The following is a 144,179-nucleotide window of genomic DNA, read 5'->3' as shown; positions in this document are numbered from 1 at the left end:
TCCATGTGCTTGAAGAGCCTAGTCATTCTAAGCACATGAGGTTGGAGGGGCATACTGGGTCTCAACTTGGTATTGTAGACCCTTGACCAAAGTTGGTACCTCTCCTTAGCAAGGCAGCTCTCTTCCGGTGGCTTTATCTTCATGTTTGAGAGTGATCTAATCACATCAAACACGAGTCCATCATAGTTGGCATTGAGACTCTTGGTGACTCTCACATTGACAATGTCCTCAAGTGCTTTGAGGAACATATCCGGAAAATAGGAGGAGAACTTTTCCTTCCATTCTTCCGGGATGGAATAAGCCATTAGTCGTGAAACCTTTTTGCATTCGGAAGACCATGCATCATGAGCTTCATCACTCATGATTCCCTTAGACAAGAAGCTTGGAATGGGAGTATCAAGAATGTACTCCATGGAACAATTCCAAAGAGTTTTCCGGAGTTCCTTTTCCCATTCCTTGAAGTTGATCAAGTTTAGGCTAAAAGCCAACTTTTCGGGGAGTTCCGGGCACATCGAGTTGTTGTTGTTGTTAGATGCAGACATGATTCTACAATTGGAAGAATTTGAAAGGAAAAACCATTCTTTAAACCAATAAGTTGAAATTTAAAGCATACATGCAAATATTCAATCTTATTAAGCGTTTTATTCACACATTAAAATTTGTCCCCATTTGGCGAGAATAAAACAATTCCAAGATCCCAAAAATCAAAAAGTGATTAAGCATGCTTTAGCTTGTTTTAACACTTAATATTTTAAGGTAAGCATTCCAATTGCTAATAGCTCTAAGCTACTCTTGGCTCGATAAAACATCGCATCTAATGCTTTCTTGATGTTTTATCTTCATTGCCACGACATCTAAGGACTCCTTACTGATATCATTGAGCTTAACCAAGATTAACTTGTATACCTAGTATACCTTACGTTCCTAGGTAAATAATGATGTCTTGCTTTAGCATAGCCCATCACTATGCGCATTAGTTCAGTAAGTGTTGTTCTTGGAATGGCAAATTTGGCTCAATATTACATGGACCTAGGGTTTCTATGTTGGTTGATTTAAGTGAACTTAATTAATCGCAACATTCGAAATCCTAAACATGCATCTAACATACCATTCATTCATATATAAACATAATTATATATAGAAAACATAAGTAAAAGATGCATTTGGCAACTAGCATGACCCCTTGAGTCTTCAAGTCTTCAAGGGTCTTTGATGCATCCTCTTGGCTTGTCTTTTTAGAAACTCTGTCTTTGAGACATCTCCACCAATTATGCAACTACTAGTTATTTTTACTAGGACTAATCTAAATATTAAGCTACAAAATACGCAACGGTACGCAGACCGTATTTAGATTTACAAAAATAAATAACGGATCGCAGTCCGAATTTACTATCCTAATCGGGCCCCACTAGTTGTCATTTTCACAAACCTGTGATATAATATACATTCCATTCATCCTATCATTATATGTGAATGGCCCATGCATTTTACAACGTAACACAAGTAACAATGCATAACACGCGTAAACTAGTAACTAACTTAGGTGGTTAATCTGATTAATGTGCCTAATTAAAACTAGTCAAAGTTGTTAACCGATTATGTGATTAAAACGTAATTAAATTAGCTCAAGTAATTAACGAAGCTCCCACTAAATTCCGCATCCAACTTAAATAATCTAATTAATTAAGCAAGTTAACACAAATTTTGCCAAATTATTTTGCAAGTGACGGCAAAACCGAGGCTTAGCCTCGTTAAAATAATAAAATAATTAAAACGGTAAAAAATCGCAAAACACATAGCCCAACGATGTCTAAGTGCCTAGCACCAAGCCCCGAGGCTCAGTGTGCTAGGCACCAAAGCGCGGCTGCCATGCGTGGTTGCTTCCTTCGCACACCCCCTGCTGCGCCAAACACATGGGAGTGGCTGACAGCATCGCTTGCGTGTTATGCTGGCCACATCAGCATGCTTGTGTGCAAGCAAGACGTGACATCAAAGGCCCTAGAGTGTGCTGGGTTGTGCAGCCCAATGCCGCACACTGCATCAGTCCACGCACCCACATCGCAACGCACCGAGCTTGCACCAAGCGTGCACGAAGCTCGCACACACGCACCACGTAGCAGCACCAAACGTGCACCTAGCTCAAGAATGCCACACATCAGCGCACCTTTGAGGCATGAGCAGCCCACACACGCACCTTGGCAGCCACATATGGGCTGCGTGAGCAACCCAGCTAGCCGAAGGGTGTGCTTGGGCGGTCTTTGCCTCGATTTGCGTGCTCTTGGCTCGGGATTTAATCCCGATATATGTGTGATATAAAAATTGATTCTAAATTTATTTTAGAACCAACATTGAGCAAGAATGAAATTAAAACAAGTCCAACTTAAATAAATTCAATTTTAGTGCACAAACCAAAATTTAATTAAAAAACCATTCTTTAAATTATTTTTGTTTCGTTTTGATGCTACAAAATTGAAGGGCTATACTCACAATTAATTTAACCAAACACAAATTAATAATGAGATTTGACAAAATTAAAGGGGTTGGAAAAATGAACATATTCATCTAATGAAAAATTTCCAACAATAACTTGTGTAAACTTGAAAAATTACATCTTCAATATGAAGATTAATTAAATTTCAATCACAAGTTTTGAACTTTTAGAACTTTAATCAACTAAAAAATGATTAAATCCAAAATTAGTTCAACATGGAATTTAGAAAGTAAAGTTCCAACCAAATAAACAATTCAAGATTAGATCTTTAACATTTTTAGGGACTTCAAAATTACAAATTCACCATAAACATTCACACTTGAAGCAATTAATTTGCAAAAATGTGAAATTGCAAGTTTATGTGAAAAATGAACTCACCAAATTAAGCACCAAATATGACTTCATAAACATGCTTAATAAGGGTTATTATTGTAGTAGATTAGTGATGTAACCATACATATAATCTAACATTAACATGCCATAATTAATCAAGGTTTACAGATTTAAAAATTTTCGTCAAAAATGAAAACCCCCTACAAAAAACATGTTTCTGGGGATTTTGGCTTCTGGAAAGTTCTTAAAAAGGGTCAACACTGATTTAGAACATAAACTCCACCTAAAATTCACTATTTTTGGGTCAAAATCTGGGTTCTTGAGCCAAAATTAGTATAAATACGAGATTAAAACTAATTAAAACGAGCTTCTAATCTAATTAGAAAACAAAACCAGAAATTAAATTCCATTTAAATCACCTTAATTAATTATTAGTTACAATAATTAAATGAGCGTGGCTCCGATACCGCTGTTGGGTTTCGTAGTGTTCGACACTACACGGAATGAAACCCTCCCAAAATCCGCACACAAATTAATGTAACTAATCATGCATATTAACAATCACATAATTGATTAACTAGGAGATAGAAAGAAGAAAAGACGATCTTACCATTTGCGCGTGCTTCGCTCTCTCTAGAAGCTCGTACTTGAAAGCGCTAGCTCCGCAAGTGCGTAAGCCTTCGACGGCTCGCACCCTCGAGACCCGACCCGAACGGTCCCTACGCGGATGGTTAGTCGGGGCTAGACCAAGAACTTAGAGTATTAGAATTAAGGTATTCTCTTCTTGGAGATCCCTTAAAGTTCTCAACTCAAGTGTCCCTTCCCAATCCCAAATGATGGGTATTTATAGGGAAGTGAGCCTTGAATTCCAATCTCCCATCAACAAGGGAGAGTTGGTTAAAATGTACTTTATTCAATTTATTTTAATTCAAAAACAAATTAAAATGCAAGTGAATCAACAAACGCCAAGTGGCAAGAGGTGAGCAAGGGGTTTAGGTGAGGACCACAAAGGGGGGGGGGACCAAACACCCCTTGCTCCCCAAGCAACCCACCAACAAACCAGGTGCCACACGCCTCCACTCAACACGCACCAGCTGGCGCCCGAGCTTGGGCACCAAGGCACGCCCAGTTGGCGGCCTAGTACCTTAGCTGGGCCTGCCAGCTTGCCAGCGCATGCGAGTAGCCCAGCACGCAAGCCTCGCTTGCTAGCGGGCTGCTGCTAGGTGCATCCCTCGCTAGTGACGCCCAACGTGCTATGCTAGCAGCTGGTGCGTTGCTTGCGAGGGGTGATGCTTGCCCTTGTTAGCAGCTTGATGCTCTCGCAAGGCATTTGTAAGCCCAGTCATGCGTGCTGGTGTTAGCGTGCCTGCGACTAGGCGCACCAACCTCGCAAGCATGCTCGGCCAGCAAGCCTAGCACGCACATGCATGCTTGGCTTGCGGCATACCCATGTGATGCGGTTGGTGCCCTATGCTAGCCTAGCACTCGTATGACTAGGCCAATGCGAGGCTACGGCTTAGCTTGAACTTTTCGTTTGCTTGATTTCTCGTCTCGTCGAATTCTAAATTCAACTCGACTTACGACGCTTGGTTTCGAACCTCTAAGCTCGATATCCGACTTCTTTGTTCGTAATACTCTAATGACTCATCTAATCCTTTGGATTGATTCGTCGCCTCAGATCGGTTACTCGATTGGGGTGTGACCTGAAGGGTTCAGTCAAGATTAAGCTTTAATATTAATTATACATTAATATTACTAATCGGAAGCGGCTTCCACCTAGACATTCCGATCACTTGACCTCACTGAATAATTAGCTTTCTAATAATTCTGAACCCTCTATCGGAATAATACACTTGTTGGAAGGACACCATTCCTTTCAATGCTAAGTTCAAGGATGAGTTGAAAAGTATTATTTATGATAGTTTATTTTTAAAGGAGTTTGAATTGAGGTGGAAGGAGTTTATAGTGAAGTATAAACTTGAAAGCAACTTGTGGCTAGTTGGTTTGTATTCAGAGAGAAAAATGTGGATTCAAGCTGCGATGAAACATTTATTTTGGGCTGAAATGAGGACGACCTAGAGGTCATAAAGCATTCACAATTTTTTTAATGAATTTTTTGATAAAAAAAACAGGATTATGTGATTTTGCGGAGAAGTATGTTGTTGCAATGGAACAATGTATCCAGTCGGAAAGGTTGGTAGATGTTAATTCGGCTATGTACCTTCGTGGATTAGTCACTGATTTTAGGATTCAGGAGATCTTCAGAAATTTATACACAGATGCAAAGTTTGTGGAGGTCCAAAGGGAGTGTAAACAGATAATGTACTGCAATGGCAACAACATGAGAAAAATAGGTTACTTTGAACACTTGATAGTTGACAGAGTTTATGTTTGGAGTGATTTTGATAAGAAGGAAAAGCCGATTAACAAGTTCCGTACTTACCGTGTTCTATTTTTCAGTGACAAAAAAAGTGTTGAATATGAATGCAAGTTATTTGAATTTTGTGGGTTTTTATGCAGGCATTGCATCAAGGTTTTAGAGATGCAACAAATATTTGATGTGCCTAGTATGTATATATTGGATAAGTGGCGTAAAGATATTTTCCGAAAGCATACTAGGGTAAAAGTTGTGTTCCATGATCCAACAAAAACTGCTGACATAGTTCGCTATGACAAGATGATGGTTGTCTTTAAACCTATTTCAAATCTAGCAAGTGACAATGACAAACAATGATGATGGTAATTAAGGGTCCGAAAGAATTGGAGATGAAAGTGAAGGAGAAAACTACTCCTGCCCTTCCTATAGCAGTGTTGGGGAGATGGGGTTTAAATCCACTCCTCCTAGTGTGAATAGGAGGATTGTAACATTCAAACTCCGTCATCAGTTGCTAAGAGCGCGGTCCAAGGTGTTGTTGTTGCTGAGGAACGGGTTGAGCGATTTGAACGTCATGATGTTGTTGTTGGGACAATTAAGGATCCTCCTAGGAAGAAGGGTGTAGGTACAATTCGTTGTACTAGATTTATGACGACATTTGAGGAGGTGACAAGATAAAAGGAGTTGCGTAAGAAAAAATATGAAGAAAAGAAGGCTCGTGAAGGAAGAGCAAAACAAAAGGCAATTGACAAACAAAAGAGCAATGAATGCATTGCTAATGCAATTCAAAATAGCTTAATACAGATACTATAACCTTTTTATTCTTGTTTACTTGTTAAATATGTCGATCACAATTACGTAATTGTGTACTATATTCTGAATCAGGTTAGTGAAGACACCGTTGGCAATGAATCTTACTTAAGAAGGGGTGAAATGTATTTGGTAAGCTATATATATATATATATATATATATATATATATATATATATATATACATATATATATATATATATATTGTACACTACAAAATAACAAATTTCTAAGGCTTTGCAATATATGTTGTAGGCTTCTCTGCAACAACCTGTAGCTGTGGAGGATCAATTGGTTGTTGAGGATGAGTTCGATGAAAGAAATTATTCAAATAACGAAGACATGTCTAAAGAAGACAAGTTCATACAAAGAAACGGTGTGCAATGGGGCTGATGACTAGGAATGTCTACTAATAGTATATAGTGTTTACTGATAATAGTCTATCTTTGGTTATTACCTCACTAATTAGTAAAAACTAGAATTAATAATGTGTATTTGCTGAACTTGGGAATCTAAGTTTATCTTTGGTTGCAATCATCGAGATGTTAATCATGTGTAATTTTAGTTAAAAATTATTCTTATATTGTCATCATTTAAGAAAACATTGTCATTGTTTTTGGGTTTATTAATTATGACATTAACACATTTAAACTTGACCATTATGACAATAACACATTTAAACTTGACAATAATTATACTACAATTTAATGGTGTAAGACAATGAATTGGTCCATTGGATGGTGTAAGCAAGCCCTGATATCTATAAACGGTCCCCAAGCCTAATGTCCAAAATAAATAGCTTCTCCACACCTAAGGCCCAACCATCTATGCTTACTTGGCAGCCCACTGGCCGCATGGGCGCTCCTAGTCATCTCATGGCTAGGTCCCACATAATCATCATCATCATTATACTTTTCCTTTTTGTAATGATGGTATAATTATATTGTCAAAAGCCAACTATTATTGTCATTCAAGATAACTTATCTGTTTCTCATATTTTCATACTATATAATATGGTTCACATTGTAAAATGCCTTGTAATTATATTTGATATCATAATAATTGATATTATGAAAAGCAAGTTAGTCATACTTATGTGTCAATATGTGACACCAACACTAAAAGTACATAATTTCGGAAATTATATATTAGTTACACTTTTATGATAACAAGGTACCTAAATTACAATAATAAGTCACATAGGGTTTGTAAGGGTATAGGGTTAGGGTTTAGGATTTAGGGTTGAGAAGAATTATAACATATTTGGAGGACCATAAATAGTCCTATTAATACAACATTTTTGGAGGACAATGTAGAATCAAATGGACAATGTGATATACTTAATTGTAACTATATGATTACAATCATATGGACAATTAAACATTAAAATAAATCTTTGATAAGAGAGTTTCATTATCATTTAAATAAATCTTTGGTCAGGGATTTTCATTATCATTGAAATAAATTTTGATGTCATACGGTACACAGTTACTGTCTATATTATATATCTATTGTCATTTGCAAAGTTTACAAAAATAGTTATAGATTTTTATCGTGTTTGTCCTATTATGTCTTTTGTCCTATCTGTATTTTGCCCTATTCCGTCTTTTGTCCCTCTTCTGTCTTATGTTTTGTGCTTTGTCCTATTTTGTCTTTTTCCCTATTCAGTTTATTGTCCAATGATGTATTTTGTCCTATTCATATCATCATTGTGACTGAATAATGTCACGTGTATTTGTCCGTTAGTGGTTTATAACTAATCTTGACAACTTTTCAAATGATGCCGTTAAATATTATCATTTTAATAATATATTTTGTCTTTTTTAAAAGTTACATTGTCATATTATATTTTGTTAATAAGATGTGAAAAATGTAGAATAAGTGAATAACCTCGTTCTTACTTAAAACGAATTCAACTAAGGTTTAATCAAAACCCTTTATTTTAACTCATAAAAATGAATTAGAACCATATACAATATAAACCTTTTGTTCTTTGATTAAAAATTAAAAGGACACTGCATCACATGTTAAGTAATGGTCCATTTAGTTTGTTGCTTCTAGTTTAGTTGTTTCATCCTAATATCTATATAAGTAGTTGGTAAAAAGTATTAATAGAGTGAGCAAAATGAAAACCGTTTACTATTAATACAAAATTACATAGAATAAGTACCTTTATAAATATTAATATAATTAAATTAATATATTTTAATTCACTTATTAGCTTATAATTATAAATATGAATATTACTATGACCTTAAAGTCAATTTGTAATACATATAAAAAATATTATCATTACAATATGTTTTACTGTTATTGGATTATAGTACATTGTCAATACTATATGTTTTACTATTATTTGATTTTTATACCTTCAATCCTTTATCTTTACATGCAACTGTAGGGTTCAGGGTTTAGGGTTTAGGGTTTAGGGTTGGGGGTTTAGGAATCTTTAATCATAATGTATATACTTTTTCCTTAAAGTTATATTTTATGTTTACAATTTATATTGTCAGTTTAATATTTTATTGTGTCGTTTTACTAAGTTATGTTATCATTTATTAGACATTGTGATTCGTCTTCTGTCCTATTTTGTTTTATTATCCAATTATGTATTTTGTAATATTCTGCCTTTTGACTTATTAATGTCATGTGTATTTGTCCGTTTGTGGTTCATTTGTCCGTTAGTGGTTTATGACAAATGTTGACAGGTTTTCAAATGTTGGCCTCAAATATTATCATTTTTGTAACTTATTCTGTGATTAAAAAATGTTATATTGTCATAAAGTCTGCTAGTTTCACTTGAAAATCGATTCTTAGGGCAAGGGATGTACTTAGAAAGGGTGCATTGAAAATTGTTGGAAATGGAAATTCGATAAATATATGGAAGGATCCGTGGGTTTCTAGCCTCCCTAATTTCCATGTCCTTTCGAGAGTAAGCAGTGACGATGATGGTCCTAAGTTGGTTTTTGAGCTGCTAGCTTGATGAGAATGGATTATGGAAGTGTGATATGTTAAACAACCTATTTTTGAGTGAGAAGTCAAACCTATATGCAGTACTCCTGTCACGCGGTTTGCGACTATATTTCAATGGTCCTGGTACCACACGAAGAATGAGGAGTTTAGTGTGAGAAGTGCCTATATTTCAATGAACTGAAGGCGATGAAAAATGCTGGAGTATCCACGTCAGTTCAGTAATCAGATAACATTTGGAAGAAAGTGTGGGAGGCTGGTGTCCCACCAAAAATTAAGAACTTTGCTTGGAAGGTCCTACATGATGGTGTCCCTAATCGAGAAAATCTGAAGCGTAGAGGCATGAGTGTGGATGATATGTGTAATACCCCAAATTTTGAGTATATTTAGTCAACGATTTTTTTCAAGTATAAACTTTTAAATTTATAATTATTTTCAAATTATATGTTATAGTAATAAATTTTATAATTATTATTTTCTATTTTCGGATTTATTAACAAAAAAAAAAAAAAGCTGATTTTGGATAATTTATAGAAACTAATTTTGAAAACTGAAAAAAAATAAAAAAATTAAGCTGATCTTTTCGATAGGAACTTGCAACAAACTCAATTTGAATTGAGTCTTATCTGATCTTTTGAATAATCTTCAAGAATAATTGAACCTAAGAATTCCAATTTATATATACCTCTCGATGATACCGTACCTTCCTGAACTCACAAGGAAACCACCCCAAACCATATCATTGTTTTCACCGTCATCTTAATTTCATAAACTCATCTCTATTTTGGTAAGCAATTGATAGTCCCTTCAATGGTGGGCTTAAAGTACATTCTTGATAAAGAATTAGAGCAGTGTCGGTTGATTTTTAGTTGTTGATACAATTAGACGAGATTGCCATACCTTCGTAATCAACCGAATTCGCTCTTAGCTTGTTCCTAAATATTTTCCACCGTTGCTAGATATTTTACAATGACAAAATGGATTTTGCATCCTAATTTTATACAATTATTGCGTTATTTTGCACTTACATTTACACTGCTTTTCGAAAAAAAAAAAAAGAAAAAAAAAAAAGAAAAAGATTTGATGGTATAGGTTTTGTTAGTAAGTAATGATTGAATAGTTTTGGGTGGAGTAGCCTTAAATTGTTTTACTCGTATAAAACTCATGATCTTGGTTTAAGGATCATTGTTTTTATAAAACCAAACTTTAGTATGTAACTATTATATTTTGATTATATGGGTTTTACAGATTTCTAACTTAATAGCGAGCAGTGTTCGATATTACTAACTTAGACCCTGTTTATCTGTTTATTTGTAGACGGAAGCTACTAAGTGAATGTTTTGGAAGTTACTTACCTTGAGATTTACGCACGATCAAGATTGTGTATGCAAAATTACTACGTTTACACTAGGTCTCGTTGGAGAAGAACTGCACAAATGGCTGAGACTCCCGAACAACTTGCTGTAAGGTTGAGAGCTTTTGAGCAAATGAACCAGAACCTTGGAATGTTGTTGCAAAACCAGCTGAACAACAACAACAACAATGACAACGACGCTCAAGCTGCCATGGCTAAGAAACTTGCTGCATTGAAACCTCCACTATACATGGGGAAGGAAGATCCCATGTTGGTTGAGAACTAGGTACGTGACTTTGACTAGATTTTTACTGCTGCTGGTACTCCTGATACCCAGAAGGTGGACCAAGACACTTTACGTGAGGCTGCTGATATTTGGTGGGAAAATGAAGGAGCCACTATAAGAGCTCAACAAAACTTTAACTGGGAGGCTTTTAAGAAAGCAATCAGGGATCGTTCTTTCTTTCTTGAACATATCAAGAGACATAAGTACAAGTTCAGTAGGTTTAACCAAACTGCTGGTATGAGTGTACAGGAGTATGCTGAGAAATTTAATGAGTATGCTAGGTTTTGTCCTAATGTAGTGCCTGATGAGAGATCCAAGGCTCAGAAGTTTGAAGATGGATTAACTTTAAGGATCCAAAAGAAGGTGATTTGGGCTGGTACTGCTGCTACCTATAAGGAGGCCTATGATAGAGCTTGTAGTATTGAAAGGATTTTGAAGCGTGAGCAGGAGGTCAAGGATAGGCACAAGAGGAAGGGGAATGGTGAGAGCTCATCGAACCATCAAGGATATGATAAGAGACCACGCCTCGGGGGTAATAACACTGGGAATGGTGGAAATGGTCAGCAGGGAGGTCGTAACAACAACAATCAAAGCAATAACCACCGGGGCCAGGGACAACAGAATCAGCAAGGATCTTGCAATCGACCATGTCGTAAATGTGACAAGAGTCATCCAGGACGCAATTGCAATGGAGATTTTCTTACTTGCTTTGAATGTGGGGAGGTTGGTCATAAGAAATTTAAGTGTCCAAAGAAGCAGATGGCAATAATCAAGCTCAGAATGGGCAAGGTAACAACAATGGCAATAATGGCCAAAACAACAACAACAATGCTGGAGGAAGCAACCACAATGGCAATGGTAGGGCTAGTAATGGAAGAATCTTTGTCATGAACTAGAGCGAGATTGATTCCAATGCTAACGTTGTGACGGGTACTTTTCTCGTGAACTCAAAACCTGCTTACTTACTTTTTTATTCTACGGCATCTCATTCTTTTGTAGCCACTTATTTTGTGAATAAACATGCTTTAAAACCTTTATCTTTGTATCTAACCAACATAACAATTCCGTCTGGGGAGGTAGTTCCTTGTATATCCATATACTAAGGCATTCTAGTTAACATTGCTGGAACTGAGTTTCTTGCAAACCTTATTCACTTTGACTTAACTGACTTTGATGTAATATTGGGAATGGATTGGCTTAGCAAGTACAAGGCTAGAATTAAGTGTGATACCCAAAAGGCACCATATAGAATGGCACCAGCAGAGATGAAAGAGTTGAAGGTACAGTTGGAAGAGTTGTTGAAGAAGGGTTATATAAGGCCAAGTGTCTCACTGTGGGGAGCACCGGTTTTGTTTGTGAGGAAGAAGGACGGAACCTTAAGGTTGTGTATTGACTACCGAGAGTTGAATAATGTCACTATAAAGAACAACTATCCATTGCCTAGGATTGAGGACTTGTTTAATCAGCTTAAAGGTGCTCGGATCTTTTCAAAGATTGACTTGAGGACGGGATACCATCAGTTGAGGATTGCTGAGGAAGATATATTAAAGACAGCCTTTCGCAGGAGATACGGACATTATGAGTTCACTGTTATGCCTTTTGGACTCTCTAATGCGCCGACAGCTTTTATGGATCTCATGAATAGAACTTTTCAGCCATATTTGGATAAGTTTGTGGTGGTGTTCATAGATGATATTTTGGTGTACTCGAGGGATAGATAAGAGCACGAAGGACATCTAAGAAAAGTGTTGGAGATTCTTAGAGAAAAGAAGTTGTATGCCAAATTTTCAAAATGTGGATTTTGGCTGGAGAAGGTAACATTTCTAGGCCATGTGATCTCAAAGGAAGGAGTTACGGTAGACCCATCTAAGATCTGAGCAGTTTCTGATTGGCCAAGACCAACAAGTATGACTGAAGTAAGGAGTTTCTTAGGGCTTGCTGGATACTATAGAAGATTCGTGCAAGACTTTTCGAGGATAGCTCGCTCAACCCTTAACAAATTTGATGAAAAAAAACTACTAAGTTCCAATGGGATGAGAAGTGTGAGCAATCTTTCCAAGAATTGAAGCAAAGACTCACCTCAACACCAGTCTTAAACTTACCATCAGGGACTGAAGGGTTTGAAGTTTATAGTGATGCATCTAAGAATGGCTTTGGGTGTGTACTTATGCAACACGGGAAGGTTGTAGCTTATGCATCAAGGCAGCTCAAGCAGCATGAACAGAATTACCCTACTCATGATTTGGAGCTAGGAGTTGTGGTATTTGCTCTAAGGATTTGGAGACACTACTTGTATGGTGTGAAATGTAAGGTGTATACGGACCATAAGAGTCTTAAATACATATTCACACAGAGTCATTTGAACATGAGACAAAGGAGATAGCTTGAGGTGCTAATCGATTACAACCCAGATATTCTATATCATGAAGGAAAGGCTAACAAGGTAGCTGGTGCTTTGAGTAGGAAGACAAGTCATATAGTGAACTTAATGGTTTTAGCCAAGGAACTTTGTGAAGAATTTAGGAAGTTAAACTTGGAAGTAATGGAGTATGGCCAAGTGAACGCTCAGTTGAATGCGATGTTAGTCAAACCTACCATATATGATGAGATTCGTGATAAGCAAATGTTTGATGAGTGGTTGACCAAGGTGAGAAAGATAGAAGAAGGAGGATCAACAACTGAGTTTGATGTCGATGATAGTGGAACAGTGAAATAAAAGGAGATGGTGTATTCCTAAAAATGAAGATCTGAAATGGAAGATTTTAGAAGAAGCTCACAACACCCTGTACTCTGTACACCCGGGAGGAGATAAGCTCTATAAAGATCTTAAGAAACATTTTTGGTGGCCGAACATGAAGCGTGAAGTAGCTGAGTTTGTGGAAAAGTGCCTTACATGTCAGAAAGTGAAGATACAACATATGAGACCTGGAGGGAAGCTGCAATCGTTAGATGTGCCAAGATGGAAGTGGGAGTCTATCTCTATGGATTTTGTGATGGGATTATCGCTTACAAGGGCAGCAAAGAATGCTATTTGGGTCATAGTTGATCGTTTAACGAAGACGGAAAGATTCATAGCAATAAAGGACACTTGGAATGTGAATTTTTTAGCAGATGCCTAAGTGAAAAAAGTTGTGAGACTACATGGAGTTGCTAAAGATATCATTTCAGACAGAGATTCCAGATTTTTATCAAAGTTCGGGGAAATGTTTCAGCAAGCATTTGGCTCTATCTTGAAGTTTAGCACAACATTTCACCCTGCTACAGATCGACAAATAGAGAGAACAATTCAGACCCTGGAGGACATGTTGAGAGCTTGTGTGATGGACTTTGGTGGATCGTGGTACGAAAGATTACCTATGATCAAATTTTCATATAATAATAGCCATCATGCGAACATAGGAATGGCACCTTATGAAGCATTTTATGGGAGAAAATGTAGAAGTCCCTTATGTTGGAGAGATATCAGTGAGTCTTTGACTTTGGGGCCAGAAATGATTGAAGAAACAACGAAGCAAGTTAGGCTTATCCAGGCAAACATGAAGGCAGCTCAGGATCGACAAAAGTCATATGTAGACCAGAATAGGAGAATAGTGGAATTTGAAGTCGGGGAAAAGGCTTTACTTAAGGTTTCACCTACCAAGGGAGTCATGCGGTTTGGTAGGAAAGGGAAATTAAGTCCTAGGCCGTATGAAGTATTAAAGAGAGTTGGAGAGGTGGCATACCAACTAGCCTTACCCATGGAGTTAGCCAATGTTCACAATGTTTTTCATGCTTCTCAACTACGAAAGTATGTTCATGACCCTACCCATGTTATCCAACCCGAGACTATTGAGCTAGATGAGGCCTTAATTTTCGAAGAATGCCCTGTTAAGATTCTTGATACCAAAACGAGAAATACTCAAAAAAAGGCGGCAAAGTTAGTTAAAGTGCTATGGTCTAATCAGAATTCTGAAGAAGCAACATGAGAAGCTGAACATGATATGAAAAAGCGCTACCCAGAACTTTTTGAGCAGGTACGCTGAGTTTTGAGGTCGAAACTCTTAAAGGGAGGTAGAATAAAATACTAACTTATCTTTTGTCATCGTGTGAGCCTTGTTCTAAGAGCTAACTAACTTTAAAGTTCGAGGACGAACTTTCGTTTTAGGGGGAGTAGATATAATACCCTAAATTTTGAGTATATTTAATCAACAATTTTTTTCTAGTATAAAATTTTAAATTATAATTATTTTCAAATTATATGTTATAGTAATGAATTTATAATTATTATTTTCTATTTTCGGATTTATTTAAAAAATTAAAAAAACTGATTTTGGATAATTTACAGAAACTGATTTTGAAAACTGAAAAAAAATAGAAAAAAAAATTAAGCTGATCTTTTCGATAGGAACTTGTAACAGACTCAATTTGAATTGAGTCTTATCTGATCTTTTGAATAATCTCCTAGAATAATTGAACCTAAAAATTCTAATTTATATATACCTCTCGATGATACCGTACTTTCCTGAACTTACAAGGAAACCACCCCAAACCATTGTTTTCACCATCATCTTAATTTTATAAACTCATCTCTATTTTGGTGAGCAATTGATAGTCAATGGTGGGCTTAAAGTACTTTCTTGATAAAGAATTAGAGCAGTGTCAGTTGATTTAACTTGTTGATACAATTGGACGAGATTGTTGTACCTTCATAATCAACCGAATTCGCTCTTAGCTTGTTCCTCAAAATTTTCCACCGTTGCTAGATATTTTACAATGACAAAATGGATTTTGCTTCCTTATTGTATACAATTATTGCGTTATTTTGCACTTACATTTATAGTGGTTTTCGATAAAAAGAAAACAAAAAAAAAAAAAAAAAATTTGATGGTATAGGTTTTGTCTGTAAGTAATGATTGAATAGTTTTTGGTGGAGTAGCCTTAAATTGTTTTACTCGTATAAAACTCATGATCTTGGTTTAAGGATCATTGTTTTTATAAAACCAAACTTTAGTATGTAACTATTATATTTTGATTATATGGGTTTTACAGATTGCTAACTTAATAGCGAGTAGTGTACGATATTACTAACTTAAACCCCGTTTATCTGTTATTTGTAGACGAAGGCTACTAGGTGAATGTTTTGGAAGTTACTTACCTTGAGATTTACACACGATCAAGTTTGGTAAGAGGGTACTCGATGACGTGTGAGGAGACATTAGAATAATCACGTAGCTAAGACAATTTAGTTTAATTCCGAACTTATTTATTTTCCTTTTAATTAATGTTTGTAAAATAATTTGCAGTTTTGATGTAATGACTATTTTATTTTGCCACCCCTTAGACCACTCAGTTTATTAAATTGTATTTCATTTTGCTTTGCATTTATTTTCTACGGAAAATAAGTGTAGCATTAACACTCCCAAGATTCGATGGTTGGGTTTGAAAGTTTAAAAGGTTACTCTTATTGTTTTAAAAAGACTCGAATTTTAGGGTGTTACAATATGTGTCCTACGTGTGGTATCGAGTCTGAGACCCGTCTTCATGCACTTTTTAAATGCAAAAATGCTCAATTGCTCTGGTATGTTTCCCCACTTAGACTTGATATGAGCACTTGTAATATGTTTTCCTGTAAAGAGTGGTGCATTTCTTTAGGAAAATTCACTCTGATAAGCTTTGGTGGAGCTTGTTTTGGTCTTTATTATGGGGCTTGTGGCTGAAAAGAAATGCTTGGGTTTTTGATAAGAAGAGACTTAAGGATAGTGAGGTTATTAGAAAGGTTGTTGGTGTGGTTGGGGAGTATGAGAAAGCAAACAAGGCAGCTGTTGTTTCTTTCTCCCCCCTACTGTGAGTGCTCAACTGCTCAATCATGGCAGTCCCCTCTTTTGGGCAATTACAAGGTGAATTCAGATGCTGCGGTCTTTGATGATAGAAGCATTGGGCTGGGTGGTGTTATGAGGGATAGCGTGGGAGACCCTATGGCTGCTACTTGTGTATTGATGCAAGGGAATGACAATGTGGGTGTTGCTGAAGCATTGGCAGCTAGGCACGCAATCAGCATTGCTGTGGAGGCTGGCCTTTTGCGGATCGAGCTCGAGACAGACAACTTGAAGCTCTTCAAGTATCTTGATAAGGGGACTAAGGAAGCAAGCACTTTTCGTCTTATAGTTAGTGATATTCTGGATTTATCAAAATATTGTAAGTTTATTAAATTTTCCCACATTAGCAGGAAAGGTAACAAGGTGGCTCATTGCCTTGCTTGCCTTAGTAGACTTTTTGGGGAATTAAGGGTGTGGACTGAGGAAGTCCCTCAAGAAACACTCTGCTTTGTATTATCTGATTCATCAACTTTTGCTTAATTATCCACCGTTTCCTGTAAAAAAAATAATAATAATAAAAAAAAAACAAATACAACGAGATGGATAAACCTTTATTTTAATTCATAAAAGTGAATTAGAACAATATACAAAATAAACCTTTTGTTCTTTATTAAAAATCAAAGGGATAATGCATCACATTTACTTAATGCATGGTCCATTTAGTTTGTTACTTCTAGTTTTAGTTGTTTCATTGTAATATCTTTTTTAGATTACTATGAGTTAATCATTGTAACATCTAAAGTGAGCAAAATGAGAACCTTTTAATATTAATACAATAGTATATACAACGAGTACCTTTACAACTATTAATATTAAATTAATATATTTTTATTAACTTATAAATATTAATATTATATTACTATCACCTTAAGAGTCGATTAAAAATAGATATAAATAGTTATCATTACAATATGTTTCCTATTATTTGATCATGCCACATTGTCGTTACCATATGTTTTATTGTTCTTTAATTTTTGTACCTTCGATCCTTTATCTTTACAGCTTGTAGGGTTTAGAGGGTTTAGGGTTAAGGGTTTAGGGTTTAGGAATCTTTTATTCAATCTTTATTCATAACTTATATACTTGATCTATTAAATACTTATTAGTTATATTATCATTTTAATAAGTTATGATATCATTTTGCTAAGTTATATTGTCATATTAATACTGTTTTGTCATTTGTCATTTCAATAAGGTATATTATGATTTATAAGCCATTGAGATGTGTATACTTTTTCCTAAAAAACTTATAAGATATATTATCACTTTAGAAGGTTACATTGTCATGTTAAACAGCCGAATCCAAAAGTTATCGAAGATTTGGTAATCAACCTATTGATAAACTTTGTCCTGTAAAATCACCAATAAAGCCAACCCAAATATTACATATGATACTAAATTCACCAACACATTATAATGTGTAGCCGAACCCAAATATTACATATATAGCCGAATCGAACAATTACATATATTTTTCAAAAAATGGCTTAACTGTTCTGTAGTTGAAAGACTAGCCTACAATACATATGGGTCTATCAGTTTTCGCATATTCTCCCTGGCTTCATTAAAATCACTCGTGACATCTTCACACAACAACCATGACCTCTCCATTCGAATGTCATCAACCTATGAATTACCAATAATTAGCTCCATTTGAAACTAGAAGCCAAATATCATACAGAATGTAAAAGGTTTTGATAAGCGACATTTATGCCACTATTTAGATCCCTTAATCATGGTATTTTCCCGCATTTGTCCCTTGTTTATGCCTCTTTTATCCATTTTCTTGTGTTTTTGCTTCCTCTTGTTGTTCTTTCCCCGTTTGTCTCTTTTTTCCTTTTTATTGGCTTTTTCTCGTGTTTTGTAGGTGTTTGGAGATGATCCCGAGATAAAACAAGACCTCGAGAATTGGAGCCCACTCGAAGAGCTAAAACATGAGCTAAGGGTCGAGAGAAGCCAAGCAAGGGAGCTAGGCTTGGAGAGGGAAAAAAAGCACCCATGAATGAGAGGAGCAAGAGCAAGCAAGAAAACACCAAGCAAGCCAATTTTCTGTAGATGCCTTGCGCGCCCTGTAGAGCCCTCTCATGCACAGAGGGCACAGCCTGACTGTTGTTCACTCTTTTGGTCATAACTTTTGATCTACTTATCGGAGTGAGGTGATTCAAGCTGCTTCGGAAACTAGACTTGGAGAGCTTTCCAACGGTAGGTTGCACGCCCCCAGAAGCCTCCTAGAACGAAAGTTATGGCCATTTGAAGTTGAAGGTTGCTGCCAGTTCAAAGCTTCCTGCACGGGCGCGCAGTCCTTTTGCACGGGCGCGCACGCTGTTAGCCCAGCCTTCCCTCTTTGAAGGCTGATTTGGGGATTTTTTGGGGGTCTTCTTCCTCTCTCCTCTTTGGGGTGAAGAACCCTAGCTTCTCCATCATCTTCAACTCTTAGATTAGCTTAGATTAGTTATAGATTTAGTTTTAATCCTTGCTTTAATCCATTATAATGTAGTTTAGAGTAGACTTAGGGTAGTTTAGAGAGAGAAAGTTGGAAGCTTTAATGGAGGATTGAAGAAGATGAAGATGCAAAGTGACATTGTTTTGGATTACTCTTTATAAATCTAATGAGCATCCTAAACTCTATCTCATTTATTGCTTTCTTTAATTCTTGCTTTGTTTAGTTATTGCTTGATTAGTATAGTAGTTTTGATAATTTGTTCTATTCTTGTTGGGTTTTATTCTTAGTCTCTCTCTTGTTCCTCTTTGTTGGTTAATGTTTGTTGTTCTTGTTAGTTTAGTTTGTGTTAATGTCTTTGATTTTGCTAGTTTAGTTATGTTAGAGTAATTTTCTTAGCTAGGGTTAGGGTTTAATTGGGGATTAATGAGCAAGATGAAGATGAGCTAATTGGAATTGTTGATATATTGAACTAAAAATGAAGGTCTTAATGCTTGGTGTCTTTCTAGCCAATTGATGTCATGATTTGATTGCTATTGTGTTAGTTGTGCGGGAGTGAGCTAGCTTGATAGAAGTATTTCATTGTTTAGTTGACCACGACCTTTTAGGCGGGGTTGAGAGTTTAATGGCCTAGTGTGTGCGGGAGTGACCTAGGTTGTTAGGCAATTCTTCATATTATCGACTTGACCAATTAGATTAATGATGATTGTTTGCTTGCGTTTGATTAGTGCTTGTATATTGGTTTGTATGTATATTTCTTGGTGATTTGGTTGTGCTCATTGAGGTGTGTTTAATGCTTGCTTTCGCTTTCGCCGGTTGAATGCATGATCTAATTGCTATCCTATTTAGTTGCTTGGGAAAGAGCTATTTAGGTAGAAGTGAACCCCTTGAGTTGATCACGAGCCTCGACCGGGATTGGGTGCTTGATTGTGTAGCGTGCTCGGGAGAGACCTAGATGATTAAGATTTGCCCCTTGCAAGTTATTGAGAATGTCCATGTTCATTTCTATGCTTGTGCTTGTCACATTGATTGCCTTGATTCCCCTTCCCTAGTGATTTTACCTCTTAGTTTCTCTTTCCTTAGTTAGTTAGTTTTCCTCTTTATTTTAATCTACTCCCCATATCTTCTTGACCTAGCTTAGTTGGTGGTAGTGTGATGATAATTTAGCCGTCTCTACGGATCAACCCTTTACTTACCATTAGACTTGTCTAGTGTAGATTTAGGTATATAAATATTGTTTGGTAGAGGGTAGTTAGTCCAACGACCTAGCTATTCACCTCTTATCAGGTTTATTTATGCATGTTTACTAACTATAGGCAAAGTGGCTTGGAACCTCTCCGCATTACACTTGATAGCATGGAGCATGTGGATTCCACAACTATGGCTGCATTAACACAACCACATATGGAGGTCACCCACAATGAAAGAACACAAGCACATATGGAGGTCATCCAGAATTAAAGGAAATTATCACAACAATAAGTATTACATCAAATACCAACCAAAAGAGGAAACATACCCATCACTTTGTGGTGTCATCGATAGAGATGTCATAGGCCACTTTGTAATTGTCTTAGTTGGCCATCCTTCGTCCAATGTGTGGAATACTTGATCCACCACTTCAACCTACCCATATAACAAAGACGAAATCAATTAGTTTTGAACACAATTAACTACTGATACTGGAGGCCAAAAGTGAAATACCATTTTTAAAACCTCCGACTTATGGTAATCCACTGCTTTGGTTGTTACCAAGGAATCAAGTACTAGTATCTCCTCATGATTCCTCGAGAAAGCAGCACACCACCAATGCCCTTTTTGTACGACTGACACAAATACCTAATGCCACATTGTAAAATGAAATTAAGATAAGGAAAAATACCTAAGGCCACATTATAAAATGAAATTAAGATTAGGCAAAATTACTCATAACACAAAGGTTTATCGCATTCACTCTACTTGGATGCATGCCCCACATTGCAACTCTTTCAGTGGCCTTATCATCCTTTGCATTAAGGAGTGGAATCTGGACGCAAAAATACAACATATATGTAAGCACAACTGTTCTTACAATACGACTCAGTAAATTGTTCAAGAGAGAATAACAAAAAACACACTTACTCCGAAGCCGGGGTCAAGCATGAATCTCCTACTGCGACCCTCAAACTGTGCGCCCACACTTTTTCATATATTTTGGTGTATACTCAGACATACTTGTAAACACAAATAGAATCTACATAATGATAAGATATTTACTACACATGCCATTTTGTAATTAAATCCACATAATGATAAGATATTTACTACACATGCCATTTTGTAATTAAATATCTAACCTGATCACATAACTCACCATTACCCTTTGGAATAAGTGAACACATACTCAGTTTCACCAGTTCTCCATCGCATTGAAGATGCGTTGCTTCAGTACTGCAAAAATTGACAACTAGTCAAATTGACATCTTCACAACCAGTAATAGATTACACAATTTCAATACAACTCACTCCAATTGGCGCAATCCTCCACGCGACGTCGGTTTCGCATTATCAACCATGAACTGCATAAGAGGTTCAAGGAACTTCCTGGATAACCTTTGGCCGCCAAGTTCGAACATATGAATCTAGGAGGTTTGCTTCACCGATTACCTTCCTCCGTAACCTACTTCTCTCCTCTTTTCTTTTCAACATTAGAACTTGGGTACGACTTAGCACATCGTGTGGGGTTGCTAGCTCCTCTTCAGATGAGTAGCTAATATGTTCAACCTCTAATTCGGGACTAGGAGCACGATCCACATGCCCGACATCATTCACAGTTCCCGAACTACTTCCCCCAACATTAATATGCTTACCATCCAATAAAGACTATGCAAAAGCTCTAAATGATACTTGTGGGGTATTATTTTCCTCATTCTGCTTTTGATAAGCAACAAATTTCCAAAAATCATCCGGATTAAGGAAATTTTTGGCATCCACTAGGAAGCCTCCAACAGCTTTCCTCAACATATACTTTGTACCACTAGGAAACATGTCCTTGAACTCCACTTCCGGGTCAGTTAACGTGTAAGTCATCCGAGTCACAAGTCCATCAACAGCTACGCCATCATCTACATTAGCATTTGGATCCATGTCCTCGACAACAACTTCATTAGCAACCTGATGGTCCAAGGATCATATTTGATTAGTAGTCACATAATGCCTATTGTAAGTATTTTATCATACAAAACAACATTCGAAAACATAGTGCAAAAATTTGCCATATTTAGCTTTGCTTACTGTAAAAATTGAGAAAGAGCTCTATATGAACAAATAAGCTTAAATAGGTTTTCTTACAATAAAATTCTCAATTATTAGATAGCCATACAAATTTTGATCATCTCCACAAACATTAACCAAAATAATGCAAGTCATTAATCAGGAAAACAAATGCATCATAATCCCAATATAAACTATGCAAGTGGTAGTTATAGTGAATATGAATTCTTAAAGCAAGTACAAAAAGAAAATAGATTTGAAAACTAATATATTTAAAGTTTTATTTCAATCACCATTTTATTTTGTGGTTTAGGAAAGGCAATAAAAAATAACCTGCACGGATTTGCCCTCATACTCAGAGAGCTTAGGTTGCAGCTCAAGTTTTGCGTGCACCTCTAGTTCATCAACATGAGGTTGCACCTCCAGTTGGACAACTGCACCTCTGGCTGGACAACCTGCGGTTGCTCTAGTTGAACAACTTGAGGTTCTGGTTAAACAACCTGTGCTCCTCTGGTTGAAGAACCTGGCGTTCTGGTTGAATAGCCTGAGGTTGTTCCTCTGGTTGAAGAACTTGAGGTTCTGGTTGAACAACCTGAGGTTGCTCCTCTGGTTGAAGAACCTGAGGTTCTGGTTGAAGAACCTAAGGTTCTGGTTAAACAACCTGAGGTTCTGGTTGAACAACTTGTTCTGGTTGGACAACAACCTCATATTGCACCTCTGGTTACACAACAAACCCAGGTTGAACCTCCACATTTGGTTGAACCATAGAATAAATCTCAGTTTGGGGCTGAACTTGAGGTTGTACATGATGCTCATCGTATTTATCATCTGGTACAACCGTCTCATCAACATCATCACCATCATCAACATCATCACCATCATCAACATTATTAACATCGTCAACATCATCAGCATGATCATGCTCTAGCTCGACGACATCCTTTCCCCCTAAAATAGAAATTACAATATTAAAGTTTTACATGAGAAGTAAAACCATTTTCTTCGAAATTAATATTTGCAAACAAAGTGAAAACATTACCTTTTTTCTTGTTTGGCTTTCCTCGCCCATGTTTCCTTCTTTTTTTAACACTTGCATTAAGCTTTTCCAACTCTTCCACAGTGTCGTCAGACTCCTCATCATTCCTTCTCATCAGAAGGGGGTACTTGAACTAGTTCAAATAGTATTCTGGGCAGGATAGGAGCCGAGGCAGTGACAGACCTAGAAACGATCGGTGGAAGGATTGTAGGAATGACATAGGTAAACATGAAGAGAAAGACAAGGAAAAGAGAGAACTAGGGGATGTTCTGATGATCAGTGGTAGACCTGTGGATGGAGGAACAGTCAGTAGAGCCAGAGCTGACCTCAGGGACATGGTCCATCAAGTAAACTATAATGAGCGCAGGAAATAGCCACCACCGCCTCCGCAGCCGAGGGAAATGTTTGACGAGCAAGATCAACACGGAGTCATATACCCACATGATGATCCCCAGTAGTCTCTAGAACAATTGCGAACTGGAAGGTTAGGAGAGTCCTGGTGGATGGGGGAAGTTCAGCCAACATCATGTTCATAGAAGCTTTCCACAAAATGCATTTAGACAACAGAGACCTCAAAAGGGTGAACTATGAAGTTACAGGGTTCGACGACTCAAGAATGATACCAGAAGGAATAGAATTGTCTGTCCAAGTGGGAGAGGGAGCTCAGGCTAGGAACGCGAGGGCAGAGTTTCTCGTTATTAACTCTCTATCCCCTTACAACGTGATAATGGGCAGGCCCCTCATTCACAAGATAAGTGGAGTGGTGTCCACGTTGCACTTAGCAATAACATACGCTAACAACAAAGGTAATTTAGCCAAGTTGAGAGGTTGCTAGAAAACGGCAAGGCAGTGCTACATTACGGCCTTGCGAAACCCAATAAAGTATGGTTCTCTGCCTAAGGCCCAAGAAGAGGCAGCAAGGGAAGAAAAATTCTCCAAAAGGAGGAAAAGGTAGGAGTATAAGGAAGAAAAAGAAAAGCAAAAGCTAGCCATGGAAAACTTTGAGCTTGAGAAGGAAGACGTAGCCCGTCCAACTGCAGAAGGGGAGCACGAGGTAGTTGCATTGGTTGAAGGATATGAAACTAGGACAATGAAGACTGGGAAAGACATCGAGCCTAATGTTAGAGTGAATTTGATAGCGTTGCTCCAGAAGAACGCAGATGTGTTTGCATTTTCAGCAGACGAAATTCCAAGCATTGACCCAAAAACTATGGAACATTGCCTGAATGTTAGAGAAGATTCGAGGGCAGAAGCTGAGAAATTTTTCGCAGAAAAGAATAAGGCTATCCAGGAGGAATTGGATAAGCTCTTGGCTGCAAAATTTATAGAACCTTGTGATTACCCTGAATGGCTGGAAAACATGGTAATGGTTAGAAAAGCCAATGGACAATGGAGGATGTATGTAGAGTTCACAAACTTGAATCGAGCCTGCCCGAAAGATTGTTATCCTCTGCCTAGAATAGATCAGATGGTAGACTCGACGAGTGGGTACGCACTTCTGAGTTTCATGGATGCCTTCTCGGGTTACCACCAGATTAGCATGTATGAGCCTGACAGAAAGAAGACAACATTCATCACTGACGGGGGAGTATTCAATTATGTCGCAATGCCTTTTGGCTTGAAAAATGCAGGAGCAACATTTCAGAAAACCATGGACAAAGTCTTTGCTCACCAGAGAGGAAGAAATGTTGAAGTCTACGTCGATGATTCCGTAGTGAATAGCCTAACAACGCACAGCCACATCTCTAACCTAGAGGAGACATTTAACACGCTGTACAAGTATCATATAAAATTTAACCCAAAGAAGTGTGTCTTTGTGGTGAAGGTAGGCAAGTTTTTAGGTTTCCTGGTGAGTGAAAGGGGCATTGATGCGAACCTAGAGAAAATACAAGCTGTCCTATGTCTCTCAGATTCCAAGAGTATCAAAGATATTATGAGGTTGACAGGCAGAATGGCAGCCCTCACTAGATTCATCAGCAAGTCAGCAGATAAAGCCCTTCCATTCTTTTATCTCTTGAAGGGAAATCGTACATTCAAAAGGGAGCAAGCAGAAAAGGAGGCATTTGCTAGGGTAAAGGAGCACTTAGTCAACCTGCCAACGATGACAAGTCCAGGGATAAGAGAGAAGCTGCAGCTGTATGTATCTGCGTCGCAGTAAACAATAGGGTCAGCCCTGTTGGTAGAGAGAGGAAAAACTCAGCACCCAATTTACTTTGTCATCCATGTTCTAACCCAAGCAGAGCAGCAGAGAAACTCGTTGGTAGAGAAAATGGCCTTGGCAGTTGTCACAACTACTAGGAAATTGAAACCATACTTTGATGCTCACGTGATACAAATATTAACAAACTACCCGCTGGAAAAAGCTTTGCAAAGAATGGACGCCTCAGGAGGGTTACTGAAGTGGACAATAAAGCTGACTGAGTACGAGCTGGAAATTAAGCCCGGAATGGTGATAAAAGCTCAGGCCCTAGCAGATTTCATAGTGGAAGCAAGCTACGAAGAAGTAGAAGAAGAGATGGGAACATGGAGGGTGGTTGTGGACGACTCAGCTACCCACACAGGCAGCGGAGCTGGAGTAATTATGGTATCACCAGAAGACAATGTCTTTGAATATGCAATTAAGTTCAAATTCCAAGCCTCCAACAATGAAGCTGAGTACGAGGCTACATTGGATAAGTCTAACAACAGGCCAGGAAAGTGAAACTCTAGACTGACTCGCAGCTAGTAGCAAGCCAACTTTAGTGAAGGAGTTGACAGCTCAAATGGTTAGCTTTGATATCGAGTTCGGTCCCCAGCGCTGAGAATGCTCAGGCACACGCACTCTCCAAGCTAGCAAGTATGACGTTGTAGAGTTTGAGTAGATTTGTGATGGTAGAAGTCTTAGAGGAAAAGAGTGTTGAGGGGTAGAGGCAGGTAAATTGCACTAGTCAGCGAAGGTCCTGGTACTCAGATATATTGGCATACAAGTTGCACGAAACACTGCCTGATGATGATGAGCAGGCAAAGATAGTAAAGAAGGAATCATACAGATACGTGGTATTGTATGGAGAGCTGTGCAGAAAAGGGTACTCAAAACCTATCCTCAGATGTGTCTCTGATTGGGAGCAGAAAGTAGTCATGAAGGAAGCCCATGAAGGGATCTGCGCAAATCATATAGGAGGGAAAGCCGTGGCAGGGGAGTTCATCAAACGAGGACCATATTGGCCAACCTTGACCTAGGATGCTATGAACTATGTCAAAAAATGTGAGCAATGCCAAAAGTACTCCCCAGTGATAAATCAGCCTGCTAACGACCTCACACCGATTCTCAACCCTATCTCGTTTGCTTAGTGGGGAATAGACATCTTAGGGCCATTCACAACTAGCTCAGGGGGCAGGAAGTTCTTGATCGTGGTTGTGGATTACTTCACAAAGTGGATAGACGTAGAACCCACAAAGTATATCCAGGCCTCTCAAGTCAGAACGTTCATATGGAAAACTCTCATTACCAGATTTGGGATCCTGCAATGCATAGTGTTTGACCATGGCTGCCAGTTTGATTGTGACACCATCAGAGATTACCTTGAGGAAATGGGAATAAAATATGCCAGCACTTCTGTTTGTCACTCGCAAAGTAACGGGCAGGCAGAGGCATCTAACAAGCAGATACTCTATGCCCTTCAAAAGAAGTTGGAGGAGCACAAAGGCTTGTGGGCTGACTTAGTCCTAGAGGTGTTGTGGGCTAACAGGACAACAGAGAAAGAAGCAACGGGTAAAAGTCCTTTCTCCCTAGCGTATGGAGCTGAAGCAGTGGTTCCCATTGAAGTTGTTTAGGGTAAAAATTACCTTAAACACGTGGCCCAATAAGGGCCTGCCACATGTCACCTCCCTATAGCACCATGGGCATCCAACCAATGGATGCCACGTGGCATTGTACCCCCAATGGGGGAGGAGATCCCCATCTGCTATAAATAGAGGAATCTACCTCATTTATTGGGATTCATAAATACACACAAAACCCGAGCAATATTAATTGCGGAATCTCCCGGAATCCGAGAGAACCAGTTTACTTTCCGCACGTATTCACATTCGGAATCATACTAACTTGACCTTCGGAGGCGGAACTCCACCCAACCGGAGTTTCGTGGTTTTGCAGGTGCAAACTTCAGGCGTACATTCCTAGTGTTGTAACTCTCCCGTAGGACATCTCAAAAAACCCCGAAACATTTGGCGCCGTCTGTGGGGAGAGTACTGAGATGACATCTAAAAATGTACCAATCGTAGAGGGCAGCCGACCCACGGCTGACCCTGAGGTCCATACGGACCACGAAAACGAAGTGGGGACGACTACAATGTCGAAACCTATATGGCCCCAGACGGGTCTTTCCATTCTAGGCGTACTCGTTCCAAAGAAAGGAAGGAACGGGGTCAAGACAAAGCTTGCCCCAACAACCCAGGCGGCAAGCATCCTGGACAACCCCAGGCGGCGGAGGGGTCTGCCCCCGTCACCAGAGACGAGCTCATGAACCTCATGACTAGTTTCAAAGGGGAAATCACGGACATCATCAAGAAGTCAGTGTAGGGTTTCGTAGTGACCCGACACTACGCGGAAGGAAACCCACCAAGACCCGCCCCTTAATTAAAGCAATTAGCAACCATAATAAACTTAATCAAACAAGATTAAGAACAAGAATTATACCTTTGACGCGTGCTTCGCTCCCAAAGAGCTCTTACTTCAAAATCCCGAAAAGACGAGATCTCCGACGGATCGTACCCTCGACCCGACCCGAGCGTCCTAAGTCTTGAAGGTTAGTCAAGACCCGGACAAAATAACTATGAGTTTTACGAATCAAAGGTTTACTCTTTCTTAGAGTTGCCTTTTTAATTCCACTCAAGGTTGTTCATTTCCCAATACCCAAGCTTGGTATTTACAGGGAAATGATCCCTTGATTTCCAATCTCCCATCAATGTGGGAGAGTTGGTAAAATGATAATTATTTAATTCCAAAATTAAATGATTAATCAATTCAATCACAAATCGACACATGGCACAATAATAGAGAAAGCCAAGTGAGGACCAAGGCTTGGGGGGGACCATTTCCTTGATCCCCAAGGCCATGATTTGGTCTCCACACTCAATGCCCAAAACCGGGTCAAGGAGGGCTAGCTGGCTGCAAGCTAGCGTGCCAGCTAGGGCTGCCATCTAGCATCGCCTTGCTGCCCAGCACCCAGCCAGCCAGCCAGTGCATGCTGCTGCTGGGCTGTGCTGGTGCTACGTGCTGGCGCTGGTGCGTGCCAGTGCCATGCGCTGGTGCGTGCTGGCGCTGGTGCTATGCCTCGCATATCTCTCTTGCACCATTGCTAGCATGGCCAACATGTGTGCTGCTAGCGAGCCACGCATGCTGGCCTCTTGCCTCGCCAGCCAGACGCATTAGTCTCGCACACCATGCGCGCCATGCATCCAGCCCCTCTCGCACGTAATGCCTAACATGCGTGCTGCTAGCTTGCTAGCTCTCCCTCGCATGCACTCGCCCGGCCACATGCATCAGCCTCGGCCATGCACCATGCACTATGCATGCACATGACTCGGCCAAGCACCACGCACCACGCATGCGCCAGTGCCTAGCACTAGCTGTGCTTGGTGCGTGTGGTCCTGCCATGCGCCCAGCATTGTGCTAGGGTCGCGACGGCACCAGGCCACCCTAGGGCACGCATGGTGCGCCTAGAGATGCTGCCTGGGCTGCGATGGTGCCCAGCCATCCTAGGGCACGCATGGTGCGCCTAATGATGCTCATTGGCTTGCGATGGTGTGCTATGGTGCGCATAGCACTTGCGATGGGTTGCGATGGTGTGCTATGATGCGCATAGCACTTGCGATGGGTTGCCTAGCACACCTAGTGCGCTTGGGCTTGCGCCTAGCCATGCTAGGTGCATGCTAGCCTGAAATAGCATAGCATCCACATGGCTAGGCCAGTGTGGTGCAGGGCTATGTTCATACTTGTCGCTTTGTGATTTTGCAACGCTCGGTCTCAACGCGCTAGGCTCGATTTTCGACGTGTGTATTCGTAAAACTCTGCTGATTCATTAAATCCTTTCGGATTAATTCGTCGTCTCGGATCGGTGATTCGATTGGGTTCGACCTGAAGGGTTTAGTTAAGATTAAGCTGTAACATCAATTGATATTACTGATCGGAAGCGGCCTCCGCCTAGGCATTCCGATCACTTGACCTTGCTGAAGAATTAGCTCCGTAATAATTCTGAACCCTCTATCGGAAGAATACGCTTGTTGGAAGGACACCATTCCTTTCAATCTCCCACTTGTCCTTCCGGACAAGTGTGCATATAGTGTACAGCTCATTTCCTATGTCACTTAATGTTTCTTCGTGAACTATAAGGTAAGATTCTTTGTCATCCTTATTACGTTCAGAAGTGTTTCTCGACTCTGAGTTCGACTGTCAATAAGAAGATGATTTCTAAAATCCATCTGAGCACGGCCATGCATTTTCACAGTCTCGCTCTTCGAGCGGCCTTGTAAACAACAAAACATTTTTCCCTATTGTTAGTAGGGGCAATCCCAGTCTTGTATTGTAAGTTCTTCTTACTAAGAGGACATAGTCTCCTAAGTGTTCCCGTTATGATCCCCAGTTACGGCAGACGTTTGGAAACATCAAAGAGTCTAGTACTCAAACAAGAAAACTTCACAGTACTCATGGTCGGTGGAAACAAGTTTCGATAGTCATAATGAGAAATGTACTTATGACAAATTTAAATTTTCTTAAAGTACTCTCATAGGTCACGTCCTCGTAGCACAAGAAACGGTGTTGTAAATCATACTACACACTAATCTATGGCGGCCATCAATCGTCCATCTGTTATATGACCTCGATTAGGGATAATTTTTTATTTAAATATTCAATGTTCACTTAACAGGTGTTTCGTTATCCAAGACATGGTCTTGATACCCTGTTTTGAATATTTCCGTAAATCGAATGGACTCATTATTTAATTCTAAACCACAATTAAATAGTAATGGAGTGAATGATAATTTTGCACAAAAATTAATTACTCCATTAATGAATGGTTTTAATATAGTGTCTTACATTAAATATCCTATTTAATTAAAACACATGTACAGGGAATTTCAAAGCCAGTCTCCAACATGCTTAATTCCCATCGCCTCAATGTGCTTGTTGTGTTTCACTTGAGGCAGTGGTTTAGTCAGAGGATCAGCTACATTATCATCCGTGCCAATCTTACAAATTCTGATTTCACCTTCGGATTTCCATTCCTTTATCATGTGAAATCGCCTTTGCACGTGTTTGACCTTCTAGTGCTCTCTCGGCTCCCTAGCCTGAGCGATAGCTCCATTGTTATCACAATAGGGGTCTATCGGCCCCTTGATTGAGGGTACAACACCAAGTTCGCTAATGAACTTGCGAATCCAAACAGCTTCCTTGGCAGCTTCTGAAGCGGCCAAGTACTCGGCTTCATTTGTAGAGTCTGCAGTGGTGCTCTGCTTGGCACTCTTCCAGCTAAATGCTCCTCTATTCAGACAGAATATGTACCCCGACTGTGACTTGAAGTCGTCTCTGTCAGTCTGGAAGATAGCGTCGGTGTAACCTTCAACAACCAGTTTGTTGTGGCCTCTATACACTAGGAATTTATCCTTGTTCCTTTTCAGGTACTTAAGGATGTTCTTGGCCGCATTCCAATGCGCCTCTCCTAGATCCGATTGGTATCAAATCGTTGCACTCAAGGCATACGATACATCTGGCCTTGTACATATCATGGCATACATGATCGATCCGATTAGCGAAGCATATGGGATCTGATTCATTCTTTCTCGCTCTACAGGTGTCTGTGGACACTGTTTCTTGCTGAGAGTTACGCCATGGGACATGGGTAAATGCCCTCTTTTGGCATTCTTCATGTGGAATCGAGCCAGTACCTTATCAATGTAAGTACTCTGGCTTAATCCAATCATCCTATTAGATCTATCCCTGTAGATCTTGATGCCCAATATGTACTGTGCCTCTCCTAAGTCCTTCATTGAAAAGCACTTGCCCAACCAGCCCTTTACGGACTCCAACAATTTTGTGTTGTTTCCAATGAGAAGTATGTCATCGACATACAGGACTAGGAATGCAATATCACTCCCACTGACGTTCTTGTATACACAAGATTCATCTGGATTCTTGATAAAACCAAACTTGCTAATGGCTTCATCAAATCGCAGATTCCAACTTCTGCTGGCTTGCATTAGTCCATAAATGGACTTCTTCAGCTTGCAAACCTTTCCAGCGTTGCCTGGATCGACAAAACCTTCTGGCTGTGTCATATACATAGTTTCTTCCAAAATTTCATTAAGGAAGGCTGTTTTGACATCCATTTGCCATATTTCATAATCGTAATATGCAGCAATCGCTAGGATGATCCTGACGGATTTTAGCATTGGAACTGGTGAAAAAGTTTCATCATAGTCAATCCCGTGAACTTGTCTATAACCTTTTGCCACCAGTCTAGCTTTGTATATTGATACATTTCCATCCTTGTCTGTCTTCACTTTGAAGATCCATTTGCAACCAATGGGTGTATAACCCTCGGGCAAATTCACCAAGTCCCAGACTTGATTTTCAGACATGGAGTCCATCTCGGATTTCATGGCCTCTTGCCATTTTGCAGAGTCGGGGCTCGTCATAGCTTGCTTGTATGTCGCCGGCTCATCACCATCCATGACTAGGATGTCCTGATCATCGGTTAAGACGATACCGAGGTATTTGTCTGGTTGAGATCTTTGCCGTTGCGACCTACGAAGGGTAATCGATTGAGCATTTACATTGTCTGTTTGATTCTGACCAATCTTCTTAGATGCTTCCAAAGTATCTAGATTGTCAGTTTTGTCAGGTTGACATTGTTGCTTGTCCTCTCGAACTTCGTCGAGTTCGATTTTCCTCCCACTTGTCATTTTGGAAAGGTGATCCTTCTCCAAAAAGACACCATCACGAGCAACAAATACTTTGTTCTCGGATTTATTGTAGAAGTAATACCCTTTGGTTTCTTTTGGATATCCCACAAAGAAACACTTATCTGATTTGGGGTGAAGTTTGTCCGAAATTAATCGCTTGACATATGCTTCGCACCCCAAATCTTGAGAAAAGACAACCTAGGAGGTTTCTTAGTCTATAATTCATATGGAGTCTTTTCAACAGCTTTTGACGGAGCTCTATTTAGTGTTAGTGCTGCAGTTGTAGCGCATGTCCCCAGAAAGAGATAGGGAGTTCATTAAGACCCATCATTGATCGAACCATGTCTAACAAGGTCCGATTCCTCCGTTCGGACACTCCGTTCCATTGAGGAGTTTCGGGAGGTGTCAACTCTGAAAGAATGCCATTTTTTTTCAAGTGATCGTCGAATTCATGGCTCAAATATTCGCCACCTCGATCAGATCGAAGTGCTTTAATTTTCTTGCCAAGTTGATTTTCAACTTCTTATTGAAATTCTTTGAATTTCTCAAAGGATTCAGATTTATTCGACATTAAGTAGACATAGCCATATCTACTATAATTGTCGGTGAAAGTGATGAAATATCGGTAACCTTGTCTTGCGGGTGTGCTCATTGGTCCACATACATCCGTGTGTATTAGACCTAATAAGTCACTTGCCCTTTCTCATAACTTGGAGAATGGCTGTTTTATCATCTTGTCTAATAAGCATCCTTCGCAATTTTCAAACGACTCTAAGTCGAATGATTCAAGAACACCTACTTGAAGAAGTTTCTTGATGCGTTTGATGTTAATATGGCCAAGACGACAATGCCACAAGTAGGTTTGATTCGACTCGATGGTCTAAGCTAGTGGTATCAAATTTTGTCTTATCATATGTAAACACATGCAATTTAATTGAACATAAATTTGTAAAACAAACTTGAAACAACTATTGTCAAAGTCTTACACTCAAAATTCCTAGGTGTCCAACATCGTGGATCATAGTATTTTCAAAGGCATGATGAAAATCTAGAATTAGTTTAATTACATGTCATAGACAAAATAGTGCATGCAAGCACGACCGAAAAACCATCTTCGTCGTCTTCTTGTCCATGCACCAACACTTGATAAGCTTCTCACTTGGTCCCTGAAAAGGCAACATTGAGTGAGTCATACTTGGTATCCAATACCTTATGATAAGCTTATTTCACAAGTGTTAAGGAAGATACCTGAGGCGAATGCTCCATTCCTCTCCTCCTCTTCCCGAAAGAGGTTGCATTCTCTCTTGAAATGGCCTTGCCCGCCACAATAGAAGCAACGCATCTTAGCCTTAACCTTGAAATCCCTCCTTCTTGACGGTCTTTTGGTTGCCCCAAATGAGTTGGCTCGGTGAAGTAGCTCCACCACATTCTTCAAGGAATGTGTCTCCTTCGATTCAGAAATATATGCCTTTAGTGCATCATACCTTGAGTGGAGTGAAGTGAGCATAATATGACCAGCCATTCAATCTTCTAGTGGAATTCCGAGGAGTTCCATGTGCTTGAAGAGCTTAGTCATTCTTGCCACATGGGGTCGGATGGGCATACCCGGTCTCAACTTGGTGTTGCAGACTGTAGACCAAAGATGGTACCTCTCTTTCGCAAGACAACCTTGATCCGATGGCTTTACATTCATGTCTGTAAGTGAGCTAGTCACTTCAAACAAGAGTCCATCATTGTTGTCGTTGAAACTCTTAGAGAATCTCATACCGACAACACCCCTTAGTCCTCCAAGGAACAAGTCCGGGAAAGAGAATGGAAGTTTTTCTTTCCATTCTTCCGGGATGGAGTTAGCCATGAGTTGTGACACTAATTTGCAATCTTTTGACCATGCACAATAAGTTTCGTCACTCAAGAGTTTCTTGGAACAGAGGGTTGGGAGGGAAGTATCCAGAACATACTCTTTGGAACAACTCCAGAGAGTTCTCCTGAGTTCTTCTTCCCATTCATCAAGGTTTGTTAAGTTAAGCTTGGTAGCTAACTTTTCGGGGAGTTTCGAGCACATTTGGCTGTTGTTTGAGTTACTTGCAGACATTGTTCTACAATTGAAAGAATTTGAAGTGAAAAACCATTCCATATCAATAAGTTGAAATTTAAAATGTTCATGCATATATCCAATCTTATTGAGCATTTTATCCACGCATTTAAAAATTGTCCCTTATGGGCGAGACTAAAATGATTCCGAGATCCCAAAGATCAAGAAATGGTTAAGCATGCTTTGGCTTGTCTTAATCATTAAATATCTTAAGGTAAGAAATCCAATTGCTAATAGCTCCAAGCTACTCTCGGTTTGATAAAATGTCGCATCTAATGCATTCTTGACATTTTATCTCTTTTGCCACGACATCTAAGGACTCCTTACTGATATCGTTGAGCTCAACCAAGACAACTTGTATACCTAGTATACCTAACGTTCCTAGGGAAGTAGTGATGCCTCGCTTTGGCGTAATCCATCACGTACGCGCATTAGTTCGGTAAGTGTTGTTCTTGGAACGACAAATTTTAGCTCAATATTATTAAGGGACCTAGGGTTTCTATGTTGGTTGATTTAAGTGAACTTAACTAATCATCGCAACATAATAGAAATCCTAGACATGCATCTAGCAATCATATATAATAACAATATATAAGGCATAAAATAGATGCATTTGGCAACTAGCATGACCCCTTGAAATCTTCAATTTCCATGGGTCTTCATCTTGGCTCGTCTTCGTCGAAACGCCGTCTTGAGACATCTTGGCCAATATGAAATAAAAGAAGCTAGCTAGAACGACTAAGATTAATCTAATAGTACAAAAATACTTAACGGTTCGCAGACTGTATTTAGATTTACAAAAATACATAACGGAACGCAGTCCGTATTTTCTATCCTAGTCGGGCCCCACTAGTTGCCATTTTCAAATAGTTGTTTTGAAAACAATCTTCCATTCACCCATTCATTATTTGTGAATGGCCTATGCAATTTTACGAAATACATAATTAAACACGCAAAACTAGTAACTGACTTAGGTGGTTAATCCAATTAACGCGCTAAATTAAAACTAGTCAAAGTGGTTTAATCCATTATTTCTAAACGCAAAAAACTAACGCACTTAATTAAGCTCCCACTAAATTCCGCATCCATACTTAATTTATCCGATTAATTAAGTCGGCATAAACCAAAATTGTCAAAACTTTGCAAAATCGAGAATCGAGATTTTTAGCCTCGTTAAAATAATTATTTAAAATTATTAAAACGGCAAAATTTTCGCAAAAAACGCATAGCTCAAAATCAAGCAAAATACTACACGCAAGCATTAGGTGGATGCGCACCATGGCTGCTAGGCAGCTCATGTGCTGCGCTTGCTGTGCTGTGTGCCAGCACTAGCAGCTCGCTACGCATGTTGCGCATGCTAGCTTGCTAGCTGGTGCCTGGCAGCGTCTGGCAGGCTGGCTGGAGCTTGCTGCCTCGCTTCCCAGCAGAACGCACAAGCAATTCCAGCAGCCCTGCCATGCACCTAGCACCATGGCAGCACACCATTCCCACTGCCACACAGCAGCCATGCGCATTGGTGCAATGGCCTTGCGTACACCATAGGCAGCCGCATGTGGGCTGCTAAGCAGCCCGACTAGCCTTGGTGACGCTTGCGATTTTGCACAATTTGCGTGCATTTCCTTGGATTTTTAATTCCGATTTGTGTGTGACAATAATTAATTCTAAATTACATTTTAGAATTAATTTGAGGGAAAATAAAATAAAATTAAATTAAGTCCTACTTAAATAAAATTTATTTTATTGGTGCACAAGCCTAAATTTTCCAAAATTTCAATTTTGAAAAAAATTAGGTCTAACTTTATACTTAAAAAAAAATGAGCTATGTCCAAAATTAATCTTGCCAATATGCAAATTAATAATGGATTTGACAAATGGGAGTTGGAAAAATAATTTAACCATCCCATGATAAAATGAAATAAAAATTTCCAACTTGTATACTTGTGTAAAATACCAAGATTACATCTTCCAATATGAAGATTAATCAAATTTTACTCACAAGTAATTAAACTTAATGGATTTTAATCAACCAACCATGAAAAATCCAAACTTTGTTCATCATGGAATTTAGGGTTAGGGTTCCAATCATTTAAACCTTTAAAGATTAGAACTTTAACATTATTTGGGAACTTTAAATACAAAATCACAACAAGTTTTCACACTTTATTGCAATTTATTTGCAAAATTTGTGAAAAACATGTTTATGTGAAAAATTGGTATATCAACTTAAGCACTAATAAAAACTCCATTATTATGCTTAAGGATATTTTAAAACCAGTAGATTAGTGATGCAAATGTGCATTTAATCTAACCTGGTAATGCTTGCATTAATCAAGGCTTAAAAAGAATTAAAATTTTCGTTGAAAAACGAAAAACCCCAGAAAAATTGGGTTTCTGGTTCGAATTTGGCTTCTGGACAGTCCTAAAAGGGTTGAATCTGTTCCAGAATATCGATTCCACCCAAAAATCACTATTTTTTGAGCCAAAATCTGGGTTCAATAGCCAAATCGAAAATAAAATCGAGTTTTAAAATTAATTAAAACGAGTATCTAATCTAATTAGAAGAACATGAACTAGAAAATTAAATTCTTTTAAAACACCTTAATTAAAAATAATTGCAAAAATTAGAAGGAGCGTGGCTCCGATACCGCTGTAGGGTTTCGTAGTGACCCGACACTACGCGGAAGGAAACCCACCAAGACCCGCCCCTTAATTAAAGCAATTAACAAGCATAATAAACTTAATCAAACAAGATTAAGAACAAGAATTATACCTTTGACGCGTGCTTCGCTCCCAAAGAGCTCTTACTTCAAAATCCCGAAAAGACGAGATCTCCGACGGATCGTACCCTCGACCCGACCCGAGCGTCCTAAGTCTTGAAGGTTAGTCAAGACCCGGACAAAATAACTATGAGTTTTACGAATCAAAGGTTTACTCTTTCTTAGAGTTGCCTTTTTAATTTCACTCAAGGTTGTTCATTTCCCAATACCCAAGCTTGGTATTTATAGGGAAATGATCCCTTGATTTCCAATCTCCCATCAATGCGGGAGAGTTGGTAAAATGGTAATTATTTAATTCCAAAATTAAATGATTAATCAAATCAATCACAAATCAACACATGGCACAATAATAGAGAAAGCCAAGTGAGGACCAAGGCTTGGGGGGGACCATTGCCTTGATCCCCAAGGCCATGATTTGGTTCCCACACTCAATGCCCAAAACTTGGTCAAGGAGGGCTAGCTAGCTGCTAGCGTGCCAGCTAGGGCTGCCAGCTAGCATCGCCTTGCTGCCCAGCACCCAGCCAGCCAGCTAGTGCATGCTGGCGCTGGTGCTATGCCTCGCATCTCTCTCTCGCACCATTGCTAGCATGGCCAGCATGCGTGCTGCTAGCGAGCCACGCATGCTGGCCTCTTGCCTTGCCAGCCAGACGCATCAGTCTCGCACACCATGCCCGCCACGCATCCAGCCCCTCTCGCACGTAATGCCTAGCATGCGTGCTGCTAGCTTGCTAGCTCTCCCTCGCATACACTCGCCCGGCCACACGCATCAGCCTCGGCCATGCACCATGCAATATGCATGCACATGCCTCGGCCAAGTACCACGCACCACGCATGCGCCATTGCCTAGCACTAGCTGTGCTTGGTGCGTGTGGTCCTGCCATGCGCCAAGCATTGTGCTAGGGCCGCGACGACACCAGGCCACCCTAGGGCACGCATGGTGCGCCTAGAGATGCCACCTGGTCTGCGATGGTGCCCAGCCATCCTAGGGCACGCATGGTGCGCCTAATGATGCTCATTGGCTTGCGATGGTGTGCTATGGTGCGCATAGCACTTGCGATGGGCTGCGATGGTGTGCTATGGTGCGCATAGCACTTGCGATGGGCTGCGATGGTGTGTTATGATGCGCATAGCACTTGCGATGGGCTTCCTAGCACACCTAGTGCGCTTGGGCTTGCGCCTAGCCATGCTAGGTGCATGCTAGTCTAAAATAGCATAGCATCCACATGGCTAGGCCAGTGTGGTGCTAGGGCTATGTTCGCTTTGTGATTTTGCGTCGCTTGGTCTCGACGCCCTAGGCTCGATTTCCGACGTTTGTATTCGTAAAACTCTGCTGATTCATTAAATCCTTTCGGATTAATTCGTCGTCTCGGATTGGTGATTCGATTAAGTTCGACCCGAAGGGTTCAGTTAAGATTAAGCTGTAACATCAATTGCACATTGATATTACTGATCGGAAGCGGCCTCCACCTAGGCATTCCGATCACTTGACCTTACTGAAGAATTAGCTCCGTAATAATTCTGAACCCTCTATCGGAAGAATACACTTGTTGGAAGGACACCATTCCTTGCAGTCAGCAGGCTCCAGCAAGGGCCTGTCGGCCAAGAGGGCTTCTGTGAAGAAGCCAATTAAAGACCGGGTGCCTACTCCCCGCCCGAAGCATAAGGGGGTGGACACAGAAGCCAATTAAAGACCGGGTGCCTACTCCCCACCCGAAGCCTAAGGGGTGGATGGGCCCCTGATTGACCTTTCAAAAATTTGTTTCCCTGAATTAGGGCAGCGAAAGGCCATCCGGCAAATACAACCGGATGGGTGAAAGAAGACCTTCTCTGATGCCCGGTTGTTTATCCAGGAGAAGAGAGGTCAGAGTATGTCTCAGTCGGCTTCTACGTCGACCTACCTAGACAGTTTCCGCAATTCTTCGATTAAGCATTCGGAAACCCACCCGAGGAGCCCGACGCACGGCACGTCCGTTCGTACGACTCCTCATGTAATCCACCAGGCCCCATATGTGCCCCAGCAACCATATAGAGCCGGATCACCCTACATGCAGCTGTCTCCCTTTGGGGGAATGGCGGCAAACACCGTCTAGCCCATGGACTGGAAGCTCTGGCTGCTAAACCTAGGGGAACAGCCTTCGGCTTTCTCCCGGGAAATAACCGAGGCGGCACAGCCGGCTAAGGTTAAGAACGTGTTGGTAGGTACCTACGATGGTACCACCAACCCGGAAGACCACATGATGGCCTACACCAACCTCATGTACCTACAGGGGTTGGATGACGCTGCCTGGTGTCGATGCTTCCCAGCAACACTGAAGGGCATAGCCCAACGGTGGTTCGGCAACCTGCCAGCTGGGTGCATCAATAACTTTAAGACGCTTGCATATTTGTTCGCATCTAACTTCTCCATGAACATCCCGGCCAAGAAGACTAGTCTCGACCTAGGGGCTATCCGGCAGGGTGACAAGGAGGGACTTCGACCCTATGTTAGGCGGTTCAATCTGATAAGAATTCAGATACAAGGACTGTCTGACGAAGTTGCGTACACAGACTTCTTCAAGGGTCTGAAGGATGGGTCGACATTCAAGTTCGACCTAGTCCGCAAGAGGGTTGCTACCCTCCAGGAGGTACTAATGGAGGCTGAAGCCTACATACAGGCGACGGAGCTCTGTGCCGTCAAGCACTCGTCAGAACCAAGGCGTTCTGACGTAAAAGAGAGCTGGTTCCAGCAGCCGGCCAGAAAAAAAGAGAAGAAAAGAAAAGAAGTCTGAGCAGCTGACCGCCTAGGTCAGTCATCCCAAAATAAGCAAAAGAAGTTGGAACCGTACGTCCCCAGGTACGAGTTCAACAAGGACTGTTCCTCCATCCTCATGGAGATAAAAAACCGGTTGACCATTGAGAAGCTAGCTCCTTTGAAGAGCACTGTCAAAAATTGGGATAAGAGCAAGTATTGCCAATTTCATGAGGACATTGGCCATGACACCAACGGTTGCTACAGCCTTAGGCGGCTATTGGACCGATTGGCTGATGAGGGGGCTTTGAAGTCCTATCTGACAAAGTCCAAGGGTAACCCCAAAAACGGTGGACAATCGTCTAAGAAGCCGGTGGTGAGCTCTGACACAGATGAGGAGCATATCTACACCATTGCAGCTTCTCTAGCGGTGGTCCCACCATCCGGGGTGCCAAGGACAACATCAGAAAGTTGTCCACCTCAGAGGACGAGGGTCAGGCGTCGAAAGACGTCTTCCCATAGGTCTTCATCTATGAGAAAGACAGGGTACGACCAGGCGGCCCCACAATGACCCCATCGTCATCGAATGTAAAGTTGCCAATCAACGAGTTAGCCGGATCCTAATCGATACCGGGAGCTCGTCAGACCTGATAAGCTATCGCTGCTTGGCGACGCTAAAGTACAAGCTCAGCAGTATGCACAAAGCTCCCCACCCCCTAGTCGGCTTTGGAGGTGGGGTAGTGCATCTGGTAGGTAGGATCGACTTACCCATACGGTTGGGAGGCAAGGGGGAAGGACGGCACATGGTCGTCAAGTTTCTGGTAGTCGAAGAGTTGACTGCCTACAACCTCATATTGGGGCGTCCGACCCTCAATGAGTCAAATGCGGTAATCATCCCCTCTCTCATGCGGATAAAATTCGAGAGGGATGATAGGTCAGTAGGCTCCCTAAACGGGGACCAAAAGGCGGCTAGGGAGTGCTATCTCTCAAACGTTAGGCCGACTGCCCATGCAGCCGGCCCTAGCGAGGAACCTACCGACCTCGATGACAAAGAAGTCGGGCATGTCCCTAAGGCAGGCGGTACAAGAGAAAGGCGGACCAATTGGCCCTCGCCAGAAAAATGAAATAGCAATCACTAGCCGGGGAAAGGCCGGACGACTCCCGGCCCCAGCCGGCTGATGAAAGCCTTGATGTCGTCCTGGACGACAGCCGTCCTGACAGAACAATTAAAGTTGGGACGGTCGCTTTTGAAAAGTTGGGGGCAGACTTGCTCCAACTTCTGAGAGAGTTCAAAGACCTCTTCGCTTTTGAAGTGGAGGAGATGTCAGGCGTCAGCCGGGATCTAGCCGTCCACAAGTTGGTCGTTGATCCCAAAATAAATCCAGTTAGGCAAAAGAAGAGGGATCATGGCGAGGAGAGGTCTCAGGCGGCAGCCGCCGAGGTCAAAAAGCTCCTCGACGCTGGGTTCATCCGGCAATGCTATTACCTGGATTGGGTAGCCAATGTTGTCCTCGTTAAAAAACCGAATGGTACTTAGCGGATGTGTGTAGATTACACAGATCTGAACAGGACATGTCCAAAGGATAGCTACCCGCTTCCTAAGATAGACAGTCTGGTTGACTCTACAGCCGGCCATGCCCTGATGAGCTTCATGGACGCCTACTTAGGCTTCCATCAAATTCCCCTATGGAAGAAGGATCAAGAAAAGACAGCCTTCGTCACTGATCAGGGGTTGTACTGCTATACGGTGATGTCGTTTGGGTTGAAGAATGCGCCTGCGACTTTCCAACGAATGATCAACATGGTTTTCACCAATCAAATCAGAAGGAATGTAGAGGCGTATATAGACGACATGATAGTCAAATCCAAGCTCCAGGCGGATCACCTAACTGACCTCCAAGAAACCTTCACCACACTCAGGCGGCACAAGGTCATGCTTAACCCCAAGAAGTGTGTCTTTGGTGTTGAGTCTGGGAAGTTTCTCGGATTCTTGATTGATCAAAGAGGCATAGAGGCCAATCCGGAGAAGGTCCAGGCGGTGATTGACATGCAATCACCCCGAACCATCAAGGAGGCCCAGAACCTAACCGGTTGCCTGGCGGCATTAGGAAGATTCCTTAGCCGGTCAGGTGACAAGTGCCTTTACTTCTTCAAGGCAATCAGGAAAAGGTCCAGATTTGAATGGGGAGAAGAGGCTGAGGCGGCATTTCAAAGGTTAAAACAACACCTGCACTCGTTGCCCAGACTAGTGAGCCCCCTTCCCAAGGAGGTTCTCTACATGTACCTAGCCGTCTCAGATCACTCCCTCAGTGCCGTTCTCCTTGCTGAGAGAGACGGCAAACAGCTTCCGGTGTATTTCATCAGCCATATTCTCAGAAACGCTGAGCTCTGGTACCCAATGATTGAAAAATTTGGGTTGGCTCTCTACAAAGCAGTCAAGCGGCTGAAGCCATACTTCTTGGCCCATCCAGTGATTGTCTATACTGATCAGCCACTCAAGCGTCCAATGACTACCATGGAGTCATTCGACCGAATGATCAAGTGGGCTGTTAAAATTCAAAGCCTGGAAATAACTTTTGAGCCTAGGCGGGCAGTGAAGGGTCAGGCGTTTGCTAACTTCATTGTCGAAATGACTAGGTCGGCTCAGCCGGAAGATGTCGGCCAGGTTTGGAAGTTATTTGTAGACGGAAGCTCTACGGTAAACGGCTGTGGTGTAGGCGTAATTTGCAAATCTCCGGAAGGAGATACATTCGAATATGCACTACGGTTCAAATTCCAAGCTTCAAACAATGAAGCTGAGTATGAGGCCCTGCTAGCCGGTATACGCATGTGTAAGGCGGCAGGGGCAAGATTGTCAGCCAATTCAATGGTGACTACGAGGCCACCCATCCGGCAATGATCAAATACCTGCAGGCGGTCAAAGAGGAGGCGGGGGCATTTGATGAGTTCCATTTATGTCAGGTGTCCCGGTCCGAGATTAACCAGGCGGATGCTTTGTCCAAGCTGGCCTCATCCGCCACCTGTGATACGCCTAGGTCAGTCTTTTGGGAAGTCATGGAAAAAAGAAGCATTGAGCATGATCCCATTGGAATCTTAGACCGAAGCTCCACCTAGATGGACCCCATCCAGGATTATTTGGTAGACGGCACCCTGCCGGATGCCTCATCAGAAGCGACAGCGCTTAAAAAGCGAGCTCTAAGCTTTGAAATGTTCAAGGGGGAACTCTTCAGAAAGGGTTACCTCCAGCCGTTGCTGAAGTGCGTTACCCCAGAAAGGGGAAGAGAGGTGTTAGAGGATCTGCATGCGGGCTTTTGTGCTTCACACATAGGCGGCAGGACTTTAGCAAAGAGACCAGAAGGCAAGGCTATTTTTAGCCTACTCTTGAGGCGGATGCCATGGACTTAGTGAAAAAGTGTGACAAGTGTCAGAAGTTTGGTCGGCTCATACACCGTCCGACAACCGATCTGACGGCTATCTACAGCCCTGTTCCCTTTGCAAAATGGGGCATGGACATCTTGGGTCCTTATACGCCTGCCTCGGGCGGCAGAAGATATATTCTGGTGGCTGTAGATTACTTCACTAAGTGGGTTGAGGTTGAGGCGGTCAAAGGCATCAAGACAAAGGACGTCATCTCCTTTATTTGGAGAAACATCATCACCCGGTTTGGGGTGCCTATGTCTATGGTTTTTGACAACGGTCCTCAGTTTGAAACGCATGCCCTCAAAGATTGGTTGGGAGATCAGGGGATCTCGCATTGTTTTGCATCTGTTGGCCGGCCCCAAGCAAACGGTTAGGTTGAAGCCTTCAACAAACTCATCTCTGGCGGCATTAAAAAGAAGATCGAAAGAGTCGGTGGTCTTTGAGCGGACGAGTTCCCTCACGTCCTTTGGGCCATCAGAACAACCGAAAAGGGGGCAACCGATAAAACCCCGTTTCTAATGACATACGGCACTGAAGCGGTTTTGCCAATTGAACTCTATGAGCCAACACTCCGAGTCATGCTCTATGATGAGGAGGCTAACTGGGAGGCCATGCGCCTAGCATTGGATTCACTCCCAGAACGCAGAGGCAACGCCGCCTTGCGCCATGAAATATACCGTCTGAGAATGACGAGGGCTTACAACAAGAGAGTATGCAAGCGCCCTCTCAAAGTTGGGTACTTCGTACTACGAAAAATGGAAGCCACTGGCAGGGCAAATGAGCAAGGGAAGCTGACCCCCAATTGGGAAGGCCCCTACCGGATTTATGACGAAGTCAAAGGCGGCACCTAACGCCTGGAAACCCCAGACGATAGAAAGCTACCTAGAACCTGAAATGTAGATAACTTAAAGATGTACTACTTCTAGGGAGATCATTTTTTGTAAATAGAGTAAATGAATGAGAGAAATTCTTTATTTCAATTTCTTTTTGTACACCAAGGTCCCAATGTGAACGAACATTTACGGGCATTTTCTAAAAACCTACCTGTGCAATGCACGACCAGGCATCCGTTTGCCCAAACTAAAAGCGAAATGCTAAGTACCTAACTTAGCCGTTTAAAAGGCACAGAGACGACATATTTAAACCGTCTGCTTTACCCCCGAACAGGCATTCGGCAACGCCCTTCCGGGTGAATTTGTCGAAGAGAACATCTCCCTCCGGGTGGTACATTGTTCTAAGCGTCAGAAAAGTCGGACGGTCTTAGCCGGCTAGGTTAAGTTCATGACCGTTCGATTGACCAATTGCAAACAAGATAGAGCCGTTTATTGCCCTAGGGCAATACAAACGGCAAAGCTGAATTTTGTTGGGTAGTCGGCTATTGCCAAAAAGCAACCCAGCCGGCTTATGCGCCCACTAACCAACTTTTAACAGATCTTCACTGACTGTTACCCCAAGGTACCCCAGCCGGTGAGATTACATGTCAAGCTGTAGCCTTCTTTGCTCCAAGGCAACTAAGGCGGCGATAATTCTATCAAGTTTACTTCCCATTAATTTTGGAAGATTCCATATGGCTGTTACCCCAAGTCTACTTCTTGCACAAGCGGTCGCATAGACCCCAATTTCATTCTCTCTAAGCACTACTCAAGCGGCAATCAACGCCTTAACATGCGCCTGACCAAAACCCGCCTGACCTAGACCGGTTAGGTATTGGATATGTATGGGCGGCTATTTGCTTAGTGTTTGCACTAAACAACCACCCACCCAGGGGCAGGCATAGTCAACGCATCCAGCAATGTCATTTTACAAAAAAAAAAAAAAAAAAAAAAAGCAAGCAAACAATGAAAAGCAAACAAGGGAAAAAATAGAACAAGTGTTGCAAAGATGACCGACTCAATCGGCATAAAATCATATTAACATCAAAATTTGTTCAAATGTTAGCCGGACCCCTTTCCGGTAAAAAATATAATAAAAGCACACGGCACGCAGGCCGGAAAATTAGAAGACAAGAGCTTATGGCTAAGGCGGAGGCTGATCCTGGCCCTGCGAGGCGGCACCTGGGGCAGGAGGGACAATCTCTTCTTGTTTCTCTCCCCCTTATGAGTCGATCTCCGCTTGCATGGCCTCGATTTGCTTCTGGACCCACTCCTCATAAGGCTCTGGAGCCGGCTGCTGCGATTCCTCGGCCTCAATGGCAAGATCAGCGTATTTGTAGGCAAGTTCCCAGACGGTGTACTCCGTGTCCGGATGAACCAGGGACCAAGCCTTTTGCATTCGAGCGACGCAGTCTTGCTCATTCTCTTCAATGAGCCGACTCTGTTCAGCCTCCAACGTAGCCTTGAAATTGTTGCTGGCCTTGGCTGCCGCCTCCTTCAAACGGACGTTATCGGCTAGGAGATTTGTATTCTCCTTCCTGGCCACCTCTAGAAGTTTGGAAGAGTCGGTCACCTTCTTCAACTCCGCCTCAGCATTCTCTTTGGCCGCCTGTATGTTGAAAATCTTGGTGTGGGCCTCATCGAGAGATTTTTGGAGGGTTTTGATGGAGTCCGCCTGTTGCATGATTATGCTTTTAGTTTTTAATTCATGCATAATCATGGAATACTGGGCAACGTTATGGGCGTCAGACGCATCCCGTTTAGCCAGTCTTACCTCCTCACACTTGCGAGCGTAGGCTTTCTTGAGCCCCTCCACGCGCAGCATTGACTATAAAAGCCCAAGCGGTGTCAGAAAGGGTCAGGCGGCATAATAACTTAAACAAATTGGAAGATTATGTACCTTAGACAGTCCGGCCAGAACCTGGTCGGCATTGAAGGTGTGGATCCCTGGGATCGCCTCTTTCTCTTCTTTGGGTACGGCCTTCAGTATGGCCCGAGCGTACCTCTGTACATCCGGCCAGCGAGGGAAGTGATCTGCACCAGAAAAAGATGGTGAGAAGGCAACATTCTTCCCTCCTATCGGCTGCCGGCTGCCAGAAGAGTCTTCTGGCTGGAGCTGGGAGTGCGACTTGACCCGCATAGGCTTGCCAAGCAAAGAAGGGTTGAAGGGGTCAATAATACCTTGGGATGTAGGCAGAGGGTCGCAACTGCCCTCAGCCGGTTCAGAAGCGCCGGATGCCCTAGGCGGCGCCGTCTCCTTCTCAGGAACATCTGGCTGCCTCGTCGTTAGATCAAACCCCAGGCCGAGGTTTTTGACAGATTTACCCCCAACCGTCAAACGGCTGGGTACTGTCGAGGAGGAGGTCTTCCTAGCCTTATTGTGGATAGGCGGCTCCTCTCCAGGCCGAGGCCTTATTAATTTGGAAATGGAATGGGGCACCTTGCTCCCATCCTGAAAAACAAGCACAGGGATCAGGCGGCATAGAAGTCAAACGGAAATTGATGTAAAAAGAAAAGGAAAAAGCAAGATACCTTATTTTTCGCTGCCTGGGCAGCAAGCTTCTTCTCCGCATTAGCCTTGCGGATTTCAGCAGGTTTCTTGTCAGCAGGCAGCATAGCTAGTCCACGCACTGCATAAAAGAACCCATCCGGTCAGAAAAACAGACCAAACAAGGAATGAGTTATTGCAAAATAAAATAGGGGCAATCTCTAATGTGACCTACGTTTATCAAACTGAGTGGTAAGCTTACAGACGGACAGAAACGCCTCGTCTCGAAGAAATTCGTGCCTGGGTACCCAATTTCTAGGTACACTTATTAACTCCCCATTGGAGAGGGTTGTTGTAGTCTGTTCAAAGAACTTAGACTCGATTATTCGCTCGTAGTCCCCATCCGGGATACGAGGCTTCTTGCACTTGTGGCCCAGAAGGTTTGGCTACCGGTTGTATGTCCTATACTCCCGGTTTTCCTCCTAAGTGGGGGCGGAGACCAAGTAGAACTTGTTCTTCTAGTCTGACCACTTAGACGGTTTGTCTAAGGTCATCAGGTACTGGGGATAGGTGGTCAATGTGTACCAGGCCCTCCAACCGCCTGGACTTCTGCTCAAGTAATGCATGTGAACAAAGGCCTCCCAGCCGGGGTTGATTTCCTGCATCTCGCAGGCGGCAATATAACCCAAAATGTTAACCCAAGAATTGGGGGTTAACTGCCAAATGCCCAGGCCGTACCCTTGAAGGATGGCCTTTATTGTGTTATGAAGGGGGAAGAGGAGGCCAGCCAGAAACGCCGCTTCATAGCAGCCAAAATACCCGTTTGCATTGGGCTGCTCATCTTCCCAAACAATAGTGCCCATCTCAGGCGGCACGATTATTTTCCATTTCTTCCCAAGAGGACGAATCTTTATGAAGTCCTCCAAGTTATTGGCCATGCTAGCCCTATCCTTGGCAGAAACGGCGATGAGGAAAGGGTCGCCTTTATTATTCCAATTAGGCCTCTCCTCCGCCTCACTATCAGCATCCGGCGTCAAGAGGCTGCTGCTACTGCCACTCTGCTCTCTACCGGATGAGGAGGCGGCCTCGTTGTCGCTGGCATCCCTTTCTTGGTGTTCCAACTCGACTCTAGTGGGTGAGGCGGTATCTTCACCGCCTCCCTGATCCATTCCTAAAATCCCATCACTGGGAGTGCTTAGGGTGCCATGCGGTGAACCCCTTGTCACCTCTGCCTCATTAGGGTCAGGCGGCAGCTCGCCAGAGTCTACTTCTCTGTACTCTGGGTCGAAGGCAGTCTTTTTTGTGCGAGCCATTTCGTCCTGCACAGAGACAGAGACGGTCGATTTCGGAGATGAACAAGGAGACTCCCCGTACCTAGAGGCGGCACCCCCAGTCCTAGACTCAGCCGTACCAGGAGACCGGCTGACCTCTAAATTGTGGTGTGCCGTGTGTGTGATGGGTGAGGTCATTATTCTAAGGTATGTACAGCCAAAAGATTCAAAAATAAACTCCAAAAAGACAAGGAACCAAGACGTTACCTTGAGATTGAACAAAAGTTTGGAGAAAGGAGTTGAACGGCTGTTGACCAAAGATACCCCACACGGTATCACTTTGAGCAAACTGCAAATTGGCAAAAGAAGGGAAAATTAATCACCAATGTTGCCCAAAGATACCACAGGCGGGAAAGGCCGGTTGGGGTAGATTTACAGAAGCAAATAATCTGGAATTTTATCAGATTGTCCAAAGACCCCACAGACGGTATACACCGGCTGAGGCTCGCAAGAGGACAGCTCAAAAAGAATTGAACGGAATCAACACAGGCGGCCTGAAGGCCGGTTGCGTATCCGTTAAAACGAAAACTGTTTGAAGCCACCTTAGGCGGTAAAAGACCGGTTGGGGGTTCTAGCAAAACAGTTTAGGAGGAAATTGCTTGCTCACCCCCTAGAGGGTGTGAAACAGGCTGAGGTAACAGCAATGCAGATCAAAAGAAAGTTTGATCAAAGATACCTCAGACGGTTTACACCGGCTGAGGACCTGTTGAATGCAACTCACCAATGAGATTGCTTGAAGATACCTCAGACGGTTTACACCGGCTGAGGGTCTACTGAATGCAACTCACTAATGAGATTGCTTGAAGATACCTCAGACGGTTAACACCGGCTGAGGGTCTATTGAATGCAACTCACCAATGAGATTGCTTGAAGATACCTCAGACGGTTCTATTGAATGCAACTCACCAATGAGATTGCTTGAAGATACCTCAGACGGTTTACACCGGCTGAGGACCTACCGAATGCAACTCACCAATGAGATTGCTTGTTTGATGCCCCAGACGGTGTAAACCGGCTGAGGGTCTATTGAATGCAACCCTTCAATGAGAGTGCCTAACGATAACTCAAACGGTTTACACCGGTTGAGATTTTCAATAGACGCAATTTATAAAAAAAATTGCCTAAAAAAGCTCCAGACGGCAAAAGCCGGTTGCAGCATAATCAAACATCCAACTAAAAAGACCGATTAAGTCAGAAGGATACCTTAGTGAGACGGGCTATGTAACTCAAGCGGTATCCGGACGTTTGGAAGTTAAAGGCTGTTTGCACGAGCAAGCAGGCGGGGTCAGGAGCTCTCGCTTTTTCTCTCAAGAAATTTCTCTCAAAAATGGCAAAGTGAGAAATGAAAGGAGGGAGATTCCTATTTATAGGAAATCTCAGAAGGTGAACCGTCACCTCCTCTTCCCCCCTTAGTTTAAAATTTGAAAAAAGAGGGAAGGAGGCGAACCGCCGCCCTCCTGCCCAGTTGGCACGTGTCACAGGTGCCACGTGGCATAGCCACGTCAGCACCCGTGAGGGGCAAATGTTTTGGGTAAAAATTACCTTAGACATGTGGCCCAATAAGGACCTGCCACGTGTCACCTCCCTAAAGCACCATGGGCATCCAACCAATGGATGCCACGTGGCATTGTACCCCCAATGGGGGAGGAGACCCTCATCTGCTATAAATAGAGGAATCTACCTCATTTATTGGGATTCATAAATACACACAAAACCAGAGCAATATTAATTGCGGAATCTCTCGGAATCCGAGAGAACCAGTTTACTTTCCGCACGTATACACATCCGAAATCATACTAACTTGACCTTCGGAGGTGGAACTCCACCCAACCGGAGTTTCGTGGTTTTGCAGGTGCAGACGTCAGGCGTACATTCCCGGTGCTGTAACTCTCCCGTAGGACATCTCAAAACACCCCGAAACAGAAGTGCAACTCCCAAGTTTAAGAGTACAACACTATGACAGTCAAAAGAACGAGGACAGAATGAGAGGGGAGTTAGATCTCCTACCAGAAGTCAGGTTGAAGGCTGCCCTAAAGTTAGCTGCTCAGAAAAGCAGAATGGCCAAGTCTACAATAGAAGAGTAAGGCATAGAGAACTCAGTGAAGGGGACTTAGTACTGAGAAGAACAGCTGTTGTGTGTAGAGGAAAGCTACATGGAAAGTTGAGCGCGAATTGGGAAGGACCCTTCATAATACACAAGCAGGTAGGGCCAGGGGCCTACCTACTCTCTAATTAGGATGGTTGCATCTTGAGGAACAGATTAAATGCTGACGTCCTAAAGAGGTTATTCACATAATTTCATGTTTTTCTTTAGCATTTTGTTTAGCTATAAATGAAGGAGTCGTCTAAGCTTTATTTCCGATAAGTTGTAATTTTAAAGAAGAGGAACATTAACCTCTGCGTGAGGCGTTTCACATTATCGATGGAATATTTAACCTCTGCGTGAGGCCTTTCCCTAAATATAATATTTTATTGCATTACTTACTTGTTTGTTAGCAAAGGATTATATGTTTCTGCCAGAGCAAGCAGGGCTATAATAAGGCAAACCCAGCACGAGCTAAGCAAAATAGAAAACAACATGTTCGCCTCATTAAAGCCTTGCTACAATAAAGCGAAGGTAGAAACCCAGTTCATAAGAAACAGAGGCATAAAAATTAAACCGCACTAAAATAAAGTGGCGGCATAAAAGCCCCAAGCCCCGCCCAAGAAGCAGGGGACGGGCAAGAAAACGCAAACAAGAAGGCCACAATCCTGCGCTGGGGGTGTTTTCAGCCTTGGAAGGAAATTATTACAATAGGGACACCTGAAGTAACAGTTTGCCTAAATAAACCAAGCCTAAGAGCGCTAGTAGGTAATGGTAGCCAACAGTGCAGTCAAGGGGGCAACAGTGTCAGCTAGGAAGGGGGGAAACTCCAAACAGCGAAAAGAGGAGTACCCTCTCCTTCGGATAACTGAACCCAGCACACATCAAGCAGAAATACACAATAAAAAAATGCGCAACCAAAAGAGAAGAAAGGAGCTAAAAGTTAAAGCAAGTAAGACAAAGCAAATTGCAAAGTGCAAATTCCAAAGGCACAAAAGTATTGTCTTTAACAAACGAAGAAAAGATAAAAAGTTCTGGAAAATAGCCAAGGCAAGTACATGCCTTAAAAACCTACACAACCACTGGCGGCTATACACCCAAATGGAAGAAAGCAAAAAACATAAACTTATTACAGAGCGGGGAGAGGGGTACTCAGATGAGCCACTGGAAGAACAGGGAGATGGCCGCCAAAACCTTTATTGGTTGGCAGGAAGGGCCTCTACCCCAATGGCAGCAGCAAGGTCAGGAGACTCAGCATGGACCTTATTGAGAACAGCATGGTCTGGAATGCCACAAGCGGCAACACGAGGGTTATGAGCGAGATACACATAAGCATCTTGGTTGATCAACCCTGCTCCAAAACTGCTCAAACTTCACCTGATGCTCCTCACCAGCACTTCTGCGTGCAGCCTCCATCATGCTTGTCTGTGACCAAGTTTGCAAAGGTCTGAGAGGAAACAAACTCCACCAAGGCATCCCTGCGAGCTGCATTAAGCTCTGCGGTACGGTCTCCCTCTAAGCGAGCTACCATTGCTTCCAAATTCTGCACTTGGGCCTGAACCCTTTTTAGCTCATCTTCGTGCTGAGCCAGCTTCTGAGCAACAGGGAGGTATTTAGCTAATTGGAGTTGAGCAGCGCATAGCGCATCATCCTTCTCCCCCAACCCACGCTCCAGCTCTGCCTTCTCGTTCTAAACTTGCTCCAGATCATCAACCTTTTCATTTAAGCTCGAACTTTGAGACTGGTAACCTTTCTCAACAGTGAGCAAAGCATTAGCCAGATCACCAATAGAGCGAGCGAGCTGGGCAGCCACCAAAGAAGGGAACAAAGACAATAAAAATTAAAGAATAATGAAAAGAAAACAAATAAGTAAAAACCTCGTAAAATAAAGGAAAGCAAGAAGCAAGTAAAACGATACCTTTTGTAGGTCATGGCAGGCAACGGCAGCAGGCACGCTGACATACTGGTTCCCAAGGTTAGCGAGGAGCCGGATGCCCTAAGTCAACCTATACCCCATAGTACCTCCCTGAAGAAGGTCGTTAAGGAAAATAGATTTGTCAGACCTAACATTCAGGGTAGAGTAGAAAGGCTCGTCAGCAACCCTAGACGGACGCAGTGCAGGCCTCAGAGCTGCGTTAATATGCACTTTAGAAAACTCTAAAGGGCCAGCTGCCTTAAAAACCCTGTCTGAGGATTTAGAAGAAACAGAGAAGGGATGAGTGTAAGTCTCCCCAAAAAATTGATTCGCGCAGCGATTAAGTTCACTGGAAGCAGGAGCAGCCCCACCTTGAGCGCGCTCATAGGCTCATATTGACAAGAAGCTGAAGCAAACAGCTCGTCCACAATGGGAACTCTGGCCCTTTTGGGAGAAGGCTCACGTGGAGGAGAAATAGGCTCCAAGTCAATAATGGGGGTAGGGCTCTCTCTGCTAGAAGTGGTGGGCGTGTGCCCACCACGATGACGGCTACACAGACGATCACATTAATACCTTATCTGAGAAATAGGGTTGTGAGTTACAGTAGCGCCAGAAAATACATAAGTAGAAGCAGAGAGCTCAACAGTCAAGCCTCCAGTAGTAGAAGTTCGAGCAAAACATGCTCGGTAGAAGTAGAGGAAGGGAGAGGTTGACTCTCTGAAACAAGAAGTGAAGCTTCATTAGTAAAGAGCAGAACATGCCTTATTGAAATAGAACCCTATGGTTCAAGCCTAGAAGATGCATCAACTTGCATAGACTCAGTTACTCTACCAGCACCAACAACGGTCAAAGTGTCAAAAGATACAGCGTTAAGTAGAGAATATGTAAACTCATTATTGTTGTGGCCTGTGCCGTCTAAGGTTTCTGCAGCATCAGGGATTTCACGATTACAGACCTCATCCTTATTCTCATCAAAAGTCTGGGTTGTCCACCGACCGGAGACCGTAGCCGAAGAACTTGGCACCATCAACGACCCAGACATTTGGGGGGACTTAGCATTCCCCCTAACTTGATCACTACCAGCAGTAGAAACTTCAGGCTCAATCTCTGCCCGAGTAGTGGGAGTAGAGCGGGTAGAGGCTCTAGCAATGGTAGAGTCTAAACTCAGGGACTGGGCATGACTCACCCAGGCGGGCAGTGACATAAACCTCTAACACTTTAAGGGGGAAGGAGGGATATCTTGGAGTCTTGACAAGGGGCTTCCAAGTATCATCCACACCCAGCAATGCCTTATCCAATTTGTCATAGCCTAAAAAGAAGGAAAACAAATCAGTCATAGTATCATAGGGAGAGAAGTAGAAGGAAGCAGAAATAACTGTGAGGCAAAAAGAATCTCAACAGACTCATGGGTCGAGCATAAACGCATGGCAGAGAGCTTAGCATTCCCTATAACATATAACCCATTGGGAAGCCATGTTTTGGGAGAATAGGACTCACCCTCAAAATGATCAAAGGCCTGAGCTTCTTTGGCAGCGTCGGCTACCTGCAGAGTGACGCCCCCCCAAATTTGATATAACACAGCAAAAAAGAGCGAGGGCACCCAAAGTCAACCGGAACATGCAGCCAAAAGAATTTGCCCTACCAATCCCTGAAGCGGCCTAGTTTGGGGTAAGACAAAACTCTTTTAGGTTTAGGCGCAAGATAAAACCAGCCTGAGTTAGCATCTGAAGCACTCCGTTTAAAGCTAAATAACTGATGAAACAGAGGCAGAGACTCTGGAAAGCGTTTGTAACGCACCGTCCAAAGCAAGCATATCAGTGTATGCAGAGACGCGGGCAGAATCAAGGAAAGAGGAATGTTAAAGGCACGCAGCATCTTGTCCAAAGTTGGATCTAAAGGAAACCTTAGTCCCACATTCAGCTGGGAAGCAAAAGCGGCAATGTGACCCACTAGAGGGTTGACAAGGCTGGACCCAGCTTTGGGCAGCACCAGCTCATAACCTTCTCCCATCCCGTAGAAGGTGTTACTGCACTCGGCCACCTTTAAGCGGGCAGCCAGCATCCGCCACTCAGAATTCAGGGAGCAAAGACGAGGCCATCAGCTTTGTCATCCAAATAAAAGGTGGAATCACCTAGAGGGACCACCTCATCTACGTACCAGGGCTGACAAGCGTTCACGGAGATTGAGTTTGAGGAGCAGCCAGAGGTATCGACAAGAGTAGAGTTGCGCTCTACATAATGGTCAAAACGGTGCACATCAGATATATCGTCCAACCAAGAAAATTCACGCAAAGGAAGTGCATGAGGAAAAGGGCTCCTAGGGGCATCAGCAAGAAGGTTAGCCCTCAGCTGCCAGTTGTGCATGACGAGCAGCACGCAGCCGCATACGCAGCAAGTGAGGCAATGCAACCCCCCTGGTCATCAAAACCCTCTCGCAATAAGGGTCAAAAGTATCGCTGCGCAACCTACCACGAAGGTAAGGATGAAACGTGCTAGGGTTAGAGCGCCCGCCGCTAGGCTCAACAACACAAGCAAAAGCGCCAGCGACGGGCACACTTCCCGATGGAACGTTGTAGTTGAGAGGAAACACAACTTGCAAAGGGGAACAAGAAATAGGAGAAGAAAAAGGGACATATGGCCTAGAAGGCTCACTTGAGCGAGTCGACTCGGAAGAGGAAGTAGACTCGGACTCGCCACCAACGTCGTAAGAGCGGGAGGAGTCATTCTGACTATCAAAAGCGTCCGACATAGCAAAAAAAAATCAAAACTTGGAAAAAGAAAAAGAACACAAATTTCCAATGAAGAGATTAAACAAGAAGAAAAGAAAAAGGAAGAAGGGGGCGACAGAAGAACAAATCAAAGAATAAACCGTACGAGTACAACGACGATGAGAAATTACTACAACAACAAGGTAAGAATTGGTCTTGGAACAAAAAAAAAAGTATACAAGGGCAAATTAACAACACGATAAAAAGAAAAAAGGGCAATCTTTAGGAAAAAATATACTCAATTCAACAAAGGAAGTACAACAATGGCGGAAGATGGTTAAAAGATGATAACTTTTGATGAACGAGCAACAAATATGAGGCAACCAAAGCGTAATTCATGGCGAACTTGCGGCGAGTGGCACCCAAATAAATTGCAGAACTACGAGAGAAGGGGATGGAGTGAAGAGAAGTTGGAAGTTGGAGCGAAAGGAAGGTAACTTTGAAAAGGCGAGTGAATGAATGAGAAAGGATAGAGGAGAAAAAATTCAAAATTAAAATGAAAAACACAATAGTGAAAACATAGAATACGAAAAGAACAGAGGGGAAATTGAGTACCAGCATTAAATGACAGTTACTTACCTAACAAAGGGAGGTAACCAACACACTAAGCAGGGCCACGTCGAAAAAAAAAAAGAGCTCCTCGCTTAGCCTTAGCTCGTTGCTTTGAAATAACTTCAGCAGGAGTAATCAAAGCTCCTCGCTCAGCCTCAACTCGTTGCTTTGAAATAACTTCAGCGGGAGTAATCAAAGCTCCTCGCTCAGCTTTAGCTCGTTGCTTTAAAATAACTTCAGCGGGAGTAATCAAAGCTCCTTGCTCGGCCTCAGCTCGTCGCTTTGAAACAACTTCAGCGGGAGTAATCAAAGCTCCTCCCTCAGCCTCGGCTCGTTGCTTTGAAATAACTTCAGCGGGAGTAATCAAAGCTCCTCGCTCAGCCTTAGCTCGTTGCTTTGAAATAACTTCAGCGGGGTAATCAAAGCTCCTCGCTCGGCCTCAGCTCGCCACTTTGGCATAACTTCAGCGGGAGTAATCCACGCTCCTCACCTTGACAAATTCAGCATGATGCACCTCACTAGCAGAACTCTCTTAGCCTCAAATCAGCTGATTGCAGATATGAGACTCAAGGGGGACTAGTTGTATAAAGAGGATCTCGATTAGTAAATTGAGCCAAGTAATGACCCAATAAAAGTTTGGAAGAGCTGACACGAATCCCTCGTACCACCTTTTGGGTGGCTAGTTGTATGGGGTAGCCTCGGCAGAGCTCTTCCCAGAAGAACGTCTCTAGTCAACAAGAGCTGGCTTGAGTGCCTCAGACCACCTCTAGAGGGGCTAGTTGTACGGGGTAGCTCCCGCTAAGCTGACCTATGCTCCCAGCACCACTTAAGAGGTGCGCACTCGTGCCAGTCCAGCCCGAGGCTAGAAAAAATCTCCTAGGGGCTCAACTTCATGGCTAACCCCAGCAGGCTCCACCTCGGAGTCAGGATCGATCTCTCAGGGACTCAGCCTCATGACTGACCCCAGCAGGCCTCAGCTTGCAACACCAAGAATAGTACAACTATAAATAGCAACCTAAGTACAACGGAAAAGAGGTTAGACACATTCATTTTATCACCTATCCATTATTATTCACCCGGAACCTTACTAACTTAAGCATCGGAGGGGGGTTCCTCGAAGCCACCCCCAGGGCATAATCACCGTCTATTGTGCAGGTAATCCCAACCAGCTTCCAGATCCAGTCACCATCTAGGCTTCGGAACTACACCCGGAACAACATGTATTAGTATTAGTATTAACTTAGTGTATTATGCATTCACCCTAATTTCAACATGTATTAGTACTCAATAAATAATATATTATTTATAAGTTGAACAACACTTACCCCAAGTTTCCCAAAATCTCCACTAGGTAACTTATTATCCTTTTCCGCTTTCTTCATCTCCTCCGTGGTCCACATTTAATTCGTACGAACACATCCCAATATACTAGAAGAGTATGCACTTGCATTAAAGTCTCTATCTAAATACAAGATTTGCATTTATAAGAGTATGCACTTGCATTAAAATCTTGTTGAACTCACTCTCATAAACTAAAGGGCACTCAAGTTACTCAATTGTAATATGAATTTATTAATTATAATATGAAATTGTGAATTATAATAGGAAATTAAAAGGAAAATATAGTAATCAATTAATCATAACACCCACCCTACTATTATTTTCAAACGCAAAATGTAAACCAAGTGGCATAAACTTTAGAGGTCACCACCTTAGAATTCTCTTGTATGCATTTATAAAAAAAAATGATATCAATTTAATGTAAATTAAAAAATTATGAATTTTGAAAAGAAAAAAATCGTATGCTTACCGACAAAAAATATGTACAGCCACCGAGACAAGGAGCCCACCCTTTCGCATAGAACCTCTTACTGAAACTACCTAGCGCATGGAGCAACTCATCCAACACTACTGTACACCAATCATACTTCTCTGCTTTGTCAGCCAAGACAAATAGGCGCATCTGCTTCTTGATCACTCTATGACAAGTTGTTGAACATAGAATGTTTAGCACCAACATGACAAAAACCTTCTTAAACTCACCCTCGTCAACTAACGGGGCCTCAACTACTTGTACGAGAGTACTCCTATAAATTCCGGTAGTGTTGCGCCCCATAGGTGTGATATACTTGTCATACAAATGGTCCTTTAAAGCCTTATCGACAACTTTTATCGGAAGTGCTTTATTCCCCTTTGGAAGGCCAAGAACCCAATGCACCTGGATTGCGTTCAACCGAATTTGTTGTCCATCGACGGCCACCAACATTTTATTCTTCACATCTAGTCTTGTACTGATCCAGTACGATAAGTGTCGTGGAAGACTTTTCTCGGAAGCATAGAGCAGTTTTCCAAACCCTATTTTTGTAACAGTTCCCCTTTTGGTTTTGTTAAATGTAACAACAACCCTCCCTAAAGTCTCAATGGCACAATTGACATTCGACATTGCCTTCAAAAGGGAAAAAGACAACAAAAGTTATACCTCCACATTTAGAACTCAACAATCTAAAATATTACAAATGGTTAAAAAAACGACTATTCACCTTCTTATGCTCGTAAAAGGTTGCTATAACTTTGCTCGCCTCTTTTACTTGTCCTCCCACACTTTTCGAATTATCCTATTACAATAAACAAAAGAAGTGAAAGAAAGAGTAAGAGTATGCACTTAAATTAAAATAAGTAAGAGGCTTAACATGCACATAATAAAATAAGCAATATTGTAATAAACTTATATTGTCCTTTTAATAAGTTAAATAACCAATATTTGTTAATAAAATGACAGTATTAGTTAATCAGTTAACAAAATGACAGTGTAAGTTAATAAAATGACAATATAAGTTAATATTATACGTGACAAAAGATGCACTCACCACAAATACAGCAGGATCAAGTTTCTCTGTACCACGATTCGGTTTCACTCTAGCTATCCGAGGGTTTTTTTTATAAAGTGATCACCCTTTGCATCCTGGCTCGGTTCCTACACATATCAAGCATGCAATGTTGCATTAATTACTTCTTCAAATGCCATATAAAGTACAAATTACAATATTAAAGTTGCATTAAAACAAATTACAATATTAAAGTACAAATTACAATATTTAGGTTGCGTTAAAAACAAATAGTGCATACCCTTACATCTTTTTCCTTCCCGTTTGTTTTTCCATCTCCATTTGTTTTTTCTTCTTATTTTCCTCGTGCAAGGCAACAACTTCACTAGTCATGCTTTCGGATTCTGCACTCCAGCTTACAGATTCTGAATCTGACTTAGGGCGGAAGTCATAATCAAATTCAGACATTGAATCATCCCCGTAGTAGTCAATGTCTTGCATCGCCTCCTCCTGTTTATGCTTTTTTCTTTTACACACTTCATATGTTCTCCCTGCACATAGACAAAGGAAACAATTTCAAACTTCTATTATGGCTCTAGGATATTATAGAGAATGTGGGAAAAGATCGAGGAGGTTACATGGAATATGATTTGATAATACCAGCTTCAAAAACAAGAATATACAATACTTTTAGGTACAATGTCACTAAACAACATGAAAGGATGAGCAGTCACATATCATAGAAAAGAAAATGACAACCTTGTGTTTGTATTCTGCGTGTCACAATTACTTAGAAAGCGTTGTGCTTACAGATTTAACACCAACACAAACCCATGTTTATTTTACTACCTATTTCTGTTTTTTCCTCATTTTTTTCCCATAATTTCATATTTCACAAACTCTTCCCATCTCAGCATCAATACCGTGACTTCATGGATCACCTGAACTACTAACTCAGCATAAAAAGACTTAGAAAGTGAATTATTAGTGTCAAATGGGCCTCTGATCTAAAGCAGAAAGTTGACTCAAATACCCTTGTTCCCTTTTATTGGACTTCCTATTCCACTTAAATTTTCAAATTCATGTGTAATCATTACTTGATCAATTACTCTTTGTTCCATACACTGATAGTTAATCACTTTGTCCTCACTTTCAATTATTTGAACACTTGTTCTTATCAACGTAAACATAATGTCCACTATCCAGTGCCAAGCATATAATCAAACTTTGGTCAGTTACAACTAACAATTCTCAAACTCCAGTTAAGTTACGCAATGAAAGCAATGAAATATGTATAAATTTTTCTAAAAAAAAAAGGTATAGAATTTATGCCCATATTGGTGGGAAATGAAGTCATCAAACTTTGGCAAAATTAAAAGAAAAGACAATTCTAGATGTGTCATTAGCTTCTCAAATTACAATTAGCTTATTTAAAGTTCCTGCAAGAAAATAAAAAATCCTTTTTCAAGCAATTACAACTCTACATCTGCGAAATGGTCCAGTTCCTTTAGCAGACAAAGAGGATATGTTTTCAAATTTAACATATGGATAGGAAAAATGGAAGAGCCACACTTGAGAAAATAAGAAAAATACCATACAACCATGAACTTAAGAAAAATATATTATAATGAGCAAAAAGAAGTAAGAGCAAAACTAGAGGAGAGAGGATAGGTACCATAGGTTGTCCTCCTTAAAGCCAAAATTCAGATTAAATATTAGCCCAATTCCATTGAATATCCCCCATTAAGCACCCTCATACAAATCGAGCAATCCTTTTATGTTGTCCTCATATCCAAGGTGAAGGGACAGTTTAGTACTCCTACTAACCAATTCCAAGATTCCGTGACACAAGCTAAAACAAACAACCTAACACAACTAAATGGAGTCTCCAGGGATTTAGTGCTCTATAGAGTTGGAAAGCACTAGACCATCCAAGCAGCACATAAGATGAGTATTATGCAGTAGTATCAAAAAAATGTCCAATAAAGAAAATAGGGTACAAGGGATTCCACTTACACAATATAGACATGCCCTCCCCAACCACACAAACAGTCTCGGTCAACTGATGGTTGTAAAGCCTAGGAGACTGTCTCGAACAATTCTTCAAGTTCTTGAGTCGAAACTCATGCCCCTATGCTAGCCCCTTAACCTTCACCCCACAACACAATCCTACACCGCATCTCCTTGTTCTTCCTTCTCCACTCACCAATCAGCCTTGCACCCTCAAAAACAGAGTACCTTCCCAAACGCCAGCCACCAACCTAAACTTCTCCTTTTGCCCAAACCTCAAGCTTTGATACATCCAAAATTCAAGAACACTTCAATAGTACCTAAATTCGAGGATATTCGAATCATATAAACTTAATTCGATAATAATTCAACTAATTCAAAGTATAATTCAACTGATTCATACTCAAATTCAACTCTATTAGCTTGCATGCAATCTAATCAAAACGACTGAAAACCCTAAGCCCCTAATTCCCTAAGTCTGCAACATTTTAATAACCCTAACTAGAAATTCGCCAACCAAACACAAAGAACATTTCATCTACAGCTAACCATAGAAATCCAGAACAATCAGACGAAAATTCGCACAAATTTTCTCAAACAAAAGTGCACAATGTTTGAAATCAAAGAGAAGAACTAACCTTGTCGCCGCTCCATTATTGAAACCTTGAGAAGCCTAGCCGGAAACACGAAATCAAAGAGAAGATTGCCTGCTTAGAAAAGGAAGAACAGTGCCGCGAAATGAAAACCAAGAGGGAAGCTTATGAAAATGAATAACGGGAAACAAAGTGAAAGCTTTTTATATGTGTATAGGTAGGTATATGTATATTGTATTTGCATATTGTACTTTCTACATTCATTAAGCGTGAAATTCTAAATATGCCCCTGTGCTGGTCCAGCACGTTGCTTGGCTGAGCCAAGCTCCTGTGGCAAATATGAGGGAAGTGTTTGTAACTAGTAGGACTTCGGCAGTGGCGGATTCGGATTTCCAAGTCTGTGGGTCACCCTGAACTATTGATCACCTCTGAAAGTAAAAAAAATAAAATTTAGGTCCAATAATACTAACAATAATATATCCTCCGTTTCATATTATCTGCAACATTTTTCAAAAACGGATGTTACACATTATGTGCAACAAACCAAAAGTTTCCTCTTTTAGTAAATTTTTTGTGTAAAATTACCACCATACCCTTAATTATTTTTACTTATCTTTTTTTTTAAAGACGTTTACTACCACATTTTATTAATCAATGGACAACATAACTTGTCCATTAGAACATAAGGAGAAATTATAGAAGGGCATAAATGCTCCCAAACTTGTTCAATTCCGAAAGGTACTAAACTAGCGAGGTGAAAAGCAACGGAATTCCCATCCCTTCTAACATGAGACCAAGAAATAAAATCAAAATTAGAACTAAGAAAAAGAATATCAAGAACTTAATCTAGATCCGTAAGAAAAGTCGTAGCCTTAGAAAGTCTTGTGATAGCAATCTGGCAGCCAAACTCCAAAATAACCCTCTTATAACCATAGAGATGAGCGAGCTTCACACCAAAGTGCAGGGCCTTACACTAAGCAATCTCAGGTGGCCAGTAGCTACGGATGCGGTGTACTCCTACAAACAATACCTCCCCTTTGGCATTTATGGCAGTAACACCAAGCCTAACCCACCCCTTATCTTTGAGGCTGGCATCACAATTGATTTTAACAAAATTAGATGGGGGAAGGTGCCATTTCTTCGGGCTTTTTCCTGATTTCTTACGAGCAGTACCATAGATTTGACTAGTATACTTACCACAATCTTCAACCAGGCGCATAACTTTGTCCTTCACCACCAAATGCGGCACTTCAGCATTGTTAAAAATTTTATAATTGTTACGGTACCAAATTTGCCACATTAGCGCACCCCCCATAAGACACTTCTTTTTACTGCCATTCGTTCAACTCATCAGCACCTTCTGAAAATCGAAACACGGGTAAACCACCATGAGCTCAGAATAGTCACATTCATACCACAAGTCTTGCACAGCAGGGCAACTGAAGAGGGTGTGATGCAAGGTTTCAGGAGAGTTCGCACACCAGGGACATAATTCTGATTCTTTCATGTGCCTACTGTATAGTAGAGAGCTGGTTGGAAGAGAATTAGTGCATACATGTCATAGGAAGTGCTTGACTTTTGAGATGGTGTCAAGGCTCCAAAGTGGAACCCATGCTTGGTGGAAGGCATCCAAGTCACAGGACATTCCAAGCATATATGCAGATTTCACGGAGTAATTACCAATCTGAGAGAAAGCCCAAGTCAACCGATCAACCGGATTTTGGGGACTTAGGAGAATAGCCAATATGCACCTGGCATCTCTTTCGACGAAAGACGTCAATATGAGATCAAAATTCCAGTCTTTTGTTCTCTCATCAATTAAGTCATTCACAAAGTAAAGACCATCAACAATAGGGATAAAATAAACCTCCCATTTTCATCAGCTAACCAAGGATCACTGAAAAAAATTTAATTTTTGATCCATCCCCTACACGCCAAATTAGACCTTCCTTGACCAGAGACTTCGGACCCCATATGCTACGCCAAGGATAGCTACAATTAAAACCCAAAGAGGAGCTCAAAAAATCAGATTTCGAGTAGTATTTACCCTTCATTACACGCCCAAAGAGAGTATTAGGCTTGGTTATGAGTCTCCGCGCTTGCTTTCCAAGGAGTGCCTCATTAACTACCCCCAAAACTCTGAAACACCATGCCCCCGAAAATTTTGGCTTGCATAAGGCTTCCCAATTAATCCAGTGAACTCTCCTCCTACTGTCGAATTACCCCAGAAAAATTTTGTCGTAGGTGATCTTAACTCGTCAATAACACTACTAGGCAACTTATAGACCCCATTAGGTAAGTCGGTATAGCATCACTAATTTTATGAGAACTTCCTTCCCTGCTATCAATGAAAGTTTCTCCTTATAGCCTAGCAATTTTTTCTAGATCCTATCCTTTAGAGCTGCAAAAACCAGTCTCTTAGATTGTCCGATAACAAATGGAATACCAAGATACTTGTCATGTTTGTTGACAAGCCGCATTTTCAGTAAATCAACCAATTCATCCTGTTTTGACGCCTCTACGCCTTTTCTCAAAGAGACCCCCGATTTTTCATAATCAATTTCTGTCCGGAAGCTACTTCATAAATGTTGAGTAAATCAACTATCGTTGAGCATTCCTCACGATTGGCTCTTTAAAAAAGCAAATTGTCATCAGCAAAGAAGAGATGAGAGATTTTTGGTCCGTTCCTGCTCGCCCCTGCTCCATGAACTAAACTATGATTTGAAGCCTTTTCAATTAGAGCTAAAAATGCATCTGCAACCATAATGAAAAGATAAGGAGAGAGAGGGTCTCCTTGCCTCAAACCTCTAGAGGGAACAACCGATCCAACCACATAGCGGTTAATAATAAAAGAGTAAGAGACCATCGAGACATAGTCCATCAAAAATCTAATCCATTGATTTGCAAAACCCATTTTTGACAATAATTTTTCCATAATATACCATTCTACTATGTCATAAGCTTTGCTCATATCAAGTTTCAGGGCTATAGTCCCTTTCTTTCTTGTACTACGCTTCTTCATGGTATGGAAAATCTTCATTGCAATCAAAGCATTGTCCGTATGTAATTAGCCTACCTGGAACATATGCACTTTGATTTTTTGAGATAATATCCGGTAAGATAGATTTCAAATGCATAACTATAGCCTTAGAAGCAATTGTAAAGGACATTACACAAAGCAATTGGACGAAACTCTAAGATATGCATAGGGGATTTAACTTTCGGAATTAGAGCAATATTAGTATTATCAACCGGCTTAGAGGAAGACCAACCGTGGAGAATTTTGCTGACCGAGTCTAACACCTTATCCCCAATAATAATGGCATGAAGTCTGTCGGGTCCTGGAGCTTTGCAGGGATGCATTGCACAAATGGCCACATGGATCTCATCCTTGGTATATGGTCGGAGTAGGAATTCATTCTATTCAACTGAAATTTTCAAAGAAACTGCTTCTAGGACCTTATCACAGTCGGCCAGAGAAGGCTCGGATGAAGTAAAACGGCTTGCAAAAAAGTTTTGAGCAATGTCTTTAAAATCCTCTTCTTCTTCCCTCCAGACCCCATTTTCATTAATAAGCCCTTTGATTTCATTCCATTTCCGCCTTTGGGAAGCCTTATAGTGAAAATAGCTTGTATTCCGTTCTCCATCTCTAATTTCAAAAACTCTCAATCTGAGATACTAGTAAGCCTCTTGCTTGTTTTCAAGCTCCTCAAGTTTTGCCTCTAGAGTTGAGCAAATTCAAGGTTCTCGCTAGACATATCCCCACCTTGCGCATCCCTCAATGCCTTCTCTGTATCACTTATTTGCTTATCGATGTTCTCAAACTTTTTTACACTCCACATCCGAAGAGCATTCAGTAACCTTCTAACCTCTCTGAAATATCACGACCAGCAGACTCCTTCCATGATTCACGAACAGTTAGTTCACAAGTTGCATCAAGGAGCCAAGCCGTCTCAAATTTAAAGTGCTGCTTCCCTCTTTTGCGTTTCTTCTTTGGCCTTTTGAGCCTAGCCAAGATTGCAGAATGATCAGATTTAACCCTCACCAAATGTTCAACTAAAGCCTCACGGAACAAACGAAACCACTCTTCATTGCCACAATATCAGTCAAGTCACTCTCGAATCAAAGTGTTTTCAGTTAAACCTTTCTCCCAAGTAAACCACTAACCCTCAAAGCTAAGGTCTCTCAGCCTACAATCATCAAGAGCAGCCCGATATTCAGAAATTCCCTCCTACCAAATAAGCCCCCCTACCTTCTCTTCATAACTAAAAATTTCGTTGTGGTCACCCCCTACCTGTAATACCCTGGGAATTTCCTCCTTTTTAAGATACTCTTTTTACCTTAATAAAACTCATTTTAGGAAATAACCAAAATATTACCGCCACCGTGATAACGGCTAAGGCTATTTTCAAATTCACACGGCGGAAGTCTAAAACTAAAAACCAACTTTTTAAAATAAAACTTGAGTTCACAACCTCAAAACGTAATTTAAATAAAACATTCACAAGTTGGAACCAATGTAAACATGGCCCTTCAAAAACCAACCTAAAAAATAAAACATAACAAAGTTAGTCCACAAATAATAATCAACAATTCAATAAATAAAACTAAGAAAGCATAACAAGTAACTCTCTATAGTCTACACTCATTCCCTTCATGTTTTTTACTTCCTCTTTATTTCAACCCTTCTACTCACCATATAAATGGGTCATAGTAGGGCCAATCCAAAGGAAAGCCAAACGCAAACACAAAAGTATGAATTAGCAAAAGCTGAGTACACATGCACCACACTAACATGAATATCCTAGAAATAATAAAAATAATTAAAACATGTTCGCCATACAATTCACAAGTCAACATACCTTTGAGTCATACTAACAATATTAATTATTAATAAATAGCTTTGGATTACGCATCGAACGAGTTTCCTTCCTTAAAAATAGCCCATAAAAATATTGAGCTTCCAATTAGGGAGTTACCACAATTGGCACCTACTATGTCACCTTGTGACGGAATTCCAGCGCATTGATAATATATAAAAGAAAGTATAGCGTCATGTACCCCTGTAGAAGCTATGGTTAAATATAAAACCCCATAACTCCCCCCATATGTTCATACTCCAGGTGTATACGTTCCAAGAGTTTTGGTGCGTATCCTCTTACACTTTACGTGATTTACCAACTTAACTTGTGATGACTCCAACCAATCAATCAAGAATAAATATAACAATCATCAATACATACTTCCATTTCATTCTTGAATTAATTAGTGAGCGCATACAATTTATTTTTATTAAGGTTCCTTGCCTAGTTTTGTGCATAAAATGGCACTATTACTAGGGGTGTTCAAAAATTGGTCCGGATCGAAAAAATGGACCGGACCAATCCGGGACCAAACCAGACCAAATTAATTGGTCCGATCTCCGGGTCAAGAAATTTATTTTTCTGGTCTTCGTTCCGGTCCGATCCAAAACCCTATAAAAATTGATCTTGGACCGGGCTATTTTTTGCTTAAAATTATACATAAAGCCTTTAATAATAATTAAGATTATCCTTAACAAGCTTGGAAAAGTTTAGTCGTATGAGTTTTTTTTATACAAAACATATAAAAAGAAAGTTATAATATTGTTTTTCCTTTATATTTTTTCGAGTTTTCCATAAATAATTTAAAATTTAGGAAATTTATTTTATAAAAATTCTAAAATCGGTCCAAACTAGTCCGGTCCGGGTTTTGGACCGATTTTTTTGGTTCGTCCGATCTGGGTTCGGTCCGGGCTTCGGTTCTTGAAATTTAATTTCTTCGGGCAAGTCCGGTCTTGGACCGATGAACAGCCTTAACTATTACTACCTTGGTGCTAGACCTGGCTAATGGGTCATTCGGGTCGGGTCGGGTCACTTTCGAGTCGGGTCAATTTCGGGTCGGCTAACATCGGGTCGGGTATGGGTCGGGTCGGGTTGATTCGGGTTTCGAGTTAACCTCGGGTCAGGTATCGGGTCAAGTTCGGGTCGGGTCAATTTTGGGTCAAGTATGTTCGGGTCATATTCGGGTCAGGTCAAAATCTGGTCGGGTCATGTTCGGGTTGTTTTATTTGTGAATCAAGCTCAAATGAATAATTTTATATGGATTATATATTTTGTTATTGTTATAATAAAAACTATCAATTCAGTTTATGAGCTTAGCTACGGTTGAAGATGAACAATTTGAGTTACTTTTGGTACAAGACAATTTAAGTTCAATTATAAGGTAATTTTAGTTCGGGACATGTCGGGTATTGGGTCTGTTCGGGTCAATTTTGGGTATCGGGTCTGTTCGGGTCAATTTCGGGTCTAGTCAACTTCGGTTCGGGTCAGTTCGGGTGTCGGGTCAGGTTCGGGTCAACTCCATTTTTGGGTCGGGTATGGGTCAGGTCGGGTCAATTTCGGGTTTTGGGTCATTTTCGGGTCATGGGTCGGGTCATTCGGGTCGAGTCATCGGGTCTGGGTCAGGATTGCTAGGTCTACTTGGTGCATAAGATGCACTAATAAACTTCCTTGACTCAATCTCAACTTATCTAAGTGAGTAAATAATCCAATAATAAATTGGTGAGAAATAAAATCATGAATCATGCTCAATAATTCTAACTATAGCTCCTTTAAACATATATAAGCAAGGGTTATTAAATTCATGCTTCCTTGATACTTGGAAATAAAATATACTTCCATGATTCATACATATTCAACTTGTATCATGCCTCAAATAACATGTTCACATGCTTGTATAATAATTCATGTTCAACCACCATCAAAACCAAGCATATAATGAACCAAAAAAAATCCTAACATGATACTACGCATACACAAATATTTCTATGCGCATATGTACCTTAAATAGTGTCTAAACTCATCCACACTCACTAGAAATCACTTAGCTCAAAGCTACATAACTATAATTAATCCACTATTCTCACAAATTTCCAGCTACTATAATATAGTTTAAACCTCGCTAATTAACCCAATTTAATGTTCTAAAAGCCTTAAAACCTTTTTCTTTAAGTGGGTTCTTAAAATCCTTTCAAAAAGACTTAGTATTCATGACTTTAGTAAAATTCCAGCATACTTATTTAATATAAAACATCACTAATAGACTAGGAAATCATATTTAAATCATCAAGAACATTTTTTCTTTTATGGGTAATCAAACCTTAATATAATAATTAAAAGTAGTGTGTACAATTAAATTTCAACATTAATTAAAGGCTTAAAACTCATTAAAAACATGTTTAAATCATTGATTTAACAACCACAACAACCTAGGATCAAACCCTAACCATAAACATTAAATTCCCAAATTCCAGAGTTTGTAAATTAGGATTTTGATTAAACTAAAATCTGAAAAATATAGGAATAAATTAACAACATCAACTACCCAAAATCATCATCAAAATATAATTAAAATCATGCTTTAAATTAATTAAAACAAGCTAGAATTAAATTAGGAGGAAAAGAGGTTTTTTTTTCTTTTATACCAAACCACAATCAAGAGGAGAGAGAAGAGAGGTGGCGCACGACTGGATGTTGGTGCTGCCACTGTTCACCGGTGGTGGTGGTGGCGCCAGTGGTCGACGTTCGTGAGTGGAAAGGAAGAGAGCGTGACGTGGAAGAGAAGAGAAAAAGAAAGGCAAAAGGAGAGAGAAAATAAGAAGAAAAATCTTAGGGTTTTGTGAAATATGACAATATGATTTTTTAGTGTAAAATTCTTCAGGTTTTGGGGTACCTATATCTAGGGGTATTCGCGGTGCGGTTTGGATCCTAAACCGCACCAAACCGCAAACTTGCGGTTTGTATTTTTTTCAAACCGCACTTATAACCAAACTGCACCAAACCGCATTTTGCGGTGCGGTTTAACCATATTTTTAAAAAAAATTATAATTGCTTTTTGAAAACAAATGTTTTATTTTTTTTTGTAATTATTAATTTATAATTCAAATACTAAACTCTCTTTTTTTACCTTTAATTAGCTAATAGTCAAAGATTAGCTCATATAGTCATATATTTTAGTTCTTCTATATTTTTTAAATTATAGTATAAAAACTGTAAACCGCATTAAAGTGCAGTTTAAGGTGCGGTTTGGTCTAAATTTTTTTAGAAACCGCACCAAATCGCAAACCGTGGTTTGCTCATTTTCAAAAACCGCACCGCAATTTTCAAACCGCAACTGCACCAAACCGCAAAATTGGGATTTGGTTTGCGGTTTGGTACGGTGTAAATCGCACTCTATACAGCCCTATTTATATCTCCTTTTTAAAACAAAAACACTTATTTACAAAACTGGCATTAGTAATCCCACTCCCCCTTGAATTCTCTTTTGAGGCCAATTTGTTGGGCTCTTAAGTGTTCTTTAATTCCCAACTAATTGAGCCAACAATTTAATTGATGTTGACCCAATTTAAAAACATTTATTGCCCCAATTAATGACTCATATTATATTATACACACTTATTTTATTTTTAAATTATTAAGTCTTTTAAAATGAAATGAACCATTTTAATAAAATAAATAATTTATATATATATGAATATTATAAAAATACGGAGTATTACACTACCAGATTAGGGCCCTCGAATAAATAGCATAAGTTACGAAGAATTTTTCATGTTTTCCATTTGTTTCCAGACTCCGGTCAACCGTACAATCCTACAAACCTCTAAGACTTTCCATTCGGTTCACTAATATCACCACAAATGTGATTTTGCGACATCGTAACCAAAGAGAAAGTAATAGCATCACTCTTCCAGTATAGACATAGACCACCATCCAAACCAACACTACTAACACTTAATGCTCAATCAAAATCGAATCTCTCTTTGAGATTTTCGGACTCAATTTTATTAATTTTTGTTTCGAAAATAAAAAGTACCTCCGGGGCATAATGCAAGCACCACCACTTTATTTCTTTAACTGCGCGAGAGTTGCCCATCCCTCGGTAGTTCCAGACTTCCAGCATAGGAGATTCATGGTTGTACGCGGGGGTGGGTCGCTCCAACTCCCGCTACTTCATCTGAAGCCAATGCACTAAGTACACGAGCTCGTTTTGAAATTTCATCAACCTCCATCTCATCTCTCTTCGTACATTCCTATCTCTTCCCACACTTCCTTTCCCCTCCCCCTACACCTTTCACCCCAGCTCCTCCACTTCCCTCTTTCCGTAGTTTCACTCCTTTTTTGGCCATCCCTTTTTTCGAGTCAGAGCTTGCCAAAAATAGGAATGAAGACAGAGCAGCAGCCTTGTCAGGGGCTTGATTTAGTGACTCTTCACCCATCTGTCCTGCCTGGTCAGTAACCGTCTTCAGAGAGATCAATATCATATTGTCACACTAGTAGAAAAACACAAATTAGCACCAACAAAATAGCACCGGTTCTTGAAAACCAGTGGGCAAAAATACAATGGCACCGGTTAACCGGTGCTTTTTGTTTTAGAAAATGAAAACCAAAAAAAAAAAAAGAAATGGCACCAGTTAATCTTATAAACCCTTAACCCCCTCTCTCTCTCTCATCCGCCTCTATTTCATGCTCTCCTTCTCTCTCATCTATGTTCTTCTCTTCTCTCTCATCTCTTCTCTGATCTCTCGGTCTTCTCTTCCTTTTGATCTCTCGTTCTTCTCTGATCTCTCTGTTCTTCTATGATATCTCGTTCTTCTTCCTCTTCTCAACAACCACCGGCCTTAGTCGAAGTTTCGAAACTAAGCACAACAACCATCGCTGCCGCCGTCAACCACAACAAATTTGATTGAATTTTCGATTAGAAAATCAGAAATTTGAGGTTAGGGTTTCTGGGTTCTTTAGCTTTGCGTTTCGATTTTTGGGTTCTAGGTTTTTTCTCGGTTTTTTCTCGGTTTTTACTGGGTTCTGGGTTTTTGGGTTTCAGGGTTTTTCTGGATTCTTTGGGTTTCTGGGTTTTTTTTGTTTTTTCTAGGATCTCTCGTTCTTCTCTCTCATCTCTTCTTTGATCTCTCTGATCTCTTCTCTGATCTCTCGTTACAATTTTTTGGTTTTGGAATATTAGTTTATTGTGGGTTTTATTAATTTTGGTGTTTTAATTGATGCTAATAGTATTCCTTCAAAAAAAAATAATACAACTGCAGCGACTCCACATAGAAGAACGATTCAAGATTCAAGGATTGTGGTGTTTTGTTTTTCATTATAGCGTTTTTTTTATTTTTATTTTTTTATAAATTGTAAAATAACAATTTATTTAATGAATAGGAAAAATTTAAGGGAATAATCCCACCTTTGCGCCGTTCGTTTTTAATAATCCCACCTTTACCCCCATTCTTTTTTAATGGTCCCGGGTGACCAGTAACCGGTTGAAGAGGTTAATTTTTTTTTAAAGTTTATTTTACACGTGTCACCACGTAATTGGTCAAAAAAATAAGTTTTAATTTTAATTTTGTTTTAAGAAATGATAATTAGCAATTAAATTAATTACTTATTTTTAGTAATTTTCTCATGAAAAAAAAACTAAAAATTAAAACCACTACCAGCCACCTCCCTGCCCCACCGTTGTCCCAGACCCCAGCATCGCCACGCCCTGACCGTCGTCCCAAACCGGCTGTTAGCCCCGCTCCGGTCGCCACATTTATTCCGGCACCTTCCGTCGCCTTAAACCACCAAATTCATTTCCGAAATTAAGGCATGGGAAGGAGAGGGGGCCAAAATTGAGGCCTGGGAAGGGCAAAGGGGCCAAAATTGGGGCGAGGGGAAGGGGAGGGGGCTGAAAAAAGGATAGGGGAAGGGGAGGGAGTCGAAAACGGGGCAGCGGAAGAGGGGGAGGGAGGGATAGGGGGGCGGTGAACGTATTTTAGAGCGTGGTTGGTGGTTCAAGGGGTGGGAAAGGGTGTTGGTGGTTCAATGGGAAGGGGGAGGGCAGTCGGCGTGGCCCTCCGTCGTCGGTGGGCAGGCAGCTGGGAAGGCTGGTGGTAGTGGGCAGTCGTGGAGGGTGGTTGGGCTGGTGGGATATTTCTTTTTTTTTTACTATTTTTTTATCTTATTTTTTTATGAAACAAGTAGTTTCTTAATTAATTAAGTACAATTTTTTAATTTTTTTCTTTTAATTTTTTTATATTTTAGGCCAATTAGATTGCGACACGTGGCATGTAACTTGCTATAGCAAGTTAAATGACCGGTTGGGACCATTAAAAAAGAATGGGGGTTAAAGGTGGGATTATTAAAAAATAATCCAAAGGTGGGATTATTAAAAATGAACGGCTCAAAGGTGGGATTATTCCCATGAATTTTTCCTAATGAATATATATATGTGTGTGGCTAATGTATATTACGATTTTGGTGTTTTTTTTTTTTTTAGGGAAACGATTTTGGTGTTTTTTTTTCATTGTCCGGTGATTTTTAAGTGAAAAAATTGCATTTTATTTTTTTTGTTTGAAGGTATAATGGGCACCGGTTAACCAGTGCCAATTGTAGTTTAAACCAGAAAATAAAAAGCGCAGCACTTACTCTTAGCACAGGTTAACCGGTGCTAATTCTTAGTTTTCCCACCGGTTTTGAATCGGTGCTAATGTTTTTTTTTTTAGCATCCCTCAAATCTGGACCGGTTCAAAACGGGTGCTAAAGGGGGGTTTTGAAATGGTGCTCATTTACATTTTTCGCCTAGTGTCATCAGTGGTACTAGGTAGAGCATTTTCAATAGCCTCAACCCGAGATAAAGCAAGTTCATCCTCTGTCACTTTCGCCCCCTGGTGCACACCATCAGTCTTATCAAGGTTCTCCTCACTAAAGACTTCCAGTTTAAGAACAAAAAGGACTCTTCTACACGCTTTAACCTCCTCCACTTCACCGACCAGCTTCTGTCTCCCCTTTCTTGGAGTTGCACGAAGTCGTAAACTCCACCCCAAGCCTTGGTTCTGCTCCTCCTCTAGAAAATTAAGACAATCTTTTTCACTATGGTCAATCACACCACACATTAGGTAGAAAAATGGAAGACATTCATACTTCAAGTCAATTTGCAGCACCCTTCCATCCTTTTTCCTCATGTTTGTAAATTTCCTCAGGGGTTTCGAGATGCCAAGGTTTATTTTCACCATCCTGTGTTTGTCAAGGCCTAGGTCATCTTGTTCAATTTCTAGCAATTCACCCATTGAAGTTGTGATTGCTTTGATAATGCTATTCGAGCGTTTATTGAAAGGCAGATTCTCAAGTCGCACCCAAAAAGGACAATTGGTTGGCATGACATCCGAGGGTTGTTTATTTCCATCGACTTCGCTCAGGGCTAGCAAATTATTTTCGAAACACCAAGGACGCCCCTCTAAAACCTTCTCACGATCCTTCCAATGGAAGAATTGAAAGGCAAATAAATTTGTTCCAATAACACGAATCACATTCTCTTTGAAACAGACCATGCTTGTGACATGGTTCGTTTAAGAGTGTCAAAATTGTAACTGCGATTAGTGATTGACTTCCCCACCAGCATTAGGGCAACGCGTTCCTCCGATTCCTCTTCATCAACATCACCAACATCTACTATTTCGTTTTCCTGATTGAAAATTCGTAATTTCGAGCACTGTTTTGCTACATCGTCAGCCATAATTGATTGGAGAAAAGCCTCTCTTGCAAGGTAAGGCAACCTTTCTCTCGAGGTAGTATCGCCCCTCTTTTTCAAGGGTTTTACTTAACTTTAATAAACCACATATCAACTTATTAACCTAAAATAATCTATCCTTAAACTAAACCCTAACCCTCATTCTCTCTCCTCCCTCACAACCACATCCACCACCAACATCACAACTTTTCTCTCTCCTCCATCTCAACCACCACCAACAACAGCTGTAGTTTTCTCTCTATTCTCTCATAACCACCACACCACCATCACCACTTAGATCGAGTCGCCGCCACTTTCACCTCACCCTTGTCAGTTCACCGCCGCCACTTTCACTTCACCCTTGTCGATTCGCCACCGCCTCCTTTTCCCTTTTCAAAGTCGCCGCCCTCACACTCAATCATATTACGACTCACAATTTAGGTTGGGTGGCGGTGCATTTCGGATCTTAATGGTGGTGAGGTGGGGTTTTAGATGAAGTGATGGTGAGGTGAGGTTTCGATTTGTTGGTGGTGTTGAGTTAGGGTTTCGAAACTTAGTGGTGGTTCGTTAGGGTTTCAGTTCGTTGGAGGTGGTAAGGTGGGGTTTAGGTTCGTTGGGGGTAGCTAGTGATGAGGGGTTTTGGTTTATTGGTGGTGGCTATGGTGACGTGGGTTTCGATTGGTGGTGGTGGTGAGATGGGATTTTGAATCTTAGTGGTTGTGAGGTGGGGTTTCAGATCTTGGTGGTGGTGAGTGGGTGGTTACGGGGTAGGGTGTTGGTGGTGGTGCAAGTTGGTTGGGTGGGTTTTGGGTGGTTGTGGTGGGTTTTCAGATCTTAGTGGTGGTGAGAGGGTGGTTACAAGGTGGGTGCTGCCGTGCTGGTGGTGTTTACTTTCTCCCTCATCCATTTAATCACATGCCCCTTTATTTTTAATCTCAACTTAACAAATTTCTTCTTGGGAATTGTGCAAGCAACTTTGTTGCACATAACTTGAAACAGAGGAAGTATATATATTACAACCAAATTGATTTCAATCTAACAAATAGGACACAAAAATCATATTACAACTAAATAGTACTTAAAAAATCCATCTTACAAGCCGAGAGTACTACAAATAATTACATAATAGCAATTAATATCACACGATAGCAATTAGCAATTAACAAATAACAAATAGCAAATAACAATCACACAATAGCAATTACAATCACACAATAACAAATCACAAATCACAAATTCAGCAAACAGCAGATAACAAATACAAATATACAATCAAATAGCAATTTATTCATATTTAAATCTGAAACAAATCAAACAATAACCAGAAACCAACTAACCAAGACAACAAGTCAGTAAAACTACCAAATTAAAACTACAATTTATTTCACCACAACAACCACTTAACGAAATAACAATTCAATTATTTCAATAGCATCAACAAAAGATCAATTTAATTATTCAAATGGCTAAAATTATGAATAATTAAAATAAATATGAAATAACAAATTAATTAGTTAATAATTTAAAGTTTATTACTTGGGTGAGTTGGGTCAGTGCCTCGGTGGTCGCCTGGTCGATGCCGTCGATCAAAGAGCGGTGGCGTCGTGGCGCGGTGCTGTTGCAGTGATCGTTCTTCACGAATTGGTTGAAGCGATGAAGCCTTGAAGGCCTTGAGCCTTGAAAGCGGTGGCCTGCAGTTGCTTCAGAATAAATAAACGCCCATTTTACGGGCTGACGGAGTAGTGATTATACTTGCGTAGGGGCATTAGAGTAATTATGGTTTCAAACGGGCGTAGTTGAGCTGAAATTAGTTTGTTTAAGCTATGTTTGATGAATACACTGGCTTATGAGAGTCCAAGCTAAATACGAGTAGCTAATTGAGGTTCAAATGGGCTTTTCGTACTTTGTTTACAAATGAGGTCATTTTTACTAGTATTTTGAATTTGAGCTTGAATTTAAATCAATATATTAATAAAAATAATATGAGTAGCTAATTAAGGTTCAAATGGGGCTTTTTTTTTTGTACTTTCAAAAAACAATTTTTTTTAAAGTCATTTTACTACTATTTAATTGGAAAAATTCACAACAATAATCCCACATTTTGCAAGTCTTCTCAAAATAATCCCACCTTTCAAAATTCTGGGAATTATCCCATCTTTTAGGGGTATCATCTCAAAATGGTCCTTATTAACTTGTTTGTAGGTAAATAACAGGTAAACTTGACATGTGTATTATTCTAATTGATTTAACATTTTTTAAAAATTAAAAAATCTGAAAATAAAATAATTAAAACTTAATTAAGAATTTTTTTTTGAGAAGAATTAAGTAGAATTTGATTATTATTAAAAAATAGAAATTAATTAAGAATTAAACCCAACCGCCCCTCCCACCAACACAACCCAGCCCATCACCCCAAGTCCTCAGCACCGGCGACCAGCTGCGCATGCCCACCCTCGGCCGACCCCAGACAACTCCTCCCTCCGGTGTACCCCCTCCTTTTCCCTCTCACCCTCCTTCCTCTCATACCCCACCATTAACACAACCACACAACCCAGCCCAAAAAACCGATCACCCTCATTATTCCTCCCTTAAACCACCACGAAACATCCACCACTCCCTTTCCCCCACCTTGAAACGACCCCCCCTCGCCGTTTTCGGGTGTGGGAAAGGGATTTGGGGGTTGATTCAGGTGGGGGGATGAAGGAGGAGGACTATCGGGTGATTAGGGCTTTGAGAAAAAAGGTGGACATAGTGGGGATTAGGGGAAAGGGAGGGGGTCTCCGATGGGGATTTGTTAAACGTCGCCCGCAAATCTCCACATAAAGCCCACAAATATTTTTACTTTGACTCTTTTGCCCTTTTTCTAATTTTTACCGAAACCGTAATTCACTCTCACGAAGAATGTGGAGCTGGAGTGGATCGCCGAGGGACACCGAAGAGCCGTCATCGTCGCCGGAAAGCGAGATAATCCGGGGGAAAAATTACGAAAAGTAGGGGTGGCGTCCTGGCCAGACGCCGCCACCATGGCTGTGGCGTCCTGGCCAGACGCCACCCTTACTTTTTGTAATTTTTTTTTTCTTTTTTTTTTTGTAATTTTATTTAAACTTTTTGTAATTTTTTTTAAATTTTATTTAAAGTTTTTGTTTTTTTTAATTAAACATTAACACAAAAAATTCTGATTTAAAAAAAATATATACATTAGAAATAAAAACATTAACACATAAAACAAAAATATTAAACATTAACAAAAGAATTCTGATTTTCCAAAAAAAAAAAAAAAAAAAAAGTGGTAGGGCGCTTGGCCAGGACGCCCAGCCCCTGGTGGTGGCGTCTGCTCCGACCGCCGGGACCAGGGGGCTGGCGCCTGACTTGGAGGCCCAGCCACGGCGGTGGCGCCTCTGGAAAACGCCACAATCGTGGCTAGGCGTCCAGGTCAGACGCCAGCCCCCTGGTTCCGGCGGCCGGAGCAGACGCCACCACCAGGGGCTGGGCGTCCTGGCCAGGCGCCCCACCTCTTCTGTTTTTTTTTTTAAAATTTTTTTTTTTAAAAAAACCCTGCCACCGTGAGCCGTCCTTCCCTCCGCCGCTGTGGCCGCCAAGTCCTTGCCTTGCCGCCTCAACATTGCCGTATTTTCGGGTGATTAGAGTGTGGGTATGGGTTAGATTTTTTTATTTTAGGTTTAGGGCAATAAGGTAAATTCAATATAGATTTGTGGGCTTTATGTGGAGATTTGCGGGCGATGTTTAGCAATCCACCTCCGATGGTGGGGCTTGGTCGACGGGGGTTGGTGGTTCTGGGCGGCGGGTTGAATGGGGGTGGGGCTGCCGACAGGGAAAGGGGAGGGGGTGGCTCATGGCTGGCCAGTGATGGGGTGGGTTTTTTTTTTTTAATTTATAATTTAATTTAATAGTTATTTATGAGAATTTAGTGTACTTTAGGTTGTGGGTCACTTAGGCCCTATTCTTTTGAGCTGTTCTGCTCTGCCTGCTCTGCTCTGTTGAACTTTGCTCTACACTTCTCTACTCTGCCCTGTTCTGCTCTGCTCTACTTAAAAATAATAATAATTATTATTAATATTTAATAATAATAATACTAATATTTATAGATAATAATAATTAATATTTAATAATAATAATAATAATTAATATATAATACTAATTGATGATAATAACTAATATTTAATGATAATAATTAATATTTTATATTATTTAACACATTTTCTAATGTTATAAAAATAGTAAAAAATTCTAAAAAAACTCAAATAATAATAACAATAATAATAATAACAATAATAATAATAATAAAATAATGCAATAATAATAATAGTAATAATAATAATAATAATGATAATAATAATAATAATAATAAAAATGATAATAATAGTAATAGTAATAATAATAAATAAATAAATAAATAATGATAATGATGCGATAATAATAATAATAATAATAATAATAATATTAAATATAATAATAATAATAATGCGATAATAATAATAATAATAAAAAAATTAATTAATGATAATAATGCGATAATAATAATAATAGTAATAATAATAAAGCTTGTGATGCAGAGGGTGACCAAGACCATTGCGCTTATTATTGTAACTTAAGGCATGTATCAGAGTTTCTAAACTCTACTTTGCATTGCGTACTTGTACTCTTAGTACTATGAGACGGCTCAGCGCATATTCGACAGGGCTCTTCGATCTTCCTTGGAGCGTATTGTTACAGCTTCGGGGCCTAGGTTTGGCGATTGGCAATGGCGACTTGCCACCTTACCATTTGCCTTTGGAGGGCTTGGGGTATATTCAGCAGGTGATGTTTGTCATTATGCATTTCTTGCTTCTCGGTTACAGTCTGATGGGTTGCAGACACGGCTTTTACGGCATGCTGGCATTTTGGTCTTGGATGAGCCTTTGGAGATGCGTTCAGTCTATTTAATGGAATAGTGGAGTATGACATTATGAGTAATCCTAGTGAGGTCGCTGCCCCTAAACTCATGAAGAAATTGGCATATTTATATTTCACAAAGGTTACCGCTTCTGCAGAATCCGCCTATTCTTTGTCTCCCCGACAATTAGCACTATGGAAATCGCAGCAGGGAGATCACACCTCTACTTGGCTTCGGGCAGTCCCTATTTCTGGGTTGGGTTAGACGATGAACACAAAGACCTACCCATGTTTGTTGTGCTACAGGATGGGTGTTCCATTTTTCTTTATCTCGACGCCGTGCTCTACTTGTTCTTGGGTTTTTACTGGGGATATTTTCGGTGATCACGCGGTGTCGTGTGCTGGTATTATGGGTATTAAACATCGTATATTGTCCGGGATACCCTTGTTGATATCTGCTACAGATCTGGGATTTTAGCAAGAAAGGAGGTTGACATAGGGTTGTCTGGCGGGAATGACGGGGCCCTCAGACCTGCTGATGTGTTACTTTATTCCTGGGATTGTGGTCGCGATGTTTGTGTGGACTTAACCGGGTCTTCTCCTTTGACACAGACAGGGCTATCTGACTTTGTTCCTGGATGGGTTGTGGCTGATGCGGTTCATCGGAAGCGGGAGAAGTATGAAGCTAGTTGTCGGCAAATTGGATATGGCTTCATTCTCTTCTCCTTTTCTTCGCTTGGGGAATTAGAGAAGGAGGCTGTTGCGTTGTTGAAGCGAGTTCAGAGGTTCTCGACGACGCAAGACATCGGGGCTCATACTGCAGCTTATATCTTCACTAGGGTAGGCTTTGCTATAACTAGAGGAGTGGGGGCCCAAATTGTATCTCGGCTTCCCACTAATTTATTGTAGGTTGTATGACTTTGTCTGTTTTTGAGATATAATAATAATAATAATAATAATAATAATAATAATGCTGAAATCTGCCATGCTCTACTGAAATTTGCTCTACTCTGCTCTGCCAGAAACTCAAATGAACGAAACCTTAGACCATTTTTAAGATACACAAAAGAGGTAAAATTATTCTCAAATTTTTATAAGATGGGACTATTTTGAAAAAACTTATTAAAAATAGGATTATTATTGTGAATTTTTCCTTTAAAAAATTGAAACTTTTTACCTCACCTCATTAAACATGAATTTGATAATTTGAATTCAAGTTTTATAGGCGTGTCATTATTTATTTTTTTCTTTTTTTTAAAGGGCCATCACTATTCCTCATTTCCTCCTAGATCTATATTTCTTTCTCACGTTTGCGCTGCCTCGCTGCACCTCTTCTCTCTCCTCCATTGAAGCGTACTGTGGATTCTCCATTAATGCGACTTGTGAGCTTTATCTCCTCCATTGAAGTGGCTTGTGAGCTTTATCTCCTCCATTGAAGTGGCTTGTGAGCTCTATCTCCTCTATTGAAGCAGCTCCCGAGGTAAGATATTTATTTTATCGTTTAATTTAATAGTCCTTTTACTCAGTATAGTCAAATTAGGGTTCTTCAAAGGCTGATTATTGAGCAATTGGTTACAAAAACTCAAGTTATGAATGATTATAACAAGCGATCTCGTTGCTAGAGTTTCGCTATTTATATACTTAAATTAAGAGGAGTTCAACTTATTTTTTCGAGCCTACTTTGATAAATTGAGTCAACTTTGGTTGATAATGTGTTGCAGGCTTTGGTTTATATAACCATTTAATGTCAGGATGAACCGATGAAACCATGTAAATGAAACTTTGGTTTATATATATTTAATATTAATAATAATAATGATAATTATATTATGCTGATTGATTAAAGTATAATGTTTAATTTTAAGGGGAAAAGAGGACATACATTGCTGCTTAATTGGGGAGATCTAAATGGGTAGGTCTGTAAGATGAACAGCAACTGTCTTGTCCACCCAAGACGGAACTTCTTCAAGGTTTTTGATACTGGTGTCGTAGATTAATCTTCACGCCTCGCCTTCATGACGACCAAACGTGCTTATAAGCTACGTATCCTTTTCGTTCTTATGCGATTGTTACTTTTCTCTTTGGATCATTTTGTTAATTTTCTGAGTTATGAGATATTTTTTTTGTCAATGCTTGGAAACTGTGGCCCTAATTGCTTCATCAGTGTCCTAAATCGTTAAATTTTCCCTGTTTCGGTACTACATTGTCCAACGATGGTTCTTTTATTTTTATGTATCGTGTCTATGGATTTGTTTCCTTAACGGATTGGTTACAGAGGAATTTGTAGCACATACTTCTGCTGTCAATTGCCTGAAAATCGGAAGGAAGTCGTCAAGGGTTTTAGTCACTGGAGGGGAAGACCACAAAGTCAATCTTTGGGCCATTGGAAAACCCAATGCCATATTGGTTAGTTCATTCAGCTTCAACATGTATATTTACTTTTACTTCAACAGTCTTGTTCAAAACAAATTGGTTAATATTTTGTTTTATGCTGAAAAGGGGGGGGGGGGTTGGAGTATTAAGATTACACAAAAGGAATTTTTGCCTTAAAGGTAAAACAGAGGATAATAAGGGGAAAAGAACATGTAGTAGTTTGGTTTAAGTGCCAGCCACGCTTCATAGAATTACAGGGTGGAGTTGTGATGCTACCGGAATCGGTAAACTTGTTTCAGACTAACAATACAAACTTATTATAAGTATCAAGAAGCATATGACTTGGCCGGAATTAATTTACTTCTTGCCTTTATGTCGAGTTTGTGAAGGGAAAGTAACTGAAAACTTTGGAGTGTTCTACATATTGTTTGGAGAAGTGCCATAGAAGATATCCACTAAGGCATTTAAGTTTTCTCAATTTTTTTAGTTCTTGTTCTTCATTGATCATATTAAGTTCCTCCTTTGTGGTGTTGAACATTTTTCTTGCTTATAAAAAACTTCATCATGTAAAGAAGAAAGCATGGGGATGCTACGTGGTATATGGTACCTTTTTTTTTTTTTTTTTTTTTTTTGTGGTTGTTGTTGTTGTTCCTGTCTTTTTAATTTGTAAAAAAGATGGGCCAATTGGTGGTTATGGTTCTCCCAGAGAGTTGGCTCAAGTGTAGCTTTGTTGTAAGTATCACTACAATCTTACAAATAAGAAGAGGCTTCTCAGACGTATATTGAATGCACTTGTTTTACTCAAATACCTGTGGTTCATAATTTGTTGAAATTTGTCTTCCTTTTTAACTATGACTTCTCATGCAGAGTTTGTCAGGTCACTCAAGTGGGATTGACTCAGTAGGTTTTGATTCTTCAGAAGTTCTTGTTGCTGCTGGAGCAGCAAGTGGAACAATCAAGCTTTGGGATCTAGAAGAAGCAAAGAGTATGTATACCAACTGTAATTAGGCCCATTGCATTTGCAATGTCTCTGTATTTGTTTTTGAGGCTCCCATCTATATGAAATAATGTATATTTCTTTTAGTTGTTCGAACACTCACGGGCCATAGATCCAACTGTATATCTGTGGACTTCCATCCATTTGGGGAGTTCTTTGCATCTGGATCTCTGGATACAAATTTAAAGATATGGGATATTAGAAGGAAAGGTTGCATTCACACTTACAAAGGCCACACTCGAGGGGTCAATGCCATTAGATTTACCCCGGATGGGCGCTGGGTTGTATCCGGTGGTGAGGACAACACTGTCAAGGTTAGATTTGTCTTTCTGAAATTTATAGAGTAGTTGCAGTATAGTGAGATTTCCCCTTTTACTTCATAATACTAGCTTCTAGTGAGTAGTGACTACTGAGACTAGTGACTACCTAAGTGTTTTTTTTTTTTGCCATGTCTAGAGTAAATTATGATCATTTTACCTTATTTATTTGTTTTGTTTTTCATTGTCGCACACATTGGAAGATGCAGGAATTTTAAGATGGGATACTAAATAATGTCAACCTGACAATTTTTACACTTTTAACATTCTTTCTTTCATTGTTGCAACTTGCAATATTGAAATAATTGAACAATATTATTGCTTCACTGAATTTAGCTATTTCTTGTAAATTTAAGGATGCTGTTACCATGTTTAGGCATGTAGGTCCATCAATGGTCATCATCTGACACATTGATAGAACTTAATCGCATGCTAATCTAGCAACAGATATTACAAAAACTTTAACCTATTGTGATTAAGATACTGATTGAGTGATTGGTACCAACCATGATATTGTACTTTATTCACATTTCACGATTATTGTCTACCTCTGCATATATTCCAAGACTTTGAGAACTTCCTCTTTTATGTGTAAACCTCAACAGTAAAACAATGCTCTTAAATGCTATTTGATGATATATATATCCTTAACTTGCTTTTAAAGTCTTGATTCCAAAAGCTGAATGTTTAGGCTGTGGTTTCTTTGAAGTGCTAAAGTTCTAGTCATAGTGCAATATGGAATGCAGCACCCAGATTCCCAGAATTATGATAAATGTTTTACATCTTTAAAGGGCTAAGTGGCTACCATAGTGTTGATTGTTACCAAACAACAATGTGGAGTTATATCTCCAACAAAATCAATGCTAACTTCAAATATTTTGAGGATAGCACTAATCAAGTCATTGGGGAGTTAGAAATACGTGGCAAGAGGGAAAGGCTATATCTAATGCTTCTCTCTAACCCCTTAAAGCGTTATGGTTCCCGCTTTGCACTTCAATTGAAAAACAGTAAACAGTACTCACTACCTTATTATTTTTATCCACTTATACTAAACAAAACCCCACAACCAACATCCTCTTAAAATTATGTTCCCAAGAGAGATGAGAAGTTCTTTGTGGGACGAAGGGAGTAAAACATCTCTTAGTTTGACCCAAAACATAAAGGGGATAAAGTAACAAACCTGCTATTTTAGCTGTACATATAGCTTTAGTTGGCCCAAGATAAGAAAGATTGGGGGGGGGGTCTTACTCTTGTTTTGTTTTTAGATTAGAAAGTTGCGCAAGCCTTATCAACTACTTCCAGGTTGCAAAGCCTTAACCTGTGAAAAAGTTATGAGTTGCTGATGATGGAAGCTTTGGAGGTGCTATATTGATAACTGTTGGTTTACCTAAGTTCTTTATTAGCTTGAGCCATAGCTTTTCTATGTTGTATGACTTGATATATTACCAATATTCAATATGCCTATGGTTTTTTCATTCCATTAGCTTGGTTGATTTCATGAGGAGGAAGAGTTAATCATCTTTGCTCTTACGTATTTGTGTCCTTTGTTTGATATTTATCCTTACTTATGTTTGGGATGAGTTGGGTATCTCTACCAATGATATTTCTGTGGCGTGTAAAATAAAAAGGAAGAAAGGTTGGATTGCTGAAATATGGAGATGGTTTTGTTGGAAGAAATCATTAGATTTTAAGGATGGAGTTTGCACACATCAAGAGTTCAAGTTCTTATCTTTGAGGCTATTTAATTGGTTAAATCGAAATCTTTGGGGAGCTTGATGTTTCTTTATTTTGTAGACAAATTGTTATCGTAACAGTTTGAGGGCACACTTTTAACCTTAAGGTGACCCTTGCTTGGCTTTTTTTTTATTTTTTTTTATTTTTTTAATAAATGTCTTTAAACCTATCCAAAAGATTAAAACTTGTTTTTCTAAATGCCACATTGTATGGGGAAAGAAAGATCCTTTGTGTAATTGTAGCATGACAAAAGCTACTTTCATATATTTTGTCATTATAAAACGTGGAAATTAATTGGTATCCAGTACCCATGTATAAGGAAAATTAGTACTACCTCCGGTTCGTATTATATGCAACTTTAGAAATTTTTCTGGTCTCACAAACAATACACCAAAGTTGTATATAATACGAACCGGAGGTAGTAGTTATTTTGGGTGGAGACAGTTTAACTGTTTACCTCTTTTTGCTTCTTTTTCTGCAGTTGTTATTGTGTAAACAATTCAATTAGGGTGCATTTATCTCATATATTTACTTGCCTATTTATTTATGTGAAATTGTTTAAGAAGCAGAGTACACGGTCCTTATTATGATGCCGTTCTTTGACAGCTGTGGGATCTGACAGCCGGCAAACTACTGCATGAGTTTAAGTCTCATGAGGGGCAGGTTCAATGCATAGATTTCCATCCGCATGAGTTTCTTTTGGCTACAGGTTCATCACGCTTCCTTTTAGCTGAATATCATTTTTCTTTCTTTCTTTTTTTTTTTTTTTTTTTTATTTTTTTTTATTTTATTAAATCTGTTGATTTTTGTTAGAGTAGCTTTGAAAGAAATATTGATATTGCATTAGCTTCATCTTTTCTTCAACAAAGTTTTAGATTAAGAGCTATAACAATAGATGAAAGTGGATTGGGTGTCTGTAATAGAGTTCACACGAAACTTTGGATTTATGGCACAATTTTTTTTATTTTTTTTATTTTTTTATTTTTATTTTTTTATAATGTATCATAAGTCTGTATGGGGTTGGAGTTTATAGAGGTCCATTTTTATTGTATTATTGCTTCATATTATAGGGTCATGATGAAATAATGAAATATAACCGGGAGTGGGTTTTAATGAATTAGATGTCCTTGAGCATACATACTTCCTCCGTTCCACATATATTTTTATCATTTGGGCTTTTCCGCTATTCACATACTCCCATATAATCATCTATTATGATTTATACAAAGGGGAAAGGAATCTTGTTACATTCGTCTTGATAGATACTTTCAAAATATCAACATTTTATTATATTACTTAGAATATAATTGAAGATACAAGTGATTAAAGTTGTGTGTTGGGAAGTGTAAATTCCTAAATGTTGCAATATTTATGTAAAGAAGGAAGTGTAATTTAGTATCTGTAATGAGCTACTAAACACATCATATGGCTTTGAGATAAAAGTTGACATAGGTTGTATGACTTGTATCTACCCATTTGGTTTGTATCAGTATCTTTAGCATAAAGAGTCATGTCAATATATTTTTCTGATGTTCGTATTGTATACACATGAACTTAACTGAATGTTACTCTCCCTTTTGTGTTATCTGTGTGCTGACCTTTGTATCTACTTTGCTTATGTCTTGCATAGGTTCTTCTGACAAAACAGTCAAATTCTGGGACCTTGAGACTTTTGAGCTAATTGGTTCAGCAGGACCTGAGGTAAAAATTCCAAACAATGCTTAATCAGGCTTTGACTTCTTCCATCTTTTATTTTGTAGATGTATTTCATGTTCCTCAGTTTCTGGTGTCAAGTCACTCATTAGTTGATTTATCTTTTGCCCATAAGACATCAGGAGTGCGTTGTATGGCCTTTAATCCTGATGGGAGGACCCTGCTCTGTGGATTACATGAAAGCCTAAAGGTACTTATCCATCCCTATATCTGCTGGCAATAAATAAAACTTGGGGATATTTGTTTCTAATAATTGCATGCCAAATTGATTCGTCTTTTAATCCCACAATGTAGGTTTTTTCTTGGGAACCGATTCGTTGCCACGATACCGTGGATGTTGGATGGTCTAGGTTGTCAGATCTGAATGTGCATGAGGGAAAGCTTCTTGGATGCTCTTACAATCAGAGCTGTGTTGGAGTTTGGGTGGTTGACATCTCGGTAAGTGAATTTATAATCAAATCAATATGTCCAGTGGACTGTGTATGCGGTTTTTTTTTTTTTTTTTTTTTTTTTTTTTTTTTTTTTTTTTTGGTGTGTGCGTGTGGAGGTTGGTTAACTAATTTTGATTTACAGTTAATTGATTTGTACATTGTTACTTTGTTCTCAGCGGATAGAGCCATATTCAGTTCGTACGCGCTCCAATGGACATTCTGAATTGAAGTCTGCTTCATCTGGTAATTTGTCATTGCAAAACGAAAACCCTGCTAAGGTTGGATCAGGCGGGCTATCAACATCACATAATTCAGATTTGGCAGAAAAAGAATCAAAACCTTCAGGAAGGCATTTGGTAAATTCAAACCAATCAAATAAAGATTCCAGAGTCTCTCCTAGTATGTCAACAATCCACTAGACTGTCCTCTTTATTTACCTCTGTTCCTCTCTGAGCTATATTGCGCTCTCAAATGCTGTTGTTCAGAGATATGATGCTGATTCGTTTTCCTATTGGTTATGTTTGCTCTTAGATCCCGGTGGTATGCCTAGCACCCCTCAGCGAGTCAATATGAGCACTAGTCCAAGAAACACATTGCAACATACAGCGGTAGTTCAGAAAAGGAATTCCTCAAAAACACAATCAACGCCAAATGCTTCTATAAACAGTAAACCTGATGTTACGCCCATAATTGTCCCAAGAGATGATGCAAGACTAGAGCAAGCAGAATTCAAGAGGGAAGTATTTTCCAGGAGAACTGTTCCTCATCCTTCACAGTCTAAGTCTTCTGAGTCGAGAAGGTTTTCAAGCGCAACTGAAGAATTTGATGGGCCAACTAATACTGTCCAACCTGAAAACACAGCTGTTAAGGCACCAGAAATGAGCGGAGTTGCAAACAAGAGTATGTTACCTGCTGTCAGAAACCTGAATACTAGTCTTCCTGTTACAGAGAGGAACCTGAAAGAGGATAGGTGTGTCGGCTCAATGAAGGTTGAATCTAATTCCTCATTGCTGCCTCTTACCAGCTCTCCACTTGACAATTGTATGTCCTCTGATAGCTTCCTGTAATATTTTTATTTTAATGCACTAATTTACCACATCAAGTACGAGTTTGATAACTTTGGCTTGAATTGACCTAGTAATGCATTAATTAACTACATCACGTTCTAATTGGGGCATCTGTTGCCAATGGAAACTTGTCACATAACATTTCATTTGTGCTAGACACTTAAATTTTTATCCATCTCCGAATCTTTTCCATGAGTCAGTGTAACACAGTAAACAACATTGAAGCAAGGTGGTGCTATGCAACTGGTCGGGTAACTAAGATATGAAAGTTATGATGAGAGTATCGAATTTGTACTCTAGCTAGTAGCAAGTTTGCATTGGTTCTTCTGTCCTGATACAATCATTCTTGTGTCTCAGCTGTGGTCCTTCTGTATGGTGAGACTGACTGCAAATGTGTAGAAAACCATTTTGTAGAGCTAAATGGCTTAGCTTTCCTGCTTAGTGTTATTGTGGTTGAAGCTCACTTGACACCATTTTTAAACACTTATGAAAATCATATCATTTTTCGTCAAGGTTTCTTTTCTCCATCCTTCATCAGATTACTGAAAGTTCTGAAAATATAGTAGTCTATTATATGATATATCCTGACTTCCTGAGATACCCATGGAAAGACACATTGGGCCCAGTGAGAAATTTGCTTGTGAGCCTTTTATGCTCTTTGCTTGCTGATTTGATCTGATCTGATTTGGAGCTTAGTGTTATTCGAGAAAGTCTTTTTCCCAAGTATATAATACCTTTTGGGTATAAATATAGGATCTTTTGCTCAGTGTTCCCATCATTGACTAAGATTGTGCTATTTTACATGCAATCATCCAAGCTTTTCAAGTTTCGGATAAGGGATTTCTTAACCTTTAAATATCTCACGGGACTTAAGTTTTCCATGATCTTCATTAGAAGTGTGTATTATGGATTTCTATATAGTTATATATATATTTGTTTATTATTATTATGATTGACTATTGAGTTACATTTCTCTAAAATTTCAATTACTATTAATTTCAAAAACTAAGCACAAGAATTATCAAGTTATCAAATAAATGGAGGATTGTTAGAACATTGATATGATAAATGTGCTTATGCTTCACATATTTATATTGCTACCACTTGAGGTTGTGTGGAGCGATATAAAGATAGTAATTGTATTGTTCATCCGTTTGTTTTTTTAGTTTACACCATTTGACCTTTGCACTAGTCACAAACTACACTTTGCCTAGCTTTTGTGATTTATAGCTACGATAAAACATAGTCATGTAGGATCTTGTTTAAATCATCTCAATGATTATATTATTAATCAAGAGACTTGTGTTTCTTGGTGCAATGACTTATTTTCACATCATTGTCTATAAATAGAGGATACATGACACATGTGATGGATGATGAGAAAATCAATTTCTCCTGCTTCTCTTCTTGACACAAACTGGTGGTATTTTCATGAGTGTTAGTTATCACAATAACATTCACTAACTTTTTGTAGATTTAGTTGAACAACCTAAATCAATTAGTCTCTTCTTTGTATCTCATTAGTTATATCGAGTAACCCTGTTGTTTCTTAGTGGATCGATATTAAACTATTAGGAAAGCAACATTAAGCTATGCTTAAGTCATTAACTTTCCCTGGTCTCACTAACTGGTTAGAACCCATGAGAAGTATCCTTCATGTGTGTCTGATTTTTTTTTTTGAAACATGTGTCTCTGAATTTGCGTGTGTTTATGTCTTTTTTTATTATTTTTTTTTAATTAATAAATGTATCTGCAGAATCTCAACTGTTACATGTGTATTTTATCAGTATTGTTCACGTGTCAGGGTTGAGGATGGCATATTAATGAGAGATTTGGGAGAAACAGGGATTGCTCATGTATGGTGTTAATTTTTAAAGGCATAGAGGCCTTGAAAGGGGACTTCAAGGTTTCGAAGCAGTATAAAAATATCATGTATTAGAAAATGTTGTAGGGTCTTAAGATTGACTCTTAAATTGTAGAAACTGTGGAAGTAACAAATTTCAAACTTATGATTGATATGTATAAAACCAGAAAATCAAATTCTGATTCCTCAGCTATGACAATATAAGTGATTGTTTGTCGTATATTTTCTTTCCAGATGAAATTCGAGTACCTAAAACAAGTAAAGATGCTGGTTCCACAGAACGTGCTGGTATTACCTTGATCCCTGATAATTTCTTCTTTTTTGATGTTCCAAATTGCCTTATATATGGTATCTTTATATCTGATTTTGTGTTCATTCTACGTGAACTAGGAAGAACCCGGTCATTGGTTGCAAACTGGGAGAATAGAGAAAGATCCCCCTCTTCTGAAGATCTTACTACTACCAGCAGTACCTCTATTGCAAGCAGTGCTGTTGACTCACGTCCTATTAAGATGGTATGCCCTCCATGATCCCTTATGCTGTCACCCTTTTCGTTCATATGCTTTTTTATGGCTACTGCTTGGTATTCTTAACATTGTGGTATTAGCTCTGATACTTTATTGGATACCGTATGCCTATGATTATATTATCTCTTTCCTATTGTAATTGTTTAGGTGCTGAGACTTTAGCATTCCTTTTGTCCCTGCTCAAACTGAATAGTAATTTGGGGTACAATGATTAAATTGAGAGAAAAAAGTGGGTGGTGGGTTGGCGGTGTTTCCCAAGCAGAGAACAAACATACCAAAAGGAAAATGCCTTACTTTTAATCTGCCATTATTGTGATTTTTAATTTCGAACTAAGACTCAGGGATTATTATTTCATTATGAACAGCTTTATCAAGGGAAATTAAAGTTAGTTATCCAATTGTTAAGGTTGGTTCAAACAGTAGGGAGTAGAGCACATCCCGAGGTAGACTTCCATGAGTTTAGAATCTTACTATGTTATGCATATATGTGCTTGTATTCCACGCAAAATGGTTTCATATGTTTGTTTTCCAGCCAATTAAAATGCACACTTTAATGGCTATCCACAATTAGGATTTTTCTTTATTCTAAAATGTCAACATTGTCCAAGCTAGAACCAGATTGAATTTCATACAGTGATAACTTAATAGTCATTTGGTGACCATCTGTATAATTTGAATACTGATAAATGTACAATGTCATTGTGTTTATATTTTCTCTCTCTTGGCAGGAGTATGTAGGTATTTTTAAGCTTCATTTGTTTCTATCTATTTTTTTTATTATGGAAAGGGGAGGTACAAACGTACAAGTTCTTGTTTTTTTTTTTTTTTGTTTTTTTGTTTTTTTTTTTTTTTTTTTTTTGTTTTGGGTAAATAAAGATTTTATTACCAAAGGCAAGAAAAAAGTACAACTTACAGCAAGCTAAGTTGCACCCCCCAACCACACAAGCCTAAACAGGCAACCAAACCACCCAAAGTTCTGACTACAGTGATGCCACCTTCTAGGAAGGGTTCACCAAAGTAGACAGAACAGCAAGACTGGACTCAGAGAACAGACCACCTTCTAGGAAGGGTGCCTGGACCCAGGACCAGACAAGACACCAAACAGACGAGCAAAAAAGCAACCAAACTGCCTGCAAAAGCTGAACTCAGAACTCAGAAGCCCAAAAGAGGCAACTAAAGCTCAGGAACAGGACAAAAAGATCAGGCTATCAAAAGCTTCCTATCTTTATCACTACCTCTATAAGCAGCATTAAAACTTACATCTCTGTAAACTTGAATAGAGGACTTGCAGCTGCCAGTAAAGATCAATGAATATCTCTGCATCCAGATACTAGTTCTTGTTTGATTTCACTGAAAAGGAGATATCTTAGTGAAGTTTTGTTGTGAAATTGGTTTAGGTGTTTAGCAGATTGCATGCTGTATTTTGAGAATGAGTGCTACATTGGATTGTTTAGAGTTTGGGTCTGGAATACATCTGTTTCTCTTCCCTCAAAAGGATGTAAATATTCCTGTGCTTGACATCCTATTGAGTCTTATTCTCTTGCAGATTTTCATTGCTTCTTTTAAGTGAGTGTGTGTGTGTTCATTTTCGCCTATGGTATTAAATATTCCTCGTCTGCTTTCTACAAATGTAGTAATCTCTATATTTTTTGTGATAATCCACAGAAATCTAAGCCGCGGGGAAATTCTCATTCAACTGAAAAAGACATGCCTTCAGTGAGTTCAGTCACAGACGATGATATTATTGCCCAGATTATTGGAAGGCACGATCATTTTCTTTGTTCTATGCAATCACGTCTGGGTAAATTACAGGTATCTGCCAGAACCTTCTGTTTCCCTATTATTTTTTATTTTATTTTTTAATTTTCTTTTTAATTTTTTTTTTTATAAAATTGGTTCTTTTTCTTCCCCCATTATTTGAACACATCTAATTTTATGGGAGTCTAGGATAAACTTGAAGCTAAGAAAAATTATGCTGATAACAACTTAACCCTTAGAATAAAAACTCAGCCGTGACATCGGCTGAAACAAAGCGGCAAAGTCTTTATTATCATTATTTTTTCATGGGTCTTGTCGGGGACCTGGAATATGGGGGTGGGTGGGAAATAAGTTTCAAGAATATGAAGTGCACAACATAGAATAAACACTCGGCCATGACATCGCGATGCGGCCGAGATGTAACGGATTTGAAGCCTGCCGTTACGAGATTTACCGTTTTGTAACAGAGTTTTAAGAAACCCCGCATTTTTGACCGATACGGTCGATACACAACTGAATCGCCAAAAAAAAAAAGCTTAAATCTGTGAGTGGGTCGGAGTTTTGTGGCAGACTCCATTGTTGCCGGCGTGTAGCAAGCTGTAGCAACCGCATGAATGCATGATAGAGAAATAGAGAGAGAAAGAAGAAGAAAGCTAAAGGTTGAGGGCTGATAACAACGAGGTAAATTTGTGGTTGGGAGGCTTGGGACAGCTGTTAACAATAAAAAGGTGGACAACTGTCTATTTTTTATTTTATATTTATTACTTTTTCACCCACTCAACCTCTCCTTTTAACTATAGTACTGTAATTACTTCGTACGAAGTACTACATTACTTTGTTTAAAAAAAAAAAACTATATTACTTTCCATCTCTTATTATTATTATCATTATTTTATGATAAGTTCAATCTTAATCTATATGATAAGAATATATCTATTCAAAAATTTAAACAAATTATCTAAGAATAATTTTTCTTTGATATCTATAAAAACAAAATTTCTACCGCGATGACCGCTATGCGGTCCGCGATCAACGCATCGATTCCGTTACCGCATCACCGCGACCGTTCCCACGATCGCTACCGAAACCGCATTTTTATTCTATGGTGCACAGAAACCTGCATGTGTTTTCTAATATAAGTCTTAAATTGCTAAAGTTACCTCAACCGGCATGTAAGTCTCTGTTGAGTGACAGGTGAGAGGATAGGCATTGTAAAAGATGGAGGGGAGTTGTTTGATGCACATCCTTTTTATCCTCTTGGAATGGGAGTTCAAAGCTGGGAGCTGTATCTCAATTTCCAACATTTAACTTTTATTGGCTTGGTATTCCTTCATAATAGCAGTTCATGCATCAGTACTGTACTACTATGTACCTAGATGCTAGACCCTAAATTTAAGTTACCAACTGATCAGTCAACCATGGCTTAGTTATCACAATATCTTTCACCAGAAAGTAATTTCTGCTGTTTGTGATGCAGAATAGAAAAACAGGAACAGTTGGAATAATTTTAGAACCTAATATAGTATTGGGCATTTACGTGTACATTCCTTTATGCCTTCTTTTTTCCGAGTGGAGAGATGATTAACTTAGTTGTCTTTCAAGTGCAACAACTTTTATTTGTATAATTGTATCTTTGCTGTTTCTTTGTGAATTTCTCTTTTTGCAATCGCAGCAGTGCATATCTAGTGTCCCAAGACCTCTCTACTTGTCAAAAGGTCCAACCTATTATGAGTCGTTTCTCCTATGATATTTTTTTTTTTAAGTTTTAAAAGTGTACTTTCCAGTCTGCTGGATTAAGGAGTTTCCTGTTTCATCTGACCTCTATTTCTTTCTTTGATCTTCATGACTTCATCTTAAATAACTCTTTTGGTTCTTTACCCTTTCCCTTAACCTCTTTTCAAGTCTTGACGGCATCGAGGGCCTTGGGGCAAAGCCAATAATACTTGATTTTGTCCAATTTACTTAGGTAGTTATTCCTCCTGCTTACTTATATTTAGTAATGTTTATGGAAGCTTATTCGAAGATAATCTTATCTGTTCTGGTTGTCTTCCTTTAATTTTAGCGTCAACTAGTTCTTTGCTAATCTCATGTCCATAACTTGTGCCTCAAAACATCCAACCTTCTCCCACTCTTTATATGGCAGAAAGGTTACAGGAAAGTAACTTGATTTCTGAAGCAAACCTCTAAGAACTACTATTATGCTACCTCAATGTTTGGCCTCTTATTTGCTCTCTATTGAACTGAAATAGTAGAATACTTTGTTTTAATGAGCTCACACCTCTAGTCTTTGAAAACAAAAGGAGACTAAGTCTGGTCTATGTATTAGCAGTTCCTGATAAGATTTCACAAAAAATCACTAAATGCTTGACTGCCTTACAAATCTTTTGTCATAAAGGCAGTAAAATCTCAAGAGTTTTTTGATGATTTGGAAGCAGGAAATTTGTCAATTTGTAGTTTGAAGATCATCAATTATATTATTGGTACTGAACAAGAACGAGGTGTCTCTGCCAGCATTTTTTTTTTTACTTGGTCAGCTTAACCTTTTCTGATGTTTTTTCAGGCGGTGCGTAGATTTTGGGATCGTAATGATGTTAAAGGGGCTATAGGTGCAATGGAGAAGATGGCTGATCATAGTGTAAGCCTTCTACTTCTGATGTATTTTCCACTTTTCCTTTTATTTCCCGAAGACACTTCCTTATCATTAAAAAAAAAAAAATAGAAACTCTTTAGCTCAGAGCAGGTTCATTCTCCAATCACTATGTAATGCAGGTCATTGCTGATGTAGTTAGCCTTTTGACAGAGAAAACTGACGTTGTTACATTGGAGATTTGTACGTGCCTCTTGTCACTACTTGCAAGCCTTCTTGAGAGTGATATGGATAGGTAAAAAGCTTGCTGCAAATTTTTTATGCTTTCAAACTAGTCTTCATAGCAGTGATATTATTGTAAAATGGAGAGGCAAATCGGCATATTGGTGCAATGTTGCCTCACCATGGCACTACCAAAAAGGGTCATTCTGATATAAAATGCTTTGTAGAAACCCATTGATTATGTGGTTATATATATATTTTCTAAACAGCCATATGACTATGACCTGATGTTATAATGATAACTTCTACATGATTATAACTAAATTACAGAAATGAATATTGCTGTAGCAGAAACTACCAATTTATAATCTCATTAAAGTAAATGTAAAGATTTCATTAAAATTTATTAATGCTGTTACAAATTCGGTTCATGGATTTTGAAGGGTGAAAGAGAAGAAGTTGGAGTTGCTAAATACTCCCTCCGTTTCTTAATGATGTTCCCATTTGGAATATTTTGTGTAAATTAAGGTAAGGGAAGAATCTTGAGATGAAGTACATTTGGACCATTTAAATATTATGGGACCATCCTTTTTTTTGGAAAAAAGTACATTGGGACCACTTATATTTTGGAATAAAGCACATTGGGACTATCTTTTTTGGATTGGGACCATTAAAATGAGGGTATTATGGGAAAATAATGAGAATATGTGAGAAATTAAAATAGAAAGTAAGAACATCATTTTGAAACACCCGAAATGGAAAAAAGGATGTGGAACAGAGGGAGTAACATGATGATCGTCATTTGGACCATTTGGCTGGAACAAAATGGTCATAGCTGTAATGGAGTTGCCTTTTCTCTTGATAATTCATGAGACACAGTAACCTTGTTAGTGTCCTTATGAGCTAAGGCACCTTAGTGTCACGACTCGTCTCCTAACCCAATGAGCATTGTTCGGTTTACCCCTATATCCGTGATATGGCCATATGATTATTTGTGCTACATACCTCGGTGATGTTGCTTGAGGTTTATTGCTTAGAGAGTGCCATAACCTGAAAAGATGTACTGTCGAGGTGGCAATGCCATTTTAATGGTGTTAGCCTTGGAAAGGAATTTAATTTTAAGGTTTTGGCAGTGTATATAGCAAAGGTCTCAATGCTTCTGTTTCCTGGTTTTTTTTTTTTTTTTTTTTTTTTTTTTTTTTTTTTTTTTTTTCAAAGTTGGTATTTTTTATATAGTGAATGTACATAATTATATCTTTTTTTGAAGGTCTTTAAATTAACAGCTTGAATATACTCAGGCATTTAGGTGTTTCACTTGATATGCTGGTAAAGCTGGTGAGAGTATTCGGTTCAGTCATTTATTCTGCAGTATCAGCATCATCTTCTGTGGGTGTGGATATTGAGGCAGAGGAAAGGTGTGTATTCTTTCCTTGACTTGCAGCATTGTCTATGTTGCTACTTATATTTTGAAATTTTGATTAATTCGGTCATCTATCCTGAATTAATTGTGCTAAAAGAGTGAAAGGGTAAATCTATCATGCTATATTGTTATTTGCTTCTGTAATGTCATGTGTACCTTTCAAGAAATTTCCTTGACACATATATAAACATGTTCAAGCTAAAGCTAAAGCTGGATAAGCGTAAGGAAATTTTGCGAAGGACTTTTTAGTTACTTATTTGTGAGAAAGAACCTTATATAAAAAAAGGTGCCAGATTGGGGCCTTATTACAAAAAAAAATTTGTGAGATGGGACCTTTTGACGGAATCCGGTCATTGACCTAAAATTTTCGGCGTTGTCTATCACCCTTTCCCCTTCGCCTTCCATTTTTTCCGTTTCCATCTCCCACTGCCATCATTCTTCGTCAGCCCTCGTCCTCCCCACCCTGAAATCCTATATAATCCCACTGAAAACCCCACCCCAGTGGCCCAACCCACCTGAAAAACCCTAACGAATCCACCTCACCCTTAGTCTTGGCCGCCATTGACTGCTTATGGCTAGGATGGTTTCGTTTTGGGGTTTTCAGGTGGGAGGGAGGGTTTTTGAGGGTGAGTGGGGTTCATTTTCGTTGGTGGTGGCCAGTGAGATGGCTAGGGATTAGTAGTTCAGCTTTCAAATGGTAGTGTTTAGGGTTTTGACGGTTGTTGCGATGGCTGGTTGGGGTGGAGGAGGTGACAGGGTGCAGGGGAGGGGAAGGAGAGCGAACGGTGGTGCTATAGTGGAGGGGAAGGAGGAGGAAGGAGAAGAGGGTTTTTTTTTTCAATGTCATGTGCGTGGCACGTGATCATGGTTTGAAAATGCGGTTTCGGTTTCAGTCGCGATCACGGAAACGGTCACAGTGATTCGGTTAACGGAATTGATGCTTTGATCGCGGTTGTCGCGCAAGAATTTTATTTTAAATTTAAGTTTTGATGTTTTTGTCTCGTATTTGTAAAATATCTTACTCATGCTTATCGTAATTGTATCTTGTATAGTTGTATGTTCTTTAAGACTTCAACTAGTACGTAATTGAAAAGGGGGGGGGGGGTAATTAAAAAAAAGGTTAATTGAAAAGGTGGAAATAAGGGGCGGGGAATGGGGACTAGTGGTCACGTGAGATGTGCAAAAAAAGAAGAGGGAAATGGAAAAGATGGTGGGGTCATCTGGTCAGGTAGAAATTTCTAAGTAAAAATTTTACAAAAACCTTTTTATTCAGACTCTGGATACCGAGAAAGTGATTTGTTTTCATGGAGTAGCATAAACCCTCGCTGAACATGTGGTCTAAACGCTTAAATTTTGGATTTTTTTTTCTTCGAATTCTGCCGGTAATGCTTGATGCGGCTGAGTTTCTTTGAAAATCGGTTGTAATCGCGGGGGTTTGAAAAGCGGCATGCTGAATCGGTAAATATCGTAACGGCAACTTGGAAATCCGTTACGTCTCGCCTAATTCGCGACGTAACGACCGAGTTTTCGAACTATGCATGTGATAGTCAATGCCAGAAATTTTGGGTCTATGGTCGTATTCCGTCATAAGGTCCCATCTCCCGAAAAAAAAAAAAAATGAAATAAGATCCCTATATGCCACCTTTTTTTTTGTAAGGACCTTTCTCACAAATAAGTTACTAAAAAAGGTCATTTCTTGCAAAATTTCCTAAGAATAACTCAAATTTGGCTTGAGCTCACCAGAGCTTTTTGACTGCTTGTTTGAGTTTAGCTTGTTAATACCTAAGGTTGTTTGAGTTCAATTTAAGTCAAACTATGGGCTAGAATATTTTAAAATGAGCTTTATATATGCTAACTGCTGGATCAAAAGAGGCTGTTATAACTCATAGGTCTTCACATGTGGGTATAATGGATTTGTGGAATGGGATTTTTGTTCTTTCCTTCATAGATTTTTCATGCTAGTTTTAATCCCGTGCAATGCATGGGTGTTAAATAGTTATATTGACAATATATTTATATATAATAACACATTTATAAAGCATAATGAATCACCCAAGTGTTAAATTGTATGAAATATATTAAAACAATTAAAACACATGAGATAAAATAATTACACATGTAATAATAGCTATAATGGGCAGTTTGATATTTTAGGAAGTCCACTTTAGATTTTGTATAAGATTTTTTTATAATACATTGCCAAGTGTCCCTCTTAGTATCGCCTTTGGTAGTATGTAAATAGATGTCTTATAAGCTACTCAGAATTTTTGTTTTTTCAAAACCATAATACGAAGTATTGCTTTACCAAACCTTGAAATTCTCACCGAGTTTAGCCAAGTTATTAATGCTTGTGAACAAATTTTTGAACCCATACAAATGAGTTGTTCATGAGCCTAAATGAGCTAAACACCATATTATTCGAGTTGGTTTGTTAACTAAATGAGCCTGACTTTTTTTCTAGTTTGTTTATGGATGGGTTTTGACTGATCTTTGTGTGTTGCTCACGATGGTATCGACTCATTAACATCCCTAAGAGAGGATGTGGAAAAAAATACAACTATGATGAACATAAAAATTTGGGTTGATGGTTGAGGAACTGACAAAGGTCATCTGACATAAGACAATATTGCCTCTGTTAAAATCTGTAGGTTGGAGCGGTGCAACCTTTGTTACATTGAACTTGAAAGGGTTAAGCTATGTCTGCCAGCGCTTATGAGGTTAGAGTATCTTCTGGGTGTGTTTTACTCTTTTTAAATTTGACTTTTGAATAACCAGCTCCTTTTGCTTTCTATAGAAAAGGGGGCTCAGTTGCGAAGTCTGCACAGGAGCTTAATCTAGCGCTAAGTTCTGCTTCTGAATGATGAGAGATTCCATTTCTTGATGGAACATAACATCCAAACCACCTGACTATTTAATCGATGAGACTGCTGCTCCTGATCTGTCCCAGTACAAGTCAAACACCATAATGCAGCATGCAAGTTCATGCTGTCTGGGCTTGTGTGTTTAATCACATGCTAACTGAAATCATTAACCAATATTGTTTATACTTCATGGCGACTGAAGGCGGAAGCTTGCTTGTGTAGCTCCACCTGCTAAAGTCACAAAGTAATGCAGGCGGCCACTGATCCATTGCGCCTCATGGAGCGAAAGCTATTGGTGCTTAAGTGCTTTTACTCCTCTAACCCAATATTCTGTAACCACTGGTTTCTTGAGTGAAGGTGTATTAAATTTCTTTTGCTCCCATTTGTATTTGTGTACCAAGAAAGTTGATTCACTCAAATATGCTTGTATGTTCAATTTTTGTGCGTGTCGTGTAGATAGCTTCACCCGTGTTGCTGCTGTTGCTTAGTTATCTTCAGTAGTACTAGCAAATTATGTTGGGAAATCTGTGAGGCTTCTATTATTGGTAGTAGATTTATTCTTTCCAAAGTAGGGTTTGAGAGTGTAAAGTCTTGGTATGGGGTACTGAAGATAAATGGTGCTCTTAATTTTTTATTGAAAACATTACTTATGGCAGTCTGCATTGTTTATATACTTCACCAGCTTCTTGAGCATATAGAATTGTTGTATGATGTTAATGATTTAACCTTAGCCTGTAGAGGCTGTTTGATCAAAGTACAATGCAACTCTCGATTATAATTTCAATTGGCATACAGGAGGAACCACATTTTGTAACATAAGACCAATGACTAGGTTACGGGGGAAGAGAAGGTGCTCTATTGGCAGGCTAACACCAGTGAATTAGTGGAGTTAATACAGTACGGAGTAATAAACTTTTACCATTGCTTAAAAATACGAATTTTATCAGACGTTTTTAACCATCCTAGAGAACTTGTTGATTTCCTTGTTCATGCGAAGCACAATTCCAACGTAAAATTGTATTTGGGTGGTTTGTTTACTGTTGGGCGATTGTTGAGCCAATAAGTACAATACATGCACAAATATTCATTAATCCCCTGAAGATTAAAGAAGCAATGTTAAATTTATATAATCATCTTATTATCACCCTACTCCCAATTGATGCAAGAAGATTAGCTAGCACTAGAATTATCTTTTGGTCCATCAGCATTACTTGGGCGTCAAGACGTACATTTTAACATCATGTGGGTCTATTTGAGCAGATATTTTTTTTTATTTTTTTTTTTTGACAAAGATTTCATATAACGAAACAAAAGTACAACAAGAGAGAAGTACAACAAGAGAGCTAACTAGAACAAGAAAACACAAAACAACAAAGGAAACTGAAAAACAGAAAACCAAAACAAAACAACAATCAAAAAGACCAGAAAAGAAAATAGCGTTGACGAGCATGAACAACCAACCAGTGAGCTGGAGCAACCCATGGACGAGGAAACTATCTGTTTCGGGTGAAAACAATGGGACCTTGCCGAAGGTCCGATGAAACGGAGAAGACTAGATTCGGTCCAAGTTATGTTGGGCCGAAGGTTTCCTGCACAGTAAACACACGTAAACTAGCCTTAAGGGTGTTGCCGAGGAAGGCCCCTCCGATGCTAAAGTCAGTACAATGTGTTGAAAGAGAAGACTAAGCAAGAGAGTTAGTTGCTTGAGGCTTTGCTTGAATTAATGAGAATATATCAGAATCTATGTAAAAATGTAATATTGATGGCTTTTATACCTCTTCATACATGGAGAAGTTGGGCCTTAGCCCAATTGGCTTGCCTTGAGGGCTGATCTTTGACTTTAGCACAATTGGAGAGATGAACCTTGACCTTGGGCTTTTAATTGGATCATTTAATGCCTAAGCCCAATTGGACTAAATTGGACCCAAACAACTTGCCCCCCAGACCCGATTTGGAAGGATGACGGGTCGGGTTTGATTTAACCAGAAAAGGAGGGAAGTGAATGATATAATTAATCCAAAAATTTGAATTTAAACCGTAATTAATGAGATAACAACGGTTAAGGCGGATGATTGTGGAAGTTGGACGGATAATGGGCAGTTTAATCGCAAGGTCGTGTGTTTAACGGTTACTTAGTGGGGCATTTAAGAGAAATTGAAACGCGGACTCCCCGTATTCCCATTTCTGGAGATATAATCAGAGGTGCGTCATCTCTCCTCACTTATTCACCAACACAAACCCAGAATTCTCGAGAAAACCCAAGAACCCGCATCAAAACTTCGCAAATTCCCCGAGCATTAAGCTTAGAAACTGAGACTTGCCACTACGAACTCGTAAATCGGCAACTTTCGCTTCAGATTAAGGTAAATTCCTTTGATTTTAGTTTATTTTTCTTCGAATTCGAACTCCTTCCCTTTTTTTTCGACTTTTTTCTTCGAAATTATCAATGGCAAGAGGAGTTAGAGGTAGAGCCCGTGCTCCAAGAAGAGCAAGGCCAATTCCCGATCCTAGGAACAGGATTGGGACCTGGAATGGACAAAGGCCAGAGTCTGACCCTGCTGAAGGGATTAGGGCGACTCCAATTTCCTCGGCTCCTCCTCAGAGAACGGAGGGGCCGAGCGCTTCTGGACGGGACGATGAAGTTTCCGCTGTCCTTTGGGATATCCTCCCCGGGTTTTCAGAGTGGGAGAATGCCGAAGTAGCTTCGGCCATGATAAACAACCGCCCCTACTCATGGTGGGTGGAGAATGCCGAACAGTATCGGTTTGCCGAGCAAATTGAGTTGCATTACGGCATTTTTGAAGCTGATGGGTATTGGTGCCGAATGCCCGTGGCATCCGATAGAATCCATCGTCCACCCCCGGGGTATGTGGGGGTGTACACAAGACAGCTTCAGTATGGGCTGAGGTTCCCTTTGGACGTATTCGACCGAGACTTGCTGATCCATTACAATATCTCCCTATGTCAGCTAACTCCTACCAGCATCCGAAGGATGATGACATACTTATGGGTCTGCAAGTTCTTCAAGTATGTGCCGAACCTGCACTACTTCAAAAAGCTTCATCGGCTACTGCCAAATATTTCAAAGTGGGCACGGAAACCATGGTTCTAGGTGGTACCGGATTGAGTCTCGGCCCCAGTACCTAACCATGTGGCCGAACGACTCTTCAGACAAGGACTGGAGAGGTCAATGGATTTGGGTTAGGGCACCCACGGACCCGGGCCACCCTTGCGTCTTCAGCGCCCCCCGGTACCTTGCTGAGCCTGATCCCGACATGGGAAGTCTAGGTCCCCCCGCAGATAACGGGCCAGATCCGAACCTTAATCAACAGAACATCTTCGGCAAGCTGCCGAACCGGGGGGGCAGCGGCCGAATGCAGCATATCCCGGAGACTTGGCTCCCCGATACGCATTATGTTTTCCAAGAGAACATGCTAGCAGCTGTTGGCCTCAGCCGAAAGTTTAAGGATGGTAAGCTTCTTCGGCTGGGGCCGAGGCTTTTTAATTATCTCTTTTTCTCCTCACTTCGCTTTTTTATGCTGTGCCAACCTAACTGAACTGACCCTTCCCCTTTTCTTTTTCAGAGCGGGACGAGACCAACGTCGGCATTAACTACGCTCGTCTTGACGTCAACCGAGAACGAGTTGTAACTGATCGGGCCCCCTCTATCACTGAACCGAGGCATAGGGAAGTTCATCTAGACTCTTCCCACTTCCAAATTGAGGCTGTTGCTCTGTATCAGAGGCAGAAGCCTTGGTGGAAGAAGAGAGATCCCTGGTTTCAGCTTCTAGACGAAGAAGCTGAAGCTGCCCGTACGGCCGAAGAGGTTGCACGGGTTATTGAAGCTTGTGAAGGAGGAGAAGGGTCCTCCAGGGCTGCTAAAAAAGAAGCTGCAGCTAGGGCAGCTGAAGAAGACGAGGCTTTGCTGAAAACCTCGGTGAGCTTTCAGACTTAACTTTGTTTATTTCTGTTGTTTTTTTTTTTTGTACTCACATTCTTCCTCCCCCCTGTCTTTTACAGTCTGAAGAGAGTAACATACACAGAGAAGGGAAAGCCCCTGTTCGTCCCGAAGACCAGATACAAGAAGAGTCTTCAGACTCAGACATGGACGAGCAGCCGCTTCAGAAAAGGCGCCGAAGAATGGCCATCATCGGCCCGCATGACTTTCAGCGGAGGCCGATGACCATCGGCGTTGCAATAAGGGAACCCGAGGAAGGCAATGGATCGCCGAGGGTTCCCCGACCACCACCTCAATCACCTCCAAAGACCCCTCCGCCACCTCTTGAGATGGAGGTGGATCAGAAAACTCCCGAATCTAAGGGAGGGGTCCAAGAAGAAGTTCAGTAGAGTGCCGCTGAGCACAAGAATAAGGATGCCGTGATGCCCAGTGCTGAGGGTTTCACGGCAGACATTGCAAGAGAGGTTGAGGCTTTCGTCCTCACCCCTGAAGAAGAAGAGGTCATAATAATTGACTTTTCTGAGAAGGATGATGCTGAGCCATCCAAAGCTAAAGAAGCTCCGTCGTCATCCTTTCCTTCCTTCCAGACTCTGCAATCTGGAGAAATGGGTTTCTCGGTCCCCCGAATTCCAATCCCAGATCACATCTGGGACCTCATATGGGGTCAGAACCGAGAAGGTGCTGCAGCCTACTTCGGCGATTTTGCTGGCACGTCCCAAGTAGATAGGGCAAGAATCTGGTCGCTGAAGGCCACTGCTGGGATGGGCGAATCCAGCAGATCAGTTCCTGACCCAGCCAGGTCTAACCAACTGCTGATGATGCAGGTGATTTTCCTTGCATTTATTTCCTCTAAAATTCAGCTCTATTTTTATTTTTTTTTTATTGTAACTTGTGCTCCTGTTTTCAGTTCGTGCACAATCAGACTCTCACTGTAGAGCTGATAGATACCCTACAAGATAGGGTAGACGCTGCCGAGCACGACAAAAAAGTAGCCGAAGAGGAGTTAAAGCTTGTTAAGCTGAAGCAAGCAGCAGCCGAAGAGAAGCAGTAGAAGGGTGAGGAATACGAGAAAAAGGCTGCTGAAGCCTTCAAAACCTTCTGCGACGCTATGGAGAAGGAAGTTTTTCCCCCACTGATGGAAGGGGAAAAATTCCTCCAAGAGCACATGGGAGTGGACGTCCCCAAATTCAAGGCTGCCATCGAGAGCCGAATCCAGGAAGGAGCTGCTGCACAAGCTGAAGTGCAGCAACGGCTAGAAGCTCTTGAAGCCAGCAGAATGGATGCTGAAGAGATGCTCCAAGCCAGGGATGTCCAACTCTCAGAGGCTGCTGCTGCTGCTGAAGCTCAGAGAGCTAAGCTCCAAGAGGCTGAGGATCAGCTGATGGCCAAAAAGCAAGAAGTGGCCCAGGCTCAGACAGAGGCTTCCCAAGTTCAGCAGGAGCTGAATGAGCTGAAAGGTTCCTCCTCCAAGCTCGCCGATGAGCTGAAGAAATCCAAGGAAGACTTGGAGGAGACCCAGAAGAAGTTGGCTGATGCTGAGGCTCTACTCAAAGTCCGTGTCTATACCCAGGAAGAATATGAAATGGGTTTCAGAAACGGGTTCAGAGTGTGCCGAAGAGTCTGCCTTCATGCTGAGCCAAAGCTGGACTGGTCCAAATGTGCTGAATGGGTCCAGAATCCTGAAGACCCTCATATGAAGTATGCAACTCCAGTCGAAGCTGAAATTCTTAAGGCTGAGGAAGCCGAAGAAGAAGCTGAGAGAATGGAGTTGGAGGCTGAACAGAGGGAAAGGGAGGCTCGGCAGAGTGCAAAGCCTGCTTCTTCTGCTGCTGGGGCTGAGACCACCATGGAGCTCAACAATGCTGACCAGTCTGATCCTCGGCTGAAGCATAGGCTGAGAATCTTGCGGTTCATCATGCGCTCAACTTTAGACTTGCCGCTTTCTGAATTTTTTGCCTTGTTTTTTGCTTCAGCTTGCCTTGTCGTACAAAACAATTTAATTTTTTGCTTCTGTACGTATTTCGGCAGCTGTTATTTTCCGCTTGTGGGCGGCTGCCGATACAGTTTATTTGAACTTGTAGCTCAATTTCTGAGCATAAATTATTAATTTGATGTTCTTTTCTTCAGCTGCTTTGTTTTTGAATGATTTACTGTTTCTTCAATTCTGCTGAACATAAACTTGCACTGGTAGTGCTTCTTGCCCCCCCAGAAATTGAAGTATGGCTTCAGCTGAATAAACAATTTCTTTATTTATTCGAAACACAGGGCCAACTGAAGGCAATGCTTCGGATAACGCCTTTGGAGAACAAATCTTATGGAAGCTTGACTTCAGCTGAAAGACTAGAGTTCTTTAAAAAATGGATATCCGAAACACAGGACCAACTGAAGGCAATGTTTCGGATAATGGCTTTCTGGGATACAAGGCTCAGTTAAGGCAATATCCCAGAATTGTCCATGGACTCATGTCTTTGGAGAACAAGTCTTACTGAAGTTGGACTTCAGCTGAAAGACCAGTGTTCTTTAAAAAGACGAGTTTTGTCAGCAATCTGAAACCCAGTTACCCGAAGGCGAAGGTTTCAGACGAGGCTGAATAAACAATTTTCAACTGTTGCTGTTATTCTTGATTTTCTGTCTATCATTGAAAAATGGATATCCGAAACACAGGGCCAACTGAAGGCAATGTTTCGGATAATGGCTCTCTGGGATACAAGGCTCAGTTAAGGCAATATCCCAGAATTGTCCATGGACTCATGTCTTTGGAGAACAAGTCTTACTGAAGCTTGACTTCAGCTGAAAGACCAGTGTTCTTTAAAAAGACGGATTTTGTCAGCAATCTGAAACCCAGTTACCCGAAGGCGAAGGTTTCAGACGAGGCTGAATAAAAAACCCTTAAAGAGTAGATAGAACCAAGAAAACTTTGAAAGGATAAAAAGTTGTAAACATTTATATAAATGGTGGCTCCAAGGCCTTTCATTAGTTCAAAATGTACTTACAAAGATTGTTCTGCCCCGAAGGGTTTACACATGATATTTTTTCAGTACATCAGCGTTCCAGTGATTTTTCAACTCAGTTCCATCCAACTGCCGAAGTCGGTATGTCCCTGGCTGAAGCTCATCACAGATTTCATAAGGTCCCTCCCATGCAGCTGAGAGTTTCCCATGGATTCGGCCTTTCTGAACTGCAGCAGCATTCCGAAGGACAAGGTCTCCAATTCTAAGAGGCCTTGCATGGACCCTTCGGTTATAAAATTTGCTGATTCTCTGCTTATAAGCGACCATTCTGTCTCGGGCTGAGTCTCTTACTTCGTCGAGGAAATCGAGAGATTCCTTCATCAGTTGCTCATTCTCAGCCGAGAAGTGGTGCACTCGTAGGCTCTCTGAGCCAATTTCCACTGGAAGGACGGCTTCGGCACCATACACCAGTTCAAAAGGTGAATAACCCGTTGCCTCTTTTTCAGTTGTCCGAAGGGACCAAAGGATTCCAGGGAGCTCCTCCAGCCACTTGGACTTTTGATCTTCCACCCTCTTCTTGAGGGCATTTAGGATCTGTTTATTTGCAGCTTCGGCTTGTCCGTTACTTTGCGGGTGGCATACCGCTGAATATGCCAGTTTGATGCCGAACTGATCTGTATACCGCTTCAACGGTAAGTTATCAAATTGCCTCCCATGATCGAAGACAAATACTCTCGGGATGCCAAATCGAGTGATGATATTCTGCCAGATAAATTTTTTGACAGTTTGCTCTGTAATGTTCGAGGCTGCTTCGGCCTCGATCCATTTACTGAAGTAGTCAACACCAACTATCAGCCATTTTTTCTGGTACACAGCCTCTGGAAATGGTCCCAGTATATCCAGTCCCCATTGGGCAAACGGGAGTGGATTAAGGATCGGCTGAAGATCCCTTGCTGGCTGATGGATAACTGGAGCGTATTTTTGACATTTTTCGCATTTCCGAACCAGCTCCTTAGCATCTGCAATCATGGTGGGCCAGTAATATCCAGCCCTCAATGCCTTGTGGGCTAAGGTTCTTCCCCCAATGTGGTTCCCACAGATGCCGAGATGAATCTCCCGTAGGATATAATCTGCATCTGTTGGTCCCACGCATTTCAGCAATGGGGCTGAGAAGGACTTTTTCAGAAGTTCCCCCCTCAAGACAATGAACCTTGAGCTGGTTCTCTTCATCTTGGAGGCCAAAGCTTTATCTTCGGGAGTTTCTCCCCGAAGCTTGAAAGCTAGGATGGGGTCCATCCAACTGGGCTCTGGGTCAGCGCAACATACTTCAGGTGCTTCGTCGACACTTCTCTCTCGACGCATTTCTACATATACAGATCTGTTCAGCTCGGTAAGAGATGAACTGACAAGTTTGGAGAGTGCATCGGCTTGAGTATTCTGACCCCTTGGGATCAGCTGAACCTCAAAAGTTTTCAGCTCTGCAATGACTGACTTGATCTTGGCAAGATAAGCTATCATGGAGGGCTCTTTGGCCTTGTAGCTGCCGCTGATCTGATATGCAACTAGCTGAGAGTCTGTTTTCAGGCAGACATGATCGGCTTCCAGGGAGATGCACAATTCTAGGTCGGCGATTGCTGCCTCATATTCGGCTTCATTGTTCGAGGCCTTAAAAGAAAATTTTAGTGCATACTCAAAGGATTTGCCTTCGGGAGAAGTTATCACTACTCCTGCCCCCGAACCGTTTTCGGTGGAAGATCCATCCGTAAACACGGTCCAAACTTTCTTTTCACTGTCTAGCGCTTCTTGGTATGAGCATTCGGCCAAGAAATCCGCTAGAGCTTGAGCCTTAATGGCAGCCCTCGGACGGTAGCTGATGCTGAATTCGGTGAGCTCAAAAGCCCACTTGGCTAGCCTACCAGATTTTTCAACCTTGCCGAGAACTTTTTCCAACGGCTGATCAGTTAAGACCACTATCTGATGACAATCAAAATAGGGCCTCAGCTTCCGAGCAGCTACTACTACCGCGAAAGCGACTTTCTCGAGTAGAGGGTAGCGAGTCTCGGCATCCGTCAGTGTATGACTGACAAAGTAGATCGGTTGCTGACTTTTACTTTCTTCCTTCAGCAGTACTGCACTGATGGTGGCTGGGCTAACGGCCACATACAGGTACAAAGTCTCTCCTTCATCTGGGCTAGCCAGCGTTGGGAGTTGAGCCAGATGCTCCCGAAGCTGTTTAAAGGCGTCTTTTTGCTCTTCCTCCCAAACGAGCTCTTTTGTTTTCGGGAGTTTCAGGGCTTTGAAGAAAGGTAACACCTTATCCGAAGCTCTGGAAATGAACCTCGAGAGGGCTGCCATTCTTCCGGTGAGCCACTGAACATCCCGCTTTGTCTTCGGCTTAGGAAGGTCGAGCGCCGCTTTGACTTTGGAGGGATTGACATCAATCCCCCTTTTGCTGACTATGAACCCAAGGAATTTCCCTGACTTCACGCCGAAGACACACTTCTTCGGATTCAGCTTCATTTGATGCTTCCTTAAGGTGGCGAAAGTTTTAGCCAGGTCCTTAACATGGTCCTCAGGTTTTTTGCTTTTGACGATCGAATCGTCGACATAGACTTCCATGTTTCGGCCCTTTTGATCGGCAAAAACCTGATCCACCAGCCTTTGATAGGTTGCCCCCGCATTTTTCAATCCGAAGGGCATCATTTTGTAATTGTACACCCCAGCGTTCGTGACGAATGCTGTCTTTGCTCGATCGTCGGGGTGCATGAAGATCTGATGATACCCCGAGAATGCGTCCATGAAGCTAAGCAAGGCATGGCCACTTGTCGAATCGACTAGCTGATCGATCCTTGGCAAGGGATAGAAATCCTTCGGACAAGCCTTATTTAGGTCCGTGAAGTCAACGCACATCCTCCAGGTACCATTGGCCTTCTGAACCATCACCACATTTGCCAGCCATTCTGGATATTGGCAAGGCTCAATGAAGCCTGCCTCCAGCAATTTTTTGACCTCGGCTGCGATGTCTCGGTTCTTATTAGCGGAGTAATTCCGCTTCTTTTACTTAACTGGTCGACACGTTGGGTCAACATTAAGCTTATGGGAGATGAGGTCTGAACTTATCCCGGGCATATCAGCTGCCGAGAAAGCAAACACATCTCTGTTGTCCCGAAGGAGCTGAATAAGTTCACAACGGGTGTTCGGATCGAGGTCCATCCCGATTGTTACACATTTCTCAACGTCTCCTTCGACCAACTCAACTGTTTCAGTCTGTTGGTCCATGTCCATTGCTGATGGACTGGACTCTTCATAATCTGGCCTGCTGCCTATGTCAGCAGGTGTCCCAGTCTTTTTGTTCTTCGGCTGGCTCTCTGAGTCTCGCGGTTCAGCAGAAGAGCTAGCCTTTTCCCTTTCGGGCCCTTTACCTCTGGGTTCAGATCCTTTAGCTGAAGCACTTAGGCCTTTCGGCTTTTTTGTGCTTGGCTCTCTTTATTTTTCTTTCTCCTCCTCATCCTTGTCGTCATCTGGGCGACTACTGGATGACTTGAGGTAGTTGCACCTTCGGGCGTCCTTTTGGTTGCTCTGTATCCTTTCGGGGAAGCCGGCGTCTGAGACGTAAATCATCAGCTGATGATAAGTTGAGACGACCCCTTGGATCTCATGAATTATGGGTCTCCCCAAAATCACGTTGTACACTGAAGGAGTGTCAATGACCAAAAATTCAATCATGACGTTCCTGGCTGCCTCATCGCAGCCGATGGTGATAGGAAGTGTCACCTTCCCATCTGGATAAGTTGAAGCCCCGTTGAACCCGGATACCGGGTAGGGTACCGGCGTAAGGTGCTTGGGCTTCAGCTTAATTTGATTGTAGGCCTTTCGGAACAGAATGTTTGCTCCGCTGCCACCGTCAACAAGGACCTTACTGACGTCGTGGTTGGCCACCGTGGCGATGATCACCAACGGATCCTCGTGAGGGTATGTTATCCCCCGGCAGTCGGCGGCTGTGAACGTCATGTTCGGCACCGGCGACTGGGGAGATTGAATGTCAGCATTGTTCACCTGGTGAGTCAAAGCTCTAAGGTGTCGCTTGTGCTCCCTCCGAGAGTATATTCCTCCCGAGATAACATTGATCGGAGGGAATTTCCCCTCCGGCTTTTTACTGTTCTTCCGGGGGAAGTCGAGGTCTTGCCGAGAGTCCTTTGCTGACTTCTCGGATTCTTTTTTCTCGCGGTGATCCGCGATGTATTTTTTCAAGTATCCCTTCCGGACCATGTCCTCTATCTGGTCCTTCAGTTGGATACACTCCTCAGTGTTGTGTCCCGAAGACTCGTGGAACTCGCACCACTGATTTTTATTTTTTCGCTGATACCACTCTGGGAGTGGTCTCGGCTTTCGGTAACTCTGCTCCTCCTTCGTCACGCTGTAAATTTTGGCGCGTGGAAGAGAGAGCGGAGTGTAGGACTCGTATCTGCCTGTGTATAAGGCAGATTTTTCCTTCTTTGGGTCGCTGGCCGAAGATTGCTCTGAGGCCTTTGACTTTCCCTTTGCCTTATGGCCTTGGCCTTCAGACAAGGGTATTTGTCTTTGTTTCCCTCCCCCGAATTGAGGTTGGGTTTTCGCTTTGTTCCATTCTTCGGCTCGGATGAACTTATCCGAGGCATTCAGAGCTTCCTCCAAGGTCTGCGGGGTATGCATGACCATGAAGTCTAGGAACTTCCCGGGCTGAAGGCCATTCTGCATTGCAAAAACGGCTAGCCCCTGGTCCAGCTGAGAGACGCTGGATGACTCGTTACTGAAACGGGTCAGATAGTCTCGGAGGCTTTCGGTTTCCCCCTGTTGTAGACTCATGAGTTCTGCAGTAGTCTTCTCTCGGCGGTTTGCCGTGGAAAACTTGCTCCTAAATTTGGAGGACAGATCATCCCACCCTGTTATGGAGCCTTGCTTTACTCCCTTGGAGATCCACGCTTGCGCGACCCCCTTGAGAGTGGTTGGGAAATATTTGCACAAGTCGCTTCGGATCTGGGGCAAAGATGCATATGAGTCTCATACGAGGCCACGTGATCCTTCGGATCCGAGGTCCTGTCATATGTGATGTGCGACGGTATTTTAACCGTGGGCACGTGCTCTTCCAGTATCCATTGCTCGAATGGCGAACTGGCGGGTAGCATAACGGCCTTGCCCTTGTTCCTAGCCGAAGGGACCGCGCTCCACCCTCTTAGAGAGGTAGGAGTGGTTTTCGTCCCTGGCTGGGAAGTCTGGGCCTCGGCCGCAGGGAACGAGAGGCGACTGCGCACGCTCGGTTCTTTGCCGCCGAGTCGGTCGAGGACGCTTCGGCGAACAGTCTCAGGTTCTCGGTGAGTAAATTCTGGCCGAGAAGCTGAGCTGCTGCTCTTATGCGTCTCTGGTCGGGAGGATGAGGATCCTTTTAAAAATTGAGGGTTCTTTTTCCTCTCTTTTTCATTTTTCCAGGTATCCTCTTCCCACTCTTCCAGTTCCCGGAAGGAAGGAAGCTTCCCACCATCATGGTCTTGCTTCCTCCGCTGATGCCGGGTATGCGGAGGAGTTCGATCACGAGGTGGTGGCATATTTTGTGCCCTCATCGCCTCCATGAGCACTGCCAGCGCTCTTGCCACCTCTTCCGAGCTGGGCCCCGTCAAAGGGGTCCTCGGCCGAGTATGGGAATGAGGGCGCACAGTCGATGGTTGGCTTTGGGGCACTGAATGTGTCCTATGATCAGACTCACCCCTGCTAGACCGAGAGTGACTCGGCCTATGATGAGAGTCATGAATTACGGGAGAAAGGGAATCCTCCTTGTATGATCCTCCCCCCGAGCTGGCACCCTTGGGAGAGTTCCGGTCCGGCGAGGGTGATGGTGTAGGGGTTTTAGGCTTTTCGCCCGCTCCTTGACGGAGGCCTTTGCTCTTGCGGTTCTTAGCCATTGCTACTAAGATAATTGCAAGATGATCTTGGTTATAAATTTGGCTTAAAGATTTTTGAAAGTCTTCCCCACAGACGACGCCAAATTGTTTCGGGTGAAAACAATGGGACCTTGCCGAAGGTCCGATGAAACGGAGAAGACTAGATTCGGTCCAAGTTATGTTGGGCCGAAGGTTTCCTGCACAGTAAACACACGTAAACTAGCCTCGGGGGTGTTGCCGAGGAAGGCCCCTCCGATGCTAAAGTCAGTACAATGTGTTGAAAGAGAAGACTATGCAAGAGAGTTAGTTGCTTGAGGCTTTGCTTGAATTAATGAGAATATATCAGAATCTATGTAAAAATGTAATATTGATGGCTTTTATACCTCTTCATACATGGAGAAGTTGAGCCTTAGCCCAATTGGCTTGCCTTGAGGGCTGATCTTTGACTTTAGCACAATTGGAGAGATGAACCTTGACCTTGGGCTTTTAATTGGATCATTTAATGCCTAAGCCCAATTGAACTAAATTGGACCCAAACACTATCAATCAGATATTTGAGCAGATATTTGATCTTTGACACTAGACTGAGTTGAATGCTGCATTTCCTAAGCAGTTTTTGTAAAAGGATCAATCATGTAGTTTGAACAACGGGAAGCTAAATAGGAAAAGTCTCAACCATTTATCGGCTAACTAGAGCAACAGGGAAAATGCAAACCAACTCACCATCCATAAATCCCGAGCATCCACCACAGCTGCCAGCATAAGATCAAGATCAGACCAATAAACAGTAATAATTGATGGACAAGATCCCCTATTCCATAGAATGACAGCCATCCTCTGACCAGGCAGTAGACAGCCCACTCGTAATTATGGAGTATTTCATAAGCTGTCAATTTAAAGCATCTCATGCCTGTAAAAATGAGCACAATACCATATTGAAATTGGTTATAGTCACGTTTCCAAACTTATATCCAATCAAATGGAGGATGATGATGTTAAGGACACTGTAATTAAGGATATATATATTGTAACAAGAAGACAAATCCTTTATTATGATGAGTAAGAGCAGATTAACAGTTTTTTATGGAGGGAGTATTTATTACCTCAAGATCTCCATCCTGCCTAACCTTATATCCTTAAACTCCTAGCTGATCTGATCATAAAATATGTCAGATTTATCTAGGAAAATAAGGTAAATATATGACACCATTTCATCTTACCTTGATTGACAGCAATAACCTCCTTGTTACTCAGCAGTTCAAAGGTATTTTGATTTTGATCGCACATCACATCCGATCAACAGAGGAGCCTGCAGAAACCAACTCTGGATCCTTATTACAATATTACAGGTCATATATATATATATATATATATATATATATATATATATATATATATATATATATATATATATATATATCTGATTGAGTTGCTTAACAGGAGCTAGAAATGCATAGTTTTACTAATGCCCATATGCTAAAGTGAGAGCGATACTCTTCCTGTGTCATCCCTCCATTGCCCACTTCAAGCATGTCCGGATCTGTGGATGACAATACACTTTTAAATCCTTGTGTGAATCCAATAAACAAGCAGCATTGAGGTATATATAACCAGCAAAACTGATCATCTCCTCTTACCATTCCATGCTCCAGGACGAGCATGTAATGCCCATTTGTCATTTTCGTCTGCTATACTGGTGATGCTGAAGTGCAAGATCAATGTCCAGCATTAATAAATCAATGAAGCAAATAAGGCCTGCTAAACTAGAATACAATTTCACCTCAGTACTAAATCCAGATTTTAACCAGATAGCGCAAAGTAAAACATATTGAAAGGACAATGCAAAGAATGACATGGAATTCTCTCCTTTTTACCTATCCCATTTATCTTGGATATCATTAGTTGTTCTCCAACTGTTTCCAACACTTGGGGCCCATGATGCAGGATCTTCTTCTCCCCTGCTCATCAACAAGCTTCTATGTTAACATTTTCCTTACAAACTATTCCTGTTTACTTTTATTTTCGGTTGTAAACATAAGCGCCTACTATTGGAAGTGTTGCAATGTTGTAGATTCTTCCTCGTGATTTAGCAGAAACAATTTTTTTTGGGTTTTTCTAAGCTATACCCCTAAGGTAGCCGAGTTTCTAAGGTGTACCCATTCTTTTTCAAGTTTCTAAGCCGTGCCTTTCAACTGCTTATCAATACTAAAATGTACCCTTATTAGTTGTTTAAAAGTTAATTGAAAGTGTGATTTCGTGGCTTCAGTTTCCGTTATTAGGGTTGCGGTGGCTAAGATTTCTTTCTCCTATCATTTCCTTACCTTTTATCATCTTTTTATTAAATTTATAGTTAACTTTATGTGACGTGGAAGTTCCAAGGAGGGTACCATTCATTAATGGTAGTGAGTTGAGGGGCACAACTTAAAATTTGAAAAAGCATGAGTATATCTTAGAAACTCGACTACCTTAGGGGCATAGCTTAGAAAAACCCTTTTTTTTTTTGATGAGCGACTTACCAATTACATATGGAGTAATATATCTTCCCGGCTTCCCGCCACTGTTCAATAAGGCCTTCCTCATCTCAGGGTACCTATATCAGAAACTGGGGTGAGGAAAAGGAGAAGATACTTGTAGTCTAGTACCTAAACCACGGTATATCAGTTTGGTAGAACATCCGTGGATAAATACTAATACACCTTTAATGTACTAACAATCATTCTTTTTTTTTTTTTTTTTTTTTTTTTTTTGTTTGTGTTTAGAGATCACAAGGATGAGTGATGAGCATCAATCTCAGGATCACCTGGAACCGGAACGGAAGCTTTAACCACTTGAGCTATCCCTCATTCTCTACTAAAAATCAATATTAATGGTAGGTGTACTGGTGTACATACCTTTCCTTTGCGCTTATCCCGGTGTTTTCACAATTATCATATTTCAAGCAATCAATTCCCTAATCAGAAAATTTTGAATGGAAAAATCAATAACAATATATTGAGAAGACAACTCTGATGCACACTTACCTCAATTTACATTTGCAGTGAAGTTGCTTGCTTAGATATCAAGAAAAGAATAGCTCACCCACGATGCAAAGGATTTTGCGTCTTGCTCTTCATGATCAAGTGATCCTGGCACGGTCTTGCTACAAGTCTGAGTTCTGAGTCTTCTGACATAAATAATGAAAAATATGGGCACAGCTAAAGTCTGCTCAAATTCATATTAATTATTTATTCAAATGAGACCCCAGTATTAGTGAATATTACCCTGCATCTAAGTAGATACCGGCCTTCAGCCCACTGATGTGCAAATCATAAACTAGTGCACTGATTCCCGATGGAAATACTGAAAGCTTAGGGACCAAGTAGCCCTGGAATATTTTGCAATTAGCCTATTTAGGACCGAATGGTACAGATTTGACAGACAGCAATTCAAGTAATAACATGAACTTGAAACAAGAGATATGATAGCAAATAAAGCACCTCAGAATCTCTGTTAAGCACTGCCCAACAATCATCTGGTACAGTACAGTGAGTGATAGAATAAGTACTACAAGAAATTATTCTATACTTTACTATAGTCAAAACAGCAGTCAAACTACAAAAATCACATAATGTATATAAATTGCCGATGTTTATATATTTATATCCTAGATCTGCTAGGCCGCTTGACACCATTGCATCAGCTGCAAGAGAAGTTTATAATAAAGCAATTCATCTTCTTACTGAATACCTTACATAGCACTTCCAAAGTTACAATTATTTTCGGTTGGGAAAGCTATTACCTGTTTCTCTGATTGTTACCTCGTCAAGAAAAATGAAATAGTCCAGCACCAATTTTTATTTTATTTTTAATCCATGAAAAATTGTGTAGTTATATTTAATCATAAAATACTTTAGGAAATATGCAATTGATCAACCAATTCCTAACCTTTATTTATCTTGAAAAAAATTACGTTACCAAAAGTTTTGGAGGGAATTTTATTTTAGGATTTTTTGTCAGATTATGCCTTAATTGACTTAGTATCATGTTAGGGTTAATTAGGTATAAGTTCCATGTGTTAAACTTTGATTTTGGGCATGTTTCGGACTTGTTTTTGGGCGGGGGAACTGAAATCCGCGAATGGAATTACAGCATGATAAGCATGAATTTAAGGTCATAAATCTGATTATTTTGATTGATTTTCTTGCCCAAAACAAATTAGTATCATGTTAGGCTATCACCAAATTAATTTGGCATGATTCCAAGCAAGTTTGATTTGTTTAAATGGCCTAAAACTAAGAAGAGGTGCTGCTGCCAGGTCTGCTGTGAACCGTGTGAAATGAGTGAATTTAAGTGATGTGTTGCCTAATTTTTTATGCCTAATCTTGGGCCTATCTTGACCTATTATGTATTTAGAGTGTATACTATAATGGGCTAAGCTTAGTTTCATGTTTAAGGTGGGTTTTGGGGGTGATTGGTGTGAAAGGTGCTGCTGTAATTAAACTTGGGGCTGATGTGTTTGTGTTTTTGTTTAAGCATGTTAAGTCATGAATCTTAAGTCTGAATTAAGTTTATATGTTGCCTATTAAGTGTATGTATGTGCCCTAATTTTTATTTCGCATTTGAAGCACGTTTGATTGGGTTTTTATGATAATTTTTGGACTTATATGTTGCTGCCCTGTTTTGGTTGTTTTATGAAACGATAGTTTGGATTTTTGCTTTAATTATATGAATTTATGGAATTTTTATTGTAAGTATTATATCGTAGTTGAAATTATATTTTAAATAAGTGATGTGCGGATTTTTTGGGTATTATAAACCCTAAAGTGAAATATTTGGATGTGTGAATTTGGGTGAGTTGTTATTGTATTGTCGACGTCGTAATGCTTTATAGAAGGATAACACTATCTTTAGCATCACTTCGCCAAGAGTTGTGAATGCAGTTAATTGTTGGAATTCCGATAATTAATTATATTTACCAAACTCAGACGATACCCTTTTGTGGTTTATTAAGTTGAAATGTATTTTGAAATGGAGTTTTAATTGAATTTAAGAAATATGATTTTCTTATAAAGTTTGAATTGAGTGTAAGACCATTAGGGGATTCTCTGTAGATTTATGAGTGAAATATGATATATATTAAGTAATTTAATTGATTTTTTGAATTGTGTGTGGGTCCATAGTCGGGTGTGAGGCCGAGTTGCTTCCTGATGGTTGATGAACATGCTAACTACCTTGACTGCAAGTTTTAGGTAGCTCAACTTGGATTAATTGTTATCGTCCAAGGCTGTGTAAGACCTTATAGGCATCTACCCATAACTGGGAGTTGGCCAATCGTATACACAGTCTTCAGCGAGTTGAACAGGGGTTCGTCCTAACAAACCTTAGGAGGTGGACTGCGAGTTCACCGACGTTCCCTCCATGCCATTTCTACCGTTTTAAATGTTTTGAGTTTGAAATATTGAAACTATGAAATTATTACTTAATTTGTAGTTTATATAAATTATGATTGAAATTAAGTGTTTTAATATTGATTTCCCGTTTTAAGTTAATTAGGAAATATTTCATAGTTTGTATGGTTTTTAAGTGATTGCATTTGAGTTTTTAAGTTGTTTTTGGTTGTGGTTTCTTTCTAGTTGCTCCCTACTGATTGTAGAACATTGTTGTAATTTACAGGTTCTATTTGTTTATTTGATCTTTATGGATGATGGGTTGGGAATTAATTGAGATTTTAGAACTCAACTTTGCGCTGATTGTATGCCTTTGTTGTTATTTGTAATGCCCCGTATTTTGATACGTATTTTCTAAATTAAATAATTAATTATTATTTCTTAAAAAGGGTATTTTAGTAATTTAAATTAATATTTGAATTTTGGAGCCAAAATGATATTTGAATTTTGGCGCCAAAAATATTTTAAAACTTAATTATTATTTTTGGATTTTGAATAAGATTTATTATCTATTTATTTTATTTTAAAAACCGGATTATTTATATATTTCGGATATTTTAATTAAAGCAAAAACTATATTTTATTATTTAATTAATAAGGTCCGAAAATTCCTAATTATTGACTAATTAAGATTTTCGGATTTTCCTAGTGTGGAAAATCTGATTTTCTAGGTTAATTTATTTAGTGAATAATTGGTATTTTATTAATTATTATTTTATACAATAAATATTATTTATACAATTATTTTTAATTCCTTAAATCTAGCAAAATAACTCCAAAAAATATACTAATAGGATCCAAAAAATTGAGCTATAGAAGCTCAATATTTTAGGTCCTCATGGTCCAATTTTGGGTGATTTATTTTGAAAAATTGTATTTTTAATTATCTCCTTAAAATCTCTTATTTTCCTTAATTTTATTTCTCCATCTCTTAAATATTTGATCATCTAATTTTCCTACCTTATATCTTCCTTAATTATTCCCAAAGTAATCTCTTTTTCCATCCACATTATTTTTCATGATAACACACTTTCCTGAATTCTATTATTCTTAATCACCTTAATATCAAAACTTTCCATATTTCTTTCATTCTCTTTTCCAAGTAATTCCTTAATTCTTTTTACCATAATTTTTCCCACATTCTCTTTCCATAATTCTTGCATGAGCTAGCCTATATATACCCCCTCATACCTCTCACATTCTTCACACCAATTCTCTTCTTCTCTCTTACTCTTCTTCTCCTCTTTTCTAAAAGAAAATCAGCCCGTATATCTTTGGAGCCAATTTTCGGGCATTTCTGGTCATTTTTGGGGTTTTTCTATTTCTCAAAAATTTGTTCCTCTCGAAGAATCCTTAAGGTTAGGCTCAAGAATCACGCAATTAGGAAATATATTGAAGGAGTTACAGCCGCTGAAAATTCTGCCTATTCTTTCCAATGCAAATCCAATTCTTCTTTTTTTTTTTTTTTCTTTTCTTTTCTTTCTTGCACCAGCACCAATCACCACAACCGCCACCTCCAGCCACATGCCGGAAGGCTGCCCTTGCCGCCACCTCTTTCTCTTTTCCTTGGTTTTCTACCTTTTCTTCTTCTCTTATTTATTTAAGTAATTCTTATTATGATGGGGGATTTATAAAAATTATTATGAGTAGTTTTAATTAAATAAAATCAGATTTTTATTCATGTTTATGAGAAAATAATTTAAAAGGTTCATGTACATATAGTTGAGGGTTTGTAATTTAATTGTTGTGATTATTTGTTAACCTTAAATTAATTAAGGTTATATTTATTTGTAGTGTATGTTCAATCAAGGTTCTTGAAGTCTATTTGTGTGATTGCTAGCAAGGATTTACGGTACGTTTAGGTGGCTAAATATCTTTGAAATTGATTGGATTGAATAAGCATGTTTAAATAATTGGTTTTGATAAATAAGTTGAAGGATTGATTTTTATATCATATTTTGAATAATAAAAATTATTACTCATGTTTAAAAGGTTTGATTTTGAAAGCATGTGGAATTAAATAAAAAGGAGTTTTAATCATATTGAATTATTGGCATTGGTTTCAAATCATGAGTTTTGGAATTATTGGGTTAAAAAGGATTTATTAAATTATTGAATTATTATTATTAAAGCTTTACAAGCATGTTAGTAATCCCATTATGCGGATTTGGTCGATAAGACCTTGGACTTTGTATGACCGGGTCTTTCCTCAAGAATAGCCTTGCAATATAAGGAGACTAGCTTTGGGGGTATGCACACTTGGGTGAGGAATTGGATTTTAAAAAGAGGAATTGGTTTTATTAAATTGATTATTGAAATGTTGAATTATTGGAATTGATTTTGGAATTGTGAATTGGAATTATTGAATTATTGGAATTGGTTTTAAAAGCATGTTTGCAAATTAATTGAGTTTAATTATCTTGCACTTATCGTACTTAGCATATTTTGCTAATCCGTATTTCTTCTTTGTTTTGGTTCGCCCTGTTTACCTTAATGGTAAGCAGTGTTGACTAACTTCAGGTGGAGTCAATATATGAGCATATGGAGTCCCAGGAATGTCTTCATCTAGATTAGGAATGTTGGTCCTTGTTTTTAAATATGAGTACTCATGACAATGGTTACTATTTATGGTTTTTATTAATAAAGAAAGAGTATTGAAGTTTCCGCTGCAAAGTATTGGTTTATATTTAGTAAGTTTGAGTAGTCTTGCGTAATCATGCGGTGGTAATACGCCTAAATCTACCAGGACAACGAGGTGATTACTCAAACACTGACAGGAAAGCTTCAGACGGTGCACATACCGGAGGTATTGCAGAACTTATTCCAGTGCAGTAAGGAGCAGCTGCCTGCTATGATAACTGTGTTGAACTCATTTGGAAAAGGGTCTAGTTCCACTCGCCCACAAACGTCTGCTGGGCAGACCCCAACCAGGTCACTCGCGCAAAGTCTGACTCCAGAGCAGAAGGAGTTAGCAGCCCTGAGGAAGAGGGTGAAGGAGCTCGAGGCTAGAAACTTTAACAAGGAGTAGAGTTCGGAGGAATCAGGAGAGGTTCCAGCTGGGAATCAGCGCAGCAGATCCCCAACCCATGGTCGTCTCTCGACTTGTCAATTCGGGTGAACGGGTCGGGTAAGTGTGGGTCGGGTTAACTTGGGTCTGGTCATATCGGGTTAATGTCATAATCTATACGGGTCGAGTTCAGGTTGGGTCATGCTTGAGTCGGGAAATGTCGGGTCATACATCTTTTCGGGTTTGGGTCGGGTTTTGGTCGGTTAATAACAGGTCGGGTTACATTCGGGTCGGGTGAATAATAGGTTGGATTTAATTCAGGTTTTCACGGGTTAAAACGAGTTAGGGTCATTCTCGGGTTTGAGTCGGGTTCGTTTCAAGTCAATAATTTGCGAGTTATAATCAGGTCGGGTCATTCTCCAGTTTGAGTCGGGTTCGGTTCAAGTCAATACTTTGCAAGTTATAATCAGGTCGGGTCATCTCCAATTTAGGCCATTGTCGGGTTCAAGTCGGGTTCGGTTCAAGTCAATTATTTGCGGGTTACAATCAGGTCGAGTCATTTACAAGTCGGGTCATGTTCGGGTTCAAGTAAAAAATTGCAGGTTATAATTAGGCCGGATCATTTCCAAGTCAGGTCATGTTCGGGTTCGGGCCTCAAAAATTGGGTTAATCTGGGTATCAGGTTGATTTCAGGTCGGGTCATATCAGGTTCGGGTACATTTATTGGGTCGGTTTGTTGACAGTTCATCTAATGACATTCACGTTTACTCATCATCAATTACTTCACTTATTGTAAGAGAAATAATTTCAGATAAGTTTAAATTCGAGGTAATAAGTTCTAATAAGTTTAGATAAGATAGGTTTAATTTAGATTTTTAGAAGATAAGTTCAAACCCTATTCTAATCTATTCACATTAATTCCACTCATATTAGGGATAACAATTTCAGATAAGTTCTTATTCGAGATGACATGTTTAGATAAAATACAATGAGTTCATATAAATTCAGATAAAATAGGTTTAGTTTAAATAAGTTAAAATACAAATTTTTTTTTCTAAACTTATTTTATTTGAAATTATCTAAACTTGGTTATTTTTAATAATCCGAGTTCACGTTTTTTTAATGGCATTTTTTTTAAACATTTAAATGGCATTATTCAAAACATTTAAATAAGATTAAATAGGCAAATGAATAATAAAATTAGAAAAATAAAAGACCAATAAAAGCCTTTTAATAGCTCTAGTTCGGGTCACCACTTTCTCGAGTCCAAACAAGTCAAGTCATGATCGGGTACAGGTAAATTATTTAGGTCAGATTATCATCCGGTCATTGTCATATATTCATGCTCGCATGCAATCATTATCACGTTCAATTCAATCATTATCCGAAATTATTATTATTTTTTAACTTTTTTTTATTTGAATTTTTCTTTTTTTATTTTTTTTATTTTTATAAAATATAAGATAAAACAAACAAGCCTAAGGTCAAATAGTATTTTTAAACCGTAATTGATTACATTAATGCACATGCATCTACAAAGTAGTAGTATTCGTAAACCATAATTGTTTAATTGAAATATAGAATGAACTTGCACCTAAAAAGTAGTAGTATTCGTAAATCGTAATTACTAAATTTAAATAAAGAATGCACATGCATCCAAAAATTAGTGGTATTCATAAATTTTTATAGGTTTTTTTGAGACATATAAATTGTAATACATTTGATAATAGAGAATTTTATTGAAAATATTTGATTAAGCTTAAATAGGAAAATAACTCATAGAATTAGGGAAAAAAAAAGATATGACGTAATCCTAAATTGCTAGTTATTTGGAGAAAAATGTAATACTTTATTACTAAATTAGCTAACAAAATAAAAAAAAAGAAGAGTGATAATGGGAGTTGAAAATCTCAAAATCATATAATTAGTGATTCACTCTCAATCTCAAATTCTCACTCCCATATTCTACGGTAATACACTATCAACCTGCAGAATTTCTACCTTCATTAGAGTCTAGCTCTCCTCATTAGAGTCTAGCTCTCCTAATATACTAAAATTCTCAATCGCAAATCTCGCCATTGCCGCCATTAGAGTCTAGCTTTCCTAATATACTAAAATTCAGAGATCCACCCATGGCTGTAATTCAAACTGCTCGGCCTCTCCCAGACTCACACAATCCCACTCTCAATCTCTAATTCTCACTCCCATATTCTACCTTCAACAAGGAGTCAAGGAGTGAGTAATCGGTCCAATTTTCAGGTTCGAATTTTACTCATAAATTATGGATCTAAACATTTAATCTTCCCGATTAATAATTGCTCAACAATGTTTTTCGAAAATTTATATGTTTAGTCTGTTAATTTTTACATTTTAATATTATGCTTAGCATTTACATTTTTAGAGTTTCTTGTAGATGCTTAGATGGTGCAAAGAAATATCTGCTGATTTGATTGTGTTCTTTCCTTTCTTGTTGCTTTTTGGTTTTCTAGTGGTTGGCTGCTTGCTTTTTCTGTAGTTGCTGGCAGGTTTTGTTTTGCTTGCTGGTTGGGTGTTGAGCTGCTGCTTGGCCTTTGTTGTTGCTGGAAGTTGTTGTCAGTTGGTGTTGCAGCTGTGTCATTGCTGGTCTGCTTTGGCTATTTCTGTCTTCTTATTATTTCTGACAGCTGCTGTTTCTTGCTGGTGCTCTGCTAGTGGCTGGTCCTTGCTGATGGTGCGTTGCTGGGTTGGTTCTTGCTGGTTCTGTTTGTGCTGTGGTTGTCATGCTCGAAGTGCTGTTGCTGCTTGCTTGCTGCCCTGGCGTAAGTTTCTTCCATTTTTAGGTACAGTTTCATTCCCAAGTTCTTCTTTCTTTCTCTCTCCTTTCATTTACCAAATTTCATCACTATTTTTTCGTTTGACTCTGAAGATTAATTTGCTGAGTTTTCTCTTTTTAATTTTTCATGTCACTCCATGGGTGCCTTCGAAGCTTTGATCAAAGGTATACTCGAATTTTTTTTAATTGCTTAAACTTGGATTTAAGGGCTAATGCTAAATTTACACTTTCATATTGCAAGCAGTCCAAAGATAAGGGATTTTGAAATACTAGGTGTGAAAATATCGAATGTCAATGGGTAATTAGGGTTTGGTTAGTTTTTGTTCATTAATTTTGTATAAAGATATTATGTCTTAAAAATGAGTTATACTCTAGCAGAATCATTATTTTGATGATTCACGAAGGTTATTTTGACTGGTTTATACTATAGCAAGCCATTAATTTATTTGCACACCATGTGTTCGATAAAATGTCTAAGTGAGTTTTTGTCCGACAGTACCAAACCAAACAAGGTGATGATTGGGGGTTATATTTGAATATTGTTATATATTTTTCGACAGTAACAAGAATAATTTTGTTCTGAAGCTGTTTAAGTTGCAAAATTGTAGGAATGTAGGGTTTCGTAAGACCCACTCTACGCGGAACGAAAACCCCCAAGACCCGCCCCGATAACTAAAGCAATTAAAGCATGCAAAACATAAATAATACATAATTAAGAGAAAGAGGGATAAAGAATTATACCCTAGACGCGTGCTTCGCTCGCTAAAAGAGCTCTTACTTGAACCCCGCAAACGCAAGGTCTCCGACGGCTCGTACCCTCGAACCCGACCCGATCGTCCTAAGTCCCGAAGGTTAGTCGGGACCCGATCAAAATATAAACTTTGGAGTTTTACAAACTTAAGGTATTCTCAACAATGGAGATGCCTTTATAGCTCCACTCAAGTGTGTATTCTCAAAATCTCAACCAAGTGGGTATTTATAGAGAATGGGGACTTGAATCCCATTTCATGATCAATGTGGGATCATGTGCAAATGCATTAATTTATTTAATGGAAATTTCACCATATACCACTGAGTTTAAGCTTAATTCACCGTATACCACCAAAAACTTTCTAATACACCAAATACCACTCAATTATTATACATTAACATGAAATGCCTTTTTGGCTAACTGCCGTTAGTGAGCCGTTTGGGGTAATTTACCATTTCACCATGTACCATTTTATGTAAAAAAAGTTTTCACCATATACCATGTTTTAAAAGTTATTTCACCATTTACCCATTTTTTGGAAACGGTAATATTTTCAAAAAACTAGCAGTTGAACACTAATAACGGCTAGTTTGTTTGATATATAAATGGAGTGTTTGAGGGATTCACGTAGTACTTAACACTTCCAAAATCATTTCTAAAAGATGTCCACACACTCGAGATCATCATCTTCCTCTTTCGATTTTTCGTATGTAAAAGTATCTAACAAAGCTTGTTGTTGTGGTAGGAAGTTTGCAATAAGGAGCTCAGATTCGGCAAGAAATCCACAATGGTTGTACTATAAGTGTGATGTATGTGAGACATTCAGATGGTGCAAGAGTTATGTGGAGTAAAATGTCGTATCGGGTTACGATAATCAAAACAGGGGAGGGATAAACACGCAATTGTATGGAGGTGAGAGCTTGTTGAAGCAAGAATTGAAGAACCTCAAGAGAAGAGTAGCAAGACAACAAAAGATAGTAGACATAGAAATTAAAATAGGAGTACTTATGTTTTTTGTTATTCTATTTGTAGTGTTAAAATGATCATTGTAAACAAAGTATCATTGCTAAAAGTAATATGCATTAGAATTCTTAGCTCTATTTTGGTAAAAGAGCACTTTTACATACGAAAAATCGAAAGAGGAAGATGATGATCTCGATTGTGTGGACATATTTTAGAAATGCTTTGGGAAGTGTGAAGTACTATGTGAATCCCTCAAACACTCCATTTATATAATAAACAAACTAGTCGTTATTAGTGTTCAACGGCTAGTTTTTTTTTGAAAATATTACCATTTCCAAAAAATGGGTAAATGGTGAAATAACTTTTAAAACATGATATATGGTGAAAAAACTATTACATAAAATGGTATATGGTGAAATGGTAAATTACCCCAAACGGATCACTAACGACAGTTACCCAAAAAGGCATTTCATGTTAATGTACAATAATTAAGTGGTATTTGGTGTATTAGAAAGTTTTTGGTGGTATAAGGTGAATTAAGCTCAAACTCAGTGGTATATGGTGAAATTTCCGTTTATTTAATTCTAAATTAAATAATTAATCAAATGCAATCACAATGCAACAAGTGTCAAGGAGAGAGAGAGAGAGAGTTAGGTGAGGACCATGTCCATGGGGGGGGGGGGGACCATTGCCTTGCTCCCCAAGGCATGCTCCAAGCATTGGTCCCCACCTCTCACAAACCGGCACCAAGCAAGGCAGCTGGGCTGGCTGCCAGCTAGCACGCCAGCACGCACAACTAGCACGCATCAGCCCCCAGCCAGCACATGCGTGCTGCTATCGAGCCACGCATGCTGCTGTGCTGGGCGAGGCCCCTCGCTGCTGCTGCTTGCTGCCTGGCGCTGCTCCTAGCTCGCCGTGCTTGGTGCTGCCATGCGAAGGCTCGCACACAAGCACGCAGCTATGCGAAGGCATGGTGCTGCTGAGCGAGGCTGCTAGCACGCTGCTCGTTGCGATTGCATGCATGCACACGCACAGGCCTAGCCATGCGATAGTGCTGTGCGAGGGCTTGCGATAGCACCTAAGCACGCAAGCACGCATGCTACGGTGATGCTGTGCCATGCGGAGGCACGCACACACGCAAGCACGCTGCTGTGATGGTGCTGCCATGCGAGGCACGCATACACGCAAGCACGCTGCTGCGATGGTGCTGCCTTGAGCGCCTAGCACGCATGGCGCGCCTAGCACACACATGGTTGTTGTTGGGGAGATCTGAGCACATAGGGTTGTTGTTTGAGTTACTTGCTGACATTGTTCTACAATTGAAAGAATTTGAAATGAAAAACCATTCATATAATCAATAAGTTTGAAATTTAAAAGCGTTCATGCAAATTTCCAATCTTATTGACCATTTTGTCCACGCATTACTAATTTTGTCCTTTTTAGGCGAGAATAAAATGATTCCGAGATCCTAAAGATCAAGAAATGGTTAAGCATGCTTTGGCTTGTCTTAACATTAAATATCTTAAGGTAAGCAATCCAATTGCTAATAGCTCTAAGCTACTCTCGGTTTGATAAAACGTCACATCTAATGCATTCTTGACATTTTATCTCTTTTGCCACGCCCCATCTATGGACTCTTTACTGATATCGTTGAGCTTAACCAAGATCAACTCGTATACCTAGTATACCTTACGTTCCTAGGGAAGTAGTGATGCCTCGCTTTGGCGTAGCCCATCACATACGCGCATTAGTTCGGTAAGTGTTGTTCTTGGAACGGCAAATTTTAGCTCAATATTTTAAGGGACCTAGGGTTTCTATGTTGGTTGATTTAAGTGAACTTAAATAATCATCGCAGCATTTGAAATCCTAGACATGCATCTAACATTCAAAAATATATATAAGCACAATGATATATATAAAGCATAAATTTGATGCATTTGACAACTAGCATAACCCCTTGAAATCTTCAAATCTTCAAAGGTCTTCATCTTGGCTCGTATTCATCGAAATGCTGTCTTGAGACATCTTTGCCAAAATAAAATTACTAGCTACTACGACTAAGATTAATCTAAAGTACCAAAATACTTAACGGTTCGAAGACCGTATTTAGATTTACAAAAATACGTAACGGAACGCAGTCCGTATTTTCTATCCTAGTCGGGTCCCACTAGTTGCCATTTTCTCAAAACCTGTTTTAAAACAATCTTTCATTCACCCATTCACTATTTGTGAATGGCCCATGCATTTTACGAGATAATACAAGTAAACACGCAAAACTAGTAACTAACTTAGGTTGTTAATCCGATTAACGCGCCTAATTAAAACTAGTCAAAATTGTTTAATAAATTATGTATTACTAAGGTGCAATTTGTTCACGTAATTAGCTAAGCTCCCACTAAATTCCGCATCCAACTTAATCAATCCAATTAATTAAGCCGGTTAACCCAAATTTGTCAAAATCGTCAAAATCAAAAATTTTGCAAGAGCCGAAAAATCGAGATCTCACCTCGTTAAAATAATTACATAAATATTTTAAAACGACAAAATTTTTGCAAAACACATAGCTTGAATTTAAGCAAAAACAACCTACTCATTTCCTTGTGGGTTGCGCACCATGGCTGCTAGGCAGCCCATGGCATCTGCATGGTGCTAGCATCCAGCGCCTAGCTTAGCATGCCACACTGCTAGCACCAGCAGCCTGCCTTGCATGCTGGCTAGCATGCTGGCGCCTGCCAGCAGGTGGCGGGCTGGCTGAGGCTTGCTGCCATGCTGCCCAGCAGCGTGCCCAAGCACTCCAGCAGCCTAGGCCATTGCCCACGCATCAGCCCCTAGCATCCTTTGCCACACAGCAGCGCATGCTCGATGCTCAGCCCCTGTGCGCACCATAAGCAGCCTCATGCGGGCTGCTGGGCAGCCCGGCTAGCCTTGGTGACGCTTGGGGTTTTTGCCTCGATTTGCGTGCATTTTCTCGGGATTTTAATCCTGATTTTTGTGCGACGTAAAATTAATCTAAATTTATTTTAGAATTAATTTAGGGAAAAATGAAAATAAAATAAGTCCAACTTAATTAAATTCAATTTTAATGGTGCACAAGCCTAAATTTCCAAAATTACCTTGGAATATTTTAGGTCTTTCTTGATGCTTAAAATTGAAAGAGCTATGTCCATAATTAATTTAACCAATATGCAAATTAATATTGGATTTGACAAATAGGAATTTGGAAAAATAAATTAATCATCCAATGATAAAGTTTTCCAACTTTTTATACTTGTGTAAAATAACAAGATTACATCTTTCCAATATGAAGATTTATCAACATTTACTCACAAGCATTTGAACTTCAAGTATTTTAATCAACCAAATATGAAAAATCCAAAATTAGTTCAACATGGAATTCAGGGTTAAAGTTCCAACCATTTAAACATTTAAAGATTAGATCTTTAACATACTAGGAACTTAAAAATTACACATTCACAACAAACATTCACACATTAATGCAATTTATTTGCATAATTGTGAAAAGCAAGTTTATGTGAAAAAGAACATATCAATTTAAGCACATATTATAACTCCATAATCATGCTTAAAGATATTTAAATTGCAGTAGATTAGGGATGCAATAATGCATTTAATCTACCCTTGACATGCTTGCATTAATCAAGGCATAAAAGATTTAAAATTTTCATTGAAAACGAAAAAACCCTCAAGAAACTGGGTTTCTAGTTCGAATTTGGCTTTTGGACAACTTTAGAAGAGGGTTGAAAATGATTTAGAACGTCGATTCCACCCAAAAAACACTATTTTTGAGCCAAAATCTGGGTTCGACAGCCAAAAAGAGAAAAATACGAGTTTTAAAACTATTTTAAAATGAGCTTCTAATCCAATTAGAAAAGCAAAACTAGAAATTAAATCCTTTTAAAAACACCTTAATTAATAAATAATTGCAATAATTAAAAGGAGCGCGACTCCGATACCACTGTAGGGTTCGTAGAGACCCACTCTACGCGGAAAGAAACCCCTCAAGACCCGCCCCGATAACTAAAGAAATAAAGCATGCAAAACATTAGTAATACATAATTAAGAGAAAGAGGGATAAAGAATTATACCCTAGACGCGTGCTTCGCTCGCTAAAAGAGCTCTTACTTGAACCCCGCAAACGCAAGGTCTCCGACGGCTCGTACACTTGAACCCGACCCGATCGTCCTAAGTCCCGAAGGTTAGTCGGGACCCGAACAAAATATAAACTTTGGAGTTTTACGAACTTAAGGTATTCTCAACAATGGAGATGCCTTTATAGCTCCACTCAAGTGTGTATTCTCAAAATCTCAACCAAGTGGGTATTTATAGAGAATGGGGACTTGAATCCCATTTCATGATTAATGTGGGATCATGTGCAAATGCATTAATTTATTTAATTCTAAATTTAATAAATAATCAAATGCAATCACCATGCAACAAGTGTCAAGCAGAGAGAGAGAGAGAGAGTTAGGTGATGACCATGTCCATGGGGGGGGGGACCATTTCCTTGCTCCCCAAGGAATGCTCCAAGCATTGGTCCCCACCTCTCAAAAACCGGCACCAAGCAAGGCAGTTGGGTTGGCTGCAAGCTAGCATGCCAGCACGCACAGCCAGCACGCATCAGCCCCTAGCCAGCACATACGTGCTGCTAGCGAGCCACACGTGCTGCTATGCTGGGCGAGGCCCCTCGTTGCTGTTGCTTGCTGCCTGGCGCTGCTCCTAGCTCGCTGTGCTTGGTGCTTCCATGCAAAGGCACGCACACAAGCACGCAGCTATGCGAAGGCATGGTGCTGCCGAGCGAGGCTGCTAGCATGCTGCTCGTTGCGATGGCATGCATGCACACGCACACACGCACATGCCTAGCCATGCGATAGTGCTGTGCTATGCGTAGGCTGTGCGAGGGCATGCGATAGCACCTAGGCACGCAAGCACGCTTGCCGCGGTGATGCTGTGCCATGCGAAGGCACGCACACACGCAAGCACGCTGCTGCGATGGTGCTGCCATGCGAGGCACGCACACAGGCAAGCACGCTGCTGCGTTGGTGCTGCCTTGAGCGTCTAGCACGGATGGCGCGCCTAGCACACACATGGTGCGCCTAGGCTTGCGATGAACTAGCCTAGCCTAGCACTCACATGGCTAGGCCAATGTGATGCTACGGCTATGCTCTTACTTGTTGCTTGTGATTTTGCGACGCTCGGTTTCGACGCCCTAGGCCCGATATCCGACGTTTGTGTTTGTAAAACTCAAACGAATCATCGAATCCTTCGGATTGATTCGTCGTCTTGGATTGGTTGTTCGATTGGGTTCGACCCGAAGGGTTCAGTTAAGATTAAGCTGCAATATTAATTGTACCTTAATATTATTGATCGGAAGCGGCCTCCACCTAGGCATTCCGATCACTTGACCTTACTGAAGAATTAGCTCTGTAATAATTTTGAACCCTTTATCAGAATAATACACTTGTTGGAAGGACACTATTCCTTTCAAGGAAGATATGGCCTGCTGAACCTGCTTAGATTGCATGAAGGTGAGGAAAATAAGAGGGTTTTCGGAATAATTATATAGAACGAAGCTTGCTGGTTGGTCAAAGAACGTACTTAGCTACCACCGTAGGTACTGGAATTGAGACAAATACAGCTTTGGATTTACCTTGTCATAAGTAAGTCCAAAATCAGTAAATGTGATGAAAATTGTAGGGGGACTCAAAATATGTAGTCTTTTGAGTTTCTATTTTTTGATTGTTTCTTGAGTTATGCTTTGCTTTGTTATAAATGAAATGAATGGTATTGCAATGATATACTTCATCAATCTAGACCTTACTTAGATAGTATGCTACATCGGATCGGAGTTAATTTTACAATAATTGAGTGAGAATTCTATGACTTTTCTTCATTATTGTTGAACTTGAACTGTAGCTTACTAAATTTAAAAAGTGGCCTATTGTTTGGAGACTTTCCTAATAAATGTGGTTGATTGTGTTTAAGAGAGAGAGAGTAATTACGAAATAGACAGGTTCTTGAGGCATTCATAATTGCTTCTGTTTGGACATGTTTGTTGGGACTCTAGGTATGTGCTTGGTGGATTCTGCTTGTGCAATATATTACTCTGTTATATATTTGTGCATCTACCCTTAGAGTTTTATTTCAGTTGCTTCTTGAAGGTAACAATATTTATTTGAGCTTAGAAATAAGTATATTCATTATACAGTACTTGTCTATCATGTTATATATGTTTTGTTAATGTTTTGAGAAAATTATGAACTGATGATGACCAATAATGTTGCGGTTTATGTTTATAGTAGAAAAATCAATCCATGACTGCTTTAGTAGGTTTATTGTCGCGCATTAAGTGTCACCTAAATCATTGATCTTATTGAGATATTCAAAATTTTCAGTTTTTACTGGTGGGTATGGGTATCTATACATGTATATGATTTTTGATCTTTTCCAGTCCCTTTTAAATAGCTTGTGGGTAAAGCACAATTGGTTATATAGTTGTGTCCATTACAATGCTTCGCGTAGTTGATATCTTTTGCAGCACACTCATCTTGCATTCTTATGTGATTGACTTTAGATATTATGATATAGTTGGCTGCATTGTGTACTTAAAACTTGGCTGCATTTACTAAATTACTCACCCACTGAATTTGGTGCGGTGTCAGGTTAGCCTAGGTTTCTTCTTTGGCTGTTTTTGCTTCTTATTATTTCTGACAGCTGCTGTATCTTGCTGGTGCTCTGGTAGTGGCTGGTCCTTGCTGATGGTGCGTTTCTGGGTTGGTTCTTGTTGGTTCTGTTTGTGCTATGGTTGTCATGCTCGAAGTGCTGTTGCTGCTTGCTTGCAGTCCTGGTTTCTCAATGGTCGTTTTTGTGTGATTTATGTTGTTGCAAGCTTGCTGGTGTGGTGTCTAGAGGTACTAGCTATTGTATGCTGGTTCAGGCTGCTCGTGTGCTCTGTGTTGTGTGCTGCTTGCTTGTCTGCTTTATGCTTGTCTATACTGCTGCCTGTAGTGTGTTCCAAGGTGTACTGGTTGCTGTTTTTGTCTTCTGCTTTGTTGTTGTTGTGCCGTGTCGCTGTTTACTACTGTAGCTGGTTTGCTGGCTTTTTGATCTGCTGGCGGGCTGGCCTGATATACTGTAGCTGCTTGCTGGCTTCTGTCTTCCTGTTTGTGGGGCTGTTGGCTACTGTCTCTTGCTATTGGATGTCTTGTTAGGAAGTGGTATGTGTGTTTTGTAGGCTGTTGATCTGCTATTTTAAGCTACTGTTGTGCCTTTGGTTTTGGGTTTCTTCCTGGTTTTCCTCTCTTATGCTGCCTGTGTGTGTGTGTCAGCTGCTGTTGGCTTTTGGTTTGAGTTGGTGTGGTGTCTCTTTACTGCTGGTGGTCTGGTTATGGCAGATGTTGTGCGTTCTTGCTGCATATCTTTGCTGCTATCATTTAGTCGTTTTGCTGCTGCCTTGCTTTTTTTTTTTTTTTTTTTTTTTTTTTTTTTTTGTTTTCTTATAGCCTTCTTTTTTGCTGTTTTTGTGTTTTTGTCTTTGGGCTTTGTTTTCTTTTTGGTTTTTTATGTAGGCCCTTTTGTGTAAGCTTTGAGCTAGTGGTTTGTCCTGTTCCTTTAGCTTGGGGTAATCCTCTTAGAGGGTAGCTTCTTTCTTTTGAGTTCAAAAGAGCCGTGTTTGGTCCAAGGTTCTTTAGATCTTGGTCCTTGGCTGGTGGTTGTGTGCCCTTAGGAGCTGTAGGCATTTGGGTTTAGGCCTACAGGCTTTTTGTATTCCTATTTTGCTGCTTTGCAGCTCCTTTTGGTAATAAAATTTACTATTTACCAAAAAAAAAGTACTTGAATCTAAAACAAATAAATGTTTCTTCTTAATTGATTTTGATGCGTATGTGGAGTGTTTATACTAAATTAAAGAGATGCATATATGTACATGTACACTAAGGTTAAGATATGAGACTTGGTATATATATGTACAACAAATATATACTATTATAATTAACGCCTAAATTAGGGGATGATGCTTCTTTCTTTTGCTGGATCGACTTGGTCTCCCTGCATCCAAGACAAAATACTTTGATCAATATTAACATAGAGTAGTTTTTGCCTTACGAAGTTTCGACATAACGAGTAGCTTAGAATATGTATAACATATATCTTTATTCAGTATCTGATCTATAATAATAAAGATGTATAAAATAACGAGTCGAGTTGATTTCAGGTCAGGTCAATAACAAATCGGGTTGAATTTGGGTCGGGTCAATAACAACTCGGGTTGATTTCGGGTCGGGTTAGTGACATATCGGGTTGAAGTTCGGGTCGGGTTAGTAAAAGATCGGGTTAAATTCAGGTCAGGTTAGTAATAGGTCGGGTTAAATCCGGGTCGGGTTAGGAATAGGTCGGGTTGAATTCAGGTCAGGTAAGTAACAGGTCAGGTTAAATTCGAGTTTAGACGGGTTAAAACGGGTTAGGGTCAATTTCGGTTTAGGTCGGGTTCGGTTCAAGTCAATATTTTACGGATTATATTCGGGTCGGGTCATCTCCAGGTCGGTTTATGTTTGGGTTCGGGTCTCAAATACTCGGGTTAACTCGGGTCTAGGGTTGGTTTCAGGTCGGTTCATATCGGGTTCGGGTCATCAATTTTCCGGGTTTTGACGGGTCGGTTAATAATCGGGTTCGGTTCAGTATTTCGTGTCGGGTTAGCTTTTGACAACTCTAGTCGTCTCTGAGCCCAGCTCGTTCCAAGAAGGCGAAGATCATGGTGATCCCTGAGGACTTACCCTTCCGCAAGGAGATTTTGGAGGAACCAATGGAAAAGATCAAGATGCCTTCGTGCAAAGACAACGGAACAACGACTCCTAAGAACCATTTGTCTGCCTTCGAGAGTCACATGGTCCTATACACCAGAACCGACTTAGTTTGGTGTAAAGCATTTCCTCCAACCCTGGAGGGATTGGCGGCAGAATGGTACTGCTCGTTAGAGTAAGAGTTAGTTTATTTGTATAATGGCCTAAAAAGGTTATTCATGGATCATTTTGTCACATTAGTGGATCGCACCAATATGACAACGGAATTGATGTCACTAGAGCAGGGAGAGACTGAGTCACTTAGAGACTTCATAACTCGATTAAACAAAGAGGCAACATCAATTCCCAACATGAGGCCAAGAAGTGGCGTTGCTTGCAATGCAGAGTGGCTTACTCCCAAGGTCAGCATTTAGGGAATATATGGGCAGAAAGAACCTGAAAACCCTGGCAGAAGCTTTATGCAAAGCCCATGAATTCATCAAAGGGGATGAGACAGACAGAGCTATGTTAGCAAGAAAGTCTACCTCTGCCAAGCTTAACAGACGAGCAGAGCTCAGTCGAGTGGAAGCGACAAACAAGCTAGAGTTTAACCCTGCCGGATACGGCATGGCAGACCAGCAGAGAAGGGACAATGAAAGGTCTTCTGGCCAGAGGAGGCAGGGCAGGTACGAACAATATACCCCGCTGATCCACAGGCGATCGACCACCATGGATGATCACAAATAATCTAGACCCAACGAAGTGGTGAAACTTTCATAGAGACAAAGGACATACGATAGAGGAATGCATCCACCTCAAAGACAATATAGAAGACCTCATAAGAAGAGGGTATCTGAATCAGTTTAAGCAGTACGCTGGGCAGGATAGGAGTCGAGGTATTGACAAAACCAGAAATGACCGATGGAGGAATAACATGAATGATAAGAACAAGCAGGAGGAAAAAGACAAAGACTAGAGAGAGCTAGGAGACGTGCTGGTGATTAGTGGGGGACCTGTGCATGGAGGAATAGTCAGCAGGGCCAGGGCTGACCTCGGAGACATGGTTCATCAAGTGAACTATAATGAACGCAGAAAATGGTCACCGCCCCTCCTCAGCCAAAGGTAGTGTTTGATGAGCAGGATCAGCATAGACATATACCCACATAATGATCCCCTAGTAGTTTCCATAACAATTGCGAATTGGAGAGTAAGGAGAGTTCTAGTAGATGGAGGTAGTTCAGTCAACATTATGTTCATTGATAACACGATATTATACACGATTTATATGTGATATTTGGTCACGTTTTATTGTGTTTTCTTCATTCTCCTGATCATTTTGAGTTATTATTCTTCCTATTTCGATATTGCTCTTCTCGGTTTGTTTGTTTTTTGTTTTTTTTGTAGGAATAGGGCTCGATTTGCTTGGAAGTTGTTCTGATCGCGAGATATTTCTTCATATGGAGCGTTTCTAGCATCTAAGGAGCGTCATAGCAGCTTACTCCACAACTTGGTTGTGGCGTGCAACCTTTGGCCACAACCTAGTTATGGGAGTCTATCATTGAAGCAAAGAAGAGGCGAAGACAGCCCCCTCCACAACCTGGTTGTGGCGTGTTACCTGTTGGCCACAGCCTGGTTGTGGGCGTCTATCATCGGAGCAAGGAAGAAGCGAAGGCAGCTCGCTCCACAACCCGATTGTGGCGATTTCCTCCGTGCCACAACCTACCTGTGGCAGCTCGTTTTGGTGGCGTTTGGGAGTCCTATTAGGATAGAAATACCTAGTTTTATGCTAGGATATAAATAGGTTTTAGATGGTCTTTTATCTATCACTTTTACATACATTAATTTAGAGTTTTTGGTATTACGTTCTTCTATTATTATTTTCCTAGGGTTTTGCTTTCAAGATTCAAGATTTCATAATTTATTCCAAGTGTTGATTTCTTCTCTCAATTCTCTTATTTTATTATTGTTAATTATGTTTTCTTTATTGAATATCATTCTTGATTTCATGACTATGTGTGAGTAGTTTCTCTATTCCAAGACCTAGAGGAACCCGAATATGGTTAATGCATGATTTAATTCTTTAAATTCTCTAATGATAATTGCAATTGATATGCTTAATTGATTGTGCTCATGCCAATACTAGATTAGGGATAATTAGTATTGTTATTAATCCATTGTTTTAATCGCAATAGAGTTGGGTTTTAACGGGTTTGAATAAATCAATTAAGGATTTGAAGTTCATCACGGGAGTAGTTGAATGGATGATTAGGAATTTAGAGTAATGTGCTCAAGGTCTTTAATTTACATGATTCCACGGAAGTAGGCTTGATTATGATTAGGGAAGCCATTGATAACTTGGGAGAGACCATTGGTACCATTTAGGGATTGCTTTTCCTCGTTAATCAATTGAATTATATGTTAGGGGTAGAACGACTATTGCATTAATTGTATTCGTGGTTATGCTTGATCTTAGATGTTTATAGCATTTGACTTATTATATTACTAGATTTAATCGTTTTATTTATCTCTTTAGTTATTAGTTTTCACTATTATATTTGTTACTTGCTTAGTATTAATTTGAGTCTGTTTAATTAGTTAAACCATAGTCTCTTGGGATTCGATCCTTACTTGCCTATCTACATAGTAGTGGTCTTGTTAGGTTATTTTTGCTAGGTACGCGACACGCCTATCATTCATAGATGCCTTCCATAAAATGCATCTAAACAGCAGGGACCTTAAAGGGGTGAACTTTGAAGTTACAGGGTTTAATGGCTCAGAAATGATACCAGATGGGATAATAGAATTGTCAGTTCAAATGGGAGAAGGAGCTCAGGCCAAGGACGTGAGGGCAGAATTCCTTGTCATAAACTCTTAATCCCCTTACAATGTAATTATGGGTAGACCTCTCATCCAGAAAATAAGCGGAGTGGTGTCTACGCTGCACTTGGCGCTGGCTTATGCTAACAACAGAGGATACTTGGCCAAGTTGAGAGGCTGCCAGAAAACAGCAAGGCAATGTTACATTACTGCTCTGGGGAACCTAGTGAAATACTGCTCTTAGCCCAAAGTACCAGAAGAGGCATCAAAAGAAGAAAAAGTTTCCAAAAAAAGGAAGAGGCAAGAGCACAAGGAAGAAAAGGAGAAGTAGAGGCTGGCCATGGAAAATTTCGAGCAGGAGAAGGAAGAGGCAGCCCGTCTAACCCTAGAGGGGGAGCATCAGGTAGCTGCACTAGTTGAAGGAGACGAGTCTAGAACAGTGAAGATTGGGAAAGACATTGAGCCTGGTGTCAGGGTGAACCTGGTAGCGCTACTCAGAAAGAACGCGGAGGTGTTTGCATTCTCAGCGGACGAAATGCCGGGTGTTGATCCAAAAATAATGGAATACCGTCTGAATGTCAGGAAAGACTCGAGACTAGTAAAGCAGAAGTTAAGAAATTTCTCCGTAAAGAAAAATAAGGCTATCCAGGAAGAAGTAGACAAGCTCCTAGCTGTGAAGTTCATAGAACCTTGCGACTACCCAGAATGGCTAGCAAAAGTAGTGATGGTCAAGAAAGCCAACGGATAGTGGAGAATGTGTGTAGACTTCACAAACCTGAATCGAGCCTGCCCAAAAGACTGTTATCCTCTGCCTAGAATAGATCAGATGGTAGACTCGACAAGTGGGCATGCACTTTTGAGTTTTATGGATGCCTTCTCGGGTTACCACCAGATCAGCCTGTATGAGCCAGACAGGAAGAAAGTTGCCTTCATCACAGATGGAGGAGTATTTAACTATGTCGTAATGCCTTTTGGCCTGAAGAACGCAGGGGCTACATTCTAGAAAACCATAGACAAGTTCCTTGCTCGCAAGAATGGGAGGAATGTAGAAGTATACATGGACGATTCCATAATAAAGAGTCTGACAGCACACGATCACATCTCTGACTTGGAAGAAACGTTCAACACGCTGAAAAAGTATCACATACAGTTAAACCAAAAGAAGTGTGTATTTGGGGTAACAGCAGGAAATTTTTTAGGCTTCTTGGTGAGTGAAAGAGGAATCGATGCAAACCCAGAAAGTTAAAATTCAAGTTGTTCTGTGTCTCCCAGAGCCCAAGAGTGTTAAGGCTGTCATGAGGTTGATAGGCAGAATGGCAGCCCTTACCAGGTTCATCAATAAGTCAGCAAATAAGGCTTTACCATTTTTTCAGCTCCTAAAGGGCAATCGTACGTTCGAGTGGGAACAAGCAGAAAAGGAGGCATTTGCCAAAGTAAAAGAACACTTGGTCAGCCTGCCAATGACGACAAGCCAAGGGGTAGGAGAGAAGCTACAATTATATGTGTTTGCGTCGCAGCAAACAATAGGGTCAGCCCTGCTGGTGGAAAGAGGAAAAACTCAGAGCCCAGTTTATTTCGTGAGCCACGTCCTGACCCAGGCAGAACAGAGATATGCGCTAGTAGAAAAAATGGCCCTGGCCGTTGTCACTACTGCAAGAAAATTGATACCATACTTTGATGCTCATTTGATACAAATATTAACAAATTACCCGCTAGAAAAAGCTTTGCAAAGAATGGATGCCTTAGGCAGGTTACTAAAATGGGCAATAGAATTGGCTGAGTACGAGCTAGAAATCAAGCCTAGAACAGCAATTAAAGCTTAAGCTTTGGTAGAATTTATAGTAGAGGCAAGCTATGAAGAGATAGAGGAAGAGGTTGGGACGTGGAAAGTGGCTGTGGACGGTTTGGCTGCCAACATAGGCAGCGGGGCTGGAGTAATTATGGTATCACCGGAAGGCAATATTTTCGAATATGCAATAAAATTTAAATTTCAAGCCTCTAATAAGGAAGCTGAGTACGAGGCTACGCTGACAGGATTCAGGATGAGTTTGGCAGCTGGTGCTAAAAAAGTAAAACTTCTGACTGACTCACAACTAGTAGCAAGCCAGCTCAGGGGGGAGTATGAGGCTAGAGAGCCATTGATGAAGAAATATGTGTCAGCTGTGAAAGAATTGACAGCCCAGCTGGTTAGCTTTGATATTGAGTTGGTCCCTAGGGCTGAGAATGCTCAAGCGGATGCACTCTCCAAGCTAGCGAGTTCGACGTTGGAGAGTTTGAGCAGAACTGTGATGGTAGAAGTCTTGGAAGGGAAAAGCGTTGAGAAGCGGCAACAAGTAAGTTGCGCTGGCCAAAGAAGGGCAAAGTACTCAGACATATTAGCATACAAGCTACACAAAACGCTACCTGAAGATGAAGAACAAGCAAAGGCAGTAAGAAAATAAGCATACAAATATGTAGTATTGTATGGGGTGTTGTGCAGAAAAGGATACTCAAAGCTTGTCCTCAGATGTATCCCAGAGTGGGAACAACATGATGTCATGAAAGAAGCCCATGAAGGGATCTGCGCGAACCACATAGGGGGGAAAAGCCCTAGCAGTAGAAATCATCAGATGATGAGCGTACTGGCCAACCCTGACCCACGTTGCCCTGAATTATGTGAAGAAGTGTGAGTAGTGCTAGAAGTACTCCCCAGTGATAAATCAGCCTGCTAACGATCTCACTCCAATTCTCAACCCTATCCCTTTTGCCTAGTGGGGAATGGAAATCTTAGGGCCATTCACTATTGGCTCAGGGGGCAGGAAGTTTTTTATCATTGTTGTGGACTATTTCACAAAATGGATAGAGGCAGAGCCTACGAAGTACATTAAAGCCTCTCAGGTCAGAACGTTCATATGGAAAACTCTCATCACCAGATTCGGAATTCCACAATGTATAGTGTTCGATCATGGCTGCTAGTTTGATTGTGACACCATCAGAGATTACCTCGAAGAGATGGGAACGAAGTATGCCAGCGCTTCTGTCTGACACCCGCAGAGTAACGGGCAGGCAGAGGCATCCAACAAGAAAATATCGTATGCCCTGCAGAAGAAATTGGAGGAGCACAAGGGTTTGTGGGTTGACTTAGTCCTAGAGGTGTTATGGGCCAACAGAACCACAGAGAAAGAAGCAACGGGGAAGAGTCCTTTTTCTCTAGCGTACGGAGCTGAGGCAGTAGTTCCCATCGAGGTATAGCTCCCAAGTTTAAGGGTACAACATTATGACAGCCAGAAAAACGAAGATAGGCTGAGAGAAGAGTTGGATCTCCTGCGCCCTGAGGTTAGCTGCTCAGAAGAGAAGAATGACTAAGGTTTACAACAGAAAGGTAAAGCATAGAGAACTCAGTGAAAGGGATTTAGTTCTGAGAAGAATAGGCATTTTTGGCAGAGGAAAGATGCATGGGAAGATGAGTGCAAACTGGGAAGGACCCTTCACAATACACAAACAGGTAGGGCCAGGGGCCTACCTGCTCTCTGATCAAGATGACTGCATCCTAAGAAACAGCTTTAATGCTCACGTCTTAAAGAGGTTCTTCATGTAGTCTAATGTTTTTATTTCAGTTGTCTATTTAATTCTAAGTAAAGAAAAGCCTGAACCTTTATTTTTGGCTAAGTTGTAACTTTAAAGAAGTGAAACATTAACCTCTGCGTGAGGCGTTTCACTTTTTTCTATGGAATATCTAACCTCTCCGTGAGGCCTTTCCTTGAACGTAACATTTTATTGCATTACTTACTTATTTATTTGCAAGATATCACACTCTTCTGCCAATGCAAGCAGGGATAAGCGAGGACTGCTACAACAAGGCAAAGCCTAGCATGAGCTATGAAAAATGAAACATAACATTTCATCTCACTAAAGCCTCGCTATAACAAAGCAGAGGTAGAAACCCTGTTCAAATAGTGGCATAACAATCAAAACTACACTAAAATAAAGTAGCGGCATGAAAACCTAGAACCCTGCCCTAGGGGCAGAGGACGGGCATGAAAACGCAAAAAAAAGGGGGCCACAATCCCACACTGAAAGTGTTTTCAGCCCTGGAAGGAAATTGTTACGACGGGGACGCTTGAAATAACAATTTGCCTAAGTAAACCAGAACTGAGAACACTATTAGGCAAGGGTAGCCAGCAACTCGGCCAAAAGGGGCAGCAGTGTCAGCCAGGAAAATGAGAACTCCAAAATGGCAAAAGTAGGAGTACCCTCTTCCCGTGACAACTGAACCCAGAACACATCAAACAGAAATGCGCAATAAAGAATGCACAACCAAAGGAAAAGAAGAAAGCTGAAAACTAAAATAAACTGCAAAGTCTATGCCAGACAACCCTTGGCACCAGGTGAAAACCAAAAGTGCAAGTTTGAGAAACATAAAAATATTGTTCTAACAAACAGGAGAAGAGCAAGCAGTTCTGGTAGTAAGCCAAGACAATCACAGACCTCAAAAACAACGTAACCATTGGCGGCCAAACACCCCATTGGCAAAAGAAAGCAAAAGCTAATAAACGCTAGCTTACTATAGAGCGGGGAGAAGGGTACTCAGACGAGCCGCTAAAGGAAGAGGGAGTTGGCCGCCAAAGCCTTTATTGGTTGGCAGGAAGAGCATCCACCCCAATAGCAGTAGCAAGGTCCGGGGACTCAACAAGAACCTTGTTAAGAACAGTGTGGTCTTGAATACCATAGGCAGCAATGCCAGGGTGGTCAGTGGGATACGCATAAACATCTTGGTTCCCAGCCTGATCAACCCTGCTCCAAAACTACTCAAACTTCACTTGCTGCCCCTCTTCTATACCAAATACATAATTGGCACACCTGCGAGCGGCCTCCTAACCTCCATCATGTCTATCTATGAGAAAGTCTGCAAAGGTCTGAGAGGAGGCAAACTCTACTGAGGCATCCCTGCGAGCTGTGTTAAGCTTCGTAGTGCGGTCTCCCTCCAAACGAGTAACAGTCGCCTCCAAACTTTGCACTTGGTCCTGAGCCCTGTTCAACTCGTCATCACGTTCTGCCAGCTTCTGCGCAACCGGGAGGTACTTAGTTAGTTGGAAGTTGAGCAGCACGCAACGCATCATCTTTCTCCTTCAATCCACACTCCAGCTTTTCCTTCTCATTCTGAGCCCGCTCCAACTCCGTCACCTTCTCATTTAAACTTGAACTCTGAGACTGATACCCCTTCTCAATAGTGAGCAAAGCATTAGCCAGATCACCGACAGAGCGAGTGAGCTGCGCAACCAACAAAGAAGAAAACAAGTTTAAAAAGAATTGAAAAATAAAACTAAGAAAATAAACAAGCACGCACTTTGATTAAAAATGAAGGGCAATTAACAGCGAAATAAAACAACACCTTTTGTAAGTCATGGCATGCAATGGCAGCAGGAACGCTGACATACTCATTCCCAAGGTTAGCGGGAAGCCGAATGCCCTAAGTCAGCCTATATCCTAAGGTACCTCCCTAAAGAGGATCATCTAGGAAAATAGACTCGTCGGCCTTGACATTTAAAGCAGGACAGAAAGGCTCGTCAGCCACCCCAGAAGAACATGGCGCAGGCCTTAAGAGCTGTGTCAATGTGAACTTCAGAAAACTCCAAGGGATCAGCCGGACTAAAAATCTCGCTTGCGGATTTAGAAGAAACAGAGAAGGGATGTGTTGGGTTTTGAGTGACCCGACACTACGCGGAAGGAAACCCACCAAGACCCGCCCCTTAATTAAAGCAATTAACAAGCATAATAAACTTAATCAAACAAGATTAAGAACAAGAATTATACCTTTGACGCGTGCTTCGCTCCCAAAGAGCTCTTACTTCAAAATCCCGAAAAGACGAGATCTCCGACGGATCATACCCTCGACCCGACCCGAGCGTCCTAAGTCCTGAAGGTTAGTCAAGACCCGGAAAAAATAACTATGAGTTTTACGAATCAAAGGTTTACTCTTTCTTAGAGTTGCCTTTTTAATTCCACTCAAGGTTGTTCATTACCCAATACCAAGCTTGGTATTTATAGGGAAATGAACCCTTGGTTTTTCATCCTCCACCAATGTGGGAGTGTTGAAAATCAATCATTTATTTAATTTCCAAATTAAATAAATAATCAAGTTAATCATATTGCGACAAGTGGCATGTTCTCATGCAAAGGAGTGGTGGCCAAGGTTAGGTGGGGGACCATATGCCTTGCTCCCCAAGGGCTTGACTTGGTCCCCAGAACCTTGCACAAACCGGGTTAGGGGAGGGCTAGCTGGCTGCCAGCTAGCGTGCCAGCTAGCATTGCCCTACTGCCCAGCACCCAGCCAGCCAGCCAGTGCGTGCTGCTGCTGGGCTGGTGCTGGTGCTTGTGTGCTGGCGCTGGCCGCTGCTAGCACCTAGTGCTGGCACTGGCCCTAGCAGCCCATGCACACCTCCTTGCGCGCCATTGCTAGCACAGCCAGCATGCATGCCCTTCCCTCGCATCAACCTACGCATCACGCACCATGCACCATGCAATGCTCGCACACGCATCAGCCAGTGCCTAGCACTGCTATGCTTGGTGCGAGGCACGCACACATGCACACGCACATGCATGCGTGGTGCTGCTGCCTAGCATCCCAGCATCACCAGCCCACACGCATCATTGTTGCGGCTGTGCGAGGCTGCTGTGCAAGGCTGCGAAGCGAGGCTGAGAGGCACACACGCACACACACGCAAGCCCCTGGCATTGCGATGGTGATGTGTGTGGTGCCATGCCTTGCGATGGTGCCTGGCCTGGGCTGCGTGCTGTGATAGCCTGCCACATGCACCCAAGCACCCAGGCTAGCACGCTGCTAGCTGCAATGGGCTGCCTGGTGCTTGTGGCACTTGCGATGGCTTGCCATGCGCACCCAGGCACCCAGGCTAGCACGCTGCTAGCTGCGATGGGTTGCCTGAGGCTTGTGGTGCTTTGCGATAGGCTTTCATGCGCGTGCCTAGGCTGCGATGGTGCACCTAGGCTGCGATGGTGCGCATTGAGCTTGCGATGGTGCGCCTAGCCATGCTAGGTGCATTCTAGCTTGAACTAGCCTAGCATCCACATGGTTAGACCATTGTGGTGCTACGGCTACACTCGTACTTGTCGCTTGTGATTTTGCGACGCTCGGTCTCGACGCCCTAGGCTCGATTTCCAACGTCTGTATTCGTAAAACTCTGTCGAATCATTAAATCCTTTCGGATTAATTCGTCATCTCGGATCGGTGATTCGATTGGGTTCGACCCGAAGGGTTCAGTTAAGATTAAGCTGTAACATCAATTGCACATTGATATTACTGATCGGAAGCGGCCTCCACTTAGGCATTCCGATCACTTGACCTTACTGAAGTATTAGCTCCGTAATAATTCTGAACCCTCTATCGGAAGAATACACTTGTTGGAAGGACACCATTCCTTTCAGGATGAGTGTAAGTCTCCCCAAAATATTGACTCACATAGAGATTAAGTTCGCTAGAGGCAAGAGCCGCCCCATCTTGAGAATTCAGCGCTGTGACTGGCTCAGAATGGCCAGAGGCTGAAGCAAGCAACTCGTCCACGGTAGGGACTCTAGCCCTCTTGGGAGAAGGCTCACATGGAGGAGAAACAGGCTCTAAATCAATAACAGGAATAGGGCCTCCTCTTCCTGAAGTACTAGGTGCAAGCCCACCACGACGACGATTGCGCAGACGATCGCGATATGATCGTGGTTGACAAATAGGGTTGTGAGTCACCGCAGCACCAGAAAATACAGAGGTAGGAAGTTCAACAATTAATCAAGCGACAACAGGAATTTCGGGCATAGCATGCCTAGTAGAAACAGAGGATGGGAGAGGTCAACTCTTGGAAACAGGAGGTAGACCTTCATTAGTGGAGGGCAGGACATGCCCAATAGAAATAGAACCCTGCGGCTCCTGCCCAGAGGATACATCAACTTGCATAGGCTCAGAGGCCCTACCAGTGGCTGGAGCACCGAAAGAGGCAGCAATGAATAAGGAATCCGCAAACTCATCGTTGTTGTGACATGTGCGGTCAGAAGTTTCATTAACATCAGGGATTTCGCAAGTGTAGGCCTCATCCTTATCCTCATCGACATTCTGGGCTATCCACCGACCGGAGGCCGCAGCCGAAGCATTCAGCACCACCAACGACCCAGACTTTTAGGGAGAATCAGTAACCCCATTAACTTGTTCATTACCAGCAGTAGAAGCTTCAGGCTCAACCTCTGCTCGAACAGTGGGAGTAGAGCGAGCAGAGGTACCAGTAGTAGCAACACTATACCTAAACTCCACAGGGAGAGGACGCGTCTTCCCCAAACGGGAAGCAGCGTAAACCTCTAACACTTCAAGGGGGAAGGGAGGATACCCCGGAGTCTTGGCAAATGGCTTCCAGGTATGATCCACGCCCAGCAACGTCTTGTCTAACTTATCATAACCTGTGAATAAAGGAAACCCAAGTCAATCGCAGTATTACAGAGAGCAAAGCAGAAAACAAAACAAAGATAATGACAAGACAAAAAGGAAAATTTTACCTGACTCATGTGTTGGGCACAGGCACATGGCAGAGAGCTGAGCATATCCTATAACATATATCCCATTAGGAAGCCACGTCTTGGGGGCATAAGACTCACCCTCAAAGTGATCAAAAGCCCGAGCTTCTTTGGCAGCATCAGCCACCTATAAAGTAACACCCACCATATTCGACCTGACGCAGCAAAAAGAGCGGGGACAGCCAAAATCGGTAGGTACTCGCAGCCAAAAGAACTTCCCTTGTTGATCCTTGAATCGACCCAGCTTAGGGTAAGACAAACTCTTTTAGGCTTGGGTGCAAGATAAAACCAGCAAGAGTCAGCACC

At 40.7% G+C, this 144,179-nt stretch overlaps 3 protein-coding genes, 1 long non-coding RNA gene and 1 pseudogene across 7 annotated transcripts; 1 reads left to right on the top strand and 4 right to left on the bottom strand.

Moving 5' to 3' along the window:
* Nucleotides 1–16,030: 16,030 nt before the first annotated feature.
* Nucleotides 16,031–27,919, bottom strand: LOC110737841. The gene is made up of 8 exons (XM_021918187.1): nt 27,880–27,919; nt 21,419–22,066; nt 21,267–21,343; nt 21,035–21,146; nt 20,868–20,939; nt 20,618–20,752; nt 20,433–20,539; nt 16,031–16,967 (listed from the first exon to the last, which is right to left on the bottom strand). Exons 4-8 carry the CDS (start codon nt 21,053–21,055, stop codon nt 16,859–16,861), a joined length of 444 nt encoding a protein of 147 aa, XP_021773879.1. The 5' UTR covers nt 21,056–21,146; nt 21,267–21,343; nt 21,419–22,066; nt 27,880–27,919; the 3' UTR covers nt 16,031–16,858.
* Nucleotides 27,920–45,240: 17,321 nt separating this feature from the next.
* Nucleotides 45,241–46,663, bottom strand: LOC110737840. Of its 2 annotated transcripts, XM_021918186.1 has the most exons (4): nt 46,566–46,663; nt 45,934–46,485; nt 45,808–45,861; nt 45,241–45,708 (listed from the first exon to the last, which is right to left on the bottom strand). In XM_021918186.1, exons 1-4 carry the CDS (start codon nt 46,647–46,649, stop codon nt 45,256–45,258), a joined length of 1,143 nt encoding a protein of 380 aa, XP_021773878.1. In that variant the 5' UTR covers nt 46,650–46,663; the 3' UTR covers nt 45,241–45,255. The 2 variants fall into 2 exon arrangements, with proteins under 2 accessions (XP_021773878.1, XP_021773877.1); XM_021918185.1 differs by having other exon boundaries at nt 45,241–45,861.
* A 2,876-nt stretch (nt 46,664–49,539) lies between these two features.
* Nucleotides 49,540–74,890, bottom strand: LOC110737839. Of its 2 annotated transcripts, none has more exons than XR_002514478.1 (8): nt 74,704–74,890; nt 60,643–60,711; nt 58,296–58,545; nt 58,037–58,143; nt 57,710–57,784; nt 56,980–57,615; nt 56,495–56,631; nt 49,540–56,371 (listed from the first exon to the last, which is right to left on the bottom strand). It is a non-coding gene; the product is annotated as an uncharacterized LOC110737839 (long non-coding RNA). The 2 variants fall into 2 exon arrangements; XR_002514479.1 differs by having other exon boundaries at nt 58,302–58,545.
* A 4,410-nt stretch (nt 74,891–79,300) lies between these two features.
* LOC110737838 (katanin p80 WD40 repeat-containing subunit B1 homolog) lies at nt 79,301–98,626 on the top strand. Of its 2 annotated transcripts, XM_021918183.1 has the most exons (19): nt 79,301–79,540; nt 79,926–80,103; nt 80,336–80,466; nt 81,301–81,418; nt 81,518–81,744; nt 84,088–84,190; nt 85,112–85,182; nt 85,310–85,384; nt 85,489–85,632; nt 85,802–86,024; nt 86,157–86,666; nt 88,791–88,844; nt 88,947–89,071; nt 90,749–90,895; nt 93,402–93,476; nt 93,611–93,723; nt 94,949–95,065; nt 97,719–97,787; nt 97,865–98,626. In XM_021918183.1, exons 2-19 carry the CDS (start codon nt 80,076–80,078, stop codon nt 97,929–97,931), a joined length of 2,397 nt encoding a protein of 798 aa, XP_021773875.1. In that variant the 5' UTR covers nt 79,301–79,540; nt 79,926–80,075; the 3' UTR covers nt 97,932–98,626. The 2 variants fall into 2 exon arrangements, with proteins under 2 accessions (XP_021773875.1, XP_021773876.1); XM_021918184.1 differs by lacking the exons at nt 97,719–97,787; nt 97,865–98,626 and having other exon boundaries at nt 93,642–93,723.
* Nucleotides 98,627–111,297: 12,671 nt separating this feature from the next.
* LOC110737580 lies at nt 111,298–114,564 on the bottom strand (annotated as a pseudogene).
* Between the last annotated feature and the right edge of the window lie 29,615 nt (nt 114,565–144,179).

The sequence above is a fragment of the Chenopodium quinoa genome, unplaced genomic scaffold, assembly GCF_001683475.1.
Source record: "Chenopodium quinoa cultivar QQ74 unplaced genomic scaffold, ASM168347v1, whole genome shotgun sequence".
Classification (NCBI taxonomy): Eukaryota; Viridiplantae; Streptophyta; class Magnoliopsida; order Caryophyllales; family Amaranthaceae; genus Chenopodium; species Chenopodium quinoa.
The sequence above is the reverse complement of the archived record's forward strand: the minus strand, read 5'-3'. Positions and strand labels throughout refer to the sequence as shown.

Bases quoted from the DNA above. Each gene is read 5' to 3' on its own strand.
- LOC110737840 (XM_021918185.1), bottom strand. From the start codon at position 46,649: ATGCTGCCTGCTGACAAGAAACCTGCTGAAATCCGCAAGGCTAATGCG. The intron at 46,486-46,565 runs GTATCTTGCTTT...CTTGTTTTTCAG, and splicing joins CCCAGGCAGCGAAAAATAAG to GATGGGAGCAAGGTGCCCCA. The intron at 45,862-45,933 runs GTACATAATCTT...GGGCTTTTATAG, and splicing joins TTCTGGCCGGACTGTCTAAG to TCAATGCTGCGCGTGGAGGG.
- LOC110737838 (XM_021918183.1), top strand. From the start codon at position 80,076: ATGACGACCAAACGTGCTTATAAGCTAC. The intron at 84,191-85,111 runs GTTCATCACGCT...TGTCTTGCATAG, and splicing joins TGAGTTTCTTTTGGCTACAG to GTTCTTCTGACAAAACAGTC. The intron at 95,066-97,718 runs GTGTGTATTCTT...TAAAATCTGTAG, and splicing joins GATATTGAGGCAGAGGAAAG to GTTGGAGCGGTGCAACCTTT.
- LOC110737841 (XM_021918187.1), bottom strand. From the start codon at position 21,055: ATGCTTGACCCCGGCTTCGGA. The intron at 20,753-20,867 runs GTGAATGCGATA...ATGTGGCATTAG, and splicing joins GGGGCATGCATCCAAGTAGA to GTATTTGTGTCAGTCGTACA. The intron at 20,540-20,617 runs GTATTTCACTTT...TTATATGGGTAG, and splicing joins AGTCGGAGGTTTTAAAAATG to GTTGAAGTGGTGGATCAAGT.